This window comes from Terrapene carolina, unplaced genomic scaffold (genome assembly GCF_002925995.2).
Source record: "Terrapene carolina triunguis isolate 2854851 unplaced genomic scaffold, T_m_triunguis-2.0 Scaffold69, whole genome shotgun sequence".
Classification (NCBI taxonomy): Eukaryota; Metazoa; Chordata; order Testudines; family Emydidae; genus Terrapene; species Terrapene triunguis.
In genome coordinates, this window is record NW_020664420.1 from 16,131,170 (window position 1) to 16,275,348 (window position 144,179).

At 42.3% G+C, this 144,179-nt stretch overlaps 2 protein-coding genes and 1 non-coding gene across 6 annotated transcripts; 1 reads left to right on the forward strand and 2 right to left on the reverse strand.

Moving 5' to 3' along the window:
• Positions 1-12,232: 12,232 nt before the first annotated feature.
• ZFR (zinc finger RNA binding protein) lies at positions 12,233-61,721 on the reverse strand. Of its 3 annotated transcripts, none has more exons than XM_024203073.3 (20): positions 61,579-61,719; positions 61,306-61,390; positions 42,548-42,830; positions 40,860-41,004; positions 36,495-36,713; positions 34,887-35,134; positions 33,667-33,858; positions 32,199-32,487; positions 31,064-31,260; positions 30,390-30,509; positions 29,613-29,758; positions 28,348-28,510; positions 26,915-27,120; positions 26,514-26,664; positions 24,455-24,596; positions 19,343-19,440; positions 18,427-18,522; positions 13,601-13,712; positions 13,366-13,463; positions 12,233-12,655 (listed from the first exon to the last, which is right to left on the reverse strand). In XM_024203073.3, the coding sequence occupies exons 1-20, from the start codon at positions 61,613-61,615 to the stop codon at positions 12,476-12,478; spliced, it is 3,207 nt and encodes a 1,068-aa protein (XP_024058841.1). In that variant the 5' UTR covers positions 61,616-61,719; the 3' UTR covers positions 12,233-12,475. The 3 variants fall into 3 exon arrangements, with proteins under 3 accessions (XP_024058841.1, XP_024058839.1, XP_024058842.1); XM_024203071.3 differs by having other exon boundaries at positions 32,187-32,487; XM_024203074.2 differs by lacking the exons at positions 12,233-12,655; positions 13,366-13,463; positions 13,601-13,712; positions 19,343-19,440 and having other exon boundaries at positions 18,442-18,522; positions 32,187-32,487; positions 61,579-61,721.
• LOC112108820 lies at positions 46,606-46,742 on the reverse strand. Its single transcript, XR_002908266.1, has one exon. It is a non-coding gene; the product is annotated as a small nucleolar RNA SNORA66 (small nucleolar RNA).
• Positions 61,722-76,135: 14,414 nt separating the features above from the next.
• SUB1 (SUB1 regulator of transcription) lies at positions 76,136-88,339 on the forward strand. 2 transcript variants are annotated; one of them, XM_026649040.2, is made up of 5 exons: positions 76,136-76,223; positions 79,308-79,380; positions 80,361-80,480; positions 82,779-82,887; positions 88,089-88,339. In XM_026649040.2, the coding sequence occupies exons 2-5, from the start codon at positions 79,309-79,311 to the stop codon at positions 88,166-88,168; spliced, it is 381 nt and encodes a 126-aa protein (XP_026504825.1). In that variant the 5' UTR covers positions 76,136-76,223; position 79,308; the 3' UTR covers positions 88,169-88,339. The 2 variants fall into 2 exon arrangements, with proteins under 2 accessions (XP_026504825.1, XP_026504826.1); XM_026649041.2 differs by lacking the exon at positions 76,136-76,223 and adding an exon at positions 76,352-76,457.
• The last annotated feature ends 55,840 nt before the right edge of the window (positions 88,340-144,179 follow it).

Here is a 144,179-nt window from a genome sequence, read left to right on the forward strand (position 1 = left end):
TATAATGACTATATTTACAATCTGATATAAAAGTTGCTTGATCTGTTTGTGTCAAGTACACCTTTGTTTCTAGTGATGTGTCTAAGTAGGAAGACTTGCAATTATTTTGCTTAGTAAGAGATTACACAATTTAGAGGTGCTTACAGAGAGGTGGCCTTGAATTGTTAAAGATTTTTGTTTGTGGAGCTTGTACATGCTTGTGTGTCAAACTTTTTACAAGTTTTGGATGATTAAGTTAAAGTATTAAAATTTGTATACACAATGCTGAGAAAAAGATACGAGTTGGTTCATTTAGGATAGGTCTACACTTATGGAAGCATGTGGAGTACATACAGGCCTGTCACATCTTACGCTGGGGTTACGTTCCGCAGTCAGCGCATAAAGCAAAAATAGCGTATAGTCAAAATTACATTGAGTGTAATGGCGGGCAGAATCGCCCACCCTACATGTACAGTATGAAAATTGTTTTTTTTTGTTTTTGCCGACAGCATAAAGCTGAAATCACGCATGTTAAATGCGCGTAAGATGTAACAGACCTGTATTCTGCAGGCTCAGGTATAAATAGCAGTGTAGCGGGTGAGACCTTCCCTAGGTGAGTAGAGTGCCCGACCCACCTGAATCATAGGGTATATACCTTACGTCTCTCTATACACCCAAGCAGTGCCTCCCATGTCATCTATACTGCTATTTTAGTATTTAGCAGTATAGTGTCCTGCTGCCTCCTTGCTGCTAGAACCTTTCCCTGCTGCAGTGAAAGCCTAGCAGGGAGAGGCTCCAGCAGCTCCCCAAAGACTTTCTGTGCTGCCTCCCCATTGCCAGAGCCTTTCACTACTGTGTATAGCTACACACTGCAGTGAGCATGGAAACAGTCTGTCTTTCATGGGAGTGTGTAGCTACACATACTCTACACATTGCTGCAAGCGTAGGCAAGGGTGTAGACATTGTAATTAGAGTATTTTGTTACAGAGGCGGAGTTAAGGGTGCTTGAATTCAGCGCAAAATTTAGAAATGTTGTTTAATGGAGTAAGTGCACAAACTGTGTTAAAGTTGGTGAATTGTTTATGTAACCATAGCTTGTGATTTCCACAGTTTAACATTTAGGGTTTTTTTTTTTTGGGGGGGGGGGGAATATAAATGTGTTCAATGGAATATATTCTCATATTCTTAAGTGAAATTTACATTTTTGGTTCTGAATTACACTAATTCTATTCAGAGATATGCAGTCTAATTATTTCATTGTTTCAGTTAAATTCCTAATGCAGAAGTGCCCACACCACATCACTGTAAACCATAACTAGCACCTTGCATATCAGTGAGGAAACAGACCACAGACTGAATACTAAGTCTTGAGACTGAACCACTCAGTTTTAGGAATAGTTCTATTAGGGGTAAGGAACATTCACAGAAAAGTCAGCGCTGCGGTCTGACAAGTCTTCTACTGACAGAGCAGGCATAAGTGCTAACAGCTTTCACAAATATAACATTATTAAATAAAAATACAAAGGAGAGTTAACCCTGTGCAGTAACTGGAGTTTGAGATGTGTCCCCCTATGGGTGTTCCACTTCAGGTGCTTATGTGCCCCTGTGCCTTTGATGGGACATTTTTGATAGCAGTGCTCGTTCAACCAGGCATGCACCCTTACATCCTCATGCCCTACACTAAGGATACTGCACAGATGAACTCGTTACCCCTACGGCAAGTAACTTTTCCTTCTTTGAGTAGCTGTCCCCACACTCCCAGACCCCTCCCCCACTGAGCCCCAACCCCCTTCACCTGGACCCAAGCTGCAGAGTCCTATTACTGTTCCACCCAGAACTCCCCCCACCCCCACAAGTCCCTATGCATCCAGAGCCACCCTCAACCAGATTGCCCCACACAGAACCCCCTCAACCCACACCTGGATCCCCCCACACTAAGCCCCTCCACACATGGATCCTGCCTTGCTCAGCCTGCCTGCCCACACCTGGGGCACCTGGCACAGAGGGGCAGGTCTCTGGAGTGTTTCTGGGACGGGCCCGATCCTTGTGCTGTATCTGGGTTGGGTGCAGCCTCACTACTGAGTCTGTGTCCTGGGGGGAGCTGCACAGTGATCTCCCATCTCTGTGTAGCCCCTGGCTTGTGCTCCCCAATGCCATGCTGGAGCCTCCACAATTATTTGACAAATAAAATTTGAAAAATTTTTAAGTATTGTGAGCAGTTTTTTTGGGGGGGAGGGGGGCGCAGAATGCCCTCAGGAGTATGAGCAGGAAGTCTCTAGCCATAGAAACTTCAGACGGGGGTGAAGTTTCTGACTGGCATACTGAGACAACACACAGGAGCAGATCAGAAGCAGCCACAGTGGGCAAGAAGCAAATTGGATGAGGTAAGGATACAAAATCTGTCTTGGCCAAGTTAGAACAATCAAAATGACTCTAGCTCCGTCTTGCTTGATCTTGTTGGAACAGAATTTGCTGCACTAGCTGCACTTCATAGTGGCTGCTCCAGCACCAAGGCTGACCTCTAGGAATCCTCAAGCTAAGAATAGTTGTTGACAACCTAGAAGTCCAGCTCCCATTCATGATTTATGGAGAAGTGTTGCCTGAGGTAGTCTGCCATGGTGGTAAGAAGCTGAGATGACTAACTGGTTGTCTAGACACCAATACCAGACTTTTATTGCTTCAGGGCAGAGAGATGAGCAATGTGCATCTCCCTGACAAATATAATATATGCAGGCCATGTTGTCTGTCATTATCTTCATTGACTTGGCTCTGATTAGAGGGAAAAAGTGAAGGCAAGCATTTCTGAACTCTCAACTCTAGCAAGTTGATGTGAAGGAGCTATTCTTGCAGTGACAATTTGCCTGAATTGTGTGAGGTCCCAGGTGTGCCCTCCATTCCAAGAGTGATGTGTCTGATGTTGTCAAAACACTTGGTGGACTCTGGATAAACGGGACTCCTGAACAGGTATTGGGAGGGTCTTCCTACCAGCTGAGTGACTGCAGAACCTACTGGGGAACAGTTACAAGCTTGTTCCGATGTTTGTTTGGTCTGTAGACTATATGAAGCCATCCCTAGAGACATCGAAGATGTAGTCTGGTGTGCTGAATTACAAAAATTCAAGCTGTCATGTGCCCCAGCAGTTGAAGACAATCTCTTACTGGTGTTTGGGAACTGAAATGAATTCCTGAGATGAGATTCTCTCGGGTGAGGAATCTGTCAGAAGGCAGATAAGCCCCATTTGCCACTACATCCCCAAAAATGTCTATAAAATTTAGATGCTGAAGTGGTGTCAAAAACAGACTTCTTGAGATTGAGTTGGAGGCCTACCTAGACTGTGGAATAGAGACTGTCACCTGTACTGCCGATAATACTTTCTGATAAGATCTGCCACGATCAACCAGTCGTCTAGATAAGGGAAAATTATGCCTCGATAATGAAGATGCTCAGGTATGACTGCCATAATCTTTGAAAATACCCTTGGGGCCAAGGATAGGCTGAAAGTGAGTACCTGCTGCTACTGGTAGTGGTTGATGATTGAATACGAATCGAAAAAACATTTTATGAGAAGGGTGAACTGCCACATGAAAATGAGTCTTGTAGGTCAAGAGTTGCAAAGCAATCTCTGGAGTCTAGAGAGGGAATTATGGCTGCAAGGGTCACCATCTTGAATTTTTGTTGTTTCACATATTTGTTCAGATGTCTGAGGACTAGTGTTGGCCTCCATCCTTTTTGGGAACCAGAAAGTACTTGGGAGTAAAATCCCTTTATCCTGTGCTGCACCTAAATGTAGAATAGAGGAAAATCTCATATCAGGAATTGATCATGACATAGGTCCCTGAAAAGGAATGGGATGGAACTGAAATGGATGGTGTAAAAAACAGTTACTAACCTTTTGTAACTGTTGTTCTTCGAGATGTGTTGCTCATGTCCATTCCACATTAAGTGTGCATATGCCGTGTGCACCATTGCCGGAGATTTTTCCCTCATTGGTATCAGTCGTGCCAGCTCTAGCGCCTCTGGTGCCACGTGTTTATGCGCCCATATAAGGGGCACTACTGGCTCCACACACTCTCAGTTCCTTTTTGCTGTCTAACTCCCAAACAGAGGGACAGAAGGTGGCTTGTGGAATGAACATGAGCAACGCATCTCGAAGAACAAGTTACAGAAATATTAGTAACCTTTTTTTCTTCTTCAAGTGCTTGCTCATGGCCATTCCACGTTAGGTGACTCACAAGCAGTACCCAAGGAGATGAGTTTGGAGTTCATGGACATGTGGTCTGCAACACAGCTCTCTCGAACATGACAATCTCAAGTCTGTTGGGTGATGGCACAGTGAGAGAAGTACGTACTTACGACCAGGTTGCAGCCCTGCAGATTGGATTGGGACCTGGGCCAGAAACGCTGCTGAAGAGGCCTGGGCTCTTGTGGAATGAGTGGTCAAGATGGCCAGAGGTGGAACGTTCACCTGTTCGTAGGATGCCCAAATGCAGGCAGTTATCCAGGATGAGAGTCTCTAGGCTGAAACCGGGAGGCCTTTCATCCTCACTGTTATTGCCATAAAGAGATGCATGGATCTATGCAAAGGTTTAGTTTTCTGATGTAGAAGGCGAGGGCGCACTTAACATCCAATGAGTGAAGCCGCTGCTCTTCCAAATTCTTGTCTGGCTTCGGGAAGAAAACTGGCAGGAAAATGGCTTGGTTGGTATGGAACAGTGAGACCACCTTTGACAGGAAGGCCAGATGGGAGTGTGGCTGAGCCTTGCCGAACACACTGTACGGTGGTTCTGACGTGTAAGGGCCAGGAGAGAAACAGCAGAGGGCACAACGCTAGCAGCTCAAAGGGAGGGCCTGTGAGTTTCAATAGGACAAGGTTTAAATCCCACAGGGGAATTGGTTTGTGGAACCTGAGGGTAAAGCCTCCCTAACCCTTAAGAAAGCGGATTGTCAGGTCATGAGAGAAAACTGACCTACCGCTCACAGGTGGGTGGAAGGTCGAAATTGCTGCTAGGTGCACCCTGATAGATGCAATGACCAAGCCTTGCTGTTTTAGCAGGTAATCCAGAACAGACTGAAGGGAAGACTGAGTTGGAGAGACCATATCGAGAAATGCTTCCACTTTGCAAGATAAGTAGCCCTTGTAAATGGCTTCCTACTTCCCAGAAAAATCTGGTGGACTTGTTCCCAAATAGGTTTGCTCCTCTGGTTCAGCCACGGAGTTTCCATGCAGTTAGGTAAAAGACGAGGTTTGGGTGGAGTAAATGACTGTGGTCCTGTGAGATCAGGAGCAGGCAGAGTGGGAATGGTGGCGGGAGTGCTACTGATAAGTCTAGCAGGGTGCCAAACCAGTGGTGTAGCCACACTGAGGCTAGAAGAATAACTCTCACATTGTCCCGCTAGATTTTCAGAAGGGCCTTGTAAACCAGAGGTACTGGAGGAAATGCACAGAATAGGAGCATTGTCCATAAAAGCAGGAAAGCGAAAGGGAGCCTGGGCTGTGCAGCGAGCAAAACTGATGCCATTTCCTGTTACGATTGGTGGCAAAAAGAGAGACAACCCTCCCCCCGCAATCTTTGGAAAATTAAATTGGTGACGTCTGGGTGAAGGGACCATTCAGGGTCAGAGGAGAAAGATCTGCTGAGGTGATCTGCCAGAGTGTTCTGGGTTCCTGGAAGATGGGAAGCCTTGAGGTGGATGGAGTTCTTCATGCAGAAGTCTCAGACGGATGGCCTCCTGACACAGGATGGAGAAGTGTGCGCCTCCCTGATTTTTGATGTAACACATGGCCGTGGTGTTGTCCATCAGTACTCGCACTACTTTGCCTGTGATCTGGGGGAGAAACACTTGACAAGCTAAGTAGACCACTCTTGAGCTCCCTGATGTTTATGTGGAGGGAGAGCTCTTCCTGGGACCGCAGGCCCTGTGTTCTGAAGCAATCAAGGTGGGTTCCCCAGCCTAAGTGTGAAGCATCTGACACCAGGAACACTGACGGCTTGGGAAGAACAAAGGGAATACCTGCCATTGCTGACAGGAGGGTCCTTCCAACCATCAAGGGCGGCGAGGATTGGGGCTGGAACCATAAGCACTGAATTCAAGTGGTGTCTGTTCGGTGAGAGCACTGAAGCTAACCACATCTGCAGGGGCCTGAGGTGCAGTCTTGCATGCGGTACCACATAAGTGCATGGGACCATGTGTCCCAGGGGCTTGAGGCAAACCCAGGCTGTTGTGACTGGATGGGCCATAACCTGGATATCAGGTCCAACGTTGTCTGGAATCGAGCCTCTGGAAAGCAGACTCTGACGTGGGTCAAGTCTAGTACTGCAGTGATGAACTATTCTCTGTACTGGAATGAGAGTCTACTTTTGTTTATCAACAGGCCCAGAGCTCTGAAGGTAGTTTGGACCAGGGTGATGTGGTTTCTTTACTTGAGCGTCTGAGTGGCCCTTGATCAGCCAGTTGTTGAGGTATGGGTAGACTTGGACTCCTCACCTTCTGGAGGAAGACCGCTACCACTGCCATGCATTTCGTAAAGACCCAGGGGGCTGCAGATAGGTCAAAATGGGAGGACAGTGACTTAGTAATGGGTCTGGTTTACTATAAACCTGAGGAATCTTCTGTGGCACTGAAAGACTGAAATGTGAAAATAAGTGTCCTTCAAGTCAAAAGTGCCATACCAATCCCGTGGATCCAGGGAGGGAATGATGGAGGCCAGGGAAACTGTGAAACTTATTTCTTGAGATAACTGTTGTGGCGGTGCAGATCCATGATGGGGCAAAGACCCCCCTTGGCTTTTGAGATTAGGAAATAGAGGGACTAAACCCCCTTCTCTCTCAAGCTTTGAGGGCTTCCACAGCTCCCACCGAATAGGAGGGTTTGCACCTCCTGACTTAGGAGTTGCTCATGAGAACAGTCTCTGAAGATGGATGTGGATAGGGGGTGCATGGGAGGGGGGTGGATGAAAACTGAAGTCTATAACCATCCACCACTGTATTTAGTACCCAGGAGTCCAATGTAATGAGAAACCATGCTGAGTTGAAGTGGGAAAGTTGGTCCAAAAACAATGGGGATGTGTGTGTCAGGATCCAGAACAGGAACTGGTATAGCGCCCTTGGGCGCACCTTCGAAAGGCCTGCTTGGGTCCTCCGGAGTACCTATGCGACCCGCAGGAAGACTGAGTCTTTAAATTTCAACAGGGAGTCCCACAAGTTTTAAATATATCTCCCCAGAAAGGATCACTGGTTTGAGATATAAGAACATATGCAGTTGTAGTCCACCCGTCGAATAAATTTTTCTAACAAACAGATCCAGTTTCTTTGCATTGTTTTGTTTGGCCCTGTCTATCCCTCTCATGGGCCGCCACTACAACTAGGGACCCAGGAGGATGCAAGTACAAGTACTCATACCTTTTGGCTGGTACACATTTATTTTCAGCCCTCTTCCAAGTGGGAAGGAGAGAAGATGGAGTCTGTCACAGGGCACTGACTGGACCAATTACAGCTTCGTTAATGGGTAAAGCCCACCGTAGATGGAGCTGCTGCAGCCAGAATGTCCGTGAGACTGTGGGATGATTCCTGGAGCTCCTCAACCTCTAGACCCAGGTTAGTCGCAATCCTGTTTAGAAGCTCCTGATGGGCTCTAGAGTCATCTTCCAGCAGCAAGTCACTCGGTCCCGAGACAGCCTCAAACGGGAAGGAGGAAGAGGTCTGTACTGGAGAATGAGCTTCTTCCTCTTCGTCAGTCTCAATCATCACCGTGGGGCCCACAGCCTGTGTATCGGTACTGGGTTTGGTACCGGAATCAGGTTCCAGTGCAGAGCAGAGTGGTGTAGGGGCCCACCTCTCGGAAGTAACCAAGTATGATTGGTGGGATGACAGACCCAGTACCTGGGGAACCCCCCATGGTTTCCAGATCAGCCACTGCATAGGCCACTGGCTAGGTACTGGCAGAGGGGACCCACACAGGGGTCTGGTGGTATGTAGGATGGGTACTGATGGTGGCCCTTGGGATGGGTGTAGGGCTCCACCTCAGACTCCGATGAAGAGTTCTCCGATGATGACCACATGGGAGCGGTACCCCTCACTTCTGCCGTTTGACGCCAAGAGTATAGGGACTGGTGCCAGAGATGACCTTGTAGAAGAAAGTAGGGTTGGCTTGCCCCTGGAAGATTCAGTATAGGGTAAGAAAATAAGAACTTGGAATCCCTGCTGGGATGTAGTACTTTTTATCTGCATGCTTGCAAGTTGATGGAGTCTGTCAGATGGTTTATAGCAGGCTCCAGCAAAGCTTCATTGACGGGGATGACTACCTGTATAGAGGCAGAGGTGTGTAAAATGTCCAGGAGTTTATGATGGGAATCCTGGACTTCCTGTAATGGAATTTGAAGCATATAGGCAATACGTTTCATCAGCTCTTGAAACATCCTAAGTTGATCTGCCATGGAAGGAGGTTAAGGCATGACAACTTCATCAGATGGTGATGAAATATTAGTGTCACCTCTTTGTCAGCCCTTGCTTCCTGCACCTCAAAAGTCTCCTTCTCTAGTTGAGAAGAATGTCCCTATCTATGCTCCAAGTGGGTAGATGCTGACCTAAATTGTTGTCGGTAAATGGGCCAAGGATCCCAACTAGGGCATAGCAGGAGCAGCCTCTACTGATCATACCAAGGGGGTGGAAGCTGAGGTCTGGTATCCTCCATAGTATCAGTACATGTGGGTTAATTATGCCTCCTAGAATATACAGAAGAACCCTATACTAAAATTTGTGAGTCAGAGGAGCTCTCCTCAACATATCCCAGGGGAGGTGATAACTATTCGCCCTGTATGGTTGAAGTCAGTAAGACTGCCTCAATGACAAATGTGGAGCTGGTGACCTAGCAGACTGCAGTACCACAAGATGACTGGTACCGGTAAGTAACAGATTTTGGCTCAGTGGAGACCAGGAGGTCTTTAGAGTATCTAAACTCCTGCAATACCGATGGTATATCAGTGGGAATTTGATGATTTCCTTTGGAGGCCAGTTTCGGTATTGATGGTACAGAGAACCCTGATAAGAGAAAGATCAGGTCAAATACCATTGGTACCAATGCAATACATGATGATGGTATAGCTACCGAAAGGATAACTGAGTCTGACGACACAGCTACTAGCCTAGGTTCGGTTATCTATAGTTGAAGAGGTCCTCAGTACTGAATCCTGTTGCAAGGTATTGCTCTTAGAATATGCTTTAGAAACCTTCATGGTAGCAGAGCCATTCAAATCCTCAGGGACCTTTTGGGACCTGAGGTCTCCGGGAACCTTCTTGCGGATGGTGATCAACATTTCATAGTAGAACAGGTGCTCCTACCCTTTTTATTGGTGGTCAAAGGCTTCAATAATACAGCTCTCTAACCTGAAGGTACTGTCACAGAAGCTCTCTCTCCTGAGGCTTTCGGTGAGACACGCCCAGAGGTTGAGGATGACACTTACATACTTGAATCTCCAGAGATGCTCAGTGAGTGTTGTCTTGAGATAGATGAAGCACTAGTGGTACTGGAAGCTCTGTGTACAGGGAGGTCCTTGGTACATGGGTCAGAAGCTGATCTTAATGCTTGCTCCACCATTAAAAGTCTAAATTTGACTTTTCTGTTCCTTTGAGATCTGACCTTGAAAGATGAGCAAATCTTGCACTTACTGGGGCTGTGGTTATCTCCCAAACAAAGGAGCACCAAGGACGCCCATCACTTACTGGGATAGCCTCCCATACCTCTTAAAACCCAGGGATGCTGAAATACATCAGAATAATCAATGGTGGAAGGGTGCATGCACCCCTGAAATGGAGCAACTATAGGGAAACTACTCAAAGAAGGTAAATATTGCTAAGTAGTTATATCAATATATCATCAATATTATTCAGTTTAACAATGATTATTACATTGGATAGTCAAATGCTGAGTTTCTGTATTATTTGTGTGTTTGCAAACCAGTTTTAGGTGTTTTTTGTAAATGCATGCATATAAAAAAGATTTAGTAGATTAAACAGTTTAATGCAAAAGTATTCTACAAGCTTGTTAAAAATAAAAAACTCAAATTGTCTGATTTTTCCTTCTCTTAATTCTGCACAAGCCAGTAATTTTTGTCAAGTTAAAATAATCCATAGATAATGGATAGGAAAAACAAAACTGCAAATCCACTCTTTACTACAAAAATCAAAAATCATGGTCACAGTTTCATGTTTAATGGGGAATCACTTCAAGTATACAATATTTCAAACATCCAGAAACTGGTTAAGAGGTATAAGTCAGTGAAACAAAAATGCAGGAAATCCAAAACTTATCTTTGACCTTTTCATCCTAAAGAATAGGGTCACATGACTAAACTGACAGCATCTCTCATTTGGGTAGGAAACTACCGTAGGGAGTTAAAATGGCCAAATGAACAGCAACTGAAATATAAGACATGAAGCAACTTCCAAAATAATAAACGGCAATGACTGATTGGACACCATGGCAACAAAACTTCTTCCTTTTTAAAGGAAGGATCTTGGGCAACTGCGTACTGCTGAACTGAGTGCCAAGGTAGCACAAAGGAAGTTAGTGCAATCCTCTTTTGTTAAAAATAATTTTTGAGCACATGCTAGTTACTCTATTTCCCATATGAAATTATTTTTAAGGAATCTTTTTCTGTACTGGGAAAGCTTTCCATTATTTTGTTTGCTGACCACTAATATCTTTGTATTAATTTTTTTAAGTCGCAGTGTTTGATGCTCACAGGATACTGTATATTTAAACTTATGCAAGACCCCTCTCCTATATTAATATTGTATTTACATTCCACAGGACCATTGTGTTAAAATGTTTTCGGAATTTCTCCAGTATATTTTGAAGGACAAGCAAAATAATTAATCACTTAAAAGGTCAAAGATAAGTTCGACCTGATGAATTGGATCAAAAGGCTTTGAAGTAATTTTAAATCAAGAAAACCAGTGTTCTTTGCAATATCTGACATTTTCCTACAGTCATTTGTAAAACAGTTATAGGAATGTTATCATAGTCAATATTAAACCCACATATTTTTTCAGGTCTTCAGCTAAGCATAGTGCACACCAAACAGAAAGAGTGAAACTTCAGTTTCCAGTGTATAATGAACGTTAAAGTCATTTAATAAACTTTAGTTTTTATTTGCGTATTTCACTGTTGCGTATCCCACTGTAGTGCTGTGACAACAAATCACATCTGTGTACTGGAGCATACATCAACAGTATGATGTAATTTTACTTACACCATTGCTATAATATTTAGCTTTTGAAGAAGACATAAGCATACACTATAGCCACACCAAATAATTTTCTGGGTTTTTTCTTTGATAACCTTCACTTTGTCAGCAATACTTTATCCACTTTAGTTTTAGTTTTCAAATTACTGAAAAAAAAAATCACAGAAAAATAGCTATACAGGAATAGCTACTAGGAGTTACCTCACAGGCACTGATATGGCAAACATCTATTTTAAGGGCTAATGAAATGGCATTAGTATCACATTGACAAAGCTGTTTGAAAACAACTGCCAACTTTGTCCAAATGGGAAAATGCCCTCTTTTACTAGCATCTTAAGAAAAAAAAAATTCAGAAAGTTATTTTTTTGGCCTTGCTATGTCACAAAGTCAGTCATACAAAGACCTATGCATTAAACCTAAAATGATAGTTTTAAAAGCCCTTCTATTAAAACAAAAATGTCATGCATTTTTGATCAATTATGCAGCTGCTTTAAAACTGTTGCAAGACCATACTGTATATATTAGCTTTTATACTGCTAATGCACAACTAACAGCAAACTTGATTAGATTAACACAAATCTGTCTTAATTACACCGTTATATCACACTAAAGAGACAAAATGCCACAAGATTGGCAGAAACATTTAATTCTGAGCACTCAAACGGCAGGATAATTGTGTGTTGTAACCCTTCACATTTAGGAAAAAAACCGAAATCCTGCAGTCTCACTTTACAAAAAAAAGTTCTGCTGTAAAATATTAAGTGGGAGGGAAACTATATACCATCTATAACACAGAGTAACTTATACAACTAGTGTCAAAGGCAAACAAAACTTCTAAATAAAATATCAAAATACTCATAGCTACTGAAGCACAAATGCTGCATTAAATAGAGTCAGGATTTAAGACAATGCACTAGTGACTAGTTAATAAAAAGGACAAAAAAATAGGGAAGTTACTACAGTTAGTAACCTATGTCTAAATAAAAAAAAATAATGGGGGGAAAGCTAATATTTTTTTAAATCAGAGCACAATTTCCATTTGTGGTATCTTTACATCCATAATTTGTCTGATACTGCACATCCATTAAAAATTTAGACCTTCACAGAAGAGTTAAGTCCTCTTTCTGCAAAACTGATCTTCCATCTGTTTTTTGGATGTTTTAAAACAGACATTATTATGAATAAAAAAGAGTCAGGCAACAAATGGACTCCTATTATCACTTCCTGTCTTAACACTGATGACAGACATTTTTAAAAGTTATCGTAATCTTTTTTATCTTTTTTCCCCTCTGCTTCAAACCCATCGACCCCATCACTGTCTCTTCTCCTTTTACGATTGTTATGAATGTTGAAACGTTGGTTCATCTGTGGCAATGGATCCATTCCTAGAACTTTGTGTATTTGACGGAATGCAAGGAGTCTCAGTGCAAACTGGTAACAGAGGGGGGAAGGGGAAAACAAAACAAAAACCTTTTATCAGAAACAAATGTTAAATCTAAATATGACAGTGGAGGCAGTTAACATTTTCTTCATAAACCACATTTAAAAAAATAATCAAAGCTTATGCAAATTTATCTACAGTAATCCTTTTCAATCCAATATAGTTTTAAGTTTAAACAGGTACAGTCATTTAGACTGATAAGATACAGACAAGCGTGAACATCTTTGCAAGTACAAAAGGATGGAACTGCAGTAATCCTTTTCCTAATCTTGGCAGTAGCAACAGCTAATCTTAGGTCCACATCTTAGTTTATGACAAAGTACCCTTTGTGCCATAAAGCTGACTTAAAACTGCACCAAATGTACAGTTGGAATACTTCCTCTACAAGGGAACCCTTGTCGGGCATAAAGCCATCATAAAGGCTATCCTTATTTAGGAGCTAGTTTGATTCCCAGTGTAAGTGCCCTCAGGATTTATTGCCTGTTTCTAATAGGTACACTGAGCATTATGTGAGAACACCTGAGTACTCAGCCCTTAAACTGAGCATATATCTGTGCATTTATTCAAACTTTTGTTACATTAGTCAATTCTTTCCCCCCCGCCCCAGTTTTACTATTGAAGGAGAACGATCTTCAATATTTCAGCATACCACCACCACCACCACCACCACACTTGGCTATTTTATTATAATGTTCATTACCTGTGCACTCGAAGTAATATCCTCTCGTTGCTGGTCTGTCATTAAAGCAAGTGTATCATAAGGATCTTTTTCACAAGGATCCAAAAGGCCAGGACCACCTATAACAATACGGCTAGTTACCATTACTAGAGTCCACATATACTGATTATATATAGCAACTATAATATACATTTTAGCTGAGCTTATAAATACCCTTGACAAAATCTAAAATTTGTATCAAACAAGTGCAACCTGCCTTTAAGGATTATTCCTGAAGATATACACTCAAAAACTCTCCTCAATGCATCCCCAGGGCTTTGTGGTCCAGAAGCACTGCTGATCGCTTTCTCTACTAGTAACTCCATAGCCTAAAATCAAGAATAGAAAAAAGACTATTTTATTAGGCTGCTTTAAAAAAAGAAACCATCACAATTCAACTCAGATCTTCTGGTATACACAGCTTAATAAGGAGTTACACAAAGAATATTGTGTCCAGTTGAAATGTAAGGAAAAGTTAGACTAACAGATTTTTAGACAGCTGAATAGTGATACAAAATTAGCCCAAGAGCAATAACCCCTATATTTAGGTTGTCTAACACTTCCCATTAAAAGATTCTTATGACCTTTTTTGAGATGCTCTAACACCTCCATTGTTTGCAGTTGGCCTTTGAAATTCAGCAGGGAGAACATCCTAGGGTTAGAAAAGTACCTTTTCTTTGACCCAAGCAATTCTGTTCAGGCTTAGCTGAGATATAAATGAAAAAAAAAATCACAATTTCCCTTCTGTCACATCTGTTAGCAGCATGCCAAAACAGTCCCCTGAACACGAACATTCTAATCCAAGTCTGGCCCACATCACTGCCAAAGCAGCACCAGTAATACAGACTGCACTGGAAATCCCAGGAGTGGACACACTCTTCAGGGAGATTGGGTAGGGAATGGGATGGGGGTGGAGAGAGCACAATCTGAGCCTGGTTCCCCCTCCCCTTCCTGTACTGAGAAGGGAGGGTGAGAGAAGAGAAAGGGAGAATAAGCGTGTGCGCACTGGGCCAGCCTTTCCTTGATCAACCCCTTCCATCCTGAGGGATAATTTCCTACGCTCAAATAGTTAGCCCTGTGGGTCAAGCTGTGTGGAACAACTGAAGGTTTAGCATTCAAACCCTACACCAGGTGATGCATGATAGTGGGGATGATACAACTGCACATAAAATAATTTACCTTTTTTTCTTTTAAAAAGGCTAGGAAATCCCATAACCTCCCTCCCCCTGCCCCCCCGCCCCGGCAAACAAAATCTCCACCCATTAAAAGAAACCCATTAAAAGAGGATTATTTATTTTACTAAGAAGCGACACAGAGTCCTGTGGCACCTTATAGACTAACAGACGTATTGGAGCATAAGGTTTCTTGGGTGAATACCCACTTTGTCAGATGCATGTAGTGAAAATTTCCAGACCATGCATCTGACGAAGTGGGTATTCACCCACAAAAGCTTATGCTCCAATACGTCTGTTAGTCTATAAGGTGCCACAGGACTCTGTCGCTTTTTACAGATCCAGACTAACATGGCTACCCCTGTTATTTAAGTTGAGCATTAGAAAATAAGGCATTTGGGTTGCCTGTGCAGCCGTAATTCTGCAGCTTTGTTTACATTCATTCGCATAGTATGTGATCAGGTAATTAAAGACTGTTTTCCAGAGAATCCCAGCTTCATTCAGTGCACAAGATGCACAGCAAGCAGGGAATGAATCACAGTCAAGTAATGAATTAGTCTGTAAGATCCCTGCTTCATTTGTTCTAGCAGTTGGATAGTGTGTAGAAACCAAGGCAGGGGACTGCAAGAAGAGAAAGGATGATCTTGTGGTTAAGGCAGGTGAATGACATACAGGAGAATTCAATTCTATCCCTGCTTCTGCCACAGTCTTTCAATATAATGCTGAACACATTATTTAAACCAACATTTTGCTACTAACTGTGTATTCCTCATTCCTGCTCTGCTCAACTTGAGATACCTGGGGCCTGATATGCAGAGCACTCACAGCTACAACAGAAGTCAATGGGAGCTGTGAATATTCAGCAGCTCTAGCAATAAGACAGTATGGTCTGAAAGAATGAGGACAGGGTTGGGAATCAGGAGTGTGTGTTCAAATCCTAGGTTTGCCACTGATTCACTATGTGGCCTCAGACAAATCTTTGTGTCTCAGTTTCCCTATCTGTAAAATGGATGCCTCCCATCTTGCAGTATAGAAAAATTCATTAATGTTTGTGAGGCACTCACCTACTAAGGTGATGAGTGCCCTAGAAAAGACTATGAGGAAATAAATAATTCTGAATTCATTGGAGGCTTTGGATGGTATCTGGTAAATAAGGGAGGGAGGGCCACTAACTGAACGGGGAGTACAAAAATATCAAACAGCTGCCTCATTCTCTGAGCACTGTCCATCCTATGAACCAAATCAGGTAGGAATAACGAGGGAAAAAAAAAACAGTGTATGATCATTCAATAAATAATGCATCATAATGCAATGGGGTAGAATTTGCAATGCGTAAGTAATCTAAATTCTGGCATTTCCTAATTTTTGAAAAAAGAACGAGGAGTACTTGTGGCACTTTAGAGGCTAACAAACTTATTTGGGCATAAGTTTTCGTGCGCTAAAACTCACTTCATCGGATGCATGCAGTGGAAATAAGAGTAGGAAGACACACACACACACACACACACACACACACACACACACACACTGAAAAAATTGGTGTTGCATACCAACTCTATCGAGACTAATCAATTAAGGTGGACTATTATCAGCAGGAGAAAAAAAAACTTTTGTAGTGATAATCAGGATGGCCCATTTCAAACAGTTGATAAGAAGGTGTGAGTAACGGTAGGGGAAAAATTAGCATGGGGAAATAGTTTTTACTTTGTGTAATGACCCATCCACTTCCAGTCTTTATTCAAGCCTAATTTAATGGTGTCCAGTTTGCAAATTAATTCCAGTTCGGCAGTTTCTCGTTGGAGTCTGTTTTTGAAGTTTTTTTGTTGAAGAACTGCGACTTTTAGGTCTGTAATTGAGTGACCAGGAAGGTTGAAGTGTTCTCCGACTGGTTTTTGAATGTTATAATTCTTGACATCTGATTTGTGTCCATTTATTCTTTTGCGTAGAGACTGTCCGGTGTGGCCAATGTACATGGCAGAGGGGCACTGCTGGCACATATCACATTGGTAGATGCGCAGGTGAACAAGCCTCTGAGGGTGGGCTGATGTGATTAGGTCCTATGATGGTGTCCCTTGAATAGATATGTGGACAGAGTTGGCAACGGGCTTTGTTGCAAGGATAGGTTCCTGGATTAGTGTGTGGTTGCTGGCGAGTATTTGCTTCAGGTTGGGGGGCTGTCTGTAAGCGATCCCTCACTCTCACGGATCTTGGGAGACAGGCAAGTCCTTGCTTACAGACAGCCCCCCAACCTGAAGCAAATACTCACCAGCAACACACACACCACAACAAAAACACCCATTTTTTCCATGTTCTCTGTGTATATATACACATCTTCCTACTGTATTTTCCACTGCATGCATCCGATGAAGTGGGTTTTAGCTCACGAAAGCTTATGCCCAAATAAATTTGTTAGTCTCTAAGGTGCCACAAGTACTCCTTGTTCTTTTTGCTGATACAGACTAACACGGCTACCACTCTGAAACCTAATTTTTGAGTGTTTGATGTTTTGCAACCTAAAATGTTTTGATGTAGTATTTTTTTCCTGTAAGCAATGCATTATATAACTTCTTCTGTAGAAAGAGAACTTGTATCTAAATTCCTCGGGGCCGCTAGGAAGTGTGTATTAATGAAGAGCGTAGTAGTAAGCTTCCTTCTCCCTCTGGCTCATCACTCCATTTTAAATAGTTAAAGCCTCACTTTTATTTTCCTAGAAGAGGGAGTTTGAACCATAAATAATGAAACTCAATACCTTTTCTTTCTGCAGAAATTTGTAACTTTAAGTTGAGGACTAAAGAAACTATGAAGCTGATTCTATGCCTGCTCGGGCTCCTATATCGCACACAGATGCAGCAGGCACATAGGGCCAACACAAGTGGCACACGCAAGTTCCAGTTTAAGGGGTGTGTTTCGGGGGCACAGTCATAGTACCCATCACTATGGTGACACCGCAGCCCAGAGGGCAGCCCGAGGAAAACAGTCTTAAGTCAGAGCAGCCTCCAAGGCTCTCAACTTCTACTGGGGACTGTACCAGCCTCTCAGCAGTCTGGAATGCTGGTGGTTTATGGAGGGCACCTTTGCCCTCTCTCCCCTTGAGCTATGCTGTATGTGCTGGCTTTTCAAGAGATGCAGCACAGAATCTGGTGCTATGTTTAGTTTGCTCAAATATTATTTTAAAGCCAAATAAGCCTTAATGAAAACATTTAACTCTTATACACTATTTTCAGTTAAGCAGAAGTGACTTGGTAAATTCTTTTATAGCCCTCCTTCTATCTTAGAACTCACTTCTGGTCCAAACAGAAACTAACAATAAAGTGGTTTGGACTATTTCCAACACTCTCCCTGTCAAAGATGGATCATCATATATCAGTACTCTGGTACCATATCTGGCAGCAGCAACAGATATTAAGGAGAATGGTAACAGAAGGGGTCCTTAGCAAGTAACTTTTACACAAAGTTTGTTCTGCAATGGTTATCCAGATACATTTGACAAATTATTTCAAACAAGTCTCAGGAAAGGCCAAGCAATTCAGAGTAAACTGAGATGAAAAATAATCATTCCTAACTTCTATACAAACTCTTAGAAGAAGAGAAAAAAGAAGTACTGAATTCTTTGGTGGTATTTTTGTTCTGTAGGAGAAAATAATTTCTTTGGTAAAGATCTAGCTTCAGAAATCACAGGATACCAGAAGTCTGGGTTCTTTTTAAAGATTTAAAAGAAATTGTCTGCTGAGGGGGAAAAAAAAACAACAACCAAAAAACTGATTCTTGACATATGGCTTTATTTAAAAAAAAGTTGCACCAGCATTTTCTGACACTGAACTTGTAGCAACATGCTGCTGCCTTAAAGTGCATGCAAAAGAAGATTACTCACCCAGCTTGGGAAGTCAGACCAAGTTGGAACTCTCTGACAGAGGTCACGAAGAATACGTATGATAATCACACAGGACTGCAGACCATTAGCTCTAGCCTTGAGAGCAATACAAAATCAAGTTAATTAATCCCAGCACCTACAGAAAACAGGCCACAGGTTGAAAAGCTAAAACACCACTGTTCAATGGAAGCTCAGATATACAATAGAAACAAGTCACTCTAAAACTGTGTTCATGAGCTGCCATTTACAGCAGTATTTTGTGCCAGGGTTAGTAAACTTAAGGTGGTAGAAGTCAAAGTGCACAGGTTATACAAGAGTAATATTTCTTGATCCCCTGTACACTTTGACCTATATTCATCTGTAACAATACATATAATATCTTTCTATATTAGAAATAAAAAGAATAAAGATCTAAAAAGTATGTATAGAGACTGAAAGGTCAAGGGAATCTGTTTGGTTTCTTTGTTGTGCCTTTGCCAGAGTGCAAAGTCACTAAACCAAACAGTTATTTCTCACCTTTCATTCCCTACACTTAATGCACTTCAAGAAATAGGGAAAAAAAAGTCTTAAATCTAAACACAAAGCTTTAAACACATATTCCATTATTTAAAGCAAAGTTACTCTGCAGCCTTATGGAATATATTACAAATACACACAGCATATGATCACCCAAAGCGAGTCAAGCTTTCAACATCGCCTTCTCAATGATCAGAAAAAGAGTTTATGTCAGATCAGCAATAACTGCATAAAGCAGTTCTTCCATACTGAGCTTTCTATGATAACATTTTTCTGTTCATTTAATTTAAAGTATTATTACCATGGGCAACCTTGAGTGTTTTCACAGTTAAACATTTATATTGCAACTGAACTAATCTCTCATAAGGCTACAAGAAGAAAGTAAAATGATGTTCCGAACCTGGAACCACTTAGCGTGGCGTAGAGCAGCCAGAGCGTCAAGGCATTTTTGCCTGTCCAAGACGTCCGGTGGGTCTTTCACCATACCCGAGGTTACATCTAAAATGGATTGAATTGGCAAAATGCAGTGAGGAATGGGTGTTTGACCAGGTGAGCAAGACACTTCCTTAAAGTAGCTTCAATGTCACACGTGCCATTTAGAGTTTAACCCCCATCCAACATATCAATAAAATCCCTTTAATTGGGATTAGAATATAACCCAGTATAAAGATCAAGAGCATAACGCAATTTAGCCCTCAATCTAATTTTTTAATGGACTGCAGATTATGCAGTAGTCTGCAGTTATTCATACAAACTAACTCTGTAAAAATAGATTTCCCCTAAAATTAAATATTGAAGGAAGGATGGTTGGACACAGTGCACCAGCACAGAGAACACAGACAGAAGGAACACAAAAATCCACTTTAATGGAGTAGAATTTACAACAAACTGAGTTTGCTGAACTTAAATGGTCTCATGTTACTCTGGACCTACTTCTAATAAAAAGGGACAAGTATAACAAATAAGCTCTGGAAGCACACAGAATCTGGTGAAAATATCATTAAAATTTAAATTATAGTGCAAATTATTTTGCTTTAATATGACAAAGAATGTGAAATACTCTCTAGAATTCCAATCAGTTTAATTACTTTCTACTATAATTTCTATAGCTTCTGCATCTCCACGGTGTGCGTGTGCACACCGTCCACTTTCATCTAAGAAATATTAACGAACAGCTGAAAAAGGCATATCTTGGTTAAGTCTAAGCAGGAGAAAGAAGAGTAGTAGAAGCAGTATCAGAATGTTTGGAAGATAAAAGAAACAATAGATCTTGTACATTTAAGTGTTCAAGAAACAGGGTTTTGATCAAGTTATGACTACCTAATAAGTGACCAAAAGGTACAATAAGCTTTTTCAAATTGGTTGTCCCAACAAAACAGGCAACACTGAGTGATTCCAAAAGGTAGCTTCTAGCTGGCTAACGGTGTACCAATGGTGTAACTCAATGATTAGTTTTATAACGTCCTTAGCTTATTATATATGAAAATGGCCTTCACGATGAGTAACAAAATATGTTGATATGGCACAGGATGACTAATTAAACAACACTCCATTTGGCTCATTCAGAAGAGTGGCAATATATTAAAAGCAGTCTGGTGTTGAAAAATGTGACATGAGCAAGTTAGAGTACCAAACAAAAAAAGTGATGGCATTCACTATAACACTCATGAAGCATACTGACTTGAAAAAGATTTAAGGGGAAACTTTAAGGCAGCTGCCAACATATAAATGAAGGAAAGAAGTCAATAGGCTATTAGGATGCACCCACAGTTAAAAAGCATATAAATCAAAAAGGATACTTTAACTCTCCAATATAATTACTAAAAATTAAATCTAGAATACTGTTTGGATTTGGTCTCCTTTTCATTGGAAAATTTATTTTGCTCTGCACCAGGTGAAATATAAGAAGCCACAATGATTCCACATTAAGAATTTTTGTTGGGGAAAAAGTAGATACTAATTTTGAGTATATTTGTGAGATTGTATTTGATAAGGTGAAATGAGGAGCCATTTACACTGATGAAGGGGTCAAAGAGTAAGTGAAGACATTAAAAGTAAAATTATTTCAGTCAAGAATAGTAAACCTACAGAAAAAAGCTGTCAAGTAAGGCAATCTAAGAAAGGAGCATAACGTGAGTATTAGAGACAATGAATACATTTAGAGAAATTGTAGAAAACCAAGGGGAGGTTGAGAAATTAACACAAACTTGGGGGTCAAGTGGACTGTGTGTGTCAGTCAATTATCTACATTCTTATAACATGAATGTGCAAATAGGTGACACTGTGCAATCTTTCAGCATAATAATATACTATATAACTTGAAACTGCAATTACTCAGTTTCTAGCACTGAAACACTTTGGAAAATAATTCTATTATGAAATATTTACATTTTAATGCACAGTAGAAAATCTTACTTTATGCTGGAAACATGGATCTGAAATATGCCATGTGCCATTAATAATGGAGACTGCATGAATAACCTTGAAACTTAAAGCTATTGTGAAAGTCAGAAGATGCCAAGGCACCTATTGCAACTGAGAATAAATTTTGGCTGAAAATATATTCGAGAAACTCTTGTAAAATGTCATTGTGGATTTTTGCACCTGTTTTACGTTTCAAGTGGATTAACCCCTTAAAGACTATAGTAATTAGACTCCTAACCTGCCACCCTGTTAACCTAAAACAAAAGCTATGTTAATTTACAAAAACAAGTACAAATTCTTACCCTATGTAACTGTATTCTATAAATAACCTAAACATAAGGGGTTAATCTTTGGTTAGAAGACATGCTGTGTCCACACTATTTCCTCATTAAAAGTTAACAGGTATATCAATTTCAGTAAATTCCACTATGTGAAATACGTGTTACCCAGTCAACTATTTCAAAACTAGTGTGAACACTGCTTAATTCTAGAAGAGAGACAAAAGACAAAAAGAAAAAACACAAAGTAACAGTAAATGCTAGGACTATGCAACCAAAGCCTATCCTTTATGCAGTATGGCAGGTGTGACACTGAGCTTTAGAAAACCTTGGTCAAAAATCCTTCCGATGTCTTGGCAGCAACCCCTGACAGGATTCAACTCCCTCTGCTAGAAGGCTTTGGACCGGGACTGATAAACTAAGGATTAAAAAACAAACAAAACAAAACAAAACAAAAAAAACCCACACACACACACACACACACACACACACAATATACTTTGTTTGCTGAGAGAAAGATTCTACAGCAAGGGTTAGAGCATTTAGAACTTATCAGATTCAAAGTCAATTCAGGGAAATGCTGGATAACTGTCAAATGCACAATAATGTATGGCACAATTGCCGTGCGGTTAACAGTTTTATTTTTAAAATAATTCATTTTCTTTTTTATCCTTTTGTCATTTAATGGGATTATCATCACACACTAAATATGATTTTACTTCACATGCAAGTCACAGTCTCATCTTTAATCAAATTGTTTCTTCCGACAAAGCCTTCGTTATCACCTAAACTAGCTCCCACAAAACCAGCAAAAGACTTTAAACCATTTTAAGACACAGAGCATTAGGAGCTGCAGTAAAAGAAAAAACACACACAGTTATTCTGCAGCAAATAAGCAGCAATCTTCATAATAAAACCTGGTTTATGGCAATAATCTGCAGTTTAATATTCTGCATTTTCTTCTAGTTTCACAAGTGAACTTTTCCGCACATCCATTTTACACTGCTCAGTGTCTTGAAGTGAAATCGATTTACCTCGTTTGATTTTGCTTCCCTAAAGGCAATACCATCAACTCAGCAGGTGACTCAAACTCAGAATGACAATTCTAGCTCAAGTCTGGGTCAGACAAAAATATAGTTTTGTTTCCTTTGGGGCATAAAGTATCAATGAACTGAAAAACACCTGTGATTTATTTTTTTACATTTATTATAGTATAAAATTCTAATGGCCACAAACCAATTTTACTGTAGTTTAGAACTGCAGTATGGACTAATTGTAGTTTTCCATAGTACATTAAGGAATAAAGATAATGGTTAAAATTAATCTAATTTCATAGCATCTATAATCAAACCTATAACGGCGACTGCCCCCCTTTTTTTTTTACCAATTGTTAACAAGGTGAAATGCTTTGCATGATTCAGTCCAGGTGAACCAAGTATCACATTTCTGGCATAATTTCAATTGCCAAAAATGAGACTAAAATGGCTGGGTTTGATGTAATAGTATTTGTACGAAGCATGTATAGTTGGAGATATACACACAGTTCATTAATTGTGTACAGCACACTACTAAAGATCAAAAATAAAAGACATCCAATCCAGAGAACACATATTCCAGCTTTGTTTTCTGGCGTAGGAAGCAGCTCTGACAACAAAGCTTGATTATAATTCTCTAATTTCAAAAATATCTAACATAAGGAAAAGCCTCAAATATTTTAAAGGACAGATAAAACTGCTGAGACGAAATAAAAGAATTAATTCTATGATTTTAATTAAATAACTATATATGTATATACACACGCACACATATACATACACACACACTTTTTTTTCCAACCTGCATCATGAAAAAGTGTTAATACAGACAAATTGCCTGCTTGTAGGTTCATATTCAACAATAGACCCTGGTTTGTTATGATCTCTTTGACTACGAAAACACAGGATGAAAGGAAACAAAGTTAATTTTATCTGACCCATAGAACAATAGAACCAACCTATTGCAGACATTAATCATGCTTGTTGGCTAAAAAGCTTTTGGAGCTTTGAAAGTGTTACAGAACAGACCCTAAAGCAACACTGCTGGCACCAGTGGGATTGCACATTCACAAATATAAATCGGTTTTAAGAGCGCCAACCAACTTCTACTTTAACTCAGTGACCAAACCATTTCTTATTACTGTACTACTCTGTGTATGCTATTTGGGTAAAATACTCAGATCTTAATACCAGGAGCCTGTATATTTAAAAAAAGCACTCCAGTCCAAAGACCAACCTCAGACAGCTGGAAAAATTCACATCTTCTTCCAGACAAAGCTACAAACACTATGAACATCAAAATAACGTGTATATTATACGCAGCAATGCCATTTTAAAGATGCAAGTGGTGGCAAGACAGATCCAGTTTCAAAACCAGAATGTAAAGATATAAAGATTTAGTTTTCTAATATGCTGCAAAATCTCTTAGGGCAGGCTTGTAACCACTTGCTGTAAAACGTTTAGTTTTCCAAATAACTGAATTTTGTAAGGGGAGGGAGGAGAAAAGAGACACAATTTAGTAACTTTTCCAGAAAGCTGAGGCTGGACATTAAGTTAGGGGGAAGAAGATAATTTTTTGATCTAAATGAATGCATCATATAAGCCTTGAATTTTAATGATCTCTAGCAAGACTGGTTGTTGAATAAGTAGGGTTTCAATCAAATACGTATATTATGCCAGCATGTTGCCTTCCAGGACTTAATGTCATCTTAAACAGACTAGATAAATATACAAAAACTGGTAATATAGAGGTAACATCTTTAACAACTTTCCAACCTCCATCCCTCATGTTCTCCTCCCGAATGATCGGTGATGTCAATGTGATAGTAACTTGCATTTTGGGTTCCACACATGAATTCAAAATTATCGCTGCTTCTGTTACTGCACACTTTATTTCATACTTCTCAGGACTTATTACCTGAATAATGAAAAAAATTGGAAGCAATTGCACGTTTAGCACTTACAAAAAAGAGGGGGTGGAGGAGGGACACATTCATTCTCAGAGGGTCACAGAACTACAATATAACAATGGTGTCTCCTCAATACATAATTATATGGTTTTAATCATGCAGTTTAAAAAAAAAGATGGACTGCCATGCAGTTTTATCAGGGACTGTAACTAAAAACATGTAGCAGTTGCCCCAAAAGCATTTTTAAAAGATACCACACTGAGGAAATGCATGCACAAAATATATTAAAATAAGGGGTCAGATTCTCAGCAATTTTGAAGTTAAAAAAACAGCCTTAAACCCGGTTTAACTAATCAATGGAGGATTCCCCTGGTTTGGAGAAATCTTTAGATGGCACAGAGCTGAAGTAGTGATTCCTATGCCACAACCCCTTCGAGTGCAGGTAAACTGCTATATTTACTTTATTAATGGTTGCTTGAGTGGCCCCCGGGGGCAGCTAACAGACCACGCAATAACCTAAAGAGTAGCCATGAGGCTATTCTAAGTTATTCCTTATGAGCAGAATTACTGGCTCCTAATGACCCAAGGAAAACCTGTCAACACCGTCCTCCCCTCCTCCACAAGCTGCACAGGCAAATGGCTGGTCTCGAGGACCTGGCCCAAGGTTTGCATATTTTGCTTACAGCAACAAAAGCAAACAAAAAATTCAGTGAAAGCTAGTTATTTCTCAATTCATCCATTGTGCCAGCACATTATCTTGCAATATTATCCTCTGTCAAGTGACATCAGAACAGAGGACAACATTGCAAACCTTCTGTGATTCCATAACATACGTAGGCTTTTGGAGTAGATGAGAGATAAGATCATAGTTCTAAGTATGAATTTTTCATTATTTGGGGATTTATGGCAGACGTTTTACTTCACATTCAGTGATATGTATGTGTGTGCAATCTTAGAGTGAGTAATGAGGTAGGTGTCGTTCATAAGCCGAATATTTTTGGTAAAAAAGTGATGCATCGCAGAGCAGAGGTCGGCTTATAAACGGGTCTACACCAAAATTTGATGATTTTAAAAACTCTATGGAATCATTGAATTGAATATCTAATACATTGTCATTTTGTTTACCTGGAGCGTTCACAGGCACGCCACTTCCCGCAGCTCCCATTGGCTGGGAATGGCAAATCGTGGGCACTGGGAGCGGAGGGGCTCCGTGCCTGTGAACGCTCTAGGTAAACAAAATGTCCAGGCTAATGCTAGCGGCTTACCCTAACGGGCCAGGAGCCAAAGTTTGCCAACCCCTGAAATATAGGGTTGGCTTATGAAAGGGTCATACAGTTTTTGCTATTTTTACCTAGCCATCTTGGGGGGGGTCCGCTTATAAATGAACAGGCTAATGAACGAATATATATGGTAATTCTGGAACTGTAGATCACTTTCACATACAGATCTTGTTCTGTAACTTCAATATAAAAATCTCTAACAAGTGAGTAGTGCATAGTAACTGATAACTGTATTGCTATCTATAATCTCCATTCAAGTAAACCACCTACGACTGTTACCATGTATGTATATTACTTCTGTCTTTGGCACTGATGGTAGTTTAGGCAAAAGAGGATTCTTACATCAACCTCTGTCTCCACATATAAAAGGACGGAGAGATTACTACATCTATGAACTGGCACTACCTGTGAGGAGCAGAACAAACATTTCCATGCTCTTGTGAAATGGATCCCGCTTCTTGCTTACCCATACAATGGATTGAAAAGACTTTTCATGGGCACTGAATTCAGATACAAATACTGGGAAAATGCTACACAACTTTTAATGTCCCTGCTGTAAAACTGGGGAACAGTCAGCCCTACAAATAATTTGACTCCAGAAAATGTTCTTTATGGCATCTTCTCAAAAATCCAAATCCAACTTACTGCAAGTTGTTTGGGAAGACTTTCTGCAATACGACTGAGTAATGCCTTTGAAGGCTTCTCAGCACACAGCAAAACAAGGTTGACGTTTCGGTCTCCACGGAGAAGTAAGCCTTTAGCCAAAACTCCTACCCGTAAAACTCCTTTCAAAGCTCTGTGGGGAAGTGAAGTTATAGTTACAAGAGGTGCTTCAAATCATATCAATCATTCATAAACAACTTTGAAGATAAAAAAAGGATGAAGTAAAACAGCACTCCACATACTCAGATACCATCGTGATGCATGCAGTCAGAACCTAGAGAGAACAGAATCTGAGGCAGCACTAAAGATGATATAGGGGGAGAAACATGGGATGACTTTTTCCACCTCAGCACAAAATTTTTTTAAACTGAAGACAGACATACCTGTCTTTACTGCCATCTTTCTTATCATCTCCCTCTTTGCCCTTAGTTTTTTCATTGTCAGTCATGTTGTCAGACACAAGTTTCAGAGCACGCTCAGTGATGGAAACTATTTTTTGGACTGCCTGAAGTTCCTCCTCAGTTGGATAAATGGCTGCATGTTTGGTCATCACATAACGGTCATCAGATGAGTCTGGACGACGCAGAGGCTACATTGAGAAAAATGTTATGGTAACTTTACTTGAATTTTTAAAATACAAGTTCTAGCAAGAAAACTTAATTAAAAACAAAAACCAGTAAGAGTGTTGAGTGACAGCATCATAATCATATATAAAACCTGACAATTTAAAAGTAACAAAAACTAAAAGTTAAGGACACAGTAACTTTAAGACAACTCAAGTAAACACGCATGCAGATGCTCCCCGACTTACGCAAGCGTTCCGTTCCAGAACACCTTCCATAAGTCGAATTTTGCATAAGTCCGGGATGTAAACCTGACAATTACGCAAAAAAAGCCACCAAAAAAACCAACCCACAAACACACACCGCTTACGGAACTTTTTCCATAAGTGCGGGTTTGCGTAACCCGGGGAGCGTCTGTATAACCAAATATAAGAAAGGTTGGAAGGATTAGATTATCGGTAAATGTAGATAAATGCTGAAAACACACACACACACGATGAAAAAATAGCTCCATCTATTCTAAATTTGCAGCTAGGCAAAGTAAGAAAAGTCTGCTTGAGAACTTAGTAGAGTTTTAAGGATACTGACTTTATATATCTGGACATGTGACAATTTGTGGTTTAACTGCTAAAAAGCTTTAACTTTCTGAATTCCAATGCCTACTCTTATTAAATTGTCTGACTCTTACCCCGTAATTTCCTGCAACAATTAAAATTTAAATTGATAATTAAAAAATGCTTAAAAATAAACATGGATATTATCCTTCAAAATTATAAAAATCAAATTCTGTCAACTCTACATACAAGGAAATGCATTGTTTATCAAAATCTAACCTTAACTTTTATCCTCTTTCTTCTAAATAATGTAATTTTTGTTGTTTTACTGTTAATTGGGAAATAGATATTTATTAATCAATGAAATTTTTTGTAAAGTATTTATTTCTGTTTCTTGAAAATAATATTGCATATGAATATTAACTCATGGTAAATTTATGCAGGTAGACTTGCACATGAGGCTGGTCAACATGTACCTTTAATGTGCTCTTATATTGACACTTAATCCAGCAGGACTCTCCGACAGATCCTTATACCTGTATAGAGTCCCTTTTTTTTCACATTTCCAAGCACTTTATTAGAGAATAATATTGAAACAGATTAATGTAGTAATACAGATGGCCAAGATCAAATATACCCAAGAACTATGCCTGATTTAAGAGACTTCAACTTAAAAATTTTCCAATTTAAGAAACTTACAGCTGGTCCCTGGGGCTGAGGAGGCATTCCTGGTCTGACGCCTAGCAAGCCTAGAGGTCCTGGAGGGCCATGAGGATATCCTCCATCAGGTATTCGGCGACGGTCATCCCAGTGATGCTGCTCCTCCTCCATCCTCCTCCAGTACATGTCCTCCTCATAGCGTCTGAATTGTATGAACCAAAGTATGTTCTTTACATAGCAAAGAGCAGTTTTCAATTCTTCTAAAAAATTATTTGATACTATTCACTAGCTCATCTTTAGCAGTCATGACCTTGGGAGCTCCAAACGATAAGTAAAACGGGATAGTCGCACTAGAAGCAACCCCTACTCTTAAATACAAACAATTTTAAACAGACCCATATTCCTCTGATGGATCAAATAAAAAATGCTCAGAGTTGTACGATGGCCTGATTGAAGACAAAAAGGTTTAGAGTCCTCAACATGAGCATTCATCAGGAGGTAATTAAATAGGATGGAACCAGAGTTCCCTCTAATTTTTCCCACCAATGTGCAGAATGAATTTTGCAATGTGCACCAATATGGAAGTGATGTGTGACACATTACCTCTATATTGGTGCACATAACAAAATTCATGTGACGGGGTGGGGCAGAGAGTTTCAGAGTGAGGGAAGGGACTCAGGGCTGGGGCAGAGGGTTGGGGCATGGGTTCTGGGGTGGGGCTGGGGATGAGGGGTTTGAGGGGCAGGCTACCCCGGGGCTACGGCGGGGAGAGAGGACTCCGCCAAGCTCTCTCTCCCGCAAGCAGCACCTGGACTGGGAGGGAGCAGCGCCTCTCCCCACTGTGGCAGCTCCAGCGGGGTTGGGCCGGGCCAAGGGAGGGGCTCCTGTCCTCAGCTGCGGCAGCTCCAGCGGAGTCAGGGGAGGGGCTCCTGTCCCCAGCTGCGGCAGCTCCAGCGAGTGCACATAACAAAATTCATGGGGTGGGGTGGGGCCGAGGGGTTCAGAGTGCGGAAGGGGACTCAGGGCTGGGCAGAGGGTTGGGTTGCGGGGGGATGAAGGCTTTGGCTGTGGGTGTGAGCTCCGGGGTGGGGCAGAGGGTTGCGATGAGGGCCTGGGCTAGGCCGGGGCTCCTCTCCCCGGCAGCTCCTGAGGGGCTGGGCCGGGCCAGGGGACCTGCACAGCCCTAAGTAGTCTGCTGCGTGGCCATACAGCTTACAGGGAACCTAGGATGGGAACCTTCTTCAGGTGACCTCACTGCAGCTTTTGTTCAACTCATCTCATACTTATAATATTAGACATGTTACCTCATTTCCATCCTCCAACGTTCCTCCTCTTCTCGTCTTCTCCAATATTCTTCTTTCTGCATCTGCTTTCTCATCTTCTCTTCTTGAATTTTTCTTGCTCGGATACTGGGCTTTACTTCTACTTGCAAATCTGGATTTACTTTTTTCTAATGTTTCAGAGATAGAATGAAATGTTGGTTTTACTTTTCGTTTCACCCTGGCTTTAGGAAATTTACTCTTTATAGTATTTTTCTACCATGTCAAACATTAGTACTTTAGAACACAAGGTTTTGGTTAAAACATGATTTATTAAAATTGCATGTTTTAAAGACTGGAATAACTGAGCAATGCCCAGAATTAATATAAAATTAAGAAAATACTGCCAAAAATAGAAAGTTTTACTTTTCCTATCACCCTAAGTAAGTCAATTTAAAGAAAAGTGTTCTGTAAAATGTAGCCCAATGCTAATCCTGTACTATTGCTAATTCATAGTAAAAAACATGCAAGGACCTACTGTAGCTTTAATTACTACATACTACATTTTAGTGTTTCCAAACACTCAAATACAGTGTTGCTTAACATTTTCATTTAAAAAAAAAAAATAATCACAGCACATATCACTTCTTCAAGCCACTATATATCATCTTAAAATACACACCGAGAAAGATAAATACAATATTTTTCTACCCTTTTACATACCATTTGGGCATGGTAACCACTAATCTTGAATCTAAGTAACAAGTTACTACAATTAAGGTCTTGTAAAGTTTAAATACGGTCAGCAGTATATCAACTAACTTTATATTGAAGCCTGTGCCGCCTTCCTTTTAGATGCATCTCCTTGGCATTAGGATCGTTAAAGCTGCACTCACAGAGTTTGCAGTGAAAGCGGATCACCTTCCCTTCATCATTCCGTACCTTGGAAATAAAATAATGTTGTATTAGTTTTCTGGATATTAAAAAACCCCACAATTTACCTTTTCTACAAATTAACCTAATTTTACAAGAATCTTAATTGTATCCTACTCAAAACATGTTAACATATTTACACACATATATTTTAGTATGCACTTTAAAAGAGGTATTGTCAAGATAAGAATTGTCAATCATGATCAGATCCCCACTGTGTTAGGTACTGTACGAAGAGGAACACATGATTCATACCCAGAAGAGCTTATAGTCTTAAAAATATAGTTTTATTTACTCCTTAGATTCAAACAAATACTTAAAAAAAATAGTGGAAAACCTTTTTTAGTATATTCAACTTAAACCCTGGATCCTACAAAACTTATATACACATGCTTACCAGAATGCATGGTGAACAGTTCCACTGACTTCAAAGGTTCTGCTCACAAAGTTTGAATTTAAGCACATGCATAAGTCTTTGCAGGATCAGGGTCTTGCGTTATAATTCTAATTGACACATTTTATTTAATCAAACAAGTATACTAAGAGGATTTTCAGATTAATACCTCCTCCACATAGTCATGGCCCACTGGCTGGACATCACTCTGCAAAGCAGCAAGAGTTGTTGGAGTAACTGGTTCTGATGCCGTATCTGGTTTTACTTCCTGCGTCTGTACAACAGCAACCAAAGGCGTATTCTTAACATTTTCAACTGCTTTCATATCTTCCTGTTTACTTCCTGTTGTCTGTAGCTTATTACCACCTAAAATCAAATAAGTTTAAAATGAATTGTTAATTTTGGTAGAATGATTATATGCTTACAGAATATGTACAGATTAAAGAGATTTCATTTGCAAATGGCAAGATTTTGGCCAGAGTGCCTCCATTTTTTTCAATTATTTTAAGAATAAATTTAAACATCATAAACATACAATTAAACAGAGAACACTGTAAAAGTTCAGCTATAATCAACGTTTAGGGTGGGTTTATTTTTCTTAAATAATTTAATGGTACCCAAACTTTTACAACTGTTGACCAAAGTTCTCCATTTTTGCAGTAAAGACTTAGTAGGCTTATGCAATTTAGACATCTATTAAATCCAGCTCAGTGTTCTGCAAGCAAGATTGAAAGGGAACAACCAAAGAAACAACGAGGAGAGTCCATTGTTTTTGTGGATACAGACTAACACGGCTACCCCTCTGATACCGGGGTTGTGAACTCAATCCTTGAGGGGGCCATTTAGGGATCTGGGGGGGTTGGAAGGGGGGGTGGTACTTGGTCCTGCTGTGAAAGCAGGGGACTGGACTCAATGACCTTTCAAGGTCCCTTCCAGTTCTATGAGATACTCCATATTAAAGGTATACAGATGAGCAATCTTTTTGCTTTCAGAAGTAACCCACTGTAGAACTGCTTTCATAAGATACATTTTTTGCTAACAGGATCAAAAAAATGGAAAGCGTACCAGAACTGCATGTTTATATCACATAAAACACATAGCCCTCAATGCTGCCAACACTTATGCACTTGACTTCAAGGGGATTACTCCTATGTGGACAAAGTTAACATGGATAACTCACATGCATAAAGTTATGCATATGCAGAAGTGTTTGCAGCATTGAGACCATAGAGACTAGATACATATAAATTTTAAATCCTTATAATAGGTTAGATTTCAAAATGAAGACTGACTTCTGTACTTGCCAACAAAGTTTATTTTCGGTGTAGATATTTTCTTTACAGGTATATTAGCAGCAACTACGGACACTTTGCTGTTGGATGCGGAGTTAATTGGTGTGCTTGCTGTGGGAGTAAGAATTTTCACTGCAGAAGATGTAACGGAGGAGTTCACAGTGCTGCTGCTAGTTGCAATATTTGAAGCAGAGGCAGTCTGTTTGGAAGCAGATGCAGCTGTTGAGGAAGTAGACTGGGTAACAACGTTTGGTTCAGTTGAAGGAATTGGCTTCCCAAGTTTTGTGTGCAACTTAACCACCTAAAACCATAAATAAATAAATAAATAAATTTAATAGGCTCCTCATTAAAAAACATGAACCACTTGGTTTACATTTAAAAAAAATAATATGGCTAATATCCTTAAAAAGTTGATCTGTACGTGGGGAAAAAAAATGAACTTGTCAATTTTTTGTTTCTTTAATGATTTATGAATAGAAGTTTCAGTCCTCTGTAAACTTTTCTCTGCTTGCTTTTTACATTAGAAATACTGGCTTTATCTATCCCAGAAAAACTCCACGATGACTGGACAACTAGTGAAAACATTACATCACCAGAGTCAAGAGTCAAAAAAAGCCAAGAAACCGAGATGGTGGAGGGATTTTTAGTCAAATTGTTTAAGATTTCATGTGCTCTCTTCCGCCTTCCATGCCCCTTGGTGGGGAGCTTACTAAACTATTTTAACTACTATGACTGATGAACACTTTGGAGAACAGAAGGCTTTATTAAAGATTCAATAACTCTGCCCCATCATTTAAAGTACAAGATTCCACAACACAGACTGACATGAGCAATAACAGGTCTTTTAGCAAATGACATTCCTGATATGATATACAGTAAAAAACAAGCAGGAAAACAAGTATTCAGGTTTCCTTTATGTATCATATAAAGTCCTTTGCAGGACGCCTTAATACAATTAAATTTCAGTTTTCTGACACATCAGATTTAAAAGAAATATTGACAGACTCCAAAAAAAGAATCATTTAGTGCTCAACAATAAAAGGTACAATATGGGAAGTGAGGGTGGAGAAGGGGATAAAAACGGTAGATTAATCTTAAAAGTTTGACAACTACGTAGAACCTCAGAGTTACAACACCAGAGTTATGAACAGACTAGTCAACCACACATGTCATTTGGAACTGGAAGTATGCAATCAGTGAGCAGCAAAGCCAAAAAAATAAAACACAAATGTAGTAAAATATTGTGTTAAACGTAAACTAGAAAACGTAAGCTAAAAAATAGATGAAAAGTTTTTTAAAAATTGACTAGGTAAGAAAACTATTTCTGTGCTTGTTTCATTTAAATTAAGATGGTTAAAAGCAGCATTTTTCTTCTGCATTGTAAAGTTTCAAAGCTGTGTTAAATCAATGTTCAGTTGTAAACTTTTGAAAGAACAACCATAATGGTTTGTTCAGAGTTACGAACAACCTCCATTCCTACCTTCTGATGTTTAGCTCCACGAATATGGGCAGCATATGCATCTGCTCCTGTACAAGACACATCACAGAGCTCACAGCGCAACTGATTCTGAGTTCCACGAGCAGAAGTACTGCTGTTGCTAGTGTTCTGAGATGCTTTTAATGCCGCTTCTTTCTTTTTGTGTTTCTGGCCTTCCAAATGTTCTTTATAAGTCTATTTAAAAATGCAGTGAAAAAGCATACATCCTCAATAAATTATTTTTACTCCATTAATTATGTCAATCATATGATACTATAAAATATACAATAGGTTATAAGCTAGAAATAGTCATCAACACTTAGTTTTGCTAGGGAACATATTTCCTATACATAGCACTGCCATTTTATTGTGCACGTGCTTTGAGGCATAAGCTAACTGCTGGCAGGGACCAGGAAATAATTTTCCTTTCATGATATACAGAACTCCATAGTTGGCAAAAAGCAGTAAGGACTTTTTTCACCTTCCTACTTCCCAAATCATTAAGTATTGTCAATGCCAAGTGACAGATATTAACAATCAAGTGATCTTATCCAGTAGGCTGTACCCAAGTCCCGAGTGATTTAGAGCACCCCAAAGAACTTAATAATTCAGAAGGAGACACTGCTTAAATACATCCAGGTGCAAAGTAAAACCTTTAAAATTGAAAGTGTCCTTGCGTGGGAAGGGGCAGTCCAAGTGGGAGAAGTAGTAGAAAACAATGACAGTTTTTTTAACATGACATGCAGAACAACAAATATTCTAACCAAATGTGTAAAAAACTCATGTTCTTTGCTGTCTTAATCTGAATGCCCTGGCAAGACAGTACTACATTCAGCCATTTCAAAACTAGACTGGGATACTAGAAGGAGAAACAGAATACTACAAAGTAGAATATTTTTCAAAGAGAAATTTTATAAAAGCTTAAATTCTCAAGGGTCTATAGGTCTGAGAAGAGAGTTTTCCCCAGGAAGTTTGCTTCTGAGCAGAACAGTGCTTCAAATGGAAAATGTAAACTTTCACGGTGGGAAGTAGAATTCAGCTGTTCACATAGAGCACAAACATCAGTATTTCCTTTTCATAGTGGTACACATTTTCAAACTGCTTCTAGAGCAAAGTTATTTAAATAATTTCCTCAATCCACAACTGTTCTTAAATAATGCGTGTTTTTAGCTATATGAAACGATGACTAAGAGGTATAGTGGAATGTCATGTAATACAGGTACCTGTGGTCCAGCACAACTGATTTTACAAACATCACAATAGTGGATCTGTGGTGGTTTGGGAGGTTGTTTTGGTTTCAGCTGCTTATTTTGGAATGGTGCCTTTTTAGTAAAGGTGGTCCCTGTCCAGGCAGCTGTTGCAGCAGCAGCAGCCGCCGCTGCCGCCGCCTGTTTCTGTTGCTGCTGCTGCTGCTGGTAATAGGACGATGCTGCTGAATATACTGCGGCTTCATAGCCAGAATAAGAGGTACCTCAAAGATCAAAATATGATAATGTTATAATGTAACACATTGTATATCACAGTTACACAGTTATGCATCCAGGGATGCTGCATGACATTTAATTTTTTTCCATAAAGGTACATTTTGTGATCTAAACATTTTGACACGGTCCTGAGATGCAATGTGTGGTCAAATGATCTTATCACACAGAATTTTACTTGACTTTTTATGATGTACAAATTTAAATACCATTTCCCACCTATGTCATCAGGGGTATGTATTCTCTCAGACGGATCTTTGTAGCTATACAATTTTAAATATACTGCGGTCCACTATGCTGGACCGCAGTATATTTAATTCTGCCATTCAAGAATGTGTCAACGCTCCTGGTACATCTGGGAGGGCTGGGTGTGCACAGCAAAGATGAGATAAAAGCCACTAGAAATGAATATTTCTTCAAACCCAGGTTTATTAATAAGCGACAATTTATGGTGCAAGATTCAAAATGAAAAGAAAAGGACACAAATGGGTGTGAAACAAAAACCACAACAGTGCTTAGGAGCCTCTTCTCTTTGGTATTTAACCATCCAGCACCCTCAGATGCACTTTGGTGCAAACAAACTGTTGGCCTGCTTGGTTCTCTGTAACTTGCCTTATCTATTCACGTCTTAATTTCTAGTAGCACAGTTGAATAAATCAAGAAAACTGTGTTTTCATACCTTTGAGACAGTTTTCCCATAAACTCTCCACATCTAGTGTTCAACTACTTTAATCCACTGATTAGGCTTTTCCTGTTTCAAGGAACATTTTAAATGTCCCATTTAAACAGGATACCAAAAGATCCAAGCAGCTGCAACTTTCCAGTTGATTACCATCTGGTTATAAAGCAAAACAGGATTCCTTCCATTTTTAATCAAGCCTTGAATCTCTTATGTTTGGAGCAAAGCTCTTGTACCACCCCCTCCTCCCACATGAGATGAAAGTAATCCAAAGTCTAAATTTTACTCTGGATTGCCCAGTCTACTCTTCACAACTGTTGTCTGATGGTGGTACATTGCCTCCCAAACATTTTCTTTGGACAATTGTCTGTTTTTTTCCATTCCATGGTCTCTGCTCCCTTCCCATACTTGACCACCACCAAAAACTATCCAAGCAGTGCTGCAATCGCTTTGATTATGTACAACAAAACAGGACCACATACAACTATTGTTCTCGTCCAAAAATATGTCCGAATACTCTGCCAATATAGTGATCTAACTGGCTGAATATTTCTTGGTGCTTTATGACACAACTAAACACAAACTTAATTACCAAATTTTTGAGCCTACAAAATCCTTTTCCATAACATGACTCACAAACCTCATAGTAATATAACATGCAAAATTCTTACCAGAGTAAGTAACTGCTGTTGTACTGTAAGTAGCACTCTGAGTATAGGATGGAACGACAGTTGCTGCAGCTGCTACTGGCTGCACAGTGGAGGATACTGGATATATGGAGAAAGTAGTTGTAGCTGGACTTGGGGTGGCTGGTTTTATGGCTGTCACTTGTCGAGTTTGCTGGGCTTGAGTATACTGAGTTGCTCCTTGGCTATATCCTGCTTTTGGAGCTAATTAAGATAGAAGAGTAAAGTTGTACAAAGATTTAAACATTTGAGACTAGGTGAATTTCAAACTATATTAAAATAATTACATTCAATTATATACAAGTAACTAAGCATATAACAAATGAGGATTTTTGTGTTACAAAACACATATGCCAGAGAAGATGACCATGTAATAAAATGAATATAATCCCAAAGTGCATCTGCATAACCCATTTCACTTTTCTTCTCTAAATACAGCCAGGCATTTTTCTTAAGGGTTTAGTTTGAAGCTCATTAACTGACAAAAATTCAGACGCATATTACACAGACGCTGGTATTATTTGTAGTATTCAAAATACTTTTTGGCTACGCTGAAAATGAAAAACCAAGCAACACAAGTATATTATGCCTAATCTCTCATCTGCTAGTAGCTGCTCAGCAATTTATAACCTCTCACTGGAGGGGAAAAAAAAAGAAAAGAAAAAAAAAGTTCTACCATAGAAGAATGGTTTAAAAAAGCATAGAAGGATGCGGTTATGGAAAAATTAACATACCAATTACATACCCAGCAAAATAGACAGAGGACAAATAGATACTTAGATATTGGGTTACCTTTTATTCAGTACTCATAAGAGCGGCCCTACTGGGTCAGACCAAAGGTCCATCCAGTCCAGTATCCTGTCTTCTGACAGTGGCCTGTGCCAGGTGCCCCAGAGTGATTGAACAGAACAGGTAATCATCAAGTGATCCAGTCCCTGTCTCCCATTCCCAGCTTCTGGCAAACAGAAGCTAAGGACACCATTCCTGCCCATCCCGGCTAATAGCCATTGATGGACCTATCCTCCATGAATTTATCTAGTTCTTTTTTTGAACCCTGTTACGGTCTTGGCCTTCACAACATCCTCTGGCAAGGAGTTCCACAGGTTGACTGTGCGTTGTGTGAAGAAATACTTCCTTTTGTTTTAAACCTGCTGCCTATTTATTTCATTTGGTGACCCCTAGTTCTTGTGTTATGAGAAGTAGTAAACAACACTCAGCGTACATTCACCAGAAAACCCCCCCAGCAGGGGGTCCTTTTTTCCAAACTATTAACATTTGATAGCCATGCCTGGTCCATTAATTATGTATAATCAGAGATTTCACTCAATTTAATAAAATCACTAGAAATAACATCGTAGGTGTTGTTAACAATGCTCACTCTTTAATATGGCTAACTCCCTGATGAACAGAGAGAGAGATGATGACTATATTCATGCATGTCTCTTTAAACAAAAGATTAATGATTACTGTTTTGTTTCTGATATTTGTATGGCAAGGATTTGTAAACCTGTTAATACTTCCTTTAAAAAAAACATAAAAAGGATACTATGCCAGGAACATGGTGTTTTCATACAAAGAACACTACTACAGGCTCAGGCCACAAAAAACCCTTCAAGTCCAAACTAGCAATGCATAAATATCCCAGAATATTATTTCCTGTAATATATCTCTTTTGTCCTTTAGTAACATAGCTGTTCTAGTTGTTCCTCTACTGCTGTACTTGGTAGGAAATACCACAGGTTTCACTCACTTCAGGGCAAGAAGGGTACCTTCAAACTAAATAGGAAAAAACTTTCTAACTCACTGGAACAGGTTCCCTAGAGAGGCTGTGGAATCCCAATCACTAGAGGTTTTAAAAACAGGTTAGACAAACATCTGTCAGGGATAGTCTAGATATACTTAAACCTGCCTCAGCACAGGGGGATAGACTAGATGGCCTCTTGAGGTCCCTTCCAGGCCTACATTTTTATGATTTTTGTGAGTCACTCACTTCTAGCCTGTAAAAAGCAACAGAGGGTCCTGTGGCACCGTTAAGACTAACAAAAGTATTGGGAGCATAAGCTTTCGTGGGTAAGAACCTCACTTCTTCAGATGCAACCTCACTTCTAGCCTGCTGTTCCCATAGCTTTAGGAGTATTTAGTGTTGAGTCTTAGACTTTGTTTCTTGTTTAGACTGCATATCTGCATCTACCTTTACTATTTCCTTTCGAATTCTGAAACTAGAGAATACCAATTTTTCCAGAATGGCATGGAAAATAATCCCCCTTGCTTCTTTTGATCCTTCTCAACCTCCTCAAAATCCCTTCTCTAATATGGTACTCACAATTTAGCAAAGTAATCTACAGATGGTCCAACAACAATCACAGAAGAATAATTTCTACTTGTGTCCAATTCTCTCTTTGGCCTCTTAATGCTGTATTAGGTTTCTATAACCCATACAGCAGTGATCTGGAATTTCCCAGTTGTACTACTTCCCATTGACTCCATATAGGCCTCCCAGGTCATGGGAACCTTGCAGAATCTTGAAAGCCTTGGCATGGCATGGCAACAAACATTCAGAGTTAAATCTGAAAGTTTTTCTTCTGTATGTAGATCTCAGGTTACAACTACTTTCTGGACATGAAGACTGAACTGACTCCTTTCAGAGTTCCAGTAAACTAGGGAGATATAGTTAGGGATCTACCAAATTCACACTCCATTTTGGTCAATTTCAGGGCTAGAGGGTTTTTAAATTAGTCAGTTTCACAATTTCAGATGTTTACATCTGAAATTTCAGTGTTGTAACCATGGAGATCCTGACCCAAAAGGGGACTGTGGGGCAGGGGGGATCCCAGAGCTGTTATAAGGTGGTCACAGGATTGCCATACTCACTTCTGTGCTGCCTTCTGAGCTGGGCTCTGAAGGCAGCAGTTGTGGAGTTTCCTGAAGCTGGAGGTGATGGTAGGTCCGATCTACTAGGGGCTCCCAGCTACTAGTCACAGTCAGTGGCAGATTAATGCATGGGTCCATGCCAAGTTGAAAAATGAGTGCCTGAGCTCTGGCAGTAACAATGGGGCGGGGGAAGAAGAGGGAAGGAGGGGAGAAAAGGCCCGAACCCAGGCACCCCGAGCCCCAGATGGAGCCAGGGGAGAAAGCCCTGAGCCCGGGCAGGAGCCGCAAGGGGCGGCATCCCCAAGCCCCGGCTGGAGCCCAGGCACCCCCATCCCCTGTAGGAGCTGCGGGGGGTGGGAGGGCAAAAACCTGGAGCCTGGGAACCCCAAACCCCTGCAGGAGCCGAAGGGGGCGGCAGCCCCCCATCTGGGCACCCCGAACGCCAGCAGGAGCCACAGGGCAGAAACCCTGGGGCTGCTGCAGCGCAGAAATGAGGGTATTTTACCCTCACTTCTGCACTGCCTGCGAGGTAGGTCTGATCTCCTCCCATAACCACTATACTGGGGAAGGACAAGTCCTGTCCCTCCCCAGGCCTGCTGAACTAGTAGATTTCAGGGAGATCAGGTTTACAGGGAAGGTCTTATTTCACTGTCCGTGACATGTTTTTCATGGTTGTGAAATTGGTAGGGCCCTAGAGTTAACGACACTTAAGTTCACACTGTATTCCTCTCTTGAGCAGAGAAGAGTGCCTTGCTGGAGAGTGAGAGGCATTAAGTATGAACTCTGAATGTAGGTCTCAAACTGTGCCCTCTCTTTGTTATTAGATATAAAGCCCCTCCTAATACCATTTTTTTTAAACTGCAACCATATACTGTACAAATGGCATTTTTTTAAAACCACATACACAGTAACTGGTCTCTCTCCCCACAGACTTGTGTCATGTTCTTAAGCAACTTGCTCACCCTATTGCTTTCTTTAAGCAAACCTTCTCCCACCCTATAGCTAAAGCTTGCCTTTAATTTCCCATCCACACCAACATTATAAAGCTTTAAAACCTGTTTAAACAGGATTTAAACTGTGTGATGGCCAAAATGGGTTAATACTGACGTGTACTATCTAATATAACAAAACTGTGTTCAAAGATCCTTTTCTTGTCCAGGTCTCTTCCTGGCCAGCCAAAGTGTATTTGAACTTCGTAGGCACAACATATTTTAAAACATAAAAAAATTGTTAAATTCAATTTACATAGAAAAAGGTGTGTTTATTTTTAGGCAAGAAAGCTATTTGAGGCAATGTCTTCTTATTAAGTGTTGGGCAACAGCAGGATTTTTGTCCAAACATTTATATTTATAAGGGTTACATTATAAAGCTAAGAATAAAAATCAATTTGTCTGAGGTATCCAAAGAAACATTTTTAAGAAACAAAGCAGCACACTGTTTGGCCCTGACCAAAAAAGGAATTTCATGCACACCACCCACCTGTCTGGTAGTACGATTCGGCTACAGAAGGCTGAGGCTGGGCAGCAGCAGCCACTGCAGCCGCTGCTGCTGTTGGTTGTTGATAGTACTGCTTACTGTCATAAGCCACAGCTGGGGCAGTGGATCTAACATATGAGTAGGAGTCCTTAAAAAGCATGCAAAACAGAAAGAAAGGACCTGAGTTTCTGCTTAAATATGTCTGGGGCCTGGGATAATCAAAGGCATCCATAGGGAGAGACAGTCTACTGAATTAAGTCAAACAATTCATTTAAATATGTATATGATTCTAGAGTTAAATAAGCCTTATATAGTTTTAAAATCTTTCATCTTAATTTACAGAGACTAAGAACAACAAGTGCTGAACAGTTTTGATGAACATTAACAGACACAATAAATAGCAGCAATTCAACTCTTGCATTTACAAGTATTTTCTCATTTTTCCCCTTAGTTATTTCCATTAAGGAACAGAAAGATGCTACTGTCAGACTGTTCCACTATTACATTTATATCAGAGCAGAAATTCTATATAATTTTAAGAAAAAACTCACAAACCTGCTCAAAATGTGTATTTTCACAAAGAAGAAAAAGCCCACCAACACTTTCTAGGTATTACAAAGTTGATGTAGCATTTTTCCTATTTACATATACATTAACTGTACCTTTTGTAAGCATTCTGTTTTATATCTCATCAACCATTCTGCAGTTCAAAGAATTTTCTTTACAGCACTTGTTAAGAAGCTTAAAAAGTAACATTTCATTCCCTAGCAATTTTGGCAACCTTGTATTTTTTTCCCCTCTTTGTTTAAGGCTCCTTTTTTCTCTGTCTGTGCATCAACATCTAGTAGCAGGCATATGCACTGCTCCTGTAATTATTAGGATATGTTAGCTAATTGCTGCTTCAGACCATTGGAAAGAGCTTGCTTGTTTTTCAGGACTCTAACCAGAAGTGGCTATTTATAGGTTTTGTTTTTGTTTTTTTTTTATTAGAGGGAACAATTAAATAATCATTAATACCACCTAGGTCTTCTAATGTGCTTTTCATCAAATTAAAATAAGTATTTTAAAACTAGAAGGCACCCCTAATAGATAATTTTATAACATGGCCCTTTAAATAGGGCAGTCTTTTTCAATTTATTCTGCTTTACCCATAAAGGAAAACAGTAGTGTCCATACCTTCAATCTAATACCTGAAAATAATTTTAATACTTTACATTACACATTAAATATGACTAGTGCCTGCATATTTACCTCACATAAATCTTGTAAATATAGGTACTAGCCTCAGAGTAACCAGGAAGACTCCGAGGCGCCGACTGACTTTAATGGGAGCTGAGATAGCAAAATAAATAATTTATTAAACTGGACCCATACCCTGTAAAAAGAGCCACATGGGCAGACGTGCCCACACAGAGCCCCAATGACTTCATTTCATGTCCCACTGACTTCAGTGGACTATTCACATGTGTGAATCTTTGCAGTATTTGAGCCTAAATTAGCAGATAGGGATGATGGCGGCTTTTAGTTTATTTATTTTTAAATTGAGTGAATATGGGCTTGAGAAAAGTGCCAGATTAATAGTTCTGGAGACTGAAATCTGCTCTCTCTACTAATTTCACACAGATCACCAAACATCCATCAGATAAATTTTGATCACTACCAACCCGAGATGGATTCAAAGTGGCACTTACCTGGTAGTTTTGTGTAGTGACCGGAGGAGGTGGTGGTGGGGCTTCCTGTTGTCTTTGGGTATAACCGTAATCTGTCGCCGTGTGTGCCGTAGGATAACCTCCATAGGCAGCAGCTGTGGCAGCAGCTGCAACAGCTACTGGTGCAGGCCTGGCTACTGCAACTGTAGCTGCTGCTGGGGCATATGCAGCAGTAACCGTGTGTGCAGCTACTGGAGCCTGATGGACAGTGTAGCTAGCAACTGTAGTTGGATGGGAATAGGCTACACCCGAAGCTGGCTGCTGGCTATATTGGAAAAGGACAGTAAGTATTACCCATGGAGTAATAAGTCCATTAGTTCAACAGCTAAACATGTTAGACTGATACCTAAATATTTCATTCAATTTCAAAATACCAGAAAAGTCTTAAAACTAAGCTTTGAATAATCCTGGAGAGGTCTACAGGTTTACATGAAGCACTAATTTATTTTATACATAGACTTTTTTATGGCACTCATTATTTAAGTATCACTACACATTGAAGTGCTTATGGCTGAAACATTCAACAAAATGGGGGCCCATCTGATAAAGGTAAACCTTTTGGCACTGGCAGACAATCTCTTCATTTCAAAACAGTAAAGAGATCTTAAATAATCAGATTTTGCATGATATGGAAGTACTACAATAGTTCTTTGGGTAGCATATTTGACAACTCACGCACTGAAAAAAGAACTACTTCTTCTGTGAAAGCTATTATTGAACTATTCCATCTTGCATGGCATTTTCAGGGGAAAGTACAGGATTCCTTTTATGCTACTGGAGTTGTAAGACTAATTACTTCGCCAAAAATATACCACCCCATGTAGGCCTGTTGACTGAACAGTTGAATGAAGGAGAGTGACTTTTAAAATGTTTTAATTAAAAGTCAATGCAAAAATCCCTAAACTCAACAGGGAGAGACTTTTGAAACTAATTTCTGATGAGGGAGTCCCCCCTCCAAATGTTGAGATTAGATAGGTAGGCCACTGTATCTAGAAAAAACTAAGGGCTGGTCCACACTACCCGCCCAATTCGGCGGGTAGAGATCAATCTTCTGGGATCGATTTATCGCGTCTCATCTGGACGCGATAGATCGATCCCAGAAGCGCTCCCCCGTCCACTGCGGAACTCCTGCTCGCCGAGAGGAGGAAGCGCTGTCGACGGGGGAGCCTGCCTGCGCCGCGTGGACCCGCAGTAAGTAATTTAGTTCGATCTAGGAAACGTCGACTTCAGCTACGCTATTCTCGTAGCTGAAGTTGCGTTTCCTAGATCGATCCCCTGCCCAGTGTGGACCTGCCCTAAGAAAAGATGTACTAACAAAAGGTCTGGTAGCCAAATCAAATGTACTATAGAAATGAGTGTGAAGAGTCTATCAAGATTCTTCCAATCTTCAGAGAATGCTGTAAGACTCATCTGTTTCCCCAACCTTTGCAGCAGGTGCATGCATGAAGCAGTGTACAGGTAAGTATTAACTAACAAGAGGCAGGTATTAACAGTCCAGTGAGAGAAGGACAGTCTCAGAAGGTGCAGTGATTATTTGAAGGGTAGAATCTAATAACTGCTATTGCTCTATTTTGATTTGTAATATATGTACAGTGAATATACAAAACGCCTAAGACTTTAGGTAGGCTACTTTAAAAATATAAATAAATTAGTAAAATAATTATTGCCAAGAAATCAGTACTTATTACAACCCTGAAAAGAAATGGGGTTTACAAAACAAAAGCTAGGAACTTTTATTTGACAAACACCCCATGCACCAGCATGATTTGTTTCCTGCACTTTCATCCAATAACACTATTAATTACTCACACCACCTACATGAGGATACTATTATCTCTATTTTATAAACTGGGAAATCAAAACAGAGACATTAAATGCTTTGGCTAAAACAGCATACTGAGTCAGTGGCCGAGATGATGATTTGTAATTTTGGGTTTGCTTAGATACCAGAGAGATAATACCTAGCTAAAGTTTCCAATAGTCAGTCTGGCACTAACTGCCATAAACCGTATTACCTCTTGTCTATGGTTATGCTTACTGCTTCAATAACTTGTCAGTATTCATGCTTGGTCAAAATTTATCAGGAGAAAAATGCTGTATGATTCTGTCATTTTAATGTCAAAACTGCATTAAGTCTACATATCAAAATGGCATTCCAATACCAGTGGAAACATGTAGTAAAATATACTGCCAATTTTGGCAAGTCCAAGTAAATACAGCAGTTATATTTTAAAAAGTCAAGCAGAATGTTTAAAACATTGCTTGTTATGATTATTCAGAAACGTAAAGATGTACTAAAAACTCTAATTTTAATAAAATGCCCTTTAGTTATCCTTTTTTAAAGACAATAGTACACATCTTTAAATGAGTTTGCAATGAACATCCAACTGTATGATCAATTAGTTCAAAAATCACACAAATCAAATTAAACTAAGGTAAAAAATAAAAAATGCTATCTTTCAAGTGAAGGGGATTCTGAACAGGGAAGTGCAGAGTTAACTATGTGGGATGGCTCTCTACCAGGATAACCTCCTACAGTATTTAGGCACAAGAAAAGTGAGCAATCTTTTAGCACAGTGAACAATACCCACGCACACAAAATTTATACGAGAAAAAGTGATATGATCATATAATAAAGGGTGGAATATCACAGAAAAATCCTTTGAAACCACCTGGCTTTGTTCTTGCTGAATATAGCACTAGATTTATAAGAAGAAATCAAGAAATTACAGAAAAAGAAAGCTCCAAGTTATCATATTTAATATATTTCTTATTTTGCCAAATGTAATACAGTCCTGAAACTAAAAACACTTTGAGACAGTATTTTGATGCCAGTAATTGCACAGGACACAAAGGAAGAATTAAATAATTGGATGAAGATCTTATTTGTGTTGTAGAAGTTTAAACTTGATGCTCAAAAAAACTATAATCTTCACTGAAAATCAGATGCTACAGTCCTTTCAGTAGCTCCAGCAAGTTTATATTTCTGAAAGACAGTCTAGGTTGGTTGGCACTCCCCACTCCTCAAAAATTTCATTTAATCACTAAGAGCCCAATCCTGTTCCATGTAAATCAATGCAGGGATGTGCCACTGACTTAAATGGAAGCATGATCAAGCCCACATTTTCTTTCAATTCTCCCTCATTGCAATGTTAAGAATCATGGGGGCAAGAAACAGGTCGGAGCCGTTGCTACCACTACTTGAGAATGGTTCCTGCTGCTTCTCAGACAAGTCTACGCTACAAAATGAACTCGATTTAAGTTACGTTGATGTATAGCCACCACAGTAATTAAATCGGTTTTGCATGTCCATGCTAACTCCTTGTGTTGGCGGGGTGCATCCTCACCAGGAGTGCTTGCACTGATTTAACTATCAATGTGGGGCACTGACAGCCCCGCCGCCTGGAGCTGACAGCCAGAGCCCTATCGTGGCTTTGGGCTTTCAGCCCTGGTGTGGCTGGAGTCCAGGCTGTCAGCTGGAACAGTCTAATGTAAGCAACACAGCATCTACCCTGACACGGCGTTGACCTAACTACATCGACTTAAGCTCTGCGCCTCTTGCGGAGCAGGAGCAGACCTGTCTGGGAGGGGTGGCTTCTGGTGGTAAAAGGTGAGAACTGCTACCCAGAGACATTAGATCGGGCTACAAACAGCTGCCTGTTTATCAATACTGAATTGTGCATGTGGAAATAACAGAGATTTCCTGAATTTAAGAGAAGTTGTTCATGAGATCACAAGCAGTTACTAAAAATAAGCTAAACCATGAAATGCTCAAAAATGTTGAGAGCGGGCAACTCTTGTAGTAAAGCTTCATTATTGTTTAAGTTACACTTGATCTTAGCCAAAAGGCCGAGAAGCGATACCACTGCTCACATACTGGTTAGCGTCATACCTATCAAAATAAGGCTTTTTTTCAAATGGTATCCTTGATTTTTTTAAAATCTCATTTGTAACTAGGAACCAATTTCCCAGTCATTAGTGAGAGTTTAGCAAGGTGGATCATAATCTGAAAAATATTTAGTGTTTGGCAAAAACAGTTGTCTTGTAATGGTACAGAATTAACAGCCCTAGTCATGTGATTTCTAAGGCTAATAAGGTTCTATTACCATGCTTACTTTAGCAAACCTGTTCCCCTTGCTTCTGCAACATCATGCAGAGCTAGTGATCGAGTTTGCAAAATTATAGGAAAGTATTCTGAAGTGACAGTTTCTTAGGCAATTTTTAGATGCTTACTTTCAATCATTACAATCTTAGCATTCTGAAGAACTCACCACACTTCCCTGGAATCTTCAAATCTGGCTCAGTACTCACAAAAATCCCTCTATGGTTCTTTTTTTCAGTTTCTTTTACTCTATCACAACTGGTCCCTATCTAATGAGTGTCACACTTTACTGATTCTACCTTTCAGAACTCCCTCCCTATCATAGGTTATTTTGTTGTTCATATGGATATAACCCACAAGATGTGCATTAACAAGGTATGGTGCACACCCCATATTATAATCAACCACCCCACAAAATCACCAATAACCTAATGCCACACACCCTGGCATGGCTCATTTATCATTGATATGATTACCCACACTTTCCTGCATGTGAAATACAAATGGACATCTTAAAGTTCCGAGAAAGTAAAAAAAGGCACTGGGTAGTTCTGCAGAACCTCAAATGGCTTTGATTCTCAACCAATCAGGGGAATCTACAGAAGCAATTATCAAAGGAGAACTTCAGTTACACTGCAATTTTGGATCCAACTTCTCTTCAACCCACTCATTCCTATCTTTTAATTTTTAAGTTCCACCCCACAAAAAATTTGATTAGTTCTGGATTATTTACCTTCTGCTCTCTTGGTTTGCTTAAACCCTAGAGTCCCGATCCACAGCAATTTGTCTTTCCAGAGGATACTAGATAAATGGATAAATTTTGTCTCATTCAATTTTAAAGGAAATCACTATCTGAGGGTACTTTAGATCAGTGGTTTTCAAACTTTTTTTCTGGGGACCCAATTTAAGAAAATTGTTGATGCCCACAACTCAAGGGAGCTGGGGATGAGGGGTTTGGGGTGCAGGAGGGGCTCTGGGTTTTTTGGGGGGCACTCAGGGCTGGGGCAGGGGGTTGGGATGCAGGAGGGGGTCAGGGCTCTGGGCTGGGGGTCTTGGGGTGCAAGAAGGGGTTCCAGGTTTGGGGGGGGCTCAGGGCTGGGGATTGGGGTGCAGACTTACCTCTGGCGGCTCCCAGTTAGCGGCACATCCGGGGTGCCAAGGCAGGCTTCCCACCTCTCCTGGCACCGCGGACTGCCTCAGGCGGCCAGCAGCCGGTCCAGCTTCTAGGCACTCGGCTCTCGCCTGCAGGCACCGCTCCCCTACCCCCAGCTCCCATTGGCAGCAAAGCGGCCAATAGGATTTTGGAGCCGGTGCTCAAGGTGGGGGCAGCGCACAGAGCCCCATGGCCCCCCTGCTTAGAAGCCGGACCCACTGCTGGCCAATTCTGGAGTGCAGTGCGTTGTTGGAACAGGTAGGCACTAGCCTGCCTTAGCCAGCCAGCACCGCCGACGGGAACTTTTAGACTAGCCTGCAATGCTGACGAGAGAGACCCAGTGCCTTCCATGCCGTGACCCAGTACTGGGTTGCAACCCAAAACTTTGAAAAACGCTGCTTTAGATGCTCTCTATCCATTCCTGTGCCTTGCTCCTATCCCCAGTGGTCATATAGGCAGAGACCAAGCCTGGGGACATTTCCTTCCTTATGTACATAAGCTGTTGCAAAACTTGCCTCCAATGGCTCTGCAAGCAATGTTTGCATTTGATAGATTATAATGTTCCTCCAGAAAGTCACATATATGTTTTAGACAAATTTTCTTAAGGGCAGGATATCAGGGACTCTCAAAAGGGAGACTTTTTTTTCCCAGGAACAAAGTACTCAGGAGAAAAGTAGACAGAAGGTCAAACAAGGATGAAAAAATCCTTATTTTCAGTGAGCTCTTTTTACATACAATAAGACTTATTTCCCATTTAAAAACAAATACTAATTAAAAAACATAGCGCCATGTGGAACCAAATTGGCCCCTGTGTAGGTAATCAGCAGGGTTGGAAACTTTAGACCCACAGCATAGACCTCTACTACTTGAGTTAACAAGGTATTTGGTAACAGTAGTAAGTAGGCTGTTATACTGTGTTGGACCAGCCACTAGAAAGAGAATGACATGCACACTGTAATTCTGGGTTCTGTTTCAAGTTTGAGGGGAATGTATTCCAGCCATTACAGACCTTTCTCACCCATCTCCTCCAGCCTCCAGCTCCCCCTAGTATGACTATATCTAGCCTCTCTGCTTCTCTCCAAGTCTCCCGCACAGAGCCTGTCCCTGTCTCCCTCTACTTCCATTGCCCTACTCAGCCTGCACCACTTAGCTTGCTTGAGTCCAACCCAGCCAATTCCTAACCCTTCAGCCTATGCTTTCAGCCCGTGCCTGTTCACCTCTATTATCCTCGGCTTCCTCAATCTCCTCCACACTGCCTGCATAATCACACCTGGAGCATTGCAAGCACAGGAGAGATACAATCTCCTTGCTCTCAGTTCTGGTGCTACAGTGACTCCCAGGAGGAACATGAATAGAAAAAGTCATATATAGCAGCAGTTCTCAAACTTTAGCAATCCGAGGACCCCCATTTTGATTTAATTTTTTTTGCCAACCCCCTCCCCCCCCCCCCAATTCCCCCTGCACAGCCCCAGGCCCTGCCCCCATTCCATCCCTTCCCCCAAGGCCCCACCCCATCTCTTCCCAACCCACCCTTCCCCGCCTCTTTCCGCCCCATCCCTGCTGTTCCCTGGTGCGCAGGAGGCGCTGGGAGGGAGGAAGAGGAGTTGATCAGCGGGGCTCCACATTCAGCACAAAGAATCTGTGTGGGGATGGAGCATACACAATGCAGATGGAATCTTTGAGGAATAACACTATCAACCTCTAAAAACCTCTACAATTAGTGTCAGTATGAACAGCGCTATGTTGGCGAGTGACTGTCTCCTGCCAACACAGCTACCACCACTCCTTGGGGGTGGTTTAATTATGCCAGCAGGAGCATACAGCAGCTAAACAGGAGACCTTACAGCAGTGCAGCTGCAAAGTCCATAGTGTAGACATAGCCCAAGTTAAGAATTATTTAGACAAGTTATGTGTCTTCAAGTCAGCAGGGCCTGATGGACTATATTCTAAAATACATAAAGAACTGGCTGAAGAGATCTGAGCCATTAGCAATTATCTTCTGAGAATTCATGGAGGACAGGAGAGATCCCAGAGGATGAATAGGGCAAATATAGTACCTATCTATTAAAAAGGATAATAAGGAAAACCCAGGGAATTGTAGACCAAAGTACCCGTAAAGATAAAGGAGCAAATGATCAATCTGTAAGCACCTAGAAGATAATGTGACGAGCAGCAGTCAACATGGATTTGTCAAGAACAAATTATGTCAATCCAACCCAATATCCTTCACTGACAGGGTAACAAGCCTTGTGGATGGGGGGGAAGCAGTAGATGTGATATATCTCAATTTTAGTAAAGCTTTTGATACGGTCTCACATGATTGTCTCATAAATAAACCACAGAGATCGGTCCTGGATCCAGTTCTATTCAATATCTTCATAAATGATTTGGATAACAGCATAGAGAGTAAGCTTATAAATTTTGCAGACAATACCAAGCTGGGAGGGTTTACAAGCACTTTGGAGGATAGGATCAGAATTCAAAATGATCTTGACAAACTGGAGAAATGGGTCTGAAATAAACAGGATGAAAGTCAACAAGGACAAATACAAAGTACACCTCTATTCTGATATAACGCGCCTGATATAACACGAATGTGGATATAACGCGGCAAAGCAGTGCTCCGGGGGGGGCGGGGCTGCGCACTCCGGTGGATCAAAGCAAGTTCGATATAACACGGTTTCACCTATAACGCAGTATGATTTTTTGGCTCCCGAGTACAGCGTTATATCGAGGTAGAGGTGTACTTCACTTGGAAAGGAACAATCAATTGCACAAATGGGAAATGACTGCCTAGGAAGGAGTACTGCAGAAAAGAATCTGGGGGTTATAGTAGATCACAAACCTAATGAGAGTCAACCGTGTAATAATATTGAAAAAAAGCAAACATTCTCTGAGATGTATTAGTAGGAGTGTTGTAAGCAAGACACAAGAAGTAATAATTCTTCTCTACTCAGCACTGATTAGGCCTCTACTGTAGTACTGTGTCCAACTCTGGCCACCACACTTTGGGAAAGACGTGGACAAACTGGAGAAAGTCTAAAGAAAAGCAACAAAAATAATTAGAGGTCTCAAAAACATGACCCATGAGGAAAGATTAAAAAAAATTGGTTATGTTTAGTCTGGAGAAGAGAAGACCAAGTGGGGCATAACAGTTTTCAAGTATCTAAGAGGTTGTTATAAAGAGGAGGGTGATAAATTGTTCTCCTTATCCACTGTGGACAGGAAAAGAAGTAATGGGCTTAAATTGAGGCAAGGGAGATTTAGGTTAGACAGTAGGAAAAGCTTCCTAACTGTAAAGTAGTTAAGCACTGGAACTAATTGCCTACAAAGGCGGTGGAATCTTTGTCACTGGAGGATTTTAAGAACAGGTTAGACAAACATCTGTCAGGGATGGAATAGATAATACTTAATCCTGCCTCAGTGAAGGGGACTGGATTAAATGACCTACTGAAGTCACTTCTAGTCCTATATTTCTATGATCTCTGACTACTTTGCTGGGTTGGAGCGTCTGTGATTTTGCTAACTGTTAATAAAAATTAGGGCTGTCAATTAATTGCAGTGAACTCACATGATCAACACAAAAAAATGAATCATGATTAACCACACTGTTAAACAATAGAATATCAATTGAAATTTATTAAATAATTTTGGATGTTTTTCTACATTTTCAAATATATCGATTTCAATTACAACACAGAATACAAAGTATACAGTGCTCACTTTATATCTGCAGTGCTGTAGTGCAATCTCTTCATCATGAAAGCGCAACTTACAAATGTAGGTTTTTTTGTTACATAACTGCACTCAAAAACAAAACAATGTAAAAGTTTAGAGCCTACAAATCCAGTAGTTATCAGTTTAATATCTGATATGTCCTTTATTTCTTGTTCAGCCAACCACTAAAACAAACAAGTTTGTTTACATTTACGGGAGATAATGCTACCCACTTCTTATTTATGTCACCAGAAAGTGAGAACAGGCGTTCGTATGGCACTGTTTTAGCTGGCGTCGCAAGATATTTACGTGCCACATGTGCTAAAGATTCATATACCTCTTCATGCTTTGGCCATCGTTACAGAGGACATGCTTCCATGCTGATGATGCTTGTAAAAAAAAGAATGTTAATTAAATTTGTGACTGAACTCCTTGGGGAAGAATTGTATGTCTCCTGCTATTTTGCCCGCATTCTGCCATATATATGTTATAGCAGTCTCAGATGACAAACCAGCACATGTTGTTCATTTTAAGAACACTTTCACTGCAGATTTGACAAAATGCAAAGAAGATTCCAATATAAAATTTCTAAAGATAGCTACAGCACTCGATCCAAGATTTAAGAATCTGAAGTGCCTTCCAAAATCTGAGAGGGATGAGGTGTGGTTTTAAAAGATCAGCACTCCAATGCGGAAACTACAGAACCCGAACCACCAAAAAAGAAAATCAACCTTCTGCTGGTGACATCTGACTCAGATGATGAAAATGAACATGTGTTGGTCTGCACTGCTTTGGATTGTTATCAAGCAGAACCCGTCATCAGCATGGACGCACGTCCTCTGGAATGGTGGTTGAAGCATCAAGGGACATATGAATCTTTAGCGCATTTGGCAAGTAAATATCTTGTGATGCCGGCTACAACAATGCCATGAAAACGCCTGTTCTCACTTTCAGGTGACATTGTAAACAAGAAGCAGGCAGCATTATCTCCTACAAATGTAAACAAACTTGTTTGTCTGAGTGATAGGCTGAACAAGAAGTAGTACTGAGTGGAGTTGTAGGCTCTAAAGTTTTACATTGTTTTGTTTTTGAATGCAGGGGTTGTTTTTTTTACATAATTCTACATTCGTAAGTTCAACTTTCATGATAAAGAGATTGCACTACATTACTTGTATTAGGTGAATTGAAAAATACTATTTCTTTTGTTTTTTACAGTGCAAATATTTGTAATAAAAATAAATAAAAAGTGAGCACTGTACACTTTGTATTCTGCGCTGTAATTGAAATCAATATATTTGAAAATGTAGAAAACACCCAAAAATATTTAAATAAACGGTATTTATTATTGTTTAACAGCACAATTAATTGCAATTAAATTTTTTAATTGTTAATAAGAGCCCTAATAAAAATATTAGAAAGTCAAGAGGCCTTTCCTAACTGAGAGTGTCTCTGCTGTTGACATTGGAATCCTCACAGTGACTCCAATACTTCTGGCTCTGATCTTGAGGCGGGACCCTGCCAAACCACAGAATGGTAAAAAATGGGTTTCTGATTAACAACATATAATTAATAGATCAGTCAACAAAATGGGGCTAGAGCAAGGGTTATTTTTATATTTCTATATTGAAACGACTATAGGAAGAATTGTCAGTGGCTTATCAGATAATGGCCTACTATAATCTTGCCCCGTTTTCTTCCCTGATATTGGGCCTTACCTGAAAGCAAAATGTGGACTTCCTGCAGCACAAAAGCAGGTCTTTTAGGGTTAGAAAGTACTGTGGTTTATTAACTATTGTTAATGACAATGTTAATGCAACATTCCATGTCTTGCAAAGTCTCTGACCTGATTGGTCAGAAAACAAATTTTTGGGAAGCAAGCTCTGAAGAGTCTTTGATGGCTACATTTAAGGCATCTATGAATTAACTGGGTAGAATACACATTAGTAAACTTATTTAAATCTGCAGCAATTTCTGGAAAAGCAGCTCACTTTTCAGAAAGAATATGGTCTATATACTATTTCTGTGAGAGGATTAACTTTTACCACATTTTATCTAATGTGTGCTTGCATACAATAAACTTTAGTGTTGCTGTTACTCCATTTGTCTACAATTCTGAGCACTGGAAAAGTGCTTATCAAACTAAAGGCAATCAAAAGATTGAATTATTTTTTGCAATTTTAGTCTTATGGAAATACTATTTCGCTTTATAATTAAGGTTGGGACTAAGTAAATTTTGACTCTACCCAAACTCCCTCAGACAACAGGACTTCCAAAATAAGTCTCATATAGGTGCTCTCCTGCCAGGAGGAAGAGGAAATTCCTCTTGGAAACAGTCACTAAATGTACTATATATGAGTTAACGTTTGATAGTTGTTGATTAATAATGTTGATGCATCTTTTTATAAGGATTATAGCAGAAGTGATTGTTTTCTATGCTATAAAAACACTCCCAACATTTGAAAAGGTACTACATTTTGGAAAAAAATGAGAGACCCTTTATTCTACTCTGTGGATGACCAAGTTCAGCTGTATTTCCAAGAGTAGGCCTAAAGAAATATAGGAAATGTCATACTGGATCAAACCCACCATCCAACTAGTCCAGTATCCTGTCTGCCACACTAACACCAGATGCCTTGGAGGAATGTCCAAGAACTACCTACATAGATGTGGAATAATCTGCCCCCCCATGAAAATCTCATCCTAATCCCCAACAGTTAAGAGACTGGTTTAAACACTGACATATGAAGTGTTTCTCTCTTCCAAAATGTTATTTATTACAACTCCTCCAGATCTTCTTATAGTTCATATAAATGCCCAATCCTCCTTTGAATTTTGCTATATTCTTGGTCTCAATGACATTCTGTAGCAATGAGTTCCACAGTCTAATTAGGCATTGAATGAAAAGGTGTTTCCTTTCATCAGTTTTCCCACCTTTTAATTGAATACCTCGTTCTTGTAGTATGAGAGGAAAAATAGAAGCTCCCACTGTCTCCTCTTTACCATTCATTATTTTGCATAATTTTATCATGTCCCCTCTTAGTGATCACCTTTCAAATGTATGAATCCCAATTTTTATGAGCTTTTCTATGCTCCTAATTATTCTTGTTGCCCTTTTCTAAATCACATTTAATTCTGTAATTCTTTTTAAGATGGAATGACCACTAATGCACGTTGTACGCCAGATGAAGGGAAACCACTGATTTTAGCACAATATTTTCTCCATTCCATTCTTTATGCATCCTAATAGATTTCCTTTTTGACTGCAGCTGCACGCAGTGGAGAACTCAATGATGAGGTCTCCTTCCTAGACAGTCACTGATTTTATGAAAGAATCTTTTGCCAGTAGTGGTATTTGATACCATACCATGACTGCCCAGGAAAAAGGAAAAACAATGGCTACTCTGTGGTACTCTGCCTAGTAGATGCATCACATTTTATTTTACAATTTTTTTTAAATTAAGAATTTATATGAACATAATACAAACAACTCCAAAGATACTTCCTGTTTAGCACTGATACTGAAAACCGCAGGCTTACTGTACGGTGCAAGAGCCTCCATCAATATGAAAAATTCCAGTCAATTTTGTAAAACATTCTATATTTCCTGTCCCAAAGTATGGTGTAGTTTTTTTCTGGGCACCATTAAGTTATTTCACCCTAGAATTTGTTGCATTTAAATAGCAGGTAAAGTTTTAAGCATGGACCACATTGGGGATTGCGGCTGCCAACTCAAAAGTTAAAGCTGCATACAGAAGTCCATATTAAGCCTTATTTGACCTTGCCACCTCTAAACTCTAACTTTAGTAAGCTGTTTCTATGGGAAAACATTTATTCTAAAGAAAAAAAGTTTATGTGCCCAACCCTCAAAAATAACCCTATTTTTCAAACCTGTAAGTAGTGAGTCATGATTTTTCAATCCCAATTTGATAAAATGCAAACAAGATACCAATGTGTAATTTCTAAAGAGACAGACTATAAACCCACAAACTCACATCCACATAGATGCTTGCAAGCAGTATGGTTTAGTACAAAGCTAGATTTAAATAAAAGTTATTCGTAATGATCATTATTAACTGGAACATCATCAGCCAAGACACTATAATGGACTACACATGGATTTATGCACTGAAAACTTGATGCACTAAACTACCTTACTGCCATTACTATTAGACATAGATGTTCTTGCCCAGAAAAGTACAGAATGAGAGAGAAAAACTCTTGCACTGAAGTTGCTTGCTCAGCTAAAGTCTAAACTTTGCTAGGCTGGCACCTTCTGTCATGAGACTCCCACCCTTTAGCTCATTGTCCAGACCCCAATAGAAATCTGACAAAGTTCTCAAATCTCTAAAAGATATCTGTGCATTGATAAATGCATCCATGCAAAACTTTAACAGTTAAAGTGCACAAGAAGACTCCAATGAGGTATAACAGTGTGTGTGGATCTGTACGCCAGAGTGACGTAGACTGGACGGTGGATGACAAGGAGCCCCCCCTTCTCAAAACACTTCATCTCTTTTATGTCTTCATTGACAAAGAGTTGAGAAATTTTTATTTATTCATTTTTAATTAACCCAAGGTAACTCATGCAAGATAGCTAACCTCAAGCAAAATCCCAGTAGAGACAAGGCACCTGTAATTTTTAAACACAAGGTAGCTAGGAAAGATCAACGCTATACTTCCTCTGCCCATGTCAAGCCTTCTCCTAGTTTACTTTGCAGTAAATAACTACAGGTGCCTTGTCTCTATAAAGATTTTACGGAAGGACAGCCAATGTGCATTAATTATTCCACCATAAAAACATACTATTTTTCTTTAAAGCAGTGAAGTCAAAGCCTAAGGGCATTTCTTCACTACAGAGCTAACCTGAGTTCTTACTCAGGCGGTGCCCCTAACAATCCCCTCCTGCCTGCCACTTTTGTCCACCCACAAAAACCTCTGACTGACATTTACTGTTACTTTCAACATGAGCTAGCTGGCCCATTTAGGGCTGTAGGTTAGAGTCCTAAGTGCAGCACTTCACAGCTTCCTCCATGTTTTGTGGCGGAAGCTGAACCCAGACAAGACAGAGGTAATGCTAGCGAGAAGAGGGAAATATGGAGGAGACTTCTCCAATACAACAACCCAATCCATCCAAGGCACTTGATGTCAGATTGTTAAATTATTCTATAGCCTTAGGGTCTTGTAGATTCTGCTCTGCACTTGGACACTGAAATAGTCACAGTGGCAAAAAGAGCTCTCTTCCATCTGTGGCTCACCAGAAGATCTCACCCAATTCTGGCTACAGTTGTTAAGCCCAGCACAGATCACTGCAATTATTTTTTATCTAAAAATGAGAAAACTCTGAGAAAGATCAGATTACCAGTTCACTACTCTCTGCACTGAGAGAATATAGTCCTGTTCAAGGTCACTGAACTAGTTCTAGTTTGAAAAATTGCCTCTCTCTCTGTAGCTATGACCTCTTTTACTGAAACAGTGAAACTGTCAACCAACAGTGGGAGATGCAAGATGTTCACAGAAGCCAGACCAAGACTTTGGAACTTATTGCCAGATGAAATAAGGAAGATCACTAACTTCATCATATTTGGAGCCAAATGAAAACCTCACCTCTTTGCCTAAGCTTTCCCTCAATAGTATCCTCTCACATACCAACACACTCACACTTCTACAGTCAGTAGTAATTAAAACAAGAATCTAACATTGCCTCTTGTCAGCAAGGAAGTGATTATGCTATTGTCATTTATACTCAACACACTCAGATACAATGGTGATAGGTGCCAATATAAGAACCTGGGCAAATAGTGGATCAGGAGCTCAGGGCCACAAAAGGGAAGGATTACTTCACAAGGTACCATATGTACTTATGAACTCCCAACATATCCCATCATAGTTTATGTTAATATTTCTTTAAATGTTGAAAGTGTTTTATGTTGCAAAATCAAAGTCTGTAAAGTGAATTCGTGTGTGTCAATACAAACTATAAAGGTAATGGAGTATTTATAGCAGTTACCTTAATTGGTCATTTCAATAATGTAATATTTTTCCCTTGTAGACTGTAATGTTACAACTATATAGTTTGCGTAAATGGTTTTGAATGAAGGCTATATAGAAATGACTGATGGGCAGTAGGAAATTATACATAGTGGTGTAAGAGTGAAGGAAATAAGAACACTTCTACTCCATTATTTGTGTGTGTGAAAAGTGGGCACTTTGCCCGTTTCCTTATCTGCCTTCAGTTTACAAATGTACACTTGCAGCTGGTTTACGTATTACATGTTCAAAATCTTACTTCATCTCCTACTTATCAACGTAAGGGACTTCCATGCTTTTTTAACCACCTAATCAGTTCAGGGCACTGCACTTCCATAGTTTTATGTGTAAGTGATGTTATGAACAGCTGCACAACACAGTAATCTTGAGTTACCTGAACTCAGGCCCTCACCCCTAAAAAGACTTTTACTTCACCTTCTACATTTGTATTTTTTAAAAATAAATATGTATTAATTTTAGATTTTTTACAATACTTTTGATTCACCCGTCATACAAAGAATGTGAATATTTAGTTATGAAATGAAGCTAGATTAGGCAACAAACTAGGTTCACAGCAATACTGATAGCACACAAACAATTTCTATTCCAGTTACATTTTCATCTTCCTCTAACTTTTTGTCAATTTTAATAAACTGAGGAATTACCTAGTTTATTTATACTTTGACACAATAGTTCTTATGTAATATATCTATCATTTTTATGTTGCATAACTGTGTATTTAATCAGTGTACTTGGGGTGCTAACAGAGTTGGTACTTGGTCTCGTTTTAAAAATCTGTTCTGAATTAAAGGAAAAGATACCCCTCAGCACCTGACAAATTTAGAACTATTTAGTCTCTCTCGGGATGAAAAATTATTTTGCTTTGGATGTTTTCAGTGAGAGATTTTAAGTTTTAATTCGTATTTTCAGATATTCAAAAATATAAATTAATTAAGGCTCAGATCCAGGAAGGAAATTCATGCAAAGAGATCCTTGTAATTTCATCCATGTCCAGTGAAGTCAATGGGACTCCATATTATCATAAAGTATAGCCCATGTGGATCTTTTTCCAGGATCTAGCCTTAATGTTGTCCCAACTGGTCAGAGTTTTGAGTGTTTATTTGTAAAGAGTTGGAAGGGTCTGACTTCTGTCTGCATGAAAGATTATGTAATTATGTGTTTGACGTATATTAGTGGGATAGGCATTTTGGTACTTACTACAAAAATTAGCTACATTAGTGCACCTTTAATATGGGATGGGCCACTTTTTATATGTCCAAATAGAGTATTGATGCAAATCAGGTAAGAAAGCATTTAGTCATAACTGCTACAGGTGCAATCAGTTGAAGTCTTACATTTCAAATCTGCGAGTTAGTCTTCAACAATTCATGATTTTGTCCATCTTTATTTAAGACCTGCTGATATGTCCTCTGCCCAGGTATTAAATCCTGTACCTTCACAGCAACAGACTATTTACAAATAGTAAGTAGATTTATTCTCTCTGTAATTTCTGTAACCCTAGTTTTTGAAGTCTTATCCTCCACTGACGCAAGCTTTATTTTTATTCTTTATGTGTTTCAGAGATATACTTAAGATAAATTGGAACATTTTGAATGAGAGTAATCAGCCATGTAGGGTTATTTTTTATTTTAGTATAAAGGGCATGTTAGTACTTTTGCTGAATTGCCCTTCACCACCTTGTCTTTTTCAAATATTACACAGTGACATGTACAGTTCTATAAATAAATTACTATGGACCAACTGAGTCTTACACACTTGGGAAGTAAAGTCCCTTGTAAGAGATTCATTTTTAGGCAAGATTTTTTGGAATCTCTTCATCTTGTAATGGATTTTTGGTTTTGGCTGTGTTTTTCCAACAAAACATTTACAGTCTTTTTGTCTTAATCTGTCTTGTATACAAAGGATATGTTGAATACTGCTTACTTTATCTCATTTCACATCTACATTTGTAAAATCTAACTCATTTAGCAGAAGGGGATTCCTGCACTAATGTATCTATGAAACAATATCTTGCATTTGCAAGGGAAACACAATAATCAAATAGGACAGTTCTATCACTAATTCCTACGATTCTATTTAGAATTAATTACAGAATCAATTTTTAAAGTCTCATCCTCTTGCAATGAAGGACTTTTACTGTGTGCTTCAATGGGAAATTCCAAACCTCACTCTTTCAAGTTCTCATCTTGTCAACTCTGTAAGTTCCCCCCAACCCAATATAAAGAGAATATTAATTATTTGGTGTCCGTCTACAATTCAAAACTGTAGAACTGCAGAATTCAGTAATTTGGGATTCATTTTAAAAAACAAATTTTGTTTTGTGTTAGAATAGCATTTGTTATTCAGAGTTAAGAGAAGTGTTTACAGTTTTTCTTCCCGGTGGTGAAGGATTTTTGCTGTTCTCTCAGGAAGTCATTTACAAATATGACTGTCATTGTTAAATGCCATGTATGCTTACTGTGCATACATAATAACTGGCAGACCTATCAAGTCTCACTCATTTAGGGAGGGAGGTTCTTTGCATTAAGAGCCAGTTATCTCACATTTTATGTTTAATTCTGTACTTCCAGGAGAGAATGGAAGCAATCATCTCTAAATTTCCAATATCCATTATTCTATTTTGAGTTATTTTAAGAGTACTTTTCAGTGTCTCTCCATGTGATAAATTTTGGTAAACAAGCACCATAGATTTTGAATGATCTCAAGGTTCCTTTTAAAAATAAACCTTCCCCAAATCATTGGTTAGGCAAATAGTTATAGTATTAGCAAATAGCTAATCTATATGAACACGATTGTATTAGCATCAGATTATCTCAACCCCTCTCAGCTATTAGTTAACAACAAGACATAGGTGAATAAAACAGACTCCTAAAGGGAGGGCCTGCACAGCTCTTAATAAAAATTGGTTTTGTCCCCTGATTAGGTCCAGTAGGTGCTGCTGTAATACAAACAACAACCCCAACCCGTCAGGTCACATACCAAATTCTGCCACTATAAGCAGACAGTGCTGACAAAGAAGTCTTAGCTAAAAGATCAGGCAACATAATTATAACTATGGACATGTTAATACTTTATTGAAGTACTTTCTTCACCTTATCTGTAAGCAATATGTACAGTTACACTCTAAACTCCACTACAGGAACTTCAAGTCTCACATATTTGAGTAGAGACCTTCAGTAGGAATGGATTTTAAGGGCCTTGCCTCTCTACCCCTTCTGCAAAGGAGGATTTTTTTTCGGAGCGCATTTCTGTGGAAAATACACACCCCTCCACCCCATGTTCCTGGTGCTTTAAACTCTCCTTCATTCACCCGCTCGCCCCGAGGGGGAAGAGGGGATTCTGCAGCGTAACAAAGACTCTCCCATCATGTGTGCGTCGGGGGCGGGGGGATAAAATCCCCTCTACCGGGGAGGGTGTGAAAGGAGGAGGCAGCTCTGTTTCCCTGGCGTCGCAGACTGAGTGGCCATTTTAATTTAAGGGCCTAGAGATCGGCTGCTCCTCCTCCGCACGGAGCCCAGCTCCGCTCCGCCCCGCCCACCACCGGATCGGGGAGGCCCCGGCCCTGCCGCACACGGCGGAGGAATCCCAGGCCCATGGGGAGAGGCCCCCCATGGGGTGCGAGCGTGGGCGAGGGGCTCCGGCTGGGCGCACGCACGCGGGGGCCAGGCGCAGACCCACACGAGCGGGCAGAGGGAGGCGAAGGGCGGGGCGCTCGGTTACCTATACTGGGCAGCAGCCCCGCTATGGGTGAATCCAAAGTAGTTGCCGGTGGCCATTTTGGCATCTTCCCCCAGCCGGCTGGGCACTGCGGCGGCGAGGCAGCGGCGACGGTCGGGGCCATGGCGGGAGGCCCGGCGAGGGGGCGGGAGGGGAGAAAGAGAGAGAGCGAGCGAGATCAGACACGGCGCCTCAGGCAGCCCCCGCGCGCGGCCCGCAGCCGCTGTCCCCCTCCGCACAGCCCCTCCCCCGCCCCACCCGAGTGGTGTTACTCACCATAGGTGAAGGAAACTACCGGGCATATGGGAATCATGAGTCCGGGCTGGCAGCAGTGGCGGCGGCCGCTGAACTCTCAACTCTCACCCCCTCCCTCCTCACCGCCGCGCTCTCGCTCTCTCTCCCTTCCCCCCACCCACCTACGGCCTCAACAACGACGAAGTGATGTGCGAGCAGGCCTGGGTGATGCGCATGCGCCGGATGGGCAGTAGGGGCTGATGGGAGATGTAGTCCCCGTTCATCCTGCCATCGCGCGCGATGTCGTAGCTGACTCGCTGGCGTTGGGGAAGGATGCCGCAGTGAGAATGTGCATGCGCGGGATGGGCAGCGGCTGATGGGAAATGTAGTTTCTCCCCTTCCGCCACTATCCCAGAGTCAGAAGACGTAAAGAAGCCATTGACGTATTGCCTATAATCAAGCACATGCACTTTCCGCCCTTTCTTCTGGGGAAAACATGTTCATTTGTTTTGCACCGACATTATTTTATACGTCATTGCATGTATCAGTAGTTCCATTACAGCTATCTTTGTACAAGTGCACATGTATACAGTTACACATTATATACAGTATTAAAATATAGTGAGAGGAGTAGCATGTGACACAGGTAAAAAGCAACAGAGTGTCCTGTGGCACCTTATAGACTAACAGACGTATTGGAGCATAAGCATTCATGGGTGAATACCCACTTCGTCAGACGTATGGTACAGGTAGTCAGTCAGTGGTAGTCACTAGATTTTCACCCATCTTCTTTCTATACACACCCTCAGCTTTTGCAGGTCCCTCCCGCTGAACAGATTGTATTTCTGCATGTGGGAGATTAGAGCAAATGAATAGTCACACCCTGATCCTGCAGTGAGCTTCTTATGGCTGCATAGAGCACCTTTAAAATAAATGGGGTCCTGTTGGGCACATGCAGGGGTCTGCCCACAAGGCCCTGATCCTTCAAAATCTGAAATGGGTAGATCCCTTCTAATATCCATGTGGGGGCCTACTGCGTCTACCAACACAACATGGCATGAAAGTAAGAGTCCACATAGGTGGATCCCTTTGCAAAGCTGAGGCACAAAGTTCACAAACTACCCATTCCACTCACACAAATGGATGAGTAGAGGGTTCCTTTGAAAATACAGTCCTTAGTGTTGACCCAGTATGAACAGTTTAGAGACAGTGAATATGCTCACCTTTGTTAGGAAACCTATCATCCTAAGATTCCTCAAAAAACCCTAAAAGAATCTCCAAATATATGGGACCAAGTTCACCATTTGTGTAACTATAGTCAAAGTTATACTTGGTAGGCTAGATGCATTTACTTCTCACCTATTGAGTTCCATTCTGTTCCACCTTTAAGCAATCTTCATTAGGGAACTGATAGTTGCAAATCCCTTGAAATGGAATGACTACACACGAGTTAACTTTTCCCCCCTTCAGTGGGCAATATTGACCTTAAGACCCAATATCTGCAGCAGCTTCAATAAACTAACAAAGGCCTGTGATGTTGCACTCTTTTTAAATTTAATTTTAAATTAGTCATTTAAAAGAATTTCACTCCTTGAGGAAGGATTTTGCTCTGTTTCAAAGTGATTTTTTTAAAAAGCTGTTTAAGTAATTATCACAGCTTGAGAGTATCTATTATCATTAAAAAACAGTGACTCCCAAAATGTATTAGCAAACTTCTTAGTGATAATTTTTACCTTTTATTTCACTATGGACATATTTATAAAATAGGCATAACAAAAGGGAGGCATCTGCGGTTTTGATTCTCTATGCATCTGCAATAGTTTAATCACATAACTTTCCACACAATTATTAGCATACCAGTAGTACCAAATCACTCCACCTAGCTTCGTAAGCCAATGGAGTAGCTTAATAAGAGGAAATAAAGATATGTACTCCTCTTGTTATCTTTGTTCCCACTCAGGCAGAGTAAGGAAAGAAACCTGCACTGGTAAGAGAATGAACAAGGTGAACATAGGTGTTTTAGTTTACATCTCAGACTACCAAAATTACCAACCTCCTGTAACAGATAGTGTGCCATGAGTGAAAGTGCTCTCTTGGATCCTCTCTCTGTGAAGAAAGCAGCTAGTAATTAGAGTCATTTAATTGCTTTTGCTTTCATGTCAGCTAAAGATCTTATCCTGCAAGATATTCTACACAAGCTGACACCTACACAGAAAAATGCACAGAACTGGGAATTAAGTCATTAGAGCCTCAATTGGAGTCAGGACACTTAAAAAAAAAAAGTCATCTTGCTCCTAAGAAACTGTTGACTTACTTAATTTTCCATAACTGGACTTCAGGTTTACAGTGTTTGGGATTCTCTTTTTCACTTCATCCTTGAAATTTTTCCTCCTCTGACAAATGACCTCTGAGTGTTTAGTTTTGTTTTTAAATGACATTGCTAAACAAGTCATCTGCAGGAGATGTGCAGACCTTGTGATTCCACTTTATCTCCAAGATTCAACAAATATATTTGCAACATTTGTCTCTTCAGACTTTTGGAGCTAAAAATCTGGGAGGAACATTCTCTTGTCTTATCTACAGTACTGATTTCTATTTCATATTTTATACTCATTCTGCACAAGCAGCTTCTATGTAGATCACAAGGAGGTTGTTATACAAACTGAGTGCAGAATATTTAAGAGTTCAGCACTATTGAGCTGCACTCACTCCAGCTGCAGACTTGGGTTTCTCACTTTGCTGCCTGATGTAGCTACACAGAAGTTGCTTTTCCACATAGTTTAATTTTGACTGATTCTTCATACTTCTCTTGTTTTAAAGAGACAGTAGTATAATCACTTCATTTAGATATGGAACTATAACAACTTGTTGTAAGAGTATTTTTAAAATATCCCTGTGGTGGTGGGGCAAGGAACTACTTTTAGAAAATTCTCTAGAGTTTTCCTCAAAATATCAGCACTATTTGACTAAACATTGTTCCTCGGCAATTTCTAACTGATTAGAGTGCTCACAGTTCATATAGTCACCAGAAATCATTATGTGAACTATACTTCATTACTCACATGAGTAGTAGCTTGCAGGATCAAGTGCACAGGATGAGCTGCAGCATTAGGCACAATAATACCTAGAAGAAAAACATCCCACATCTTAATGATGGGAGTTGTAATCTGAAGCAAATCGGAGACACCATTACTATTGGATAAACTCTCCCCATGGCAGTTTGAGATGCAGCTGTTTCTGCATCCTTAAATGCGAGAAAAGGAAAGTGGGGGGGGGGGAGTGAAGAAGTAGATGGGAAAGGGAGTAGGCAAAGAAAAAAATTATTCAAACAGGTTAACATGTATCTGAAAATATTTCTTAAATAAGGAAATAGTCCTCTCCCATCTCTTCACCCATTGAGATACCACAAAAATAGTCAAACTATTTTAACAAGTGATAGAAAAATGTTGTTGGGGGGAAAATAATAAGCATGATACATTTTAGCCCAAAGGGTGGGGTCCCTCCTTCACCCAAACTTAGATGCACCTAAAAACAGATAGGAACACAAATGGAAAGTGAATCTTCCTCAACTTTGGGAGTAGGAGGAACAGGAGCAGCTCTCCACTTCATGGTGAAATAGAAAAAGAAGCAGTTTAGCATTTTGCCATCCATTTTGACTGTTTAATTTGAGTATAATGATGCCTAGACAGGATGCAAATATCTGCTATTGTATCACAGCATTGCATGATGTGGGTTTCCCTCCATCCCCTCTCTCCCCACAAAACTAGCCTCTTTCAAAGCTCTCAAAATCATAGACAGAGCCAGCCTTGAGTAGACCTGGAAGTTTTTGTACCAGGAGTGGAAAAGGTTTCTTTAAAAGATATTCCTGCAGGCTATTAAAAACCTTAAATTTAAAATGGCCCTTGTTTGGCCACCAGAGGGCAGGGCAGAATTTTCTACAAAAGAAGATGAATTTAAAATTTTTCACACACACGACCCAGACTAAGCCGGTCTTCACTTCCCCAAAATGTGTCTTTTTACAGAGAGTTAGTTATCTTTCTGTAAAATAACCCCCGGCCTCCACACACCCCTTTTTAAGCAGTGAAGAAAAAGCCTAAGATGAGCAGTGCTAACACTCAGACTGGTGATTAAAGAAAATGTGTTACCTCTTGGCAACAGGCCTAGGTGGTGGATGTTCCTGGCTAACACGCAAGTAAATAAAATGAATTAAACCATTCATTAAACCAAAGATAATAGGTTACCAGCATTTACAAAGCCTCAGTGCAACAAGTATCAGGGGGTAGCCGCGTTAGTCTGTATCTACAAAAACAACAGGGAGTCCGGTGGCACCTTAAAGACCAACAGATTTATTTGGGCATAAGCTTTTGTGGGTAAAAACCCCACTTCTTCAGATAGTTTATGCCCAAATAAATCTATTAGTGTTTAAGGTGCCACCCTGTTGTTTCAGTGCAAAAAGAGTCATGAAAAAAGAAAAAAAAAACCATGCAATTATCTTGAGTTTTATAAAATTCATAATAAAATTATAAAGCTAGTTAATTAGAATTCATAATGCATGTGACACACAGAGAACCAGTCATGACACACAAGTAACTGCATAGCCTAATTGTATCCTTCAGACTTTCTCCCCTCAGCCCAGTGTGTTGTCATCACACATTGCATAGGTCTAGAACCTATTTTGGGGTGTGGTGGGGTAGAAGAGTAAAATTAGAGCCTTCATTTGTAACTGACAAGTTTTTTTTCACATCCATTAAAATGTATTGAAGCTCAAAATTACTGAAAAAGACAAGTACTATAGAGATAATAATAAAAATATACCTTGTCAAATGTTAATTGTGCCATTTATAGCTTTAGGAGTCAAGAACCATGCAGTTAATTACTGCTATATGGCTAAAGCAGATTTTATTGGAAAAATGGCAGTGTCATATTTTTCCTCATTCTCATCCAACTATCTAAGCATGCTGGCTAAAATTTTTCCCTCTGAATGAAGAGCAAAGAGCACTGCAATATTATTTCCAGCTAAACTTCTATGTGAAATTAAATGAAGTTTTCATGCAATTATTGAATTAGGAGAAGGATTTACATCCTTTTAAGGAAATTCATGAAGAAGAGAGTTTGGACAGAGAATACACCCACTATGGAAGGTATTTTAAGGGTTCTGAAAGTAGAATTGAACCACCTGGGTCAGCATGTGTCAGCAAGTAGAAGAAGGGTTTACCTTGAAAGAGTAAGTCTTCTTCACCTTTTTCCTAAAATGGCTAGAATCTGTTTCTTTCTTTTGAAACAGGCTTAAGTAGCAAAACACTACTCAAAGGAACCTCTCATCATAGGGAAGTTTAACATTAGATCCCTCATTTTAACCGAACATTCCCTTCCTGAGGTTGCTCTGCTGCTTGGAACTATGGATATTAGAACAGATTTGGTGCCTGCTTAGGAAAATAGCCCAGGTGGGATGGATTAACTAATTAAGAACCATAAGGGAAAATCCTTGTCTCCTTTATTTATTTTGATTTCTTTTAGGGCCCAAGTCCTTGATTTAAAATATAAAAATAATTTAGAATGTGTCTATCATTTTCTATTTTGATTTGTGTTTAATGTCCATAAAAGTTTCTTGTATTAGGACTAAGGAATAAAAGCTGTTAGCCCTTTAAGAGAGCAAAGTGCATTGGAATACTTGCAAATTATAAAGGACTGAGCAGGCATTTTTATTCTAGTATAAGGGTTTGTTCATTAGGTAAGGATCTGAAAAAGAACACCTTCTGTATTTAAGTATTTAGGAATGTTTTGAATATTCCTAAAGAAAATCTCACCTCTTGAAACCCAGGTCTGTTCTATATGTATGGAGTCTTCCTTACTGTAATTTATAGTAGTCAAAAAAATACCTGCTGAATGTATTTGTGGTTGTGATAAACATTGCCTTCATTTCCTCCTTTTTCTCCTAATTTGGAGCTCTTATTTTTTTTCCCCCTTACCATTCTGATTTAGAACCTGACTAGCTGTGTGTGACTCTAATTTCAAGTGTACACTGGCACAATATTACCAACTTTGAGCATTCAAAAATCATGAGTTAAACCCCCAAAAGTCATGAGACTGGCTCAAAAATTGTGTGTATGTTCGTTTTAAAATAATGCTGGGTTATTTTCATTTTTCTTCTAGTATCTGAGCCTTGGGATGAATTCACTTTGTTTTCTCTACAACCACTGTGTGTGTGTGTGTGTATATCACACACACACACACAATTGATGGGGAAAGTTTTGAGCTTAAATTTGAGTATAGGCTATTTACCTAGTGCTAATGATAATTGAACTAAAACTTTTTATTCTTTCAAATAACAAGGGTTTCTTTTCCCTGCATGATACATGTCAGTGTAATAACTGTTGAGTAAGTATGGAATGGGTTATCTGTAAAAACTTTTTTCTGGGTGGCAGTCTTTCTATTTGCTCCTTCTACTGTAGTTATTCTATGAACATTAAAGAGGTTTTAAAAAGGGTGTGGGAGGGGGCAGGAGGAGTAGAAGAGCGGGATTACCTCATATTTTGTGACTTTCATTTGTATGGAATGTGTTCTTTATATGTGGTGGATTAGGGATGAACAAAGAAATCTGATGACTGACTGCGTTCATATTAAACAAAATGGAGAAGACTTTTGATGTATTGCTGGATTTTAGTACAGAATAGGTTTATCTACAGAAAATGCTTGTCTTCCTATAGAAAAAGTTTCCTTTTTATCCCTATAAATAAGTCTTTTTTCCCAAGAATGCTATTAGGGGTTTGTTGATATTTACTCTGACTCTTTTGAGGTTATCCTTGCTTTGACATGTAGTTGATCATACATCCTGCTGGCCTAGCTAGCTGATAAGTTTGTGAAATTTTGGGGAGTGGAGACATTTGTAACCCTGTTTTCTAATGCATTATTGCATGTGTTTGTCCTTGTAGTGAGTTGGTGCGGCCCCCCTCCGCCTCTGGCAGGGTAGCACTACCTCCATCCCTAGTGGGCGGAGCTACCGGGTCCGGGGCCCGCCCCTCCAAGGTCACGGCCCCGACCCGGAAGTATAAAAGCCCGCCACCCAAGCTCAGTAGGGGCCAGCCTGCCGGAGAGAGCAGACGCTCCGGGCCAAGCTCCCGGTTGGGAGTCAGCGGCCGGCCGCGAACCGCCTGCTAACGGCCCGCGCCGCTCGAGCCTTCCTCTTGCCAGGTATCCCGAGGAGGACTGGCCCAGCCTCCCCCGGACCCGTCACGCCGAAGAGGACTGGCCCAGCCTGCCGCGACCCAGCTATCCTGAGGGAGACTGGCCCAGCTGGCCCCAGACCAGCGGCCCCGAGGAGGAGTCAAGCCTGCCCCGGGCCAGCTATCCGGAGGAAGAACCGCCGGACCAGCCCTCAAGCCCCGCTCCCGAGGAGCCGATGCTACTGGACTGGCCCGAACCCAGCACTGCCGCTGAGGTAAGCCCCGAGGGGGACGAAGGAAGTAGCCCGGGGGTAGCCGACCCCGGTCAGGCTGCAGAGGCCTACGAGCCCATGTCAGTGTGTTTCGGTCAGGATACCCCACTGACCAGCAGCGATAGTAATCGCTGCTAGGGCCCCGGGCTGGGACGCAGTGGAGTGGGTGGGCCTGCGTCCCCCCTGCCACCCCCACTCACGGGTGGCAGGCTTCCCTCTCACCCAACGCCCAGGTAGGAACCTGAGCCCCTGAACTGCTTGTCTGCTCAACCCCTGCCCCAAAGGGCTTGAGCTGTGACTGTTTGTGCCCCGCCCTGACCCAGGGCCTGGGCCCTTTTAACTGCTTGTCTGCTCAACCCCTGCCCCAAAGGGCTTGAGCTGTGGCTGTTTGTGCCCCGCCCTGACCCAGGGCCTGGGCCCCTTTAACTGCTTGTCTGCTCAACGCCTGCCCCCAGAAGGGCTTGACCTGTGACTGCTGTTTGCCCAGCCCCTGCTCCAGAGGGCCTGGGCTCCTGGACTGTTGTGTTTGCCCAGCCCCTGCTCCAGAGGGCCTGGGCTCCTGGACTGTTGTGTTTGCCCAGCCCCTGCTCCAGAGGGCCTGGGCTCCTGAACTGCTGTGTTTGCCCAGCCCCTGCTCTAGAGGGCCTGGACTCGGTAACTGTTGTTTTCCTCAGCCCCTACACCAGAGGGCCTGAGTCCCGAGCTAACCGGCTGTTGATTACACCTGCAGTGAGTCGGCGTGGCTCCCCTCCGCCTCTGGTAGGGTAGAGCCCCGACTCACACGATTACACTCCTTTAGAGTAAACTGCGGAGGCTGATGACCCAACATCTCATCAGTTGTATCTCTCCTCAACAAACAACTTTATTTGGATGGTAATATTGAGACTATTCCCACTCCCCTCTCCTGTACCTTGTCTATGCTGAGTGTTTTATGGAAAATCTACTCTTGTTGGTGTAGCACTAGTGCAGCTCTGCTAGTAATAACCATGCTGGGAGAACTAGTGTAGAGTGACCCTGGGTATCTTAACTTTTGAGGGCTGGTCTTCACCACCCGCCCGGATCGGGATCGATATATCACGTCTCGTTGGGACACGATAATCGATCCCCGAATCGACGCGCATACTCCACCAGCCCAGGTAGGAGTAAGTGCCGTTGACGTGGGAGCCGCGGCGGTTGATTTGCCACCGTCCTCACAGTGGGGTAAGTCGGATCAGATATGTTGAATTCAGCTACGCTATTCCCGTAGCTGAATTTGCATATCTGAAATCGATTTCCCCCCGTAGTGTAGACGTAGCCTGAGTCCCCTAGCCTTGCTTGTGTAAGACAGGCTATGGAACTTCCCAGAATAATTCATAGAACATACTTTTTAGAAAAACATCCAATCTTCATTTAAAAATTCTCAGTGATGGGGAATCCATGCTTGGTAAATTGTTCAATGGTTAATTACTCTCACTGATTAAAAAAAAGTTATATCCAGTCTGAATTTGGCTAGCTTCAACTTTGCATTATACCTCTGCTAGATTGAAGAGCCCTGTGACACTGCACCCCATATTCTTCATAGGGATATTATGATTATAGCATAATTATAATGCATTTTATGTAAGATGGGTCATGTAAGAGGTCATTAGAAAAGTTATGATTTGCTGAATACGATTATCCTATTTGTATGCATTTATCACTTTTGTATCTGAAGTTATGAATATTGACTGTATCTGTACTTCAAATGTAGTTACACCTGGGCGATGCCCATTAGGCAAGATGCTTTCAGTCTAGATTGTGGGTGGGGAAGGGTTTATTCAGATTAAAGATCCATTAGGGAAAACAATAGGCCTTAGGACAAGCCTGGTGAGCCTTCCTGAGAATGCTCCAGACAGCCTGTAAGTAATGGCTTCTATGACTTCTATGACAAGGTATGCAAGGGCCTGTGACCAGGCCACGTGACTCTGGACTCCATCTTGGGATGTCCGTGTTTTTCCACAAACTGAGTTTGGGACAAAGGGTTTCCGCCATATGCTAAAGCTATATAAGGCAGGGAGTGACATCATCAGTGGTTCTTCACTCCCCACACAAGAAGATTGTTCTTCAGGTGTTTCCAGGAAAGACTGAACTGGGGGAAGTGCTGGATCCAGGCTAAAAGGATTTCTAGCCTGTGTATGAAAGACCTGGGTATTCCAAGCTGTAAAGCAAGTGCAGCTTGTCCTTAAGAATCTGCAGCCTGCTTGTATCATCAGCCAGGATGAGAATTTGTTAATTAATATCCTATCTGTCTAGTATCTTAGACTTAGTTTGCATTTTTGTTTATTTACTAGGTAATCTGCTTTGATCTCTTTGCTATCACTTAAGATCTATCTTTTTGTAATTAATAAACTTGTTTTATGTTTTAATCTAGACCAACAAGTTGGAATGAAGTGCATGGAAAATCATAAGTCAAGGGACAAAGACTGTTGCATATTCCTTTCCACATTGAGGGGGAGGCGACCTGGATAATAAATTCATAGTAGTTGTGGTTTGGACCAGGGCAGGACGGTACAGCTCTGGGCCATAGGGTGGGAAGCTGGTGGTTACATTGGCTGTAGCCTCTCTATTATTGGTTCATGCAGGGGCTGGTCAGAGAGCCTGCAGGTAACTGCAGCTAGGTGTGTCCCTAGCTGTATGAATGCTGGTGGATGTTTAGGACAGGGAGTGGGTCTGCAACTTGTCACAGCAGCTCAGTGAGAGAGGGAGCCTAGGCTGTTGGGTCAGAGGGCTCAGTGGTACCCCAGTTCCAATTGGCATCCTGGGGGGAACCCGTTACAAGACCATTGTTCAATATTTGTTCCCTTCATAGGTATTTATAGACTGTAATCAATTCACTCCTTAACCTTCTTTTTGTTAAACTAAATTGAGCTCCTTAAATCTGTCACTATAAGACATATTTTCTAATCCTTTAATCTCATGGCTCTTCTCTGAACCCTCTCCAATGTACCAACAACCTTCTTGAAGTGAGGACACCAGAACTGGACACGGTATTCCAGCAATGGTTGCCCTACTACCAAATACAGAGGTAAAACAGTCTCTCTCCCTGTCCCCCTTCTCAAGATACTTTTGTTTATGCACCAAGGATTGCACTTGCCCGTTTGGCCACAGCACTGCAGTGGGAGCTCATGTTCAGATGATTATCCACCAAAACCCGCAGTCTTTTTTCAGACCCTCACAATGCAGGACTATCCTGGGAAGCCATAAGTATGGCCTACATTCTTGGTGCCTAGATATATACGTTTAGTCATATCAAAATGCATACTGTTTGCTTGAGCCCAGGTTTCCAAGTGGTCCAGGTCACTCTGGATCAGTTACCTGTCCTTTTCATTATTTACTCCTCCCCCACTTTTTGTGTCATCAGCAAACTTGATCAGAGATGATTTTATATTTTCTTCCAGGTCATTAATAAAAAACGTTAAATAGCATAGGGCCAACCCTGCAGGACTCCAGGTACCCATTCCCTGTTTACAGCTTTTAATTCATTTGATGCATTCCATGTTAATTTTATATCTTTCTAATTTTTTTTAATCAAAATGTCATGTACCAAGTCAAAAGCCTTACAGAAGTTCAGGTATATTACATCAACACTATTACCTTAATCAATTAAACTTAGAATCTCCTAAAAATATATCAACTTAGTTTGACAGGCTCTACTTTAATGCCCATCAACATGGGTTTACAGAATTATATTCCTTCCCCTTTAATTATTTAATAACCGAGTCCTGAATCAGCTGTTCCATTTTCTTGCCTGCAATCCATGTCAGACTGACAGGCTTATAATTATCTGGGTCATCCCATTTACTCTTTTTAAATATTGGTGCAACATCAGCTTTCTTCCAATCTTCTGGAATTTTCCTGGTGTTCCAAGACTTATTGAAAATAAACATTAATGGTCCAGTTAGCCCTTTAACTTTCATCCAAGACTTTAAAAGGGCTGGCTATCTGGATCTCCTGACTTAAGAGTGACTACTTTTAGTAGCTGCTGTTTAACATCCTTCTGAGAGGGTGGAATGGAAAGACTGTAGATGATGTTCCTTCCCCCAAATAAATAACAGAAATATGTAACAAACTCTTCCGCATTATTATTGATAATTCTATGATTTCCCTCTATTAATGGACCAATAACAGTTAGAATTATTTTAGTTCCTAATATGCTTAAAAAACTCCTTCCTATTGTGTTTAACTCTGCTGGCCATAGATTTCGCCTTGTCTCTTTGTTTCCCTTATCAATTTTCTAGAATTCCTAGCTTCTGATTTAAATTAATGACTATCAACTTCCCACTTCTTCCATTTTATTCTATAATATATTTTTTTAATTTTCTATATCTGCCTTCACTTCCTCTCTAAACCAACTTTTTTAAAATAACCAATGCAGCCTTTTTCCTTGGTTGTGTCTTTTTGGGCATCTAGTAAAATGTTCTTAAACAATTCCCAATTATCATACATATTTTTCTGATAAAATTCTTCCTCTGAACTGATTTAGCTCAATTGTTTCCAGCTTTGTGAAATTGGCCCTTTTAAAGCACCACTTGAAAATAATAGCCCCCTTCTCCCCTCACTGAAAGGCAGGGACACTGGGGCCCTTTGTCTCCCTGGGAGAGCTGCCAGGAGCTTTGTTTATCTCAGCAGCTGGAGTGCATCTGCTTGGATGGGTGCTGCATTCTTGTTCTCCTACTACCCAGAGTTCTCTGCTGGACTGGTGTTGGCATGGCACTCCAAAGCAGTGAGTCTTGGTGTTAATACCTCATTGAGATAAATGGGGTAGTACATCCATCTTAGAGCTGTTGTCTTAGGCTCTAGACTCTATAGACCTATTCAGACATCAGTGCATTGGATACACTCAGGTCATCTTTTCAACCTATTCTTTCCAACTAGAAGGGCTAGAAACTTCTCTTAAAAAAATAGATAAAAACAGATTCTTATGTAATAACATGACTCCTAGGGCTCTAGGCATGGGCCTCTAGTGCCTACACCTTAATCTGGCCCCAGCTATCAATGAAGATATGGAAGCTAATACAAATGACAAGGTGCATGTATTCCCCACAGAGTCTTGCAGCAAGGAATTAAACTCTTTCACTAGCGTTAAGAGAAGAGAACTAGCTCTTTCAGGTACAGTATCTTGTATGGCAGGCACGGGACACCAAATGAAGTGGATTGTCCAGCAGTGTCAAAGACCCTTATGTGCAACATGTACTAAACACTTGGGAGGCAGGTCAGTGGAAGAACTCAGAATGAGATTCTTCAGGTTTCTGGAAAATGCCTTCTTCATACTGAGCATTCTCTGACATTTAACAAATACATAGCAAAGTCACTGCTGTACTAGCGTTACATCATCTCATTTGCATGGTCCCTATCTATTAGCAGGGAGTATGTCTACACTGCAGCTGGAAGCGAACATCCCAGGCCCAGCTGGGTAAGCCTGCTCACACTAGCTTGGCATGAGCTAGCACGCTAAAAATAGTAATGTGGACGTTACCACTTCCGAGGCGACTCAGACCCTTGAGAGCCTGAACTGCAATAACCACACCATGCTGCTATTTTTAGTGTACTAGCTTGAGTGGAGCTCGCGTGAGTCTGTCTGCTTAGGCTGGGCACCTTGCTCCCAGCTGCAATGTAGACATACCCATAATGGTGTGCATGCTGTATTCTTGTACAGAGGAGGTTCTAAGTTAGTAGTTCTCAACCAGGGCTCTGAGGGCCTCTGGGGGTGTGTGTGAGCAGGTTTCAGGGGGCCTGCCCAGCAGGGCCAGCAATAAGACTTGCTGTGGCCCAGGGCAGAAAGCCAAAGCCCTGCCACATGGAGTTGAAGCCTGGGCCCTGAGCCCTGCCACTCAGGACTAGGGTGACCAGATGTCCCGATTTTATAGGGACAGTCCTGATTTTTTGGGCTTTTACTTTATATAAGCCCCTATTATCCCCCACCCCCTCCCAATTTTTTCACACTTGCTATCTCATCACCCTACCCAAGACTGTTGCCGAAGCTTCATAAAGTAATAGTAAAAAGAACAGGAGTACTTGTGGCACCTTAGAGACTAACACATTTATTAGAGCATAAGCTTTCGTGGGCTACAGCCCATTTCTTCGGCTGCATATAGAGTGGAACATATACTGAGGATATATATATACACACATACAGAGAGCATGAACAGGTGGGAGTTGTCTTACCAACTCTGAGAGGCCAATTAAGTAAGGGGGGGGGGAACTTTTGAAGTGATAATCAAGATAGCTCAGTACAGACAGTTTGATAAGAAGTGTGAGAATACTTACAAGGGGAGATAGATTCAATGTTTGTAATGGCTCAGCCATTGAATTTAGTGCTTGTGGAAGGTGACAGCCTTGGAACATTGTCTTCTATCAGTAGGGCAGTTGGTACAACTCTGCAACTGATGATACTATATGTTCCCCTGAAACTCAGCACAGCTCTATTTCATCACTAAACTAGCACTTAATTCTGAATGCTAGTGACAATTTAACACCTATTAGGATGAATGAGGGAATCTTTTAGAGCTACTGCATGTTTAGATGTTGACTGTAGGATGGCACTGCATCTGTTCACATTTGGAAGGTTCTATTTGCAACTGTATGACCTAGAGACTTCTTAGACAAGGACAAAGTCTCAAGGGTAAGTGATAGGGCCCCAAGAGCCATGCAGCTGCAAGTTACCGCTCTGTGATAGCCGTGACACAGGTTGGAAAGCCTACTGCTGAAGGCTGTGAAACTAGTTTACTCCCCAAATGTGCTGAGATTATCAGCAGGGTGGCATAGTGTTAGTAGTCCCCCAGCTACCAAGGGGGCTGAGGTGCCCCTGCTGTGCAAGGGGAGTCTGGCCCCAGAGTCCCTGCTCTTGATGTGTCCAGTCTCCCTTCAATTTAGGGTGCGGGGAGACCAAGACAGGCCCTGCACAAAGGGGCTTTTACGCTCCCCGCCAACTGAAGGGGGTGAATAGGGCTCAGTTTCCTGCCCATGGGGGGGGGGGGGGGGGGGGGAGGCGGAACGATGCCCGTTGTCTGGGCTTGGTCCCTTCTAGGCCGGGGAGGGCAGCACAGGGCCGCCCATGGCGCCTCGTGGCTGGGAAAGAGACGCTTCCTTCCTCTTTAAACACCCCCGCCTCCGGAGTACCCTACGTGACGCAATGACGCAGGCAGGCGGGTGGGGCTTGCCGGTTGCGACATTTCCGCTTCTCTTAGTGGTGGTGTGCTTCGGAGAAGAGAGCAGCACGCAGAGTGAGCGGGACGTGAGTATCGCATCGCTCTCGCGCCCCCTCCTCCCCGGGGGGCCGCGCGCCTGCACCCGCCGCCATCTTATATCCCCCTCCCCCCCAGCTGCGGGCCTGTCGTGCCGGGGGAGGGGTGGTCTGGCAGCTCCGCGCTCGGACCAGGCGGGAGGATGAGCCGCCGCGTCTCGAACGCTGGGGAAGGCTCGGCCCGCGGGATTCCCGTCGAGCTCCTGCTCTGCCCAGTGCCGTGGGGTAGGAAGACCTTCTCCCGGTCACCGTTGGGGCGGCGCTGCGTCAGGAGACGCTGCCATGTTTGGGGGGCAAAGAAAGCTCATCCGAACGAGGGAGAAAATGGCGGCGGGGAACCGCCTACCCCCATCCCCCACTGCGCGACCCACTCCCGTTCTCCACTCCATGACATGACATGACGGCCGCCCCCCACGCCGTGAGCCGCCCCCGTCACCCACCCCGTCCGCCCTCAGTGATTCGGTGTCGCGTCTCCCTTTCTTAACCCGTCCCGTCTTTGCCCCATTCTCTAGTCATTGGGGGGAGGGGAGCGTCTGAACGAGGGAGAAAATGGCGGCTGGGAACCGCCTCCCCCCTTTCTCTGCTGTGTTTGTAGGCTGTCCCCCATTCTCTACTCAGAGACCTGCCCAGTCTCATCTCCCTCCATTCCCCTTTCAGTGACTCCCCTCCACCCCATTTTCCTCTGGGTGCCCCATATCCACTCCCACCTCGTGACCCGTATCCCATCCCTATATACTAGATAACCTTGCCTCTGAATGACCCATTCGATCCCCATTGCCATGTTACTCCATATGGTCTCTCCCTAATCTGAACCCATCCCCTATATTATTCCCCATTGGTTCTCTATCCCCCTCACCCCATTCTCATTCTTGGTGCCCATTCCTTCTTCTTTCCTTCATGCACCTTTTGCCATCTTCCCCCCCTTTTAAAAAATTCGGTACTGTTGCCTGCACACTGTATCAGACTCACTGGCCTACCTTCTTTCATCCTGTTCCCCACCCACGTAGTGGGTCCTGCCCCTCTTCAACACATTTCCAACCCTATAACATGGCAGACCGTTTTTTTCCTCTCATCCCTTTTGTAACCCCCAGCACATTCCAATTTCCTATTCTCCGTCCTCCTCACCTGTGTTCCATTTCCCCTCATGTTGGCTGCTTTTTCACCTGACACTGTTCTTTCCCCACATGTATTCATTCCATATGTCAGGGGTGGCCAAACTTATTGACCCCCTGAGCCACAGAAGACAACCTTTAGAAGTTCGAAAGCCAGGACAGGCCTGCCGCATGGGGTTGAAGCCCTGAGGTCCCCTCCCCATTGGATAGAAGCCCCTACCCCACCACCCTGCTGTAAGGCAGAGGTCCTGAGCCTCCTCGCTCCCCACCAAGTCTGGTAGGTGGCGAGTTGGGGGCTCCATGAGCCACACTTTTTAACTGTAAAAGAGCCACATGCTGCTCATGAGCCAGTTTGGCTACCCATGCCATATATTATTGTGCCTTCATCCTAAAACACTACCTTGTACTATGTTATTGCCCTGATAATCATCCTCCCCTTACTTGACATAAACCAGTAGTCCACATACTCCCCAATCTCCCACTATAATTCCTTCCTTACCAACTATTCCCCTTTATAACATACTTTTCTGCTTTGTTCTTTCAAAAGCTGGAAAGGTATTAAAAGCAATTAATTAGAATCCTTCCTGTGCCTCTTCTCTACATGGAATACTAGATGTTTATATACTATATCAATAGGTTTGCAGAGTATACGCATCTGGCAGTATGCCTTCAAAAAGATATGGATTTCCATGCATGCCTAACTAATGAAAATTGGGCCGTAAGCGGTTTGCCTGAGATCACCTAGGAAATATGTGGCAGAACTGAGGATACAATTTTAGATATTCTCACCTAAATGTGGCTTAACCGCAACACCATATTTTCTTTTAATTTCTTGAAACATAGGTAGAAAAGTTTATAATGATGGTTCTGTATCTGTTTACCAGTACTTGTCATTCTGTGACCTGGAAATCAAAGTAGACAAAATAACAATACATAAGAGTGAAGGGAGTCATTTGCTAGATAATGCTGTACCCATATGTTTTGTGACATTAATTGAAAACTTCAGTTTGTTTTGATAATAAATTAAATCCTTAGTAACTCAGGGCTAGTCTACACTACCCGCCCAGATCGGCGGGTAGAAGTCGATCTCTCGGGGATCGATTTATCGAGTCTCATCTAGACGGATAAATCGATCCCTGAATCGACGCGCTTACTCCCACCTCGTCAGGAGGAGTAAGTGCCGTTGACGGGGGAGCCGCGGCGGTCGATTCCCCACTGTGAGGACGGCGGCAAAAGTCGAATAGGATACGCCGAATTCAGCTACGCTATTCGCGTACCTGAATTTGCGTATCTTAAATCGACCCCCCCCTTAGTGTAGACCTAGCCTTAGACTGAGCAGTTTATTACTATTTTGTGCACCCCAAAATGTGTTAAGTGTAGCACAAATCAAGTAAAAACGGAGGCCGGGTCTACGCTATAAACGTACATCAGTATAACTACCTCCCTCAAGGGTCTGAACAATCCACACCCCTGAGCAACGTAGTTATACCGACCTAATCCCTGGTGTAGACAGCGCTATGTCAACGGGAGGGCTTCTTCCATTGACATAGCTACTGCCTCTTGCAAAAGTGGATTAACTACACTGACGGGAGAAGCTCTCCCTTCAGTGTAGTAGTGTTTTCACTGAAGCGCTACAGTGGTGCAGCTGCTGCTGATGCAGCGGTTTAAGTGTAGACCTGCTCTGAGTCCTTGTCCTGAAGAAGTTTCAAAATAAGTGAGACAGTACACAAATGAAGGGAATGGATCAAAGGAAAGGGAGATGAAGGACTAGGGTGATAATGAGATCACAGTTGCTCAGATAGACATATATTGAAGTTTCCTGCCACTTCCTGTTGACTTCAAATAGAAGATATTTGAATAAGATGAGAGAAGAGGCTTAGCAAAGGGGTTTGGGGTGTGCATTCCAATCATAAAGGGCAGTGTTTCCGGTATGATATTTTCACAATATCTTTCTTCTCTCCAGAATGCCTAAATCAAAGGAACTTGTGTCTTCAAGCTCATCTGCCAGTGATTCAGATAGTGAAGTTGACAAAAAGGTGAATATTGGACACAATTGTTTACTGCATTTTAGTCTAGTCATTAAAAAACAAAACACCAAACAAACTTCTTCTGGATTTGATTAGGAGGCAATTCAATTCTGATGGAATATGTACACCATGCTATTTGTGTTGCCTAGCTCTTTTGTTAAAACTGGGATCAGTGGTGGGAAGGTGAGATGCTTCTAAATATGGAATGAATCTATTTTTTTTAAGATTGATTGGCTTTGTATCCTTAGTTATTTCACTTGTGGCATCTAACCACAAGGTTCTTGTAGTTCTGTAGATCTGTGGTGAGAGCAAGAATACTAAACCATTTTAGTTCCCTTGCTCTGTTAACATTTCTTTTCCTCCTAAACAGCTGTGAAAGCTGATGTTGCTAAACATGATTGTTTAGCTTCTCAAGCCCATCAAGGGTTGATATACACGCTGGGCTACAATGATTGTAGTGAGCATTCTGCATTTGAAGTGCTGGCTGAGTTTTCTGTAGATAGGACAAAACAGTATTAGTTTATGTATATTCTGTAGTTCACTGCAGATACTAAAGGTGTGGAAGCATGAAGATCTTGGAGTGCTGTGTGTAAATTAGTAACAAAATGGTAAAGTCAGAATAAAAGAGAGATAGGAACATTCTTTCCCTTCTTCTCTCTCTCTTGAATTGGGGAGATGTAAAAAGTGCAAGGTGAGTGTGTATAAAAAGAAAATGTACTGTCCACCTCAATTTTATTTAGATCTTCTTTGAGTTCCAAAAGATAGAGTTTACAAAAGTGCTTATTCTCCTAAATCTGTTCCTCTTGGAGTCCAATGAGAGTTTTACCATTGACTTAGAGCACTTCTGAAAATCCCACCCCAAATTCACTGTATTAAAGTCTTGTATTGGTAGTGAGATGAACTACATAATAGAATAGTTCTTTGCAGCCTCTAATTTCTTCTTTTAATAACTAATAAAATGGGATGTGCTTTGTATTTTTGGTTTAAAGGCAAAGAGGAAAAAGCAAGCAGCTCCAGAAAAGCCTGTAAAGAAACAAAAGACTGGTGAAAGTTCTAAAGGTGCAGCTTCCTCTAAACAAAGCAGCAACAGAGATGAGAATATGTTCCAGGTAATCTTGATAATGCTCCTTCTAGAGGCTGTTGATTGAAGGGTTCCTGAGGAAGCATGTTATAGTTTGTATTCTGTAATCTTTATGAAGAGAACTTTGAATGCTTTGGTTTTTTATCCAGGTATAGCATAGCATTCAATCTCTTGTCATCTTTTGGCTAAATATGGTTACAATGTTAGAGTGAAAGTGAGATTACCAAATCTCATCATTGTTTTTTCTGGGTGAGTAAAATAATCCATGCTATGCCATTCAATTCGAACTTTGGTTCATTGATTGTATCACTTGTTCCCAGTATTTTGTCTTGGTTTATAGTGTCATTTTTTGAGAGTTAGGCATTTCTATTGTAAACTCTATTAATAGACTTATAATTAGGCTGTAAATGTTAATTCAAAACCAGATCTATATGGGAATGCTTTTAATCAGGGCACTTTGACAAGAGGTTCCCAGAAATCAGTATGACTTCTCCTCTGTCTACCCAACTAGACCAAGAGCAGCTGTCAGAGCTCTCACTGTACCAGACAGAGTCTCAGGATAAGTTTGTCCTTCAGTTTATATGTGCTCCTTTATTCTGTGGTTCAGTTTTTACTAACAGAATATCAGAGAAGATTGAAACAGATCTTCATGGACAACTGCTAGTGGTATTTGCAACGGAGTGTGCTGGCCTCTTTAAGACAGGCCCGGGGTTCAATACTATCCTATTTCTGCAATGAGGCATTCAGGGTATTGCAGTTCCTGAGGATATCTGGGAGTTGTAAGCCTTACATCAGTCCGTGTGCTGAGAAAGGAGCAGGAATATAACGATTCAGTTTTCTCTTCCTCATTGCAAGAAAGATTGGGGAGAGGAGAATACCTGCTGTGGGCCTGCATTAAGACAGTAAGAAAGGGACAGGGTTTTTCCACTCAAGGAGTGAGGGAGGAGCTTTTGAAGAATTTGGTGAAAGAGCCTGAAAAGAAGCCTAAACATAGGGCATGAGTGCTGGCAAAGGAAGTAGCTTGGGGTGGGGGACAAAGCAAGTGAGAGTTGGGCTTGAACTTTAGTATTCCGCATCAGCTCTTCAGTCTGCCTTGTATTTAAAAATAGAGCACACTGTGATGTATCCAGAATCTGACTTGAATCAGAACATTTCCAAAGATTGGGATTCTGGTTCGGACTTACTTTTGTCTGTTAGCAATGTCAGTGGCATATCAGTGCTGAAATTAAATATGAAGATTAATAGGAAAACCAGTAAAATATTTTTTTACTTTTTATGTTGAATGAAAGTCTCCCATCTTGGAATGCTTTTCACTTGTAACATACTTCAGAATTTGGCACCTATAGGCAGGGGGTTCTTAAATGTAGGGTAAAGTACTGTTCCCTCCCATTCTTGATTACTTAAAAATTCCTATGGCAAGTAAAGCAATTGCTTACCTGGAAAAGCAATATTAAAGTGTTTGTGCTTTTAAGCTTCTTTTAATGTAATTTGGTGTCTGAAAACAGTGGAACAAATACAGTGCTTCATAGGGATTTTTCACAGTGGAGAGGGTGACTTCTGGAAATTCTAATGGTGCTGTCAGGTGCAGTTAATCTGAGAAAACCAGACAGTTGCTTGCCATATATAGATGTGAAATCTGCTTTCTTGTGCCACCTAGGATTTAATTTGGTTGTGATATCCAATTCTCTAATTCTGTGAGGATTTAGCCTTGAGCTAAGCATCAGACAATCTGTGTGTGTTTGGAGCTTGTGGCCACCACCACATTAAATTTTCCAGTAAATTCAGAACTTCAAGGGTTTTTGTTTGTTTAACCCATGCAGATCTTTGTTTCTAGAAGCATTGAAATGAACTCCGATTTAGAGCGGGAGGAGGTGATAGCTTTTCTATCATCTTCATTAGTCTCATAGCTTGAAAACAAATTTGAATGTATTGTCTTCTCTTAGCATTTTCTAGTTTCATTAAAAAATTTTGCATGAGGAAGCAGGATTTTTTTCTGAAAGAATCAGTAATTTAAGTTGGCAGTATTTATTAGGCATTCAGCTTTTACGTACACATGAATTTTCTTTTGAGGACACCCATTTTTCCAGGAAATAATGCTGAATTCTCTTAATGTGTTAAGTTCTTCATCCATTAATGCTGTCATCACTTATTAGTCCTGATATACTTCTTCGGGAAAATACTTAATCCAATCATTTCTACTTAAATCTAAAATAAGAGGCAGCAATATGCAGTGCCTCATGTCAAAGTATTTAATGCTGATTAGAAAAATGAATAATCCTGTACTGTGTAAAATGTATTAAATTGTTCTGATTTGTTTTATTGGCAGATTGGCAAAATGAGGTATGTCAGTGTTCGTGACTTTAAAGGGAAAGTCCTAATTGATATTAGAGAATACTGGATGGATCAAGAAGGTGAAATGAAACCTGGCAGAAAAGGTGAACTTCTATTTTGTGTCATTGGTTGCATAGCATTAAAATATATTTAGCTTAGCTTTATTGAGGAAAGTGGAAAATTGTTTAACTTGAAGATTCATATGGTTCACAGCTAAATAATGAGGCCATTCTTGATTCTAATGCAAAATTTTAATGTGCCTTGATTATACTTTCTTCTTACCTGATAAAATATTTTAGAGTTACTTAGAAGATGTCTTAATGGGAAAGCGTTAATATTGGCGGGGGGAAGGGGGAATCTAGGCACATGCCGCAGTTCTGGTCCTTTTCCTTCTCTTCTCCCACTCCTAAAAGTCTATTTTGGTTCCTTGGCAATGAGGATATGGTCCACAGTTTTAGAACAGGGTATAAAACCCCGTAACTTAAAAATAAAAAGACCATTTTTAAACAAATTAAAGCAAATTTAAACCTGAATTTACAACTATCTGCCTGAAAGTTATGCTTTAAATTTTTATAATTTAAAATGAAAAAAGTTTGTGTTGCAGTGGATTGAAGTTAGGCACCATGTCTAAATAGCATTCATCAAAACAAGCCTGCATTTTATCTCTTTAGAAACTATAGATGGGAAAAGTATTAAAAAAAATTCTGTAACCTGGGCTACTGAATAATTGTTGCATTTTCTCTAATATCTTAGCACTTCTTATTTCCCTCAGATAGTTTTAAGTTACCATTGCATGAGATAATAAACTGCATGATAACCTATTATCAGTTTTGGAGCTGAACAGGGTTCAGTTGAGAACACTAAAGTGGAAACACAACTGCTGTGATACAAATTTTGCAGAAAAATTTTGTTTAATTTTTACAGTGTTATACCAGTAAGTTATAGTACTAAACATTTTTTGGGGAAACCTACCGTGTCTCCAAGATGCAAAAGTCCCATATGGGAATATTTTTGAAGAGATTCCTGTATCATTTGGAAGTATTAAGAAAGGATCACATGCTGTATAAGCGTAACAAAGACAATGCAGGGCTTGGTAGCAGGAATGAAACAACATTTTGAAAAGTGTGCTACCCATGCCAAGGATGACATTGAAGATACTGTTTCTCTGTCAGTCTGAATATTCTGGATCTTTTGGTGAGTAATGTTAGTGTTTTTATTACATTTTAGAAAAATATTTAAAAACAAAGTTAAATATTGCTGGGTTATTTTCCTGGGGGGGGTTATAACAAGAAGCAGAGAAATTTCGTGTCATCTGAATGAGAATTTTAAGTGTTTGAAGGTTAGAAGTTTGTCATTAAAGGCTCCATTCAGTGCCTGTTCATGTTTAGGGAAAGGCTCCCATTGACTATAGTGGGCATGGGACTGGACCATGAGAGAATATCAAAGGTGGCAGTGCAGTGGGGCATCCATAATATAATGGAGATGTCCAGGTATCCATTTTGATTTGACAGCCTTGTACTGCTGAGTTTTGAACTTGACACAGACATTCTGTATGAACTAGCTTAGGCAATGGAGTAAAACACCAACCACAAGCAGGTTGAACTACTATACTGCTGGTATAAACATCATTTGAGCAAAACACCATACGTAATTTTTCAGTTTTTTGAACTAAATTTCTTGAAATGTCCAATTATTAATCCTCAATTCAGACTAAATCCATTGAAAGTGTGAAGTTTTAAAAACTAACTGCTTTGAATTATCTGAGTACAGATAAACTATCAACGTCTGTTAACCTCTTAGGTTGGGACTAGGCATGAGAAATTTAATTCCAAAATGTTAGTTGAGGTGAAAATAGGAGTTTGGAATGCAATGACTATTCCAATTTATATTTTATAGTGGTGCAATTCAGATCTGGAACACAACACAAACAATGGCACTTTCTCATAATCTTTCCTTGTGTCTTATGGCACCATTTTTACTGAGCCGTTCCTAGTATCTGTTGCCAGCTGGAGAGGGACAGAGTTAAGGTATACACCATCCCTGCAACACAACCTTAACTTTGTATTTCCTGGTTTTCAGAGGTTTAAGTTTAGCCACTCTCTCCACATTCTGGAAGGGCACGAGGCAGCACTGGGCAACTTTATCTGTGTGTCAACGAAGTTTTCAGGCAGTTAATTTTAGAATTATACAGGTGAGATGAATGACCACTTTCTGCATTGTTGTTAGCTTCATCATTACCACTATCTGATGCATCTGGCAGGAGCAGTACAACTGAACTTGTTAGAACGCTTGTTTGGTGCACAGTCAAAGAAATATCCATTTTCATCATCCAAAACAACCATGGACTACTTTGTAGTCAGTATTGGTATTCTCAATGAACAGTTCATAGTTGAAGATTGCTTGGTTCATATAAGGGGCTAATTTTTCTTATAACTTTTTCCGAAGAGTTTGAGATGGTTCAAGCTTTGACAAGGATCAGGAAAAATGTCAGCGGTACCCAAAATTAAATTGTAGATATGTAAAGCACTTCCTTGATTCAACTTTCTTTCCTGCATTTTCAATCTAAAGTACCAGTACAGATGTTAAAAGTAAAAATGAAATGAATGCTGCTATGACATGTACATTATAATAATTTTTCAGAGCTGGAAGAGAACCACCCAAAAATGTGTATTTTGCTGCTGAACTCAGCGAAGTTAAACCCGTGGACTGGTGAAAATGTCTGGCCAGTCTCAGATGTAGAGCTCAGAAAATAACTTTTTTTTTTTCTCCTGGGGTTGAAGCTACTGCAGGTGTACAAACGACATTATCTAAATCTTGACTACTTTGTTCTAATTTCAGAAACTGATAATGTGTAAAGGAAGTAGGTAATCTATCTTGAACAATTAATCCAGGTGGCAGATGAAGACACTGTATTCTAGAAAATTTCTCAGTGCAGTTTCTCTCATTTATTTAGTCACAGTTTACTAAAACGGAAAAAAGAAACTTGTTTTGTCATTACCTACTATTGATTTAGTGTACATATCACACTAGAGCTTGGTTTCAATTGAGGTTTTGTTACTTCAGCAATTGGGAAAGCAGAGGCCAAGCAGTAACATTCTAACATGTTGGTTTTGCTGTAATCCCAACAAAATTTACTTGTACTGTCGTTTCAGGCTAGGATTTTCAGTGGAGCCTAATGACTTAAACATGTAAATCCCATTTAAATTCTGTGGGAATAAAGTGTCTAACTCCATAAGCCCCTCTGTAAAACCAGCATGACTAAACAAATGTTGACTAAATCAGAAATGTTAAGTCACTAAATTTGACTACCACAAATTCTCTGAAGAAGTTTGGTAAAGTAAGTTGCTGCTGGAACAAGCCATGTATGTTACTAAGACCATGTCTATATGTGCTGCAGCAACGCAGCTGTACCAATACAGCTGCAGCTCATCTGATGAAGATGCTCTGTGCCAAAGGGAGAGAGCTTTCCTGTCGCCATAAAAAACGCACCTCCACGAGTGGCATAAGCTGTGTCAGCGGGAGAAGCTCTTCTGCCGACATAGCGCTGTCCACATGAATGCTTATATTGGTGTAACTTACGTTGCTTGGAGGTGGAATATTCACACCCCTGAGTGGCATAAGTTTTACCGATATAGGATGTAGTGTAGACATAATTTTTTTTAGGTAAGTGATATTTAGGCTATGTAGCCAACACTAATATTACATCAATAGACTGTTTTCTCTGTTATCAATTATGTGATGCTTCCTTTCGGAAACAAAACTAAAAGCTAATCTTAAAATCAGTATTGTCTTTCTGCTATTGATTTAAATTGCCTTGACTGAAATCAGCACACTTTGAAAACCTATGCTAGATTAGAATACTTGATATTTTGTTGGTCTGTTCATCTAGAAATGAAGTTGGTGACTATGGTAAGAATTTTGAGAGAGCTTCATAAATCAGTTTGTATATTTTCTGACTGAAAGGGCTTAATGCTGTTTGATATTTTCCAGTGCAAAATCAAATATTCAGTTTCAGTAAAGTGTTCAAGATTCTTTAAAAAACAAACAAACCTGTCTTTTCTGAAAATTTGATAAAACTATGTGTGACAGCATGTTCAGACTAGCTGGTGTCCAAAACATGAAAGAATGTAGGAAAAGTTTTTTTTCCCTTTAGATTAAAGTTCACAGGTGGCTGACAACAGCAGTACTAATGTTTAATATTCTCAAATAATAAAAATATTTGGTACCAAAAAAGTCCTGATCCTGTTTCCCTTGGGTCCTGTCACAGGTTTTCCCAAAGTGCGTCTAGATTGCTCCTTGAATGAATGGAGACAAAATTGAATAAATCCTTAAATAAACAATGGGTTAAAAGTATAAGAAACATGCGTAGAGGCATGAGTAAGATTGGTGCATGAGAAGATATAGATAAATGTCATACTATTCTGTGTGGTGGGAGAGAAGAACGGTGCAGCACAGTGCTGCTTCAAAAATGTTTACATGCTTAACGTACAGAATTTAGTTTTAACAAAGAAGATTAAGGGGTGACTTTAAGGAATGGGGAACAAGTATTTAATAATTGGCTCCTCAGTCTAGCCGAGAAAGGTGTAACACAATCCAATGGCTAGAAGTTGAAGCTAGCCAAATTCAGACTGGAGATAAGTCTTAAATTTTTAACAGTGGAGGTAACTAACCATTGGAACAGTTTATCAATGGTCATAGTGGATTCTCCATCACTGACCATTTTGAAATCAAGATTAGCTTTTTAGAAAACATCTATGTTCTAGGAATTTTGCAAAAGTTCACTGGGTCCTGTTGTACAGATCAGGCTAGTTGATCATTATAGTCTTGTCTGGCCATTGAATCTACGAACATGTGTGTGCAAACTCAATCCACAAACACATGGCTTTTATCACACTAAAGAAAGAAGCCTGGGCCTCTCCAGCTCATCCAGAGTTTTAGTGCAGCCTGCCATCAGGGCCACAGCTACATTTGTAGCTTCTTGTGATTCACATAACACCTGTGGATGGGTTTCTACAAAGATGCTGCACTACAGTTTGTATCTTCTCACATCCAAACAGAATCCATAAACAGACTAACCTCTTGTTTAGCCTGAAGTTAAATGTAAATATTCCAGTGAATAGTCAGATATTTTAGTTAATGTAATTATTCATTTAACACGCACTACAGCTAACATTGTTTGTTAGTTATGAAAATATTGATGACATCATAGTAAGATTGTTTTGGGTTCAGAGATTGTTAAAGTTGTACAAAATCTTGATCTTAGTTTTTCATACTGCACTAAGGATTTGTTTTTAATGCATTTCAGGTATTTCTTTAAATCCAGAACAGTGGAGCCAGCTGAAGGAACAGATTTCCGATATTGATGATGCAGTAAGAAAACTGTAAAGACAGCCATACAGAAACTTACTGTTTTAGTTGTTTTAAGCAGTCTTTTTACACATTGGCTTTTGTTTTCTAAAATACTTGTTTTCCAAGCTATTGTATATTTGGATTGCAAAACAATTTGTAAGATGAATACTTTTTTTTTATGTGCATTAAAAGTGTATTCTAAGTGAGGCTATTTGTGCATACTTTATTAAAAAGGAATGATTTGCTTTCAACACTGTAAAATAAAAACCAATCCAGTAATACTATATAACGCATAGCTGTTGGTGGCCTTCCAGCTAACAGTTTTTAGTCTCCTTTTCTTTAATTTTGGTTTCAGTTCAGTTAAAATATGTTCATATTAACTGTTAATCAGGCGACATTAAAAAAAACCTTGCCCTTATTGCAAATATTCGTAACTTTTTTATATTCGAGAATTCAACTCAGTCCAAATAATGAATATTTAAAATAGTTTTTGTAGATAATCTTAAATACTGTTTTTGAAAATTCACCACATTATTCTTATGTAGATAAGTACATAGGTATTTGGCATTGCTTGCATGAAGTATTACACTAAACAAGCTTATGTGATTATCCCACAATAACACTTGGACACAAGCCACATTCTTCCTTTTCATTCTTCTGCAGGTCATTTGACTTAGAAAAGATAATTAGTCTTTATTCTTAGACACTAGATTTTTAGTATGGTATACATACACATGGTAAGATTTTTACCTCAAAATATGATTTATTAAGACTGTATTTCAAAGGTCCCAGCTTAAACAGATGAAGTAATAACCTTACTTATCTACTCTTTTCAAGCTTTGCATTAGATTAAAATAGTTTTTGAACATACTATCTGATATCCAGGGATTATTCTAATTGGCAAGAACCCTTACCCTGCCTTGATAGAGCTTTTAGTCATGCTCGACAATCCTGCTTAAGCATGGCTAAAACTACCGGTAGGCTATAATACAGTTGGTGTAGATTGAACCAAGCGGGGTTAAAACTGGCCTAGCCAAGGTTTCAGTGTGGGCTAAAACAGTTCTGCTATGTCCATATTGCTTGATCAGGCCACATGTGTGGCTTACATGTGCACAGTTGTTTTAGCCTTTTGGGAAGGGCATGTTTGGTGCTGGCATACAGCAGATCATGATTTTAGTGAACTTCACTTGGCTATCTGCATCCTGATCTGAAGTAGAGTGATGCTTCTTTTCAGTAGGAGGTGAGGTAGTGTAGATGCAACATAACTGAAGAGAATTTTGATAGATGACTTAAGATACTTTTATGCTTTCCCTTTCAATATTCTTATTACAGTTGGGTGTGAGCTTATAAAGGGCACTCCTATATTAAAAGTTAACAACAAAAATAAGGTGTGAGATCAGTTAGTGGGTGAATTAACACTACATTGAAGAAATTTATGTTGGGGGCGGTGCATGTGTGTGTATCTGATTTTCAAATTGCTTTAATCCAAGGAAGAAGATAGCGACTTCATGAAAATTGCAGTTTTGGGACTGTATATCACTGAATGTACAAGTACTGAATCTGCTGTATTTTTCCCATTTAATGTTAAAACTATTGTATTTTTCAACATGTTTAGATAACTGGTTTTTGCTATTCATTTAATTTCAGAATATCTTAATACTGTTTGCTGTCTAGGTCATAAGAACATAAGAACAGCCGTACTGGGACAGACCAAAGGTCCATCTAGCCCAGTATCCTGTCTACCGACAGTGGCCAATGCCTGGTGCCCCAGAGGTCATGAGGAATTTATTGATATTGCAGATGTTCAGAGGCCCTGTTTTGTTAAGTGCCATATACACTGACTATCCCTGCCCTGAAGAATTTATAATCTAGTACACATGATACATGAAGCCTGAGGAAAAAGGGATCTAATTAAACATACTGTTTAATTTACATATGCAGTATCATATTTTCCTCATTTGCTCCTTAACCCAGTCAGCAATGAATGATTTCAAATGCGACTAATCAAAGAGGTGATTTAGTCCCTTGTCACTTTGAAAAACTTTGAGTTCTTAAAGTGCTATTTGTGGGTTGGAGGGGAGGACGAGGCATGTCTGAGGGTAGCAATCTCATCTTTAGCTCCACTCTCCTTTTTGAATAATATCCTGTTGCTTGCAATGTATCTGCACCAGAAAGAATAGTAAATAAGTACCTGCCAAAATTCCACAGAGAAATGAAGGAAAATAATTGCTTACAGACCTGTATTCTTGTTAACATTACTTATTCTATCTTTGGAAGAGTTTTTTTGCCTACTTTTGCAATATTTATATCCTAATAGATTTTATAGTATGCAAAATCTAACTAGAAATCTCACCATTAAATCAGAAACTTTGTAACTTCAGACTTCACCTGCCTTACTTCAGTTGTTTCATCTGGTTGTTTTGAAGAGCAGAATTGTAACAACGGAGGGAGCAATGTAATTTCTCCTTAGACGGATTAGTGGTTGTCACAGCACTGGGCCTTGATGTTCTTGCATGGTAACTGTGGGTTAGGGCGCAATATAACAAATGTGTGTGGGTTAAGGGGAGATCGGAAGTTGAGTTCTCTGGTGTTGGGAATGAATGAGAAGGCTTAATAGGGTTGGTGTTAGTTTTATTGTGGAAACAATGCTGGCAGGGATTTCTAGAAGCAACTATTTTTTTAGCCAAGGAGTATTGGCTCTTTTTACAGACAAATTACAGTTTTAGCAGGGATAATTTGAATTCACTGAAGCTGTTTGATTTTACTTAATTCTTGGTTTTGTTGGCATTTTTTACTTTTTTACATTAAAAGTTTGGTACAGATTCATTTTACTTAAAACTTACTACATTACAAAAACAATTTTTTTAACCTGCCAGCCATATTTCCTTCTGAAATATTTTCATAAAGCTTTGTCTATTTTACTTCAGAGCCTTCCATTCCCCAGCCCATTTACAGCAATAAAATGCTCCTCCAAAAATACGAAGTAATTCATCAGCCAGTCAGTTTCAAGATTTAACTCAACATGCTCTGCAAAATAGAATGTTTCGGAACATGAAGAAAGCTGGAGTGCTGAATGGCTGATGTGGAGGTATTTATTTAACAATGGTGAATAAGTGTTCCATCTTAAGAATTCTGCATCAAGAATTACAAGAAGTATTTAAACTGCATCAATTTACATCATATGACTATTACCCAATGCTATATCATTCTGGTTTTAAAAACAAATTGTTTGGAAGGATTGTATGTCACATCTAAAATTTGGATAATTGACTTGCGAATTAAATAAAAATTGGTGGTTATAAGTGTACTTGTGAAATTAAAGTGCACAAGAGAGAAAGATGTTACATAGTATTGACTTCTTCATATATTCCAGTTAAATAGGAACCAGTAAGAAGAGAGAGATGTGCAAAAGTTTGTACAAGTTTGATCATCAGTATTTATATAGTGCATAACTGCAAAATATTAAATCTGTTCCGATCCTTAAGATCTCAAAGTGCATTGAAAGTTTTGCCGAAATATAGTCTCAGTGCTAAATGAATACCTCAGAATGTACATTATCCTTATGTACAGGTATTCATTTCATTCCTATTAAAATTAAACAGATGTAGTAGTAATCTGATATTGACTGTTAACAGAAATACCCCAGCAACAATACTTTGTGTTATCTGTAAGCAAAAAAAATGTACAAAACAACAGTTGTAATTCTAGTAACTAAAATGTCATTTTGTTAACTGTGTGGAATGTATGTATGTTTTGGTGGTATCTACCATGGAGATACCACTGGAAATATGAACCATCCAATTGTAATTATCTTAAATGTTCAAATAAAAATTAAAAATGATATGCATGATATCAGTTTCAAGATCTGAAAATGAATGAACGTGATTCAAAAATAGGAAATTAATGACAGTTTAAATGTAATCTTTAGATTTTGATTTGCACCGTTATTAAGGCGGCTATTCTCTCACGGTGGTCGTGGAAGTCACAGATTCTGTGACTTTACGTGACTTCCATAGTGGCTGCTGCAGCTGACTCCAGGGCTGCCCGAGCAGCTGGCCATGGGGCCGGCTGCTCAGGTGCCCCATGGCCAGCTGCTGCTGGAGCAACCCAGGGCCGGCTGGCCCCGGGAACTGCCTGAGCAGCAGCTGGCGCAGCTGGCACAGCTGGTCCTGCAACCGCCTGGGTAACGGTCCTGGGGACGGCCCTAGCAGCAGCAGAGGTCCTGGGACACCCAGAGGCCATCCAGAGAGCAGCGGCCTGGGGCAGTCAAATCCCCTCTCTCCAGGGCCGGCTCCAGGCACCAGCCCACCAAGCTGGTGCTTGGGGCGGCACCTGGAGGGGGGCGGCGCAGCGCTCCGGCCCCCGGGGAGAGTGGGGCCATGGCCGGGCTCGCCGCCCTCCCCCCCGGCGCCCTCCCCCCGGCCGCCGGGGGGAGAGAGGAGCCTCCACCGGGGCCCGCCGCCCTCCCCCCAGGGCCCCGGCCCCCCCCCCCCTCGCGGGGGGGGGCAGCCGGAGGCTTTTTTGCCTGCGGCGGCAAAAAAGCCAGAGCCGGCCCTGCCTCTCTCTTCCCTCCCCCTCCCACCCCCCAAAAGCAGGGGCCACCCAGAGTTGCAGGGCCCCAGAAGTAGAGATTTAGTCAGGTATTTTTGGTATAAGTCATGGGCTGTGAATATTTGCCCAGAAATATCCGTGACTTAAATCTTAGCGTTGACCATTATGAATGGAACAGTTGATATCTCTTGCAACTATTAGTTTAGTTTGCAGTCTCAGGGTACGTCTACACTTACCGGAGGGTCCGGCGGCAGGCAATCGATGTTCTGGGATCAGTTTATCGCGTCTGGTTTAGACGCGATAAATTGATCCCGGATAGATCCCGGAAGTGCTCGCCGTCGACGCCGGTACTCCAGCTCGGCGAGAGGAGTACGCGGCATCGACGGGGGAGCCTTCCTGCCGCGTCTGGACCCGCGGTAAGTTCGGACTAAGGTACTTCGAATTCAGCTACATTATTAACGTAGCTGAATTTGCGTACCTTAGTCCGAAGTGGGGGGGTAGTGTAGACCAGGCCTTAGGCAGAGAATGCTGCATTCTTTTACCCTTGGTTCATGTTTGGAAGGTTTTCCTCAAAACCAAAACATTAGACTATAATGTGAAATACGATTCTGCAGCAAGCTGTGGATGCAAAATCACAAGATATGCAGGTCCCTACCTTTAAGTACTTTGAGTGTTGCTTCCAGGTTTGAAAAATCCACTTATGCTTGGTGAGTAGAAAACTTCCCTATGAATTATTTTGTCTGACAAAATCTAAACTGTATTTTTTCTTAAGTGTCTATTCTTGAGGTGATTCCTGTTTTAATTACCTTGTTCTTTCCCCATGCCCCGCTCCCGAAAAAGTGCCAAAGAACCCCAAACAAAAATCCCAACCCCCACTCTTCTAACCTTCTTTTTATGGTCAGGAGTAGTTAGTTCAGTATAGGGCTCTTTAGAAAGAAGACTCCCGTTTTTCTCATGCTTGCTGGAGTGGTCTGTAGAGAATGGATTTTCTGGTTGCGTTGTCCTTCTCTGAATTAGCAAGGATTGCTCTGCAAGAAAGCTATGTCTTTTGTTTCAATACAAGCAGCACTGAAAGGGTAGAGATGCACTTTGAGAGAAAGAGGTCCCCTGGTATGAGACCAATCAATGGAGAATATTTTCTGCAGTAAATTGTCCTTTGTGGAAGGAGTCTGTTCTACAAAAAAGTAAGAACTACCCATGCTTGTGTTCCTTGAGTGAGCAGAAAGTCATAGCACTGTTCTAGGGTGACTTTTGTAGACTTAGAAGACTTGGTGGCTCTTCCTCTGTATAGCGATATGCTTTGAACAAGAATTTTGTAGCTGTTAAAAACAAACCCCTCTTCTCTTTTCCCCCCCCCCCCCACCCAAATATTTTGATTACATGGAAACTCAGGACTTCCCTTTGTCCCGAAAAAGTTCCTAGGGCACTGGGAAACCATGTGAAAAACTGGTAAACCAAGAACATGTGGTTGGTTTAGCTATCACAGTACCCTTCTATGAACTTTCATATGAAAGCTTAAGTTTTATTCACTACACTTGGGTTGCCATGCTTTTATTTGAAAAAGACAAACGCTGAGTCACTATTTAAATGTTTCCCTGCATCCCCATGTATTTTGTCTGATTTATATTGATTATTTATGTACAGATTCCACCACCTTTACTCTTAGTGGATGTTCCTGTTCAAATCAGTGGGACTAATGAAGTCAGGCACTACCCAGCTTAAGCAACAGTGACAGAATCTGACCTTAGATTGTGAACTCTGAAGGAAGGAGAGAATTTTCCTTTTATTTTTGTGTATTCAGTGCAGTATCTATCATGCCATATACACTACAAATAATTTTACAGTTTTCCCCTGGGAACAGGAGTCATGGAACCCTGGAAAATGTTTGTCTAACTAGCTACTAAGATATTAGTGGAGACTGCTTGGGTTTTGGAAAGAGACTTTAACTTTTTTACCCTCTCAGCCCACCTTGGTGCACTGACACTTTCACCCTGTTCTACTGTTTCAGTGAGAAAACATTGCTGAAAAAATGAATTATGTTCTGGGATCACTAGAGGGCATCATTTGCAAATTTATTCCAAACTTATCTAGTGTACTTAAGTGTACAAGTATAGAAAGTGGCAATAGCCACTAGTCAGAAATATATGCAGCCTAGATTCATATACTTATTTCATAAGAAATGTCGGATTCCTAGTTTTTAAGTCCAGAAGGGACCATTATGATCAATCTAGTCAGAGCTGCGTAACAGGCAATTGAACCTTACCTTGTAATTCCTTCATGAAGCCCATCAAATGGACAGTTTGGTAAACCTTTCTGTTTTTTAAAAAAATGCAGCTGCAAATAAGATGATTTTTGCTTGTGTGTGTGAAATGTCTTCTAAAAATATTGCTTCCCAAACCCTGATAATGCTTAGACAAAATTCTAATTTGGAACAAATTTTTATTTAAATAATTTCCTGTTAAACCTACACAAGACAGAAAAATCTGTTCATTTTACAAATTTAATTTGCACTATATTAAAATATGAGTAGTTTTTTAATAGGTGAAAATTGCCATATTTTATCTTTAGATACATTGGAAGTGTTTCTGCTAGTTGATTTCTATAAATATTCATTTTAAATTTTTTTTCTTTTGATCTGCTGTATTACCAGTTGTACTGTTTGGAGCACTGAATATGTCATCTCGTTAAAAGGTATTACATGAGGTGATATTTCCTGAAGCTCTCTGATCTTGTCTGAGCAGGTAAGACTAGACAATTGCTTGTGGTGAAGTTTTGTGTCTACCACAGCCAGACCACTTTGATCAATGAAGCAGGCTCAGGCTTGGTAACAACTTGAATGAAAGATTTCAGGCAAAAGCCTGTGCTGCATGGATGATGTTGGTGTTCTGTTTGAGTCAGTGTTGCACCAATGCCCCACAGTTGTCATCGGGGCACTGTCACTGGAGGTGGTGCTGTTCAGGTGAGAGAAACAATCAAGGTTCTGACCATTTGTAATAATTAATGATTCCATGACACTTCTAAATGTGAATCTAGGGCATTTTTCACAAGGTAGGGATGTTACTATGTATTTGAAGTCAAATTGAGGGAGAATTTAGATTACATCCATAATTTTTAATTGTGTGCACTATTTTCCTGTCCTAAAGGAAGTAAAGACCATCATATACAATTAATAACTGTATATTTGTACAGTTTGCTGTTGGATATGCTGCTTAGGCAGCTTCCTAATTCTACCTCAGTACTGGTTGTATTTCAGTGATTGGCAAAGCGATTCCTATAGGTGTGCATATATATGTATGGTTTCTACAGCATTTGGGGCTGAAGTTACTATGTAATGTAAGGTGATATTACCTAGTAAAACAAATCTTATTTCACATAATAAAACATTCATATGTAAGATGAAACGGCCCTATGAATTTCACTGGCTTTGGGATAGTCTGAGGCTGAATAAAGCAAGATTTCAAATTGTATTCTCACATTTGAAAAATGTTTTCCTTTTCTGAACTGAAAGGCAGAAAAAGCTCATTTTGGATCAAACATTTTGACTGCTTAGTCAAAAGGGGTAAATCTTTAGTAGGAAATCTCTGATCACTCTGAAAGATTAAATGTTTTTCTGGATACATCAGTTAATTACTTTTGAGTTATTCTTGGCATGTGATGGCAGTTTTCCCAGATAATAACCATTTAAAATGCTTTGTGGATTAGACTACATCAGAGTTTCCCACTCTGTGGGTGGTGACTTCCAATAGAATTGGACAGCATTTTGCGGGGGGAGGAAAGGTCTTGTAAAAATATAGCATAAAAATAACTATAAATATGAGAGAGAAAATGGATATGCACTATAAGCCCTGTAATGGTGGTATAACTGTAGAAACCTAGGTACTGCTGCAACCAATAGTGTCCTCGACTAAAGCAGTACTAAACCAGAATCTCTGTGCACTTGGATTTACTTGACACTAAACTGTTATATATAACCCAAACCTCCATTACAAACATTTATTATAGATGACCTAAAATAAAAGTATCCATGTATACAGGCCATGACAACATTGAGTCATTGAAGTGGAATGCTGGCTATGCCAGCTATAATTGGTAGGGCCTGAAGGTACTTATAAGCATCATGACAACATTGTATATCTTGTTAGGTCTTTGTTGAAGCTCACTCTGGCTAAGGTAAGATTCAGAAAGATATGTCATGAAAAGGAGGGTGGCAAGTTGTTCCACAGACAGCTGAGAAAGGGAAAAAAAATAGAAATATGAAGGCAAATATTTGATGGGTGGCCTTATATTAACTAATTTGAAGCCACAATGTTTTCTGAGGAGCTGATTGCCAAGAGTGTGGAGCCTTTGAAGCAGTTGCTACATTTAGAAACTATCTTTGTGACAGATGTTTAATCTGGAGGATTATTTTTAGCAAAACTTGAACCATCAAATCAATATCTTGATTACCCAAATTGATGCCCTCCAAGCATTTTGTATGGTATGTCTATAAATCACATCAGCGTAAGGCATTTCCCACTGTAGAAAACCTTATCCTTCTTTCTTTATATCAACGTGTTTTGAAATCCAGATTGAAGTCCAATGGCAAAACTTCTATTGACTTCAGTGGGTTCAGGATTTGACCCATGATTTCAAAAGTTGCAGGACCTGATGCAGCAACTTTGTCAGATAACACTGTCCTGCTGTGTTAGTGACATGACGGGATGACAGAGAGCAATTGCTTTCAAATCTCAGGAAAAGTGATCATGTAGCAATTCTGTTTTAATGAGTCAGATGTCTCTCTGGTAATGCACGTATATATTTTGTGAAATATCTTTGGGTCTGTTGTAAAATATGCTCTGTTGTAAAACTGTGCCAGAATGCGCAACAGAAGAATGCTTATTATTCAAGACATTTTAGAAAGCAGGCAAGGATTTGTACAGTCATTAAAAACAATCCCGTACAGTCTGCATGGATGATTCCAAGGCAATGATAGGTTAAAAAAATTAATTGCGATTAATGGCGCTGTTAATAATAGAATACCATTTATTTAAATGTTTTTGGATGTTTTCTACATTTTCAAATATATTTATTTCAATTACAACATAGAATACAAAGTTTACAGTGCTCACTTATATTTATTTTTGATTACAAGTATTTGCACTGTAAACCCCCCCCCCACAAAAGAATTAGTATTTTTCAATTCACCTAATACAAGTACTATAGTGCAATCTTTTTAACATGAAAGTTGAACTTACAAATGTAGAATTATCTAAAAAAAACACCCTGAATTCAAAAATAAAACGATGTAAAATTTTAAAGCCTGCAAGTCTACTCAGTCCTACTTCTTGTTCAGCCAATTGCTCAGACAAACACGTTTGTTTACATTTGCAGGAGATAATGCTGCCTGCTTCTTGTTTACAATCTCACCTGAAAGTGAGAATAGGCATTCTCATGGCACTGTTGTAGCCAATGTCACAAGATATTTACGTGCCAGATGTGCTAAAGATTCATATGTCCCTTCATGCTTCAACCAGCGTTCCAGGGGACATGCGTCCATGCTGATGATGGGTTCTGCTCAATAACAATCCAAAGCAGTGTGGACCAACGCATGTTCATTTTCATCATCCGAGTCAGATGCCACCAGCAGAAGGTTGATTTTCTTTTTTGGTGGTTCAGGTTCTGTAGTTTCCGCATCAGAGTGTTGCTCTTTTAAGACTTCTGAAAGCATGCGCCACACCTCATCCCTCTCAGATTTTGGAAGGCACTTCAGATTCTTAAACCTTGGGTCGAGTGCTGTATCTATCTTTAGAAATCTTACATTGGTACCTTCTTTGTGTTTTGTCAAATCTGCAGTGAAAGTGTTCTTAAAATGAACATGTGCTGGGTCATCGTCTGAGACTGCTATAACATGGAATATATGGCAGAATGCGGGTAAAATAGAGTCGGAGACTTAGAAGATTAGGGTTGGAAGAGACCTCAGGAGGTCATCTAGTCCAACTCCCTGCTCAAAGCAGGACCAACCCCAACTAAATTATCCCAGTGAGGGCTTTGTCAAGCCGGGCCTTAAAACCCACTTGGGATGGAGATTCCACCACCTCCCTAGGTAACCATTAAAGTGTTTCACCACCCTCCTAGTGAAATAGTTTTTCCTAATATCCAGCCTAGACCTCCCACACTGCAACTTGAGACCATTGCTCCGTGTTCTATGGAGAACAGTCTACCTCCATCCTCTTTGGAACCCCCCTTCAGGTAGTTGAAGGCTGCTATCAAATCCCCCCTCACTCTTTTCTCTTCTGCGACTAAATAAGCCCTGTTCCCTCAGCCTCTCCTCCTAAGTCATGTGCCCCAGCTCCCTAATCATTTTCGTTGCCCTCCACTGGACTCTCTCCAATTTGTCTACATCCTTTCTGTACTGGGGGCCCAAAACTGGACGCAGTACTCCAGATGTGGCCTCACCAGTGCAGAATAGAGGGGAATAATCACTTCTCTTGATCTGCTGGCAATGCTCCTACTAATGCAGCCCAATAAGCTGTTAGCCTTCTTGGCAAAAAGGGCACACTGACTCATATCCAGCTTCTCGTCCACTGTAATCCCCAGGTCCTTTTCTGCAGAACTGCCGCTTAGCCAGTCGGTCCCCAGTCTGTAGCAGTGCATGTGATTCTTCCGACCCAAGTGCAGGATTCTGCACTTGTCCTTGTTGAACCTCCTCAGATTTCTTTTGGCCCAATCCTCCAATTTGTCTAGGTCACTCTGGATCCTATCTCTACCATCCAGCGTATCTATCCGGCACCAATCCCTGGGGCACTCCGCTTGATATTGGCTGCCAACTAGACATTGAGCTGTTGAGCCCGATGATCTAGCCAGCTTTCTATCCATTCATCCAATCCGTACTACTTTAACTTGCTGGCAAGAATACTGTGGGAGACAGACCGTATGAAAAGCTTTGCTAAAGTCCTGGTATACAATTCTCCCCCAAGGAGTTCAGTCACAAATTTTAAGTAACTCATTTTTTTTAATGAGTCGTCAGCATGGAAGCATGTTCTCTGGAATGGTGGCCAAAGCACAAAGGAGCATATGAATGTTTTTAGCATATCTGGCACGTAAATACCATGCAATGCAGTCTACAAAAGTCCCACACGAATGCCTGTTCTCACTTTCTGGTGACATTTTAAATAAGAAGTGGGCAACATTATCTCCCGTAAATGTAAACAAACTTGTCTAAGGGTATGTCTTCACTAGCTGCCGGATCGGCGGGAAGCGATCGATCCAGCAGGGATCGATTTATCTAGTCTACTCTAGATGTGATAAATTGACCCCTGAGTGCTCTCCCGTCGACTCCTGTACCCCAGCTCGGCGAGAGGCGCAGGCAGAGTTGACAGGGGAGTGGCAGCAGTCGACTCACCGCGGTGAAGACACCATGGTAAGTCGATCTAAGTACGTTGACTTCAGCTATGTTATTCACATAGCTGAAGTTGCGTAACTTAGATCGATTTCTCTCCCCCTCACCCCCAGTGTAGACCAGGGCTTAGTGTTGGCTGAATGAGAAGTAGGACTGAGTGGACTTGTAGGCACTAAAGTTTTGCACTGTTTGTTTTTTGAGAGCAGTTACGCAAGAAAAATCTACATTTGTAAATTGCACTTTCATGATAAAGAGATTGCTCTACAGTACTTGTATGAGGTGAATTGAAAAACACTTTCGTTTATCATTTGTACAGTGCAAATATTTGTAATAAATATACACTTTGTTTTCAATTACAACACAGAATACAATATATATGAAAATGTAGAAAAATATCCAAAATATTTAATAAATGTCAATTGGTATTCTATTGTTTAACTGCGATTAAACGTGATTAATTTTTAATCACAATTAATCTTTTGTTAATTGCATGAGTTAACTGCGATTAATTGACAGCCTAATCAAAGATATTGCATATAATGCCTCATATCTTCACTGTTTCATAAACCACCAAGCATTTGCTGCTAAGGACACACTTGAAAATCTGAAACAGGTCCTTCATGAAGCTGTGAAAGTAGGGAGCTGCTTCCTATGACTTCTTGCATTGTGCTCTGATTACATGAGTTCTCATCACCAGCAACTTTTTGCACTGAAATGAATGGCTTTATGGGATAAAGTGCTCATCAGCTCTTTGAACCAAAAGAAGTACAGGTTTTCCTGAATGATCAGCAGTTTCTTCTTGAAGGTGCCTTCCATAATTCATCTTGAGTAGCACACTAAATCTACCTTGCATCAAGCTGACCACTTCTCTCCAGCAAGGAATTTGTTCATGCACAACAGGGTAGAAGCTTTCATCAGAATACTTGGTATTGGTCTTCCTGGAGTGAAGAGGAAACTTTGTCATTCCCTTGTTTCAGATTGTCTGGAGGGAACTGAGGAGATGGTCGGGACCCAACAGGAACTCTTAAGCACCAGGTAAGGAATGTTCAAATATAGCTGCAGGGCTGTTTTCTGCACAGAGGGGAACAAGGTGGACTACCAACCCTGTCATTTAGGATACTGTTGACTTGGCAGCACTGATTGGGCTGTTGCAAGCAAAACTGACAGACCTCATATGTGACGAGACCATGCAACTGACTTCCTTTAGAACTCAGCAGATCTTGGCCACGTCCAAAGGAGCGTCACTCTGCTTGATTAGCAGAACCCATGAAAGTTCCATTCCCATATCTCTGAGTCAGATTTCTCAACAATTTTTGGCACGTAGAAATCAAGCATGGTAATCGCCTGTTGATCACAAGTGGCTTAGGATTGTTCAATCTTGTGTGGAACATATTTTGTCACCATGACAGGCTCTTCCACCAGATTGGGTTGTGATTGTTTAAAATGTTGTATCTTTTAATGGGGTTCAATTTTTGAAGCTTCATGCTTAGCTGTTACAGCTACAACATTTTGCCTGCTCAGAGTAAGGCTTAGAGGGCTTGAAGGAGGGAACAAAACATTTCTTACAATGGAAAGGGATTACTGGCTCTGAATTTTTTTTGAAAACCTTGGACTAGACTATACTTTTACCAGTTTCCCAACAGAAGGTCCATTGCTCACAGTGAAAGCATGAAAACTACTGTCCTTAAACTAATCTCAACAGTAGAAGGCAATTAAAGAACATAGATAGCAAAAAGACATGCATCTTAGGGGAAACACCTGGGATGTAGTTTTGGTTTCTGAAAGTCAAAGGTACCATGGACACAATAAACTGATTAACAAAAGTCTGTCTTTATTCCTAATCACAGGTTTTCTTGTGTCTTCAGTAGCAGGACTGTTGATTTTAATTTCTTTTTGGTATTCTTTTATAATGGAAGTGGTTATATTTGCCTGCTTTTCATTTGGATAAGAAGGATAGTCTTGTGATTAAGGCACTAGCTTGGGACAAAGGAGAACTGTATTCAATTTCCAGCTTTGCCACAGAATTCCTGTGAGATTTTGACCAAGTCTTGATCTCTCTGCTTCAGTTCCCCATTTGTAAAATGGGGGTGACAATACTTCCTTTCTCCCTTATCTGGCTTGTTTAATTGTAAATGCTACTGGAGTGGGACAGTCTCTTCAAGTTTGTACAGTATCTAGCACAATGGGTTCTCAGTCTTAGTTGGGGCCTCTAGGCATTATTACAATAGAAATTCAGAATAGTAAGTGATGATAAATATCCATTTTTATAGTTTTAAGGACTACATAGCTGTAAGTAACAGTCAGCCAGTAGATGTCAGCATTATTCTAAATGTTCTCAACTCGAGAAGTGCTTGTACAATAGTTCTTGGAAAGAATAGTCTGATGTGAAATTGACATTTTGCCTATGGAGGTATTGGGAGAGTCACTGCATTTCTAAGCTAAAAGTACATTGGTAAAATGTAAGTGTTTTTTGTGAGTAATCATCATGTTAGAGTACCAGACCCAATTCTTCAGAGACTCGCTTCTGTACTGAAATTATAATAATTATAATAAAATAATCATCCATATTAAGGATTTTCGTATTAAAGAAATATGCAATGAAGCCAGTACTGGTAGCAGATAACCATGGTGAATTCTCCTAATGACCAGTGAAATCTCAGTCCGTATGAAAGTTAAGCAGCCACCTGTTAAAATGGCCAGAAACAAAGTAGTCTTCAGTAATGTGACCTTTGACAAGTTTTGCTTTATGTAATATTTGTATTTATTTGTAAATAATTCCAACAGTGAAATGTCACACATTTCTTCTAGTCGACCTTCAAGCCTCTTGAGAATTCTTCTCCGATCTACCTCTCTGATCCTGTTGTTTTCACCTCCACTTCTGCCTCATCAGTAATGCCATCCTTACTGGCCTATTTGCATTTTCTCTCACTCCTCTCTCTGTGCCATTTTTCATGCCATCATTAGGCATGGAATGTCCTCCCTCTTCTGATTGACTAAACCATCTCTCCACATTCATGTCTCTCCTAAAAGCTCACTTTTCTACAGTGCCCACAAGAAGTGATTTTTAAACAATTGTTCAAAATTAACCCTTTCACTAGGCTTCCCATTGCATCACACCTTCTTGGTTAGAACTTCTAGATCTTGCAATTGGATGGATGTTGGCAGAGTTTTGCATCCATTGGGAGATCCACTAACAAAAGAACTTTGAGTTGGCATAAGGGTTGGCCTGTGCAAATCTGATTGCAGGATTAGGGCCTGTGATTGTAAATTCTCTGGGGCAGGGGCCATCTTTATTTTGTTTCTCCTACAGGGGTGAACACAGTCAGTGCTTACAACGAATGAAGTGATAATAGCTGATCTGAGGTAGTCCGTGATGTCCATATTGAGTGTATGAAACTATCTGTTAACTTCAGGGTTATATAGTCTTTCTTTCTTTCTTTCTTGTATACTGTTGTTCCCATGCTGTATAGTGATTACAGTTTGGCAATTAAAATGTTTTATCACTTTATTTTGTGTGGGTCTTCTATCATTTGCCTCCACTTATCAGTCCTTTTGTTGAACTCATATTTTACCTATCAATGTTGTTTCTCATTTCAGAATGATTCCTTTTTGGCTTTAGGGAGGAAGAGAAGTTGGCCATCACAGATTGTGAATCTTTGTGTCTCAAATGTATTGAAGAGATGAAGAGTGTGGTGTTTATTCAATAATGATTGAATTCTATATTCCCTCAAGCCCCCTTTCATGTTTTGCAAAATTGTTTGGTAGAATCCAGTAAATACCAGCAAATAACCTTTATTTTGAATTGGGAATTTCATATTCTCTTGTCCATTACTGGAACAAAATACTTTCCCCACATGTTTTGACTACATTATAGTGGCGCCTTTCACATCACTATAGTTAAGGTTGTGTCAGCATTCTCATGATAAACTCTGTTTTTCAGGCATTTGTAACTTGGCTGTAAAAATTTACTTCAAATTGGAAACTTGGTCTCAGCCCAGGAGCAATTAAGAAAAACAAATACGGATTTTATATAAAATTCATGTGGCCAGTTTGGAGGGTGGAGGAAATTTAAAACTCGAGACATTGAATACTTTAAAGTGGCAACTGTGCATATGCAGTAGCTACTTTTAATTAGTGATGGGAAACTCAAGAACATGTCAGTCAGAATCCTTTAAAACTTTATTTGGGTTCTCATATTTATTAGGCAGAGAAAGAGATAATGTTTTAACCCTACAGATTCAGATTTTTGTTCATTTACTATTTGTTAGGTGCCGGCAGTGTGTCTGTCACAGCGTGAGACACAGGAGGAGGTATGTGCTGTCCCTTCCTGAAGGAGGTTGCAAGAGAAATAAATCTTTAGAAGTTTTCAAAAAGTTCCAGAGGTTTATAAAACCCCCAACCTCTCCTGGGTTCTCACATCCCAGTGCCAGCCAATCAAGGAGACCATGTGTCTATCAAAGTTACAGATGTGGCCCCTGTTACCATAGTATTTATGACTGTGTCACAATCTTCAGTGTATTTCTCCTCACAACACCCTGTGGGCTAGGGCTAAACTATTATCCCCATTTTACAGATGTGGAACTGAGGGACAAAGTAGCTACATGACTTGCCCAAGGTCCACAAAGGAAGCTTGTGGCTGAGCAGGCACTTGAAACCAGCTATCCCAAGTCCATGAGTAGACTTAACCACTAGACCAGTGGGTTTCAAACTTTTTTTCTAGGGACCCAGTTGAAGAAAATTGTTGATGCCCATGACCCAGCAGAGCTGGGGATGAGGGGTTTGGGGGGTGGGAGGAGCAGAGGGTTGGGGGGTGGGAATGAGGGCTGCATGGTGAGGCCAGGAATGAGGGGTTCAGGGTGTGGGCAGGGGGTGGGGGGGCGGGCGGGGGGGGGGGGTGTGGATAGAGGTGGGGGGGGGGGGGGGCAGAGCTCGGGCAGGGGATGGGAGTGTACGGGGAGACTTTGGCAAACCAGTAAAGTGCTTGAAACCACTATGGCTTATTGTTAAAGGTGGCCTAGTCAGCAAGCTGTAAATTGGTCATTCAGCAAACTCAGCTTGACCAAGGCAGGAGGGGAGGGGTTTTTGGGTGCCACGGAAAGAGCAGCTTGACCCCACATCCTTCCTGATAAGAATTGTGTTGAAGTTGCTGATGCATGTGTTTTAAAAGAGTAGGATATGCCCCAGGAATATCTATTGAGGTCTCAAGGCTGCAAGTTCTGGAAAAACCCACACCTGGCTAATCAATAATCAGAAGGAACCTCTTGCTTGAAACTGCTTACTTAACAAGGTTTCTTTAAGGGACATGTCCTTGTATTACTAATGTATAAATAAGGGGAAAAAGCTTGAGATAGGTGGGACTCTCCTTTGGGGAACTCTTCAGGACTGGTCTCTCCCTCTGGATGCATCTTGTGTTCCCCACCGGCAGACGGGCTGCCACTGTGCCACTCGAAAGCCACACTCAGCCTTGGTAATTATCAAGGGTTGGGGGTGTTTTACTAATCTTGTTGCGGACGTGTGTAAGTGCTTGAGACTAGTAAAGTTTAGCTTTAAGTGAAAGCACTCTCGTGTTGTCCTGTTTGTGCCAGCCATCTATCGGTCGGACGGCCGTGTCTCCCCTGATTTATTTCCTGACACCACCTCATACAGAGTAAAGTTACAAAGAGCTTTGGGTTGAAAGAACCCCAGGTAACGGGGTGCGGGCTTACTTCGGGCTGCTCCCGGTCAGTGGTGCAGTGGGGGTGCTAAGGTAGGCTTTCTGCCTGTCCTGGCACCACGGACTGTGCTGTGCCTGAAGCGGGCAGCAGCAGGTCCGACTCTTAGGTGGAGGTGTGCGTGTGGCTCTTGTTTCTAACCGTCAGAGGGGTGAAATTTTGGAACAGCCTTCCGAGGGAAACGGTGGGGGCGAAAGACCTCTCTGGCTTCAAGATTAGGCTAGATAAGTTTATGGAGGGAATGGTTTGATGGGATTACGTGATTCTAATCAATTAGGCAATAACGGCCATCGCTGGTATAATGAGGGTCTGGCTAGAGAATCTTGCCTGTATGCTCGGGGTTCTGCTGATCGCCATATTTGGGGTCGGGAAGGAATTTTCCTCCAGGGTAGATTGGCAGTGGCCCTGGAGGTTTTTCGCCTTCCTCCGCAGCATAGGGCAGGGGTCGCAAGCTGGAAGATTCTCTGCGACTTGAAGTCTTTAGATCACGATCTGGAGACTTCAACAGCAGAGTTAAGGGAAAGTGGGGGGGTAGCTTTTGTGGCCTGCATCATGCGGGGGGTCAGACTAGATGACCATATTGGTCCCTTCTGACCTTAAAGTCTATGAGTCTGAGTCCACAAGCACCGCCAGCCTCAGCTCTCATTGGCCAGTTCCCAGCCAATGGGAGTGTGGAACCGGGGCTGGGGCTAGCGCGCACGGATCCCTGTGGCCCTGCTGCTTAGAAGCCAGACCTGCTGCTGGCCGCTTCCGGGGCCCAGCGCGGTGTCGGAACAGGTAGGCACTAGCCTGACTTAGCTGGGCAGCACCGCCAATGGGACTTTTAACGTCCTGGTCGGCGGTACTGACCAGAGCGACCCAGTGCCTTACATGCCGCAATCAAGTACTGGGTTGTGACCTGAACTTTGAAAAATGCTGCACTAGACCATCTCTCAGCTTGTGTGATTGGGGTTATACTCTTTTGCCAGGGGTGCATCCCATGAAAGTTTAGCAGCCCGTGGGCTGGACTTTTCTTCTTGAGCAGCAGGGAGGGAAGGGAACAGTTTACCCCCAAACTTCCTTCTACCTGCCAGCAGGACTAGGGGGAGAGGGGACTCTTGGGCTGATTTCCCCACGTTCAGCCCCCTCTCAGGTAACTAGGGTCACTCTCTTATAGTCTCATACCAGCACTTATGACCCTATCCAGATCAAGTGCTCTCCTTCACTGCAGAGCCTACAGGTGATTTGGGCTCTGCAGCTTTGGGGAGTTACATGGTGTTCAGTGGGATCCTTCCCCCCCCCCCCCATGCATCTGTGTAAACCCTCATACAGCTACAAAATTTTTGCCAGCCAGTGTTTGAGAAAGTGCCTTCCCATGCATCCCAAGCAGTCAGGGAACACTTGATGTGGCTCAGAGACTGTCTGTTGACTGGCAGATCCTTTATGGGGCTGCAGTTCTCAGGCAGAAAAAGAAGAGAGAGGGTCACTAAAGGCTTTTTGTGATGCTTTGTACCAATCTTTGGCTGCCACCCTGGAAGACGACTTGGCTTTGGTAATACACCTTCCAGCTGGATTATAGCAACACAGTCTACATGGGAATGAAACTGTCTGACATAGAAAACTACAAAATGTACAATAGTACACAATGCAGCAGAGCACCTTCTCAGCAAGCAATTCAAAACAATTCTCCACTCACTACACTGGCAACCTGTAGAATAAGAATTGCCCTACAACATCAACCCGATGGTCCATCTAGCCCAGTATCCTGTCTCTGACAGTAGCCATTACCAGGGCTCCAGGTTTGTGTGTGTGTTCAGAACAGGGTAGCTGGAGTGATCCCTTCCTGCTTCTGGTAGCCAGAGCTTTAGGGTCATCCTAAGCATAGGGTTGCATCCCCCTTGACCATCTTGGCTAATAGCCAGTGATAGACCTATCCTCCATGAACTTATCTAGTTCTTCTTCGAGTGATTGCTCATGTGTATTCCACAATAGGTGTGGGTGCTCGCCACATGCACCGGTGCCGGAAGTTTTTCCCCCAGCAGTTCCCATAGGGGACTGGCCTTAGCAACCCCTGGAGTGACGCCTCTGTGGCGTGATATAAGGGGTGCTGTGTGCTCCCCCCACCCTCAGTTCCTTCTTGCCGCCAGTGAAAGTGCATCGGAACTGCTCTGCTCCAGTTTGTCTGCAGCTTTCCTCTTGAACTCTTGTTCATTCATAGTTAGTAGTACCTGTAGTTGAAGTAGTTTAGATTGGTGTTAGTTTAGTCTAATGCGCCCGGGTTGGGGCATGCTCTGTGCCCCGGGCTTTAAGTCATGCGACGCAGGCAGCCGATGCCACTGAGTGACCTGCACATGGACTGTTTACGCTGTCTGGGGGAAACCCATCTCAGCGATTGCTGCAAGATTTGCACATCTTTCAAGCCTCAGACCAAGAAGGAAAGGGACATAAGGCTCTGAGCCATTCTGATGGAGTCGGTGTTGACCCCGACTCTGGTGCGCTCCGAGTTGGCACCGGGTACCACGGTGTTGGTGTGCGGTGACCCTTCGGTGCCTTCCACCAGTCGGCACCACTCCCCATCCACATGGCACACCAAGAAGGCTAAGAAGAGGTCTTCTCTGCCGAGGCACCGGAGCAAGACCGGGGGAGAGACTAGACCCTCCAGGCCCCTGGCCCATTCAGCGCAGGCTTCCCCGGATGTTCGGGTGCCCTCCACGCTGGAGGCTCTGCAAGTGGCCCGGGACGTTATGTCTCTGCCGGTACAAGGGGCACCGCCACCGTTGGCTCCCTGGTCCAGCCTCTCCTCACAAATCATGTGCTCTAGCCCCCTAATCATTTTTGTTGCCCTCCGCTGGACTCTCTCCAATTTTTCCACATCCTTCTTGTAGTGTGGGGCCCAAAACTGGACACAGTACTCCAGATGAGGCCTCACCAATGTCAAATAGAGGGGAATGATCACGTCCCTCGATCTGCTGGCAATGCCCCTACTTATACAACCCAAAATGCCGTTAGCCTTCTTGGCAACAAGGGCACACTGTCGGCTTATATCCAGCTTCTCGTCCACTGTAACCCCTAGGTCCTTTTCTGCAGCACTGCTGCCTTGCCATTCGGTCCCTAATCTATAGTAGTGCATGGGAGTCTTCCATCCTAAGTGCAGGACTCTGCACTTGTCCTTGTTGAACCTCATCAGGTTTCTTTTGGCCCAATCCTCTATGCCGGTCACCGTCAACCCCCACCAGGGTGTCTGGCTGGGTTCCGACTCACAGGGGTTCCAGGCACCGCTTCGCCTCAAGAGACCGTATACCTCACGAGGGGAGTGGGCCCCGTCGAGACTGAGACAGATGGCACTGGAGTTCCTCATCTCCGAGAGGCTACCGTAGCCCGTCGTGATACGGGTGTCAACGCTGTTTCCGTTTGTCGTCTCGCTCCAAGACCCTATCACAACACCGCTCCTGCAGTCCCAGGCATCGATTGCCGACACCTCACCGTCGCAGATCCGCCCACCGGACCAATCGCAGAGCAGCTGCTACCAGCGGTACCGTTCCCCTCCACGTCAGGTTCACGGTCTTGTGGTCGGCACCGTTCCCGACACCACGTCTCCTCCGGGTCCCGGGACAACGGCAGGTTGTACGCCAGCCCGGCCTCCCTTCGTAGTCGTCAGTCGATGGGACAGGCTAGTGAGGCTGAACAGCCTGCTCTGCCGATGCCACAGCAGGTGTAGTGGCACTGGGCTCCTTGCCCAGCACCGTGGTACCAATGGGTCCTGTGGCCCCCGACGCAGCCCCCCGTGGGGGCTCGCTCAGTGGCCGGAGCCTCGGAAAGACAGGTGGCCTCCCTTTTCTAGCCTCTCAGAAAGGAGTCGGTGGGGCATGCATCTTCAGTTCCACGCCTGGAGGGCAACCAAGTGTGGAACTTCCAGTACCAGTGGGTATGCAGAGTACCGCGCCCGCATTCTCATCTTCTCCTAATGAGGACTCTAAAGCCCACCAGGAACTATTGAAAAGGATGGCATCAAGCCTCAACCTTCAGGCTGAGGAGGTGGAGGAACCCTCGGACTCCCTCTTCAATGTCCTATTGGCCTCGGTACTGGGCAGGGTGGCCCTCCCACTCCACGAAGGAGTAGCAAAAATTTTGAATGCCTTGTGGCAAACCTCAGCTTCCTTGCCCCCCATCTCTAAGAGGGCAGAACGGAAGTACTTTGTACTTGCCAGGGGCCATGAATATCTGTACACCCACCCAGCCCCCAACTCCCTGGTGGTCGAGTCGGTCAACCACAGGGAGAGGCAGGGCTAACCAGCCCCTACTCTGAAAAATAAAGACTCAAGGAGGCTGGACTTATTTGGGAGGAAGGTTTATTTGTCCTCGAGTTTCCAGTTAAGGGTGGCGAACCATCAGGCTCTCCTGGGCCGGTATGAGTTCAATTTGTGGGGCTCTCTACCCAAATTTGAGGACTCCCTCCAGTAGTGTGACAAGAAGGACAAGCTCTGGTGGAGGAGGGTACAGCGGCTGCCAGGGCAACCCTGCAGGCAGTGTCAGATGCTGTGTTCAGGGCCTCCGCGGTGTCCATGAGGAGGGTGTTATGGCTCCTGCTGTCTGGGCTATCCAGTGAGGCGCAGAGCTCCTTGCAGGACCTCCTGTTCGATGGCAAGGCCCTGTTTGCGGAACAGATGGATGTGAAATTGCATGGCCTGAAAGATTCCCGCACTACGCTTAAGACATTTGGCCTCTGTGTTCCGGCTCTGGCCAGGACCAAGTTTAAGCCTCAGCAGGCTCCCACCCAGGCCACCCACTCTAAATATGAGCCCCATTATAAAAAGTCACGGGACTATAAGAAACGCCCGCAGAGGCAATCCCAGTCTGCCCCCCAGCCTGGGTCCTCCAAGGGTAAACAGGCGGGGAAACATCAGTTTTGATGGGACGCCTGGAGGTGATCTACCAGTTCATACCAGGGATCCACCCGCAATAAAGCTTCCCTTCTCCAGCCGGTTGTGTGCTTTTCTCCCGGAGTGGTCGCGACTGACTTCGGACCGTTGGGTCCTCAACACCATCTCCCGCGACTACACCGTCCAGTTTACCTCTACCCTGCCCAACCACCCTCCGCCCCTCTCCCTCCTGGGGGACCCCTCTCATGAGGCCCTGCTCGAGCAGGAGGTCGGGCAGCTCCTTGGCTTAGGAGCAGTGGAAGTGGTGCCAGTGGAGTTCAAACGCAAGGGGTACTACTCCTGCTATTTTCTTATCTCAATGGCCAAAGGGGGGATCAGGCCCATCCTGGACCTGTGAGGTCTGAACCAGTACATGGGGTAAAGCTCAAGTTTCACATGGTCTCTCTGGCCTACATCAACCCCTCCCTGGATCCCGGGGACTGGTACGCCGCCCTCAATCTGCAGGACGCGTACTTCCATATTCATATATTCGAGGGGCACAGGTGCTTCCTCCGTTTCACGGTTGGGCAGGAGCACTACCAGTTTACGGTCCTCCCTTTTCGACTGTACACTGCTCCCAGGGTATTCACAAAGGGCCTGTCTGTGGTGGAAGCCTACCTCAGACGTCGTGGGGTTCGGATCTTCCCCCATCTGGACGACTGGCTGGTCAAGGGCAGCTCCCGGTCACAGGTGTGGGATCACGTGGTGCTACTCCTGCCCACGTGCACCACCCTGGGACTATTGGTGAACGACACCAAGTCTATGTTAGTCCCGGTACAGCACATAGAGTTTATCGGGGAAGTCCTGGACGCGACATCGGCCAGGGCCTCCCTCCCACCGGACAGATTCAAGACCCTGAAAGGCCTCAATGACACAGTCACAAGGTTCCCTGTGATGACAGCCAGAACATGTGTCCAGCTCCTGGGTCACATGTTGGCGTGCACATATGTGATTCACTATGCCAGACTCAGGATGAGGCCCCTCCAGCTCTGGTTGGCTTCGGAGCCTCCCAGGCCAGAGACAGGATGGACGAAGTCCTCACGGTGCCCAAGCCGGTGATTGCCTCCCTACAATGGTGGTCCTCCCTGTGAAACATGCTCCGCGGGGTCCCCTTCAGGGGCAGGCCCCCGTCAGTGGAGCTGGTGTCCGATGCATCGGACCTGGAGTGGGGAGCCCATGTGGGGGACATTCAGACCCAACGACTATGGTCCGTGCAGGACCTTGCCCCATATAGAAACGTCAAGGAACTCAGGCTGGTGGCCTTCCGCTTTCACCTGGAAGGCAGGTGGTCAGGGTTCTCACGGACAACACGGCCTTGATGTTTTACATCAACAGGCAAGACGGGGACTGCTCCTCTGCCCTCTGCCAGGAAGCCCTCAGGCTGTGGGACTTCTGGATAGCCCACGACATTTGCCTACAGGCCTACCACCTACTGGGTGCCCAGAACTCACGGGCGGATTGCCTGAGCTGAGACCTCTCAGCACGAGTGGTCTCTACACCCAGAGGTGGTGCTCAGACTTTTCCAAGAATGGGGAACTTCACAGGTGGACCTGTTTGCTACTCGGCAGAACCGCCGGTGTCCCCGGTTCTGCTCCGGGGGAGGGGGTGCTATCTCCGATGCCTTCCTCCTATCCTGGTTAGGCCAGCTTCTCTATGCCTTCCCCCCGATCCCGCTGATCAGTAAGGTCCTGGAAAAGATAAAGAAGGACAGGGCCTGGGTTCCTGATTGCCCCAGCGTGGCCCAGGCAACATTGGTACGGGACCCTCACGAGCCTGGCAGTCGCCCCGCCGTGGTTGTTACCAACCCGCCCGGACCTTCTCTCCCTCCACCCCAACCTAGCGGCACTCCACCTCACGGCATGGGTGCTCAATGGTTAGGCTGGGAGGAAAGGACATGCTCGGAAGGGGTTCAGCGTGTCCTCTTGGGAAGCAGGTGGCCTTCCACGCGTGGCAAAGTGATCTCGGTTTTCCCGGTGGGCGGCTGAGCGTTTCCCCCGTGGCTGCCCCAATCCAACTCATTTTAGACTACCTCCTTCACCTTAGAGCCCAAGGCCTGGCGCCCTCGTCTGTCAAGGTGCACTTGGCGGCCATATCGGCCTTCCACCCGCCCGTGCAGGGGCACACCGTATTCTCCCATGGTATGATTGGCCGATTCCTTAAGGGATTGGATCGTTTCTTCCCGTATGTTAGGCCCCCAGTCCTGCAGTTGGACCTGAACTTGGTGCTGGCCTGGTTGATGGGTCCCCCTTTGAGCCGCTAGTCCCCCTTTGAGCTCCTGGTCGCACCACTCGTGGAGGTAGCCTTCCTGGTGGCAATCATGTCAGCTAGACGGGTCTCAGAACTCAGGGCCCTGACTTCCGAGCCCCCGTAGACGGTTTTCCATAAGGATAAGGTCCAGCTCTGCTCACATCCTTCATTCCTCCCGAAGGTGGTCTCTGCCTACCACATGGATCAGGAAATTTTCCTGCTGGTCCTCTGTCTCAAGCCCCATGTGTCCAGTGAGGAGTGCCACCTCCACACGCTGGATGTGAGTCTTCACAGCTGTTCATCACCTCAGCCGAACGCCTAAGGGATCGGCCAATTTCCACTCAGAGTCTCTCCAACTGGATCACCTCGTGACCTGGCGGGAATCCCTCCGCCGTCAATTGTGAGGGCACATTCGACTAGAGCGCAAGCCTCTCGGCTGCCTTTTTAGCCCATGTCCCCATTCAGGACGTTTGCAGAGCTGCCACATGGTCTTCAGTTCACACGCTCACCTCGCATTATGTGATAGTCTCCCAGACCAGAGAAGACACTGGGTTCGGCAGGGCTGTGCTCCATCCCGAGAGTTTGTGAACTCCAACAGATATAGCTTGGAATCGCCTACTGTGGACTACACATGAGCAATCACTCGAAGAAGAAAAGACAGTTACCTTTTCCGTAACTGGTGTTCTTTGAGATATGTTGCTCATGTCTATTCCACATCCCGCCCTCCTTCCCCTCTGTTGGGGTTGTCTGGCAAGAAGGAACTGAGGGTGGGGGGAGCGTGCAGCGCCCCTTATACCGTGCCATAGAGGCACCACTCCAGAGGTTGCTAGGGCTGCTCCCCTATGGGTACTGCTGGGGAAAAAACTTCCGGCACCAGTGCACATGATGAGCGCGCACCCCTACTGTGGAATAGATCTGAACATTTTCCAGTTCCACTATATCTTTTTTGAGATGGGTTGACAAGAACTGGACACACTATTCAAGGTGTGGGTGCACCATAGATTTATACAGTGGCATTATGATATTTTTTGTTGTTTTCTATCCTTTTCCTAATAGTTCCTAACATTCTGATAGCCTTTTTGACCACTACTGCTTATTGAGGTGAAGTTTTCAGGGAGTTATCCACAGTGACTCCAGGATCTCTTTCCTGTGTGGTAACAGCTAATTCATATCCCATAATTTTGTATATATAGTTGGGATTATGTTTTCCAATGTATATTACTTTGCATTTATCAGCATTAAATTTCATCTGCCATTTTGTTGCCCTGTCACCCAGTTTTATGAGATCCCTCTGCAACTTTTCACTGTCAGCTTTGAATTTACCTCTCTTGAATAATTTTGTATCAGCAAATTTAGTCACTTCCAGATCATTAATGAATATGTTGAACAGCACAGTTCACAGTGCAGATCCTTAGGGGACCCTGCTGTTTACCTCTCCATTATGAAAACTGACCATTTATTCCTACCCTTTGTTTCCTATTTTTTAATTACATTAAGTTCAAGGTCTTAGTCTTTATCTTCAAGATGCTTAATCATCGGGAACCAGAATGCCTAAAGCGTCATCTGATCTTTGAGACAAGGACCACAGCTGCTAACTCTGCTCCTCTGGCATGATAGAACTGTTAACAGCAAGGGTAAAGCTCATCTGTCCAGGAGACAGCTTTCTTGAGGGCTGGTCCAAGTTTGCAAACCAATTTCCACAGGTTCTAAGAACTACCACAAACCTCACCACCTTCCATTCTAAATGCAAAGCACATTTCTTTAACCTGCCTTCACCACTAAAAACAGAGCACAGTAGCCAGAAATAAAATTGTCCTCTTTACTGCAAGCAGTGACTGGGAAAGGACAATAAAGAGCTTTCCTTATCTCATCACCGGCTCCCAGTTTCTCCTGTAGATAGGAGAGGGTCTGTACCCCAAAACAGTATTTTGGTGGGCCTTCTGAGTGTGATTTTTGAGTACAAAAAGCACAAAGAGAGCAGCCTTGGTTCCCTTCTCTTCTTCCCCCTGGATACAATAGAGGGTTATTGTAGCTCTAGTGACTTGTGGACTCAGTGGGATGAAAGACAGGAGCTGAGAGAGAACAAAAAATGATTTAATTATTTTGGAGGGTTTTTAAAAAAAAACAACAAAAAACAGAGCAAAACTCTATTATAGAGGCTTGGAGGTTGAACATACTCTAAACTATACGTACCTGAGTTGAGCCTCATAATAAACGTAACAGGGAGTTTCTGACTGGCTATCAAAGTATTATGGTAAAAGCTCTATGGGTCTTTATGCTATAAAGAAACCACTAAATAGGTACAACCTCCCAATGAGTCTACTGCTAAAACTGTTCAGTAGCACAATCCAATCCATTCTACTGTCTAGGAGTGAAATCTGTGGTCATCTCTTTACAAGCAATTATACTAACTGGGATCAAACCCCAATAGAAACCCTAAATTTCAGAGAACATACATCTGCAATTCTGCAAACAACTATAATACTCCATGTGCACAGGAACTGCACCATCATCAGTTGCCAGACAGAACTGGCCCAGTGCCCCATGCTAAACAGCAACTTTTGCTGCCATTTCTTCCAAAACGATGGCGCCCTCCATAACATTCAAAACCAATCTATTCCTATCAGGCTTAACAGCTCCAACCCCCTGACCAGTGGCGCGAACAGCCAAACTTTAGAAAGATGCTCAAAATCCTCGACCAGCATCTAAATGCCAATACATATATCCCTGGGAGGAACAAATCAAAACCAGCAACAAGCTGGAATGCCATCAACCCCTGCACAGAACTATCACATTAGCAGGTTTGCTCACCACAGTAAAATTAAGGCAGATTCTCACCAAATACACAACCAGTGGTCACAAACTAGAAATGGAAATTGGGAGGCACAAAGCAGTTTAAACCTAGAGAGGGGCAGCTCTACACCCAATGTAACAGAGGAGAGACTGAGACAGAGGGCATATCTACACGGTGCAGTAATGTACCCTACTTGGGTATGTTTTCTAAAGTGCACTAACTGGTCCATGTAGTCCTTGCTGGTGTACACTAAAAGTTCCCTAGTGTGCTTTAATGTGATGCTGTAGTACTATGTTAAGTGCATTAGGGAACTTCTAATGCATGCCAGCCAGGTATACATGGACTAGTTAGTGCACAATCACCCCCTCCATACCCCGTGGTATGCATTACCAGTGTGTAGACAAGCCCAGAGAGGCACTTTCTATTCCAATGTCCCAAATATGAGAATATTTCTTAAAATGATCAAGAACCATGGAAGAGGTCTCATCAAGTAGTGTCAAGGATAAATTGTTCCTGATCTGGGGGAGAGGAAAGAGATGGCTACATAGCAACCAGCTAACCACTCAGGAATGGAAACTAATGGTAAACAGGCACAGGAACCAAACACAATGTGTAACACTATCATGAGCAGATCATACCTTACTGATTCCTGAAGGGTCTGCATTTCTCTTGTACCTTGGCAACACTTGTATAGTTTGTCATGCCAGCGAAGTCTCATTGAACTGAATTGAGAATTGGGGTTAGCATCACATGAGTGGGCAGGGAGTTCATACAGGCCCCGATCCAGCAAAAACTTACATGAATCACTACAGTGAATAGTTCCCTTGAACTCAGAGGGACTATTCACATGCATCAATGTTTGCAGAATCGGTGTTGAGGAAGGGAGGAGGACCAATGTGACAAGGGAGGGGCAGAATTATGTAGTGGTTTTAAGCTGGTGGCAAGATGCTTACGTTTGATGTGATGGCAGATGTGGTCTGGATAGTCCATTTAGTAAGGATTTTACAAGTCTCAGTCTAAATACCTACTAAATATTTACCCTGGTTCCAACAACAGCTTCAAGAAGGAAAATAACAAAGCAGTCTGAGCCCTACCATTAAAACAACAAAGGAAGTGGAAAGCTATGCTCATTGATGGCAAGTTCTTTGTAGTGCAAACAGATGTAGCTCCCTGACTTCAGTGGAGTTTCACCTATTTACACCAGCAGAATGTTGGGCCCTGAGACAAGATGTTCAAAATTAAGGTTGAAATGGCAGAATTAAAGGAACACTGTCAAATTGTTTGACCTAAACTTTAGCGTTTCTTTAAAACTCTGTTTTACAAAACTTAATATGAAGAGAGATATTTCCACTTAAAAAATAAATCCTTGCAAGCAGGTTTATTTTTAATGTAAACATTACCCTGTTGTTTTGAAAAACAGATTTGTACTTGTGTATGAAAACCAGAGTTATAATCCAGTTCCTGCTCCTTTGTCAGGCTGAGAACAAGTGGCTATCCAGGAGCCACAAGAATCCAGACAGAGCCCTTTGTGAGTGCCATAACGCATGCTGGTACCTAGGGGGAGAAGGGCAGGGTGGATGAGGCTTCCTGCCTGCTGAGCAGAAAGAGATGGTCTGCTGGTGCTTGGAACTCAGCATAGAGTGTATTGGGTGTGTGAGGGCTTTGACTGCTTGAATGGAGGCAGAGGGCACTACTTGGACAGGAGAGATAGCCAAGGACAGCTGCAGGGAGAGGGGAAGAGAAGAGAAGTGAGAATGTACTAAACTTTAGTCTCTTAGATGCTGATCCTGAAAACTGATCTGCTCAGGCAAACTCTATCACCCATACAAAGCCCTGTTGATGGTAATGGGACTGTGCAGCAGCCCACACACATCAGCTTCCAGGATTAAGGCCTTGGAATCCTAGGAAGAGTATACACTTAGTATGAGGATATAAGTAATGTTTAGGAAATACAACATATCAGCACATCCTGACTGAAATAAGAAGCAAACTAGTAATCAGGAAATAGTTTCTGTTGTACCTGGAACATAAATTAAGACAGAGTTGTGTTTATAATGCTATAATTACAGTCTTGTCAGAATTTCCATTATAAACCTCAACAGTATTTACATTTGGTATAACTTGTCCCCAAAAAATTACTTTCAGACTGAAATTTGGCATGCAGGTTCTCCACCTGGGAGGAAAATGTTTTCTGAAATGTGAATACAATTGGTTTAGGCACTTGGCTTTATGGAGAACCTTGGAAAGAAAGATATTTACTGGTTTCTCTTTGTTTTGCAAAATAACATTTTACATCTGAAAACAACATTTTGGATCTAGAGCAACTTTGAGTTTCATGGTTAAACTAGTTTTTAACTAGACTTCTTAATTCTCATGGACACAGCCAACACATTAATGATGAGTGCTTTAGAAATGCTGATCAGTTCCTTAAAAATGGCTATGTAATCACAGTAGTTTATTTTGTAATATTAGATCAAACTGAGAAGTTCTAGCTAGTAATTTCAATAAGGACCTGTGATGGGGTGTACCAGACACTGAGGCCCCTTGCTGGAGGACTTGTGGTCCTACCACACCCCATCCTAGGGAAGTGCAGGAGAGGTGAGTCCGCCAGGCTGCCTAGAGTGGCCAATCAGAGAGGCTGTAGGGAGCAGCCAATCCAGGCCCAGCAAGCTAATGTAAAAGGAGCTGCAGGGCTAGAAAGGTTCAGTTGCTGGCTGGAGCCAGGGGAGCCAGGACAGTGTTCTTAGCTAACTGCCAGGTTGGACAGGGCAGTTGCCGGCAGGGATTGGGGAGTAAGGAAGGCGCTCCTGGCTGGCTGCTGGGATTTAGTACAAGATCTTCAGCCCTGAGGTAAGGGTGAAGGGGCCGTGTGGAAATTGGCCCATGGAAATGCAGTAGATTAGTACATGGGATGCAGCAGGAGGCTACTATTTGTAGGGTCCTTGGGTCGGGACCCACTGTAGTGGGTGGGCCCAGGTGTCCTTCCCCCCCCCCCCCCGGCCAAAGGCAGTGTGGCTAAAGCCCTGAGAAGGGACTGCATTCATGGAACATTGATACCCCGGAAGGGAAATGAACTGAGCTAAAGGACTGTCCCAGCTGGGGCAGTAGTCAAAGGGTTTCCAAGGAGGAAGCCCTGGGAGCACTGCTCCATTCTAGAGCAGGGACAATAGCAATGCTAGCTCAGAGGAGAGGGCTGAGAATTGAGCCCAGGGAGGCTACAGAAGAGGATACCAAAGAGGGTACTGGGATAGGCTTTGTTGGATGGACTGACTGAGGACTGAGCCCAGGGACAGGACTGAAGACTGAGACATTTAGGGCACTGTGCTAGATCCTGTTGGACTTGTACTCCAGAAGGGTCTGTTTGTTGTTGCACATATGGACTGTATGTGACTTGGCTGGAGGGCCGAGTCACTAAAAACCTACTGCAATCTGACAAAAGTGCAGGCACATGCAAACTCAATTGGGGCACTCAAAAGAGGTGAGTGGCAACCATCACAGGAACTTTTCTGCATAGTCTTCTCTTGTGATAGGATTGCCTGGGGGTGTCTGTGCATTCTGAATGCCTGTTTAGGTTCCTCCACAATGAAGTAAGATCAAATATCAAGATTTCTCATTGATTTTTGTTTGAATAGAGTATTTCCTGGAGAATCAATATAACTGAAGGAACTGTAGCATATTGGGCTACCTCACAGGTCTCCCTGGAGATGATATTGGTTTGCTTCTGGGAGGCAATCTTAGCTCAAGGAAAGACATGTAGCAGATGAAGGATTCCTTCTGACTGTTTTTAGATTGCAACAGCTTTTGTTTGCAATTGCTTCTGTATCAACTTGCTGATCTACTTAAAAAGGCAGTGTACTTAGAATGGGGTCAACATACTTAAAGGGACAACGCGCATCTCTCTCACACACAGTGTGTCTCTCTGTCTCTGTCTGCCATGCTGTCTCCCCTCCCTCCATTCGTGCTGCCTTGTAGAGTGTGGGGCTACATTAACAACAATGGGTTAACCCTTGAGGTCTCAGCTGAATGCTAGTTCAACATTTAGCAGTAAGGCATTCCCTTCACCACCTCAACCAAGCTTCACAATCATCATTGCTGTGTACCACTATTAAATTGTTTGTTTAAAATGTATACTGTGTGTATATGTATGTGTGTGTGTGTGTGTGTGTGTATATATATATATATATATATATATAAAGTAATCACATATATATTAGTCTTTTGTCTGGCGAAAAAAATTTCCCTGGAACCTAACACCTCCTATTTACATTAATTCTTATGGGGAAATTGGATTTGCTTAACATTGTTTCGCATAAAGTCGAATTTTTCAGGAACAGAACTACAACGTTAAGCAAGGAGTTGCTGTACTTGGAACAGGATATTGTGCCAAACCACAATTGAGACCAGAAATTTAAAGTCAGTGATCTGGTTTGCCAGTCTTTGGTCCTCATGTCAGATTCCAGCCTCGACTTTACTCGACTGCACCAGTTCCATCAGGGCATCATAAACCTCAGAAACTTGGTACTTCACTGGCCTTATGCTATCAATGTGGATCTTCCAGCAAGTGTTGACCTCATGGTCAGATTTTTAACACTGTTCATGAGGATCTAACATCTGATAGTTGATGCTGAAAACAGGACATATATCCTTTGCAGTAATCCGAAGAGAGATACTGAATCTAAAGAAGATGACACTGCATCTGACACAAACAAGTTGAGGGAATGGCAGCACCAGGCACAAAGGAAACTCTTGGATTCAGTGCAAGGATCCTTGCCTGGATGCCACTGTTTCTTCCCTTCATGTTCATGCCATTGTCATAGCCTTGGCTGCAGAAGTCCTGAAGCTTTATTTTAGTCTCATTCAAAATGTTCATAAACAGTTCAGTTAGGCCTTTTCTAGTAGAGGTGTCCACGGACCGGAAACAGATAGTGTTCCTTTACTTGGATACAGCCATCCTTGTTGTCAACAAATCTTACTGTAAATGACATCTTTTCACTGACTAATGTTGGAAGTGAAATCCATTATTACGGCATAGTACTTCACTTTGCCGAGCCGCATCAATATATTATCAAGCACCTTCCTTGCCATAAGGTCAGTCATTTTGTTTTGAATTGTTTTACTGCAGTAATGCTCCATAGCTTCTTTACGAACTGCTCAACGTAGGTGCTCATGCATGTCATCATCGTATTTCCCAAGGAGATCTACCAAACTGAGAAAATTACCATTATGATCAGTGAACATCTTATCCAACAAGTCCCAGAAAACCTCTTCCTTGCAAAGAATAATTTGGCTGACTGAGATCAGATGCTTGAGCATGTTCCTCCAACGGTGAGTTTCTATATTAATAATGCACTGGTTTTCTGCATCTATGCATTTATTCAGCTTGAGCCTGGACTCGATCTCCGTCCATTTGGAGTAGGCCGTAAAATGGCCAGGTGACTTTTCATGTTGCTTCACAGCATCGGCTAAGTTATGCCAGTAGTTGTACCCAGAAAGTGCAAGCACCAATTTGGCATTCTTGTCAAATATTTTGCAACAAAACCAGAACACTTCATCAGTTGATTTCATGTAAACTAGCCAATGCCGATTCAGTTTCTCACTATTCTCGAGCACTCTTTTGCAGTGTGATTTTTTTTTTTTTTTTTTTGAGAAGTGTTGCTTCTGCTCTTTTACTGGAAATATCATAGCCTCAATTTTGCCCGGCCTGTTAAACATTGTACGATCAATATCAGCAGAGTTTAGGACCACTGGCCATAAAGCAGGATCTGATATATCGACTTGTGGTATGCAATTTTTCTCACTGTGTGAGGCTGATTCTTCTTTATTGTTTTCTCCGTTTCATGTAAACCAGATTTTTCTTTGTCATTACTCTCCTTTTCATGTGAGCTACATTCTTCTTTATCATCACTCTTCTTTACCCCTCCAGGAAAACTGGATGAGTCTCCATCACTTTCCTCACAGTTCCATTCCTTAGGATCAGATAAATCTGCTAATTCCTTAGTAATAGGACTTCCATCATTTATGCTTTGGTCCTCAATTTCTTCTGTACTGGGATGATCGCTGCTGCCTAAAGCCCCAGCCTATGTTGTACTGTTTCAGATATTTTCCCATCAAATTTCCACTTGCTGTGAACTAGATTGCAATTGAGCATTTTGCTTCCTATTCTGAGCTTCTAAAGGTTTCTTCAGGGGCATCTTTTATTTTCTGCGGGGAAAAACAGACACTATTAGGGAGAGTAAAAGTCTGTTCTGCAGTCTTAGAAGGTCATCAAACATTATGTATTAAACATGGCAAAAGAAATAACAGTATTTCTTTTATATTGTTGTGTAGATAGGGGTTTGATAGATATCTCTGGCATCTTGTTTAATTCGTCCTTCATTAATCACTACTTACACTCTTCAAGTCTTAAAACACAAATACAGTTTCACAATTACACAATAAACCAAGGTTCACAATATTGTAGCTGGGCTATCACTTCATTCTTGTATCTCACTAACTGACTGGCGATGCTCCGCCCCTTTTTATACCCGCAAGGGCATGGCTGACATTCTAGGAGGTTCAAGGAAAATGTAGTTCTCAAAGTCTGGAAGGTTCCATGAGATTCTACAAAGGTCTAGAACATTCTAGGAGGTTAGTGAAAAAAATCCACAAATGGAATACCTGAAACATTTTACTTCAAACTTTCTATTTTCTCTTTGGTCGCTAACAACAAAAACAGCACCCTGAGCCCGGCGCCCTCCAAGCCCAGCATCCCACATGATTGCCTGGATCACATGCCCCTAAATCCAGTCCTGCTTGCACCTTCCTCTAAAGTGGCTGGTGTTGGCCAGTGTTTGATGCATGCTGTTGAATTATATGGGCCACTGAGCTGATCCAGTCTAGCAATTTCTATGTTCCTATAACCAGAAATTGACATTAACTACAAGCATAACAAGAAATTGATCCATTTGTTTCTATTGTCCAAACTGAATGAAATGCAAAGATTAATAAGTGGCTGAAATGGTCAGAAGAAAGTTAGACATTTAATAGTACTTCATTTTCAATGAAAAAGTCTTATTAATAAAAGAGGTAAGGAGAATTTTAAAAATAGTACCTAACCGCATAGGCGCCAACTTCTCCCGGCGCCGGTGGCTGCTCGATTTTTTTTTTTTTTTTTTTTTTTTCCCCCCACCCGTCCCCAGACCCGCCCCCATTCCAACCCCTTCCCCAAAGCCCCCGCCCCAACTCTACCCCCTCCCTGTCCCTATTGGACTCCTTCCCCAAATCACCACCCCAGCACTGCCTCTTCCACACCTCTTCCCCTGAGCACGCCTTGTTCCCCCTCCCTCCCACAGCTTGTTACGCCACGAAACAGCTGTTTTGCGGCGGAAAGCGCTGGGAGGAGAAGTGGGGACGCGGTGCGCTCCGGGGAGGAGGCGGAGGTGAGGTGAATTGGGGTGGGGAGCTTGGCTGCTGGTGGGTGCAGAGCACCCACCAATTTTTCCCCATGGGTGCTCCAGCCCCGGAGCACCCACAGAATCAGCGCCTATGCCTGACCGTATCTTATAAAAATAATGATTGTCTATCTTTCTTGGGAATGCAAAATTAAAACCACTATGGTATATTTAACTCCCCCATCTCATGTAGGATTTCCACCTTTGAAATGCAAATAAACTGGCACCTCCACAAGGCAAGCCCGCCCCAACCCCAACCACAAGGCAACTCCGCAATCTCCCCCTTTCAACAGCCACTTATCTACATGTGTTCTCTCTCTAGATAATTATAAGATTGAGGAGACATGCAGTGTTCTCACTGTCTCGCACAACTCAAACCCTCTCCCACACAAGCACAGTGCGCTTGCGTGTTGGTGGGCAGACAGCTGCAGTATTTTCAACAGTTTTGATCTATTATCGCTTAAACTGCGGAAGTGGGAATGCTACAGCATCTTTAGCTGGACTCAAAAACTTTTAACGTGAGTTATCCCAGTATATTGTGGTGATGATGCAAATCTTTAGACCCATGTAAAAAAAGAACAACCCAGCAGATTAAATTATTTTTCTGGCAACTGGCAAATCCTACTCTCATGTATTTATTACGAAGAATATAGTATGTAAGCAGGGTCTGAATGAGTTCTCCCTGACAGCTAGTTGGGAGGGGGATAGAGTTCAGGAGCAAACTGTATTTACATGAACACACCTACTCTGCCAAGATATCCAGCAAATAGAGCTGTGTTGCTCAAAGCGATCAACTTTGGCTGGTGTTGGGTTACAAATCACTTCAGTACTGAATGCAGGGGTAGTAAAATGTTATCAATGTTGTTGTCTTTATTGTATGAATAAAGGTGAGCAGAACTGTGCTTAATCTGTCCCAAATGAGGGGGTCACCCTCAGCTGAAAAGACCTTGTTAAGCCAGGGGCTCAAATGCTAGACCCCTGTGAAACTAAGAGGGTTGGGAACAGATATCCTAGCCAGGAGGTGTGGACGCTCCATAAGGGTCCCAGATCTGGTTTAACCCATTCCTTCCACTGTTTAAAGATTGAGCTAAACAGGCTCCGTTAGGAGCTTTTGTTGTTTCAAGTGCTTAAATAAGAACTGAAATCACTTGGGGTAGGACAGCATTTCTACCCAGCCTGCTAAAAACTGAAAGTCACTAAGAGACTGATGTGACCTGGAGTGGCCGGCGGGAGCGGTGAGCAGGCAGCTGGCAGGGCGGCCAAAGGAGAGGAACTGCTGCTGGTAGGGTGGCTAGCTAGAGCAAATGCTCAAATGGTGGAGCAACAAGATGCCTTCTTCCTGGGTAGGAGGTGAACCCACACAGATGCACCTCTGAACCCTGGGTCCTCACTGACCAAGGACAACCGCTGTGAGTGGGGTATGGTGAGGGAGCAGAGGGGGACACAGAAAAGGAACTTTTGGTTGCAGAACTCAAGAACATGAGGCAAAAGGCACTGCCCTACGCACTCTGGGGTGGGTGTCCTGCTCACGGTTTTATGATTATGAATCCTGCTTGTGGCATTTTCCCTAATTTAATGTCGGGTGACTTTCCTCCTTTCATTAAAAGTTTCTTTTCTACACTCAGACTCTGTGCTTGCGAGTGGGGAAGTATTTTCTCTCAGAGGCGCCCGCGGTGATGTGTAATTTTACTGGGTGGGGGCTTGAGTTGGTTCTGTGTTGAATTGTTGAAAAGAAACCCACCCCTAGATATTGAACCCTGCTGGCTCCACCTGGCAGAAAGGTTATAAGTATATGGCTTTTCATCACAGTATCCCATAACACTAGAAAATTGAACATGCCTGAGAGAGTCCAGATGAGGCTGCACAGGACACACAGGAACTAGATTATTTTATAAACTTTTCTTCCAAGTCACATTCAGGGTCTCTTCTTGAGCTTTTGATCCCTTCTAACAACCATTCTGCTGCCTCTGCTTCCCAGAGGAGGTACATTTTGCCAGCATGCTTTGTTCACAGTTTTGCTGGGGAAAGAACTGCTTTTTCTAGTAATGGAGTTATAATTAGGTGCTTTGCCTGAATGCTAGAGTTCAAGTGAGGAAGGAAAGGGAAATTATTGGGTTTAAACAATAATATTCACCAGCTTGCAGGGATTTTTTTTCTTTAAAATCAGATAATCTGAAGGCAACAGTACTTCTCACATCATTGTTATTCATTCCTCTAATTAATACACTGATAACCATCCTTCTTTAAATGCAGAGGGTCAAATCCTGGACCAGTGTATTTAAAGAGCAAACTCCTGTTGATTTCAGTAGGACCAGGATTTGGTCAGACCATGGTCTTTACCAGCTAGTAACATATGAGGAATGACATCTTCACTTCTTTGGACAAACCTGAAATCTAAGGGCTAAATTCTGCCTTTGAGTATGCATGTTCATTACCCCTTGCACAAATTTATGGTGCAGGGTAAGGAAGCCAATGTTATAGCAGAGCACTACCTATATACACCTCTACCCCGATATAACACAACCTGATATAACATGAATTCGGATATAACGCAGTAAAACAGCGCTCCGGGGGTGCGGGGCTGCATGCTCCGGCGGATCAAAGCAAGTTCGATATAACACGGTTTCACCTATAATACGGTAAGCTTTTTTGGCTCCCGAGGACAGCGTTATATCGGGGTAGAGGTGTATATGTGAACAGTTAATAGAAAAGGTACCGGTCGATCATGCTTGAGAATATGAAGCCTCGTTCCTGGGCTTTGTAGGAACAATACAATTTGGGATCTGCATATAGCTTCCTCTGGCTGCTTTCTCTACATCAGCTCTTAACAGTATCCTTAGTTGATTTCTGTGTGTTTAGTATATTAAATAAACTGCAACTCTGGATTATGTTTACTCTCTGTATTTCCTGAGTCTCCCATCTTCTGGATGATTTTCCCACCTCCATCAAGTTCTTCTCCTGTTCCCCCTCTCTTGTTTTCTTTTTTTAATCTTGATCTCTAATCTTCTTCCACTCCTGATTCATTACACTGAGTCTGATTACTTCTCCCCCCCACCCCCATCCTTTCCTGGTTTACTTCCTCTTTCTTTCCCATCATACCCCTTCCTAATTCTCTGATCCTGCCCCTGCCTTGCTGCCAGGAGCGCTGCCAGCTTTTCTGCCGCCCTAGGCGGCGGAAGGTGCCGCCCCAAAATGCCGCCCCCCACAGAGGCAGCGGAAGGTCCCACCGCCGAAATACCGCTGCGGTCGCCGCCCCCCAAATTGTAGCGCCCTAGGCAACCGCCTAGGTCGCCTAATGGGTTGCACCGGCCCTGCTTGCTGCTCAGAAGTGCTGCTCCCATAGCACTGTCTGCCTATTAGAGACTGTGAAACAATATGCTTCTCCAAAGGTCAATCAGATTTCCTAGGAGTGGGACAAGAAACTGTGTGAGTAGCTGCTTGGGGGACAGAAGAGGAGGATGCTTTGGAGTAAGGAAGCTTCCATATAGGGTTGCCAACTGTCTAATCGCACAAACCCAAATACCCTTGCCCTGCCCCCTTCCCCACCAACCCTTTCTCTGAGGCCCAGCCCCCCTCCCTCCATCACTCACTCTCCCCCACCCTCACTAACTTTCACCAGGCTGGGGCAGGGGGTTAAGGTGCAGGAGGGGGTGTGGGCTCTGGTCTGGGGGGTGGGGCCGAGGGGTTCGGTGTGTAGGAGGTGGCTCGGCTGAGCCTGGGGCAGGAGGGGGTGTTAGAGGGGGTGTGGGCTCTGTGAGGGAGTTTAGGTGCGTGAGGAGGCTCTGGGCTGAGCCTGGAGCTGAGGGTTGGGGTGCAGGCTTGGAGGGAGCTTGGATGCAGGAGGGGGTGAGGGGTGCAGGCTCTGGGAGGGAATTTGGGTGCGGGCTCTGGGCTGGGGCAGGGGGTTGCGGTGTGGGAGGGCATGAGAAGGGCACCGCTTACCTCAGGTGGCTCCCGAAAGCCATGGCACATCCCTCTGGCAGCGGCTCTTAGGTGGGGGAGGGGGGCAGGAGGTCTCAATGCGCTGCCCCTGCTCACAGGCACCCCACCTCAATGGGAGCTGCAGACTCAGTGCTTGGGGCACGGGCAGTACGTGGAGACCCCCTGGTCTCCCCTGCCCCCCAGGGATTTCAGGGATGTGCCATCCACTTCTGGGAGTGGCGTGGAGCCAGGGCAGGCAGGGAGCCTATCTTAGCCCCGCTGCGCTACCGGACTTTTAGTGCCTAAAATCTCCTGGTTTGGCTGCAGTAGCCTCTGGGAGATAGATCCTGATTCTGGGAGACTCCCAGTGAAACTGGGAGGGTTGGCAACCCTACTTCCATACCTTGTTGTTATAGGTCTGATGCAATATCCATTTTGGGGTTTTCCTGCCTTGGGTTTCTGGTGATGTAAGGCTAGGTGTTGTCAACAGCACACCTTGAACAGCCTGAGGGATGAAAGCCTTGAGGAGGAACATAGTGATCTGAAAGACTGGGTCTTTTTTCTAATTCTATCTATCCAAGATACTTTTATCATTTCACTACTACGGTATGTGAGTGCTCATATTCTTTACTATATTTTTGCTCACAACATCCCTGTGAGGTAGAGTATTATTATCCCCATTTTATCCCCTGTTCCACAGAGTAAATCACTCTCCTTGCTTGCACACAGAAAACAGCAGCCTCAGAAGTATGGGAACTCACTGCGGCTGTCCTATTTACTCCTGGTGGACTAGATCAGGGTTGAAAAAGAAAATTGTTCTTCCAGTCGAAAACTATAGTGCAATATAATACTTGCCACACTTCATCATGTACCCATTTTTAGGATGGACTTAGGTCAGTGAAAATGGTTGGCAAAAGGCTGAAATGTCAGCTAAGGAGCTATAATTTACAGCTGGGATTTTCAAACCGGCCTAAACATTTAGGTGCCTGAATCCAATGAAATTCAGTGAAAATTGGGTGCCTAACTCACTGGGGCTCCTCTGGAAATCCCAGCCTATGTGTCGGCTGTAGTGTTTGGAAAACTAATTGATCCATTCAAGTACAATATTAAAGTTTAGCATGCTTGAAACCCATATTTTAAGTCTGGTTTCAGTGCAAATGGCAGGAGTAATTCTAGGCAGCTTTTTGGTAGAGAATATTTCTTATATGCTAATGAAATCCCTTCACTGATTGCTCTGTTGAGAAATGTAATGATTTTCTCAAGTTTTTCCAGAGTAAAAATTGATGGTATCAGAACTGCTTTTCCCATCACCCAGGATGAGTCTCTGACTGCCTGATTTCCTGCTGTTGCTATTACTGTTTTTTTTTTTTTTTTTTTTTTTTAAATCCCAAACCCTAATCCCCCTTCCCCCAGCAATGATCTCAGCATTCAGGATTGCTGTGATGATTTCAAAATTAAATCCCACTACTCACACGCTTGATTCTTCTCCAACTAAATTACTCAAAGAATGTATTCCTGAGACAATTCCTCTGGTGACCAAAATTGTTTTGTTCATCCTCTGGCAACGGGTATTGTGTTGCTTGCTTTGAAAATGGCTACAATTACAGGCCTTTGCTTAAAATAAATAAATAGAATAAAATCTGCACTGGTTCCAGAAGCATAGGTCTAGGTCTGATTAGCCATTTTTGTCAAACATTCTTGAACAAGAACTTGTTTTCTCAGTTGCATAGCATTTAATTACGTATAATCTCTGAGGAATTTCTGAGGGCTTCATGAGTCTTCAGAGGGTCGAGACATCATTAGTGAAGGCTTTCAATCATTGACTAATGATGCCTCACTTGAGTTGTTAGTATTAATTCCTCTGAACTTAAGTGCTACTTGGGCACAGTAAATCATGCCCTTCTGAAATGTCTTAGCAATTGTGCTGGGTTGTCTGACGCTCTGTGCCAGTAGCTTTATGCTTATGTTGCCCAAGGTCATATTGAGCTTGAATTGTGCCAGGATTATGTTAGTCTGATTCCCAATTATAGAACTGTTTTATTACGGATTCTGACTCAATCAGCGGTTAAATTGAATCTAAAACTTTTTGTGTTAATATTTGCACGATTAGCACTTTTACTTATTTTTTTTGTAATGACGACAGTATCCTTATACCATCTGTGCCCTGAAGTTCCCCTGATTACAGATAGTGTGTGTACAGATTCCAAACAGCTATCTCACTCATTGCTTCACTGTTCACAGAATGCTAGCACTAGCAAATATATTGTAGGGAAAAATTCTTCAGTGGTAGGGGATAGAGCAAATGGTCTGAAAGCTCCTTTCCTAAGGAAGACATGCCTTTATCAACCTACTCGATATCACCGAAGTGTCTAAGTATTTTACTTTTAATAGACCTGATTTTTAGGCTCAAGATGAACTACAATTTTGTACTTGCAGTGAAATGCATGTACAGTTGTTCCCATTTAGATGCCTAACTCTAGTAAGAAATCTGAGTCAGATTCTGGTCTCCATTATGCTTGTGTAAATCCAAAGCAATTCCACTGACTTGGCAGAACAACATAGTCACTAAAGTTACTCCAGATTTGCACTAATACTAGTGTAACTGAGAACAGCTGCTTAGTCTCCCATATACTGCATTGTCTTATAGGTTATAACAGAACCAACATAGTGGAATTGCATTGCTTTGCCATTCAAGAGGCCCAGCCAGCTTTCATTCCCAGACCTAGTCTTTTCAATCTTGGGTTCAACAGAAGCTAGAAGAGCGGTAGTGACAAAATACATTGCCATCTGCCATACTACTGCTGACAAAAAGAGTCCTGGCCAGTCCTCTCTATGTGATACAGAACATATATGCAAAACCCAAATAAGCAGCATTGTCTGGCCCCAGGAGTCTTATCCGAGTCTCCTGCACTGGAAGGCTGGACTGACAGTAGGCTGCTGAGCTGGCCTGAAAAAACAATTAATTTTAATTATCCAAAGAAGATCAATGACAAGAAGATACCATAGATTATTGTCAGTCATGTTTACGTCATGTAACATCAGAAATGTTTGCACAGCAAATAATATAACTGTTGGCATGCTAATTACGGAAAAAGTTAGTGTACTGTAAATCAGTACCAAAAATTTGCAGACGCTTTTACAAGTGTGCGCACACACCGCTCACTGAGACTTGCCAGACTTCCAGAAACAGATGGGTGGCAGTTGCTGAGAACCAAATAAAGATTATTTATCTCTGCATGTCAGATTAATAGAATAGATATCGTTAATAGCAATAGGGCACTTTGCGACATGTCATAAGTTATTTATTCCCTATGGTAGCCAGAACATTAACAATATCCTACAATGTTGGAGCTGAATGTTCCTTAATATACAGAAGCTGGTTGGCATTGAAAGATTATTGTATCTTTTCAGCATATAATGGTATCCACTGTAAAACTGGAGTTTCTTACGAGGCTTTGGTATCTTCTTGTGTATGTCCCTCTGTAGGTTTTCTATGATGTTCATGGTGAACATGCTGTGCCTCATATTGTCCTCTTTTGGTATCTAAAATCAGTGGTTAAAATCGATCTTGATAGGCGTGGGGAGCTTGACTGATTTGGTGGCTGTTTTCACAGTCTTGACATCATGTGGTGATGTACTGTTGCATTATCTTGTAATGTAGGTATTCATCTAGAGGAGAATAGGGATGAGAGGAAAAAAGTATTCAGGTCCCAGATAGGTTTATAGGCAGACAGACAAAATATATGTGCATGCAGTGTGTGGAGCTGCATAGGGGAACAGCCCTAGCACTTTTAACCCCATTTTGATCAGGATTAGGAACATTCCCAGGATGCAGAATATGTATCAATGTAAAAGCAAATGAAAATGTGATGCCCGGTGGGCTTTTCTTCCCCAGAAAGCTTTGGAATCCCCCATATGATTTCTGGCATTTTTAGAAAACAAAGATATTTCAAAAGTGATTTTACACATATTCTATGGATTATGTAATATCCCCCCCACCAGAGTGGGGGGCAGAGCAGGGTGTGCCTGCACCTCTCCTCCTGTAGGGAAGGGGAAACAGCCAGAGACAGCAGTAGTTCTACTTCCCCTCCCTTCCTGGAGAAAAGAGAGAGAAACTGTGGGATTGGGCAGTTCTTCCTTTAGAGGAGGTGAGTAGGAGACTCCCAAACAGGACAACTCTTTTCCCCCTATACATTGCTGCTGCTGCTCCTGCCTTCTGATAGGAAAGGCAGAGACCTCCAGCAATTCCTTATCTGGACATCAACTCCTCCTACTACTCCCACTCCCGATGCCCCTAACTGGCAGGTGGGAGTGGGGAATAGAAAGGGAGGAACTCTGAAGAACCAGAGAAGGGGATGGAATTGGGGTTTGAGGGAGAAAGTGAGAAATGAATTTAGAAGCACAAGAAGGACTATTTGACAGTATATTTTTTTCTCTTCCTTACCTTGTGTCTGAGTACACCAGCTTGAATCTACTTTGTTCCTCATCAGTAGGAAAATCAAAGGTTCTTTTAACACTTGACATAATAGGAAGAGACATCCCAGTTTGAGACACATGAGGGAAAGTCAGAATGGGGTGAAGAGGGGAGACACCTACTTTTCCTGTGATATCCTGTTCTTGTTATGGCTGCAATGGAAGCTCCTGTCATCTCCCACTCTGCACCTGTGTGTCTAGTCCTTTCTCTGTTGTTATTTCCAAGGGCCGAGTGATTCCATCTGTCTCCTAATGTGATACACAGGCAGGGATTCTCCAGGTGCACTCACAGGCTCAGAAGATGTCTACTGGCCAAGAAGGAGCTCTGCTTGAAGACCTGGATGTGGCTGATACAGGAGGGCTTGCCAAAAATTCTATTGTACAACTGTTTGTTTCTATCTTCTGGAAGAGGTCCCTGTCAAGGCTGAAATGGCCAAGTTGCATATACTTTCTATGTGTTTATTACTGGAATATGAAGAGGGCCAAACAGATGTAGAGCTGAATCCTGAACTCTGGCTACTGCTGGAGGCTGTGGATGGGGAAAAGATTTCTGAGCTACAACTAGAACTGGGGGCTTTTGTGAATGTTTCCAACTTTCACTTGACGTGGCCTCTTTGTCAGCTTGCTGAGCAAAGCTCCAGAAACTCCCCATGCTGATATAGAAAGTTGATGATGTGTAGAAACTGTTTGAGCCAGATTTATTCTGATGGTCCAGCCCTGGAGGTGGAAAGTCCATTCAGGGTCCTACGTGGAGGTTGTGGAGGGTGCCTCCAATTTCTCTTTCACCAAGGAGCCTGCAGGTGCCAACACAGCCCCCCAAAATGGGTGACGCTGACCAGGGAGAAGACATGGCCAGGGCAGCTGGGGGGATATGTTGATTCAGTGTGTCCTCTAGGCAAACTCCTCTAGTAGGATCCCACAGTGGAAATGAAAGCTCTCTTCCTTCGGCAGACCCTCTCAGGAGGGCGTTGTTAGAATACTGTCTAGCCTTATCCTGTTGGTGAAAGGCCCTGAGTGAAATGGCCCTTTTTGGCTCAAGGCAGTGCAGTCTGCATCTCTTGGCATCAGCAGCAGTAGATTAAGTCGCTGATTATCACCAATACATGATTTGTAGGAAGTTCCCCCTCTCCCCCGACAGAACTCCAAGATGTTTCAGGTCTGGGTGACCTTTGGACCTTAGTGGCAGAATTTTCAAAAGTGCTGAGCACCCAGCAGCTCCCATTGATTTCTCTAGTTCCATATCTATTATTCCTCTCATCACAACACTTCCCAGTTTAGTAGTATCTACAAATTTCATTTGTGTTGTTTACCCCCATACTCTTCCCTGTGTTCTCCCTACTAAGGCCTTGTCTATATACAGTTTTTGGATAAGTAGGTCAGTTAGGGTGTTATTTATTTATTAGTTCACTGAAATAGTTTATACAGGTACAAACCCTAGTGTGGAGACAGTTATGTGGCAATAAACTATTCTACTATAAAGTAGGGTTACCATATTTCAACACTGAAAAAAGAGGACACACCACGGGGCCCCCGCCCCAACTCTGCCCCCATTCTAACCCCTTCCCCAAAGTTCCCACCCCAACTCCGCCCCCTCCCCTGAGCACCCCGCATTCCCCCTCCTCCCTCCCGCCCCCCGGGCTTCGGCTGCTGCTGCGTTGGGGAAGTTCCTTCGGCCCCCGCTGCGGTGGAGAGCGGCGGGAGCCGGGAAAGTTGGAGCCCGGGAGGAGGTGGCTGCATGCTCGGATGCCGCCCGCCACCTCTGTGCCCCTGCAGATTGGGGGAGTTGTTAGTTTTGCTGCAGCCACTTGCACTCGGGGTCCCCCGAGCGTCTTTTGCCCAAGCGTGACCTAATAACATAACCTTATAGGAGCTATCTGTAGGAATTGAGGGTACTTAACAACTTGCAGAAGGTGCTTAGCAACTCACAGGGTCAGGCACGTAGGCACCAATCTTCAAAGGTAGTTAGGTGCCTAACTCCCAACTGCCTAAGTACTTTTGAGGAGCTGGGCAATAGAGACTGATTTTCAGAGGAGCTGAGCACCCTGCAGCTCCTATTGATTTCAACTGGTGTTGGTACTTCTGGAAGTCAGGCCCAAAATGTGCTAGCAAAGAGCTCCTACGCACTACTATGATGTAATTGTCTTTAGAAGTTCTGTCTCTGGTAAGAAGTACACTAAAGTTGCCATATCTGTTGTCTAGTCCCCTGGAGATCTAATATAGATGCAAACAAAGGAAGAATTCTTTACAAATGTTTATAAATTTATTTGCTGTTTGGCCTGCTGAATGCAGGCAGTCTTCCCACTGCGTCCATGGGATTGGGAAGTCATGGAGACAGCAGACTTTGTTAAATTCCTCATGCTGGTTGGCATATGCTACTCACCTTTTCATACCAGTTCTAGAGGGGATACTCCGGCAGCATGTGACATACTATGCCTGCACCTCCACTCACCCATCCCGTCCCATTTGTTTCCAACTGAAAAAAGGGACACTGTCATATTACAAATCATGAGCTCAATTCTAACCCCCTCCCTGACCCTTACATGCCACTCAGGCAGTGTAGAGGGACCTTACAGGAGCTGCAAATGCTGGATAAGAATTCCCCCAGTGCAGGGGCAGTACAGAATGAATATAAACAGCCCTACACTGCCCCTGACGTGAGTTGTTTGCAGGGGTCAGGGCTGGGGATGGAAGAGGAAGTGTCCATAACTAAGGCTGCATGTCTATCACGGAGGTCACAGATTCTGTGACTTTCTGTGACTTCTGCAGCGGCCGGTGCAGTTGGCTCAGGGGCTACCCGAGCCAGGCAGCCCCAGGACCAGCAGCACCAACAGTTTGGGTGTGGAAGGGGACTCAGGGCTGGGCAAGGATTGGGGTGTGGGGCAGTGCTTACCTCAGTGGGACTCCAACTGACATGTCCCTGCAGCTCCTAGGCAGAGGGGCTAGGGGGCTCCGCATGCTGCCCCCGCCCGCAGGTGCTGCCCCTGCAGCTCCCCTTGGCTGCAGTTCCCGGCCAATGGGAGCTGCGGAGCTGGCGCTTGTGGCGGGAGTAGTGCGTGGAGCCCCCCCTGGCTGCCGCTTCCCCTAGGAGCTGCAGGGACATGGCGATCGGAGCCAGGTAGGGAGCCTGCCAGTCCCGCCAACCCTTCCCCCAGCATGGGTCCCGGGCCATGCACTGCCAACCGCCCCCCCCCCCCCCCCAACCCGCGCCGGGGCCCCCCCCCCCGGCCCCCCGCCCCTCCCGCCCCTCGGGCCCCCCCCCCCCCCCCCCCCCCCCCAGGCCCAGCAGGGGTCCCGGTCCGTGTGCTGCTGCCCCCCCAAGCACTAGCAGGGGTCCTGGGTCAACGCCGCCACCCACTCCCTCCCCACCAGCGCCAGCAGGGGTCCCAGGTCCCTGGCTCACATCGTCGCCTGGCACCCCCCAGCGCCAGCGGGGGTCCTGGGTCACACTCTGCTGCCCACCCACCCCAGCTCCAGTGGGCGTCCCGGGTCATGCACCACTGCCCACCCACCCCAGCTCCAGTGGGCGTCCCGGGTCGTGCACCACTGCCAGCCCACTGCTGCCACCTGGCCCCCCAGTACCAATGGGGGTCCCAGGCCATGCGCCGCTGCCCACCTCCCTCCCAGCACCCGGGGTGCCCCCGGAGTGCCCCTCCAGCACCTGCGGCCCCACAGCCCAAGTTTTAGTTGAGGGTAGATAGGAGGGCTGTTGATTGATCGCAGTTAACTCATGCGCTTAACTCAAAAAAAGTAAAAAATCGCCGAAAGCTGCCTGACCGCCGTGCTTGAGGCAGCAAAATACATAGAGCCGCCCCTGACCCGAACCACCAAAAAAGAAAACCAATCTTCTGCTGGTGAGATGATGAAAATGAATATGCGTCCATCCGCGCTGTTTTGGACTCTTATCGAGCAGAACCCATCATCAGAATGGACTCGTCCTCTGGAATGGTGGTGTTGAAGCATGAAGGGATATATGAATCTTTAGCACATCTGGCACGTAAATATCTTGCGACATTGGCTACAACAGTGCCATGAGAATGCCTGTTCTCACTTTCAGGTGACATTGTAAACAAGAAGCGGGCGGCATTATCTCCTGCATATGTAAACAAACTTGTTTATCTGAGCGATTGGCCGAATAAGAAGTAGGGCTGAGTGGACTTGTAGGCTCTAAAGTTTTACACTGTTTTATTTTTGAATGCAGGTTTTTTTGTACATGATTCTACATTTGTAAATTCAATTTTAACTATAAAGAGATTGCATGACAGTACTTGTAATTGGGGAATTGAAAAATACTATTTCTTTTGTTTTTTTACAGTGCAAATATTTGTAATAAAAATAAATATAAAGTGAGCACTGTAAATTTTGTATTCTGTGTTGTAATTGAAATCAATATATTTGAAAATGTAGAATACATCCAAAAACATTTAGACAAATGGTATTCTGTTATTTTTAACAGTGCTATTAATTGTGATTATTTTTTTTTTAATCGCTTGACAGCCCTATTATATAGTAAAAGTCATGGATAGGTCACGGGGTGTGAATTTTTGTTTACTGCCCGTAACCTGTCCATGACTTTTACTAAAAATACCCGTGACTAAAACGTAGCCTTACCCATAACGTTGTGTACTATGGAAATTGTGAGTTGTGATCCAGCCCATAAGCAACCCTTAAGAGTTGCCACAAATTAGAGCTACTTCATCTCATGCTGGGATGGAAGCATTTTAGCTCTGTGATGGGATGTACTTGCCCCACACTGGACATGAACGGGTTAACCCCACAACTCTGGGCAGAGGAAGTCATGCCCCCTTGTTCCTGCTGCAACTCCAACAGTTGCAGCAGAATAAAAGGGAGCAGCCCAGTTCATTCTAGGGTGACTGTTGGAGAGGAAGGATGCACCTTTCAGGCTGCAGGCCAGGAGCAACTGGATCCTCAGACTGTGGGAGCCAGAGGTGCCAAGACCCAGGCAGATGCCTGGATACCTGTGGATACCCAACGGAGGCCGGAGCCACTAGGAGCAGTGCAGGCTGAGGAACCCGGAGACCCCGAAGACATCCAGACCACAGCATCGGGAAATACGGTAGGAAGTAGCCCAAGGGAGCTAGAAAGTGGACCGGATATTGAACCGAATCTTGAGCCAGTGACTCAGTAGCAGGGCCGGCTCCAGGGTTTTGGCCACCCCAAGCAGCCAAACAAAAAAAAAAAGCCGGGACCGCAACCTGCGGCGGCAATTCGGCGGGAGGTCCTTCGCTCCAAGCCGGAGTGAGGGACCGTCCGCCGAACTGCCGCCGAACAGCTGGACGTGCTGCCCCTCTCCGAAGTGGCCGCCCCAAGCACCTGCTTGGTAAGCTGGTGCCTGGAGCCGGCCCTGCTCAGTAGCACTCACACTTGCCACTGCCAGGGCCCTGGGCTGGGACCCAGTGGAGAGGGAGGGTCCAGGTCCTGCTACCCCGGCCACCTCCCCCCCCACCCCCAGGTGGCAGCCCACGTCCCCAGCCATTAGGCCACATAACCCTGTTAAGGAGGGCAGCCACTAGGCCATACAGCCAGAGAGAGAGGGCAGTTCTATTGCCTCTGGCCATTGGGCCGTACTGCCCTGACAGCAAGGGTGACCCTATTGACTCTGGTCATTGGGCCGTACTGCCCTGAGGCTAAGGGATGGCAGGTAGACTTAACAGTGGGGCTGCAATGCTTGTGCCCCGCCCCAAAGGGGGACAAGTTGTACTTGCCCCGCAACAAGCTCTCCCAGCAGTCCAGAATCCAGGTGACATAATGCCTCTTTTGTACCTCCTAACCAGTCACAGCACAGAATTGGTCTCCATATTTTAATAAAATAGTCTAATCATGTGGCAACAATTTACAATGAATATTTAAACAAAAACCTAAATGTACTCTTCACCATTTGTTTGCTCGTTTTCTCTATTTACGCAATGAAGTAGACTAGTCAGTTACACATTTGTTTATAGTGAATTTCTAATCATTTTTACTCTTGAGATGTCAGACATGGGCAAAATACTTCAGTTGTAGGTTTGAAAACACTTAAGAGGAATGTTTATATCCCAACCAATCAATGTTTTCATTTTGGGAATTTAAAAAAAAATTGAATTTTTTAATTTTAGGATTAGCTGGATAATGAGAACATCCACTGTTAGATTAGAAAAGGAAAACTATATATAAGGGATATCATCCTTCATGCTGAAGGACATAAGTCAACATCTAAGGCCCTTTCTAGACTGGGGTTTAAAGATGTGTTGTTAGAATGTGCTAGTGAACACACTCCAACTAACATTTGAAGAGTGTAGTGTAGACACGGCAGCATATTCTTTAACAAATGCTAGACTGTAACACGACCAGTTTAACATGTGTTAAAGACAGCATGTCTTGTCTACACTAGACTTTTCAAATGTGTTAGGATGTTTAGCTGAGATATTTTAACAACACATTTTTTATTCTAGATGAGATAAGTGGTGGGGGTTAGGAGAAGGAACTTCCCCTATTGGCTGGCTATTCCCTAATTGTCCACTATGGGGGTCTCCTGTACCTTCCTCTGAAATATTCAGTACTGGCTGTTGTCAGAAGCCCCAACTCAGGAAAGCACTTAAGCACATGCCTGATTTTAAGCATGTGCTTAACTCCCAGTGACTTAAATAGGACTTACACATGTACTTATGTGTTGACATGCCTATGGATGTTTTCCTGTATCAGGGCCAGAGACAGGATACTGGGCTGCTGGTTTGATTTGGTATGACATTTCCTGTTCCTAAAAACTTGTCTCATAATCTATACTTTGGTCTTAAGTCAACTTGATGGTGTGTCCTTTTATTAGTAATGATAATAAATTAATGCTTAATAAATATAACATTTAAATAGGAAAAAGTGATGGTGTCATATTGTGAGAATCAGCTGTAAGGTCCAAAATTCCTCAGATTTACCCTAATTATCTTTCATTTGAGACAGGGTGGAGGGTGGTGCCTGTATGCATGTTTGTTGATTTGATCTTGGAACCTGAACACACAGTTCACACTGATAATTCAGGTGTTTTGTTTTGTTTGCTTGTTTTTGTTTTAATAAATTATCTGTCTTCTGTACCAGTATAATCTCTACCACCTATGCCTGATTTTTGGAGCATAGGTTTTTATGTTAGCAGCAAATTGCTACAAGGAAAAAGGCTGGTTTATTTCCTTTCTTTTACCAGTAATAGAGGATATTTCAGAGGAAATTACTATGTATAGCACACGACAAAATATTTTGTTCCCATTGTGCTGGAATGTGTCTAGAACTGAGAAACTATACTTAAGATTACAAAAAAAAAAGGGGAAATAACAACATGGGGTTGTCTGCAGTGCAATAAGGAAAACAGAAAAACACCAGAAGAGGCATCCGGAAAATATGCTTTCTACATGCGTTAAATATTTTAAAACATGAAGGTTTTCATTTCAAAAACAGCAGACCCATTGTTTTTACAATTCCTTATTTTTCTGAGGAGAATGTTGCATTATGATATTTGTAGGACACTCCACTCCAGTTATAAAATAGTTGATTGTGGTTACTTTGACAAATACAGAGGAATCAGCATGTGGCTTGCCTGGATGAATATACAATTTATTTTTTTGTAAGTAAAATATCTATAAAAGCAAGTCAGAGACACAGCCTTGCCATCTATTGGCTGGTTATTGGTCCATGGTACTGCAAGTACACAATACATATAAATTATATTTAATTTTTAAAAAAATACATTGCATTGTACTTTGCAATTTTATAGGCTATTATTACAGCTTGTGGTTTTTTTTCTCACGATAAAACTTATTGTATTGATTGTTCAGATTTGTAGCTAGCATTGTAATAGTGAAAAAATGTTTTTACGCTTAACAAAGATGAAGCGAGAAAGATATCTGATTAATAGCACTTATTGCCATATCCTGTAGTTCCAAGATAAGAAATGTACGTAATTCCCAGAACATAGTTAGAGTAGGCAGCCCTTCTCCACTGAGTTATTTGGAAGCCAGTGCTTCTTTCCTATACCCAGATCATTTGTATGGGGGAGGAGAGTGACAAAAAATAAACTATACTATGGAACATATTGAACCCCTGATTTTTTTTAAGGATAACTCTTTATTATTATTTATTTGTGTTACTATAATGCCTAGAGGCCCCAACCAAGATTGTTGCCAAGTTGTGTTAGACACTTACCCAAAGAGTTTACAATCTAGCCAGGCAGGAGAAACAGAGGCATGAAGAGACTTGCCCAATGTCACCCAGCAGATCAGGGCATAGAATCCAAATGTCCTGCATTAGTGCCCTGTCCACCGGACCACACTGCCGGACTACACTACAGGACTGTGATATCACTATTGTTGGAGCCTTTAGGGAATCTTTCAGCGTCATGCCTGGCTTGTGTATGAAAATAAAAACCAAAGAGAGAACATAATTTTTAGTACTATTTGTCCTTCAACTTTCAGACCACAATATACACCGAAAGGAATATTTCAAAAGGGGAAAAAAAGTGAACCTTTTTTCACACAGCATTTGGACCTTGTCTTAAAGATTTATGTTGAGTTTTTCATTGCAAACTTCTCCCCACTCTCAAAGGAGACCATACAAAGTACTTTTATGTTGCTCTAACCCTTCTGCCCCTCTGAGTTGGCAGCAACAAGGGCCGGGTTCAGTATCTAGGGGTTCCGTTTCAATAACGCAATGCAAAACCGGTTCGAGCCCCCACCCAGTGACCTGGGACAATTACATACCACCCCCCGGGCGCCTCTAGGAGGCAATACTTCCCCTCTCGCAAGCACAGAGTCTGAGTGTAGCAAAAGCCTTTTAATAAAGGAGGGAAACAATGCGGCATTATGTTGGGGAAACACCACAAACAGGATTCATAACACAAACCATGAGCAAAAGACCCACCTCCAAGTAAGTTTGGCAGTGTCCTTTTCCCCTCAGGGTCTTAAGTCCAATCACCCCAAAGTCCAACAACCCCAAAGTCTCTGTCCCTGGTCAGTGCCGCCCCAGAGTTCAAAAGTTTATCTGCAGAGTTTTACCCCCCCAGCCTGGGCGGAAATGGGGGGGGCACACGGGATGTTAAGGGGCACCTTACGTGGTCCGAGGCCGACTGCCCCACCTCTCCGTGGAGTTCTGCTGCAGCCTTTACCACGAATGGCTCCGCTCTACCAGCTGCGCTGCGCCGCACTGCTCCTCCAGCCGTCCCCGCAAACTGCTCTGCTCCCCGTTCCGTGGGCCACTCCAACCGTCCCACAAACTGCTCAGCTCTACCAGCCGCTCCACTCCACCAGTCGTCCCATGAACCTCTCCAGCTGCCCCTGCAAATGGCTCAGCTCCGCGCCGCTCCGCTCGCTGTTCTATGGGCCGCTCCAACCGTCCCACAAACTGCTCGGCTCTGCTAGCTGCTTAGCAATATATCTTCAGGCTCCCCCACTCGTTAACACAGCACTCAGTGATCTCAGCTCAGCAATTTTAGCTCTTTTAGTGATTTCAGCTTGTAGTAGGGGAGCCCCGGTGCTGGTGCACCATCAGCCCAAAGTGAATTCAGTTCAGCAATTTCTAGCTAGACTCCTAATGGAAGCAAACTTAGCTCTGCTATTCAATAGTGGAGATAGTGCAATTGGTGTTCCGGGCCCATGCTATCAGGTACACATACCTGTCCCCAACCTCTCTCAATTCACTAGGTTTTGTAACCCATGCACCTTGTCAAGCGAGTGCTACTTAGTTAATGGTGAGTCCTTCTGTCATACAACAGTTCCACTGGCCTTGATTCACAGAATCAGGGTAACAAAACTTTATTTTTCCTGCCCCAATAACAGAGAAACTGGAGATCCCACACCAGCCAAAGTAACCACTTTCAGTTGCTGTTGTCTCATGCCAGGTGGGTGGGTGTGCCTATGCAAACAAGATCAGCCCCTGGAGTTCTTTTCCACACTCGCCATAATTCACCACCAGATGTCAGGGTAGAGCTCATCCTGACTCTGCTTACATCGCTATAGTTTGTCATAACGAGGTGATACAGCATACTTGACTAAATGGACTTTTAGGGTGGTTGTAACAGAGCAGTGGTTCTCAAACTGGGGTTCGTGAACCCCTGGGGATTTGTGAAATGTTACAGGGGGTTCTCGGGGAAAAAATTCCCTAATGGTGGACAGAGCTGTCCCTAGGGACCCCGGGCAGCACAGCAGCCTGGAGTCCCTGGACTTGGACTTCCAAGAGCTAAGCAGATCAAAGCAAGCATATCTATCACACTGAGGAGATGCCTTATAAAAAATGGAAAGGGAGGTGGATATTTTTTGCTGTTTTTAAAATTAAATAGGCAGCTGTATTGTTTTTTAAATTATTATGAAGAACAAGTTTAAGCTTTGTTGTAATGTGCGTTGTTTGCCTGGACTACTCAAGACCTGAATGCTTGTGTAGGAGGAACTCTTTGAGTTGGCTTCTTAAATGTCTTCATGCTGTTTCACATCTGATACTCCTTGATGAAACATAGGAGCCTTGTCTTATAACAGGTTTATTCAAAGTGATACAAGCTACGAAAGTGGGCTCTTGGAAGAGTGTTACCCTTTTCATAATGTAATAACAATACTGTAATGATACATAATAATTAATAATACATAGTGTGTAATAAGCATGTCATAAAAACATATTTTATATTTCCAAGATCACTGCTTTTATAATTTATACTCAGGTAAAGGAGAAAATCCCTGGAAATATTCATTTTTAAGAGAGGGTTCGCGAGACTTGACATTTTAGTGAAAAGGGTTCACAGGTTGTTAAAGTTTGGGAACTACTGTAATAGAGCATGCTTATCGTTGCCGGTTCTTGTGAATAATGTGACTTTTAGCCCTGGTGGTGGTCAGTTTGTGAAAAGCTGCAGCATTCATCTGATTTTGGAGTGACAGTGTCTGTTTTTTGAAGTGGTTTTAGTCTAGTGGAAGGTGTGCTAAACTGCAAGCGCACAAGTTCTGGTCTTGATTGTTCCACTGATTGCTGGTAATATTTCTGTGTCCTTCACAGCCACTTTTATGAACCAAGTTTTTAATACTTTGGGGAGTTAGCTACTATTCACCAGTTTTACAGATAAGATAACTGAAAGCTTACAGAAAGACATGCTGGCAAAGTGGAAAATAGAACCCAGCTCTCTAATATAACAAAGCAAGTCACATCCACTTTGACAAACAGTCTTTCAGAAAAGATATGCCAAAATACTGTAGATGCTTCTGTAACCCACTTGAATGTTGTATGGCTCTATCTCACTCTAGTATCTAGGTCATCTGTAGACATTTGAGCTTGCTACCAGCTTAGAAAGCTGGTTCTTTAGCTTAAGTGGTGGAGGTTCATGCTTTTTACATCCAGAGGTCCTGGGTTCAGTCTTCCAGGATGACTCAAACAGAGGCAGTGTTACATTTGATTATGCTGCCTGGAACTCCTAAACCACAATTTACTCTCAGAGCCACAAATAGAAATCAAGAATCTCAATGCACAGTGTTCCACTGCTTGCTCACAAATACTTACGTAATCCATTGACAGTGCATGTACTGTATCTCCTAGCATAAGTTGGCCTACAGAGAGGAAAACCGTTGCTTCTGTAATTGAAGAGACTGTTGTGGGTTTAAACCTTGCTAATAACTGTAGGGATCAAAAATATAGATGTATAAAAATTAGTGTAAGTAATATTTGGAATGATTTTATATTGCAGAACACAATACTTAGAAGTGAATTTGGATGTTATGCTAATATTGTATTGTTGCATGTTTACTATTTGTATTTGGTTAATGGAAGCTGTCTTTTTGAGATGGGGTATGGCAGATTTAGAGTGTGTGTGCAACGGAGAGCAAAGCGTGGGAGAGTTTGTCTGTATGTGCATCTAAAGAGTGTAAAACCCTTCCTGTGTGAGCTCCAGCAAGGTCTGAATTTGATTTAATGAACTTAGCAAAGTTCATTCTCAAAGATGTAACATTGGTTTATGTATACACTATAGGGCATTGTTAGTGTGCTATAGAGCCTTTCACCTGGTGGTCACTAATATGTAAAGCTGCCCAGCTCAGCAGGTAGTAAAAAATTGTTACCATCTTATGGGTAGCCCAGATCAGTTGGGTGAGTCCCACATCACATACTCACTACCATGCATTGTATTAGATTGTAAGCCAGTGATTCTCAATCTTTTGTGCTGGTGACCACTTTCACAGAGCAAGCCTCTGAGTGCAACCCTCCCTTATAAATTAAAAACACTTTTTATATATTTAACACCATTATAAATGCTGGAGGTAAAGTGGGGTTTGAGGTGGAGGTTGACAGCTCGCAACCCCCCATGTAATAATCTCGCGAGCCCCTGGGGGGTCCTGACCCCAGTTTGAGAACCCCTGTTGTAAGCTCTTCAGAGCAGGGACTATGACCCAGATCCTCAAAGGTATTTAGGTTCCTAACTTCCAGTGATTTCAATGTGAATAGTATTTAATAATTTCATTGGACGTTAGGAGCCTACCTACCTTTGAGGACCTGGACTGATGCATTTATGCAGTGCCCCAATGTCATTTGCGTCTTCCAGTGAGAGCTCCTGTAACAGGGGCCAAAATCACATTAAATCTGTGGGAGTTAGAAATTTCCACACACATTGGGAGAGTGTGTGTGTATGTGTGGGGGGAGGA

What these genes read in the sequence shown, in the direction of transcription:
- ZFR (XM_024203071.3), bottom strand. Translation starts at nt 61,615, where the DNA reads ATGATTCCCATATGCCCGGTAGTTTCCTTCACCTATG. An exon ending in TCAGTTGTGCTGGACCACAG is followed by an intron (nt 33,859 to 34,886) that starts GTACCTGTATTA and finishes ATTTTTAAATAG; the next exon opens with ACTTATAAAGAACATTTGGA. An exon ending in GGAGAACATGAGGGATGGAG is followed by an intron (nt 19,441 to 24,454) that starts GTTGGAAAGTTG and finishes AATCCATTTTAG; the next exon opens with ATGTAACCTCGGGTATGGTG.
- SUB1 (XM_026649040.2), top strand. Translation starts at nt 79,309, where the DNA reads ATGCCTAAATCAAAGGAACTTGTGTCTTCAAGCTCATCTGCCAGTGAT. An exon ending in ATAGTGAAGTTGACAAAAAG is followed by an intron (nt 79,381 to 80,360) that starts GTGAATATTGGA and finishes TTTGGTTTAAAG; the next exon opens with GCAAAGAGGAAAAAGCAAGC. An exon ending in GAGATGAGAATATGTTCCAG is followed by an intron (nt 80,481 to 82,778) that starts GTAATCTTGATA and finishes TTTTATTGGCAG; the next exon opens with ATTGGCAAAATGAGGTATGT.